The sequence below is a fragment of the Tachypleus tridentatus genome, chromosome 7 (genome assembly GCF_004210375.1).
Source record: "Tachypleus tridentatus isolate NWPU-2018 chromosome 7, ASM421037v1, whole genome shotgun sequence".
Classification (NCBI taxonomy): domain Eukaryota; kingdom Metazoa; phylum Arthropoda; class Merostomata; order Xiphosura; family Limulidae; genus Tachypleus; species Tachypleus tridentatus.
The window spans coordinates 57,447,805-57,583,569 of NC_134831.1; the positions used below are offsets into that span (position 1 = coordinate 57,447,805).

Here is a 135,765-nt window from a genome sequence, read left to right on the forward strand (position 1 = left end):
GGAAAAATTAATATCAGGTGTTAATAAAAAACAAAACTTTAAACTTTTGTCTGTGTGATGTTCGCAAAATTCCCGAAATACATCCTCGTTCTTTGATCTTTTCACACAGGAATAGTTTGTTAGTTATTACACCCGGTTTCTTGCCTTAAACGTCTGCAGACATACCGTTCTGCCACATGAATAGTTAATATCATGTCAATAAAAAAGACAATCCTTAGAATACGGTCTTGTCACGGTGACAAAGTTCCAGAAATATATCATTGTTCATTGGTCTTTACAAATTGAAATAGTTAATATCGTGCTAACAAAAACCAAAAGTTAGAATACTGTTTGTATGATGTTGGCGAAGTTAAAGAAATATATCATTATTCATTGGTCTTTACACACAGAAAGAGTTAATAAAAGATGAAATTTTATTCCTGTATATCATGGGACATCATGCAGATCTTATATGTAACAAATCAGTAATGTTACATTTTGTGCTCACATGGTAAATCTAGTCATTGACTTATTATATTGTGTTTTTTCAGCCAATCTGCCCCAACCTCCTGGGGCTCAGCGGTAAATCTGAAGGTTTGAATTCTATAAATGGGATTTCGATATCTTCGGTAGGCAGAGTACTGATAGCCCACTGCCCCACTCCGTCAATAGCAGCAACGAACCTACAACCAGTCTAAATAACATCGAAGAATACTGCCAGAAATACAGAATCAAAATTAATATTCCAAAACCCAAGTCATAGTATTCAGCAGACTGAATAAGCTGAAAAAAGATCCACCAAAACTCTATATGAATGGATCACTTTTACTGACTGCTACTTCTGCTAAATTTCTAGGTCTAACCTATGACTCAAAATTAACGTGGCTACCACATATTAAAAATGTACTGATACGAATCTGGAAAAGAGCAAACTATGTAACTGTATGTTTCATGTCAAACGGAACAGTAAAGGTAAACGTTAATATATTAATTCCACGCGTCGATTTATTTCATCTACATGTTTATACAGTGTATTCGTTGTCCACGTGATCTATATATCAAGATATCGTGAACTGTAACTGATTGGTCTGTTCTGCAATACTGTAATATTTTATATTAATATACGTATATATAACTATGATGATATAATAAATCTCCATGAATAGTTACTATACAAACAAACATTCATATAATGTGTCTAACGTATGTGTAAATTTACAGGGCGTTCGGGAAATCTGGAACCATAGAGAAAAATACACAGGTTATTCCTAATTCATTTATTATTCAAGCTGCATACCATTAACAGTCATACACGTGACAATTCTTGGCATACTGTGTCAACAGGGTAGTTTCTTTCCTGAAACATGTACAACGGATATTAGAAATGTTTTTCTTTAATTTTAAGGTCTGTTTTCCATATGGATCCAGACTTCTGGGACACCATGTACTCTAAACGTGTGGCATATTATTGGTTAACATTAGACACTAGTAAACATCTCGTTAAACTGTATGGTTACATTTGGCGCCCTGTTGCCAGCAACAGAAACGGTGCTATCGTTTGTGAATATTGAATACAATGACATCAATTATGATAGGGTACAAGTGTAAAACAATGCAATAATAAAACCTAAATGTGAGTCCAGCTTAATGTGCATGTTAAACAAGTATTACGGATGTAAGAGTGCTTAAAATGAAATATATTTTTGAATAAAAAAGTAAATACTGTGTTACAATTTAACAACAAATGTGTTTTATTTTCTTATATAATTTGAAACAAACTACAAATATAATAAGTAACGAGAACATTATAAGGAAATAAACTATATGAATTTCCCGTTTTACAATTAAAACAACCAAATTAACAAACCACCTTCTCCTTAACTTTCAGTAAACACAACTAAATATTAACATTGGAACAATAGGAGAACATTCACGAAATGCCCTGATACTAGTAATATACAGAAAAACAAGGCTTGTTGTTACCGGTACTACACAGTGCATGCAAGAAATGTACCTGACGCTGTTTAGGAAAACAAAAATCCTTTGCATTGGTACAACATGGTGTGTGCATGAAAGATATTTGACACTGGCACTATAAGAGGTGTGCAAAAATACATACAACACTGGCACTTTACAAGAAAACAAGCTCTTGGCATTGATACTGCAAGGAGTATGCAAGAAAGGTACTTAAAAATGGTATAATATAATAAAACAAAAGCTCTGGTACTATACATGGTGTGCCAGAAACATATCTGATACTATACAGGAATTCAAAACCTCTTGGCCATTGGAACTATACATGGTGTGCCAGAAACATATCTGACATATACTGGAAAATCAAAAGGTCTTAGCTGCTGATACTACACAATTGACACTGGTAATATACATGAAAACAAAAGGCTCTTGGCACTGGTACTACACAAGTTGTGCAAAAAACGTAACTGATATCTGTACTATACTGGAAAACAAAAGCTCTTGACATTGGTATTACATGGGGTGTGTAAGAAACATATCAGATAATGCCACTGTAGTGGAAAATAAAAGTTCTGAGCACTAACACTAAGCAGGGTATGCAAGACATATTCAGTATTAGTACTACTAAAGATTGGTATACAAAAACTCTGACACTGGCACAACACAAGATGTGCAGAAACTTTGATACTGCATAGAATATGTGAAATAAATTCTCTGACACTGGTATTACAATAGATATACAAAACAAAACACAAATTTACACATTTCTAAGAATGATTTTTTAAAAGTAAATGCATTATGTTTTCGGATGGACATTAGTGGAATTTGGTAATTGATTAATTGGCTTGCTCATTAATCAGTTACTCTTACAAATTGGCTAAAAACTGTGCTAAAAGTCAGGTTTTCACACCTATTGTATGTACAGCACAGACAACCCATAGTGTAGCTTTATAGTTAGAAACAAACAAATATAATGGCAATAGTTTGATTAAGTGGATAGTTGGAAAAATCACAAATAGTAATAATTGGAAAACCTAATTTGATAAGCTGGTTATTTTATGTAACACTAGTTGATGTAATAAGTGCCATAGGAAACTGATTATATTAGTTAATTTGGTAAATCACACAGCTCTACTCAGAATGACTACAAATAATCCTTATATTCGATGTTTAATACACAAAAAATATTCTGTGATCCTATACTATTACATTATGTATTCAAACATGTGAGAAATACATAAACTTATCTATTTGTCTAATCTAATCTCATACAACCTCTAATATAAAGTGATTGATGTAAAATTCCTATAAATAATGATTTAATTGAATATTCTTAAGAAAATACTGAAGTGTTTATATCATGATTACCTCGACCATAGGCAAATGTTGGTATTTTCTAGCACTTTCAATACAAAGTTTCAGTTTTTAAATACAAGTAATATTATATTGCAGCAATAATATTAAAGTGAAAATATGATATACCACTAACTACAGAGCAAGGTAACTATAGCCTCAGATAACCCAAACTATCATTTGCAGTAACAAACCTTGCAAAAGTCACCATTCACATACTTTGTAACTATGCATTCATCTGACTCTTTGATTTACATCTATCATTTCAAGAATGATTATCATTATAATTTATTTAAATTAAAGATGATAAATATAAGATTAAAGGTATACCAAGTTATTCCAAAGTATACTTTCCTTTTCTATAGCTTAAGTACATGGAGAAACATCAGTACAATACCAACTAATTTTTCTCCAAAATGATTAGATATAATGTAGTGACAAAAACAGGATATTGAATAGCAGATTCTTACAGTATAGAAAATATTTCATTTTTGCATAATTATAATACCCACTTCTAACAACTAGGAAATAAACACAGCATCACTTCTGTGATAAAACAGGCCTCGGCTTGGACATTTTTTCGCGATCTTGCCAAATTATTTTCACAATAGTTTTGGTTTTGAAGTCTTGTCTATATGTTCTTGAATAAAATAATGTGAGATCAAACACAAACTAAGATACACCAATATTAAATACCCTTTATATATCCCAAATTCATCATTTTAACAAACACAAGGAATTCTTTAGATTAGTTATTCATTGAGTTACATCATGATTTAGCAGATGTTTTTCATTCACAAATTACAGCTTAAGAAAACCATGATAAAAAAATAAGACATAAGTTATTATTTTATAGAAGTGTTTTATCTTCCTGAAACACGTGTGTGTGTGTGACCTACAAAAATAAATACAACAAAGATCACATAAACAATTATGAGATCAAAATTTGTACAAATATCTCAACCTCTGCAAGAACAGATAAATTGTTTCAAAATGTGTTATGTTTCTGGAATATAAACTATATTCTCTTTTAGTGTTGTTCAATTTACAAACACTGACACCAAGTGAGTAGAAATTATATTTCCTAACAAATAACTTTAGACTCTCATACTAAAATCAATTCATTAGATTCTCATTTCTCATGCTGCACTGAATTCATTTTTCTAATGCTACAACTTCATTCATTTGATTCATCATATATATTTAAATATAAATCTAGCTCTGTTTCAAACATGCTCTTCATATATTCTGCATTTTATAAGGAAATATTTTTTTGCACTTTCCTTAGTAAGTATAGTTATGCAGACACTGTTTTAAAATAGTTATACTATATTTACTATATATTTTCTTGTAGCCTCTCTTTAACTGCCATTTAGATTTTTGCCTGCATGGCTTTCCAAATATAAATACAAAATAATTTAATATATTTCTAGTCATTTTCAAATCCAATTTCAGTTTGTATGAATATCTAATTTAACAAGAACTTGTACTCTCTGTTCATGTTAAAATCTAATTAAATGCAAATTATGTAAATATATCCTTGCATATGTAAACTACACAAGCTTCATTTGTTAGTTAAAATTGTACAGTATACTTTCCATTTATAGAATTTCAAGTTATTCAGCAATCTGTGATAAAATGGTTCAGGCTAGCAAATTTTTTTTTCTTCCCCAATTTATCACAATTCTGCTAGAAAGCTGATGTCAGGACTCGTAGAGGAGACGCTGGTAGTGAGGAAAAATTTCCCATGTTGGCAAATGCAGTGAAAACTCCATAGCAACCAAAACTCCAAATTCTGTATTTAGAAGGTCTTTACGACAAAGTCGGAAGCCACATTCAATTTTCTGGGAAATAAAAAAACTAGTTTTGTAGTGAAAAACGACATAGAAATTACAGAAGTAATGTAACACAGCACAAAAATCAAAAAAATATTTTTTGATATGGTTAATGTTGATTGTAAATTAAAATGTTTACATGTAAGATGTAAAACTGCCAGAGAACTCAAACATTTTAAAATAAAATAAAATATATAAATGTTACATTAAAATAACTAATAATTTTTTTTCATATGTGGTTTACCTCTAGAAGTGTCTTGAGTTCAAGACCTTTGACATCATTAAGTTTAGCTGAAAGAAGCAAACATGCACCAGCACACAGTTTCCTGTTCTGTTTGTTTATCAACACCTGTGATACAGAAAAAATAGTATTATCTTAGCTCATGCTAATATATTATTTTGCCAGCCACCTGATTTTTGTTTTCTATTGCTTTACAGAGTCCAGGACATTGTAAATATTTTAGCAGGGCTAACTATGTTTCATATTATAGTCTTCACACATTGTTTATAGTAAGTTTTAAACAGATTATATATATATATTATGAATGTAAGGCAGCACTCACAAGAATGCACAACTTACCGTTCACCAATTAAAAATTAGCCTAAGCCACAGAAAACTTTCAATATTAAAAAAACAAAAATCTAACAAGTAAATATGAAGTTGGGAGTTTAAAACGTTTTTGTCCATATCCTGAACAGACTGTGAGTTTATTTGAAGTATCTCTTTCATTAAGTTTTATTACTAAGAATTTTATTCAACATATAAAATATATAAAGAATCTGAAGCTTTAAATAATACTAACAAAAACGACATTATTGCTTTGATATGAAAAAACAACAGCTTTATTAAAATAAAGCTTAAATTAAATGTTCTTTAATTTAAAATAATTGGGCATATTTTTAGTGTATCAAAATTTGGATATAAATTAAGTAACAAGAGTTTTACTTCGTTTTAAATGTCTAATAAAACCTTATAGGTAACTAAAATAAAAACAGTGAGCAAGTAAAAAATAAGTCACAAATTACATTGAAAGTTTTGTCAAAAAAGAGAATAATATTTGTTACTTCACAAGAAATGTAAGTTCATTTGTCAGTAAGACAACAACTCACATTTTCATAGTTTTATATTTTATGGCTGTGTTTCAAGTGTATCTAAATACTCATGTACACTCACTTCTATTTTATAATTACACAGCTTGTTATTTTATGAGCTTAACATTTAACTCAAAGAGTAATACAATAAAATCTTCATACTTTTCAGTTGTTTATTTTTAAGGTAAATCTATTCACAAAAAGGAAAGTGTTACTTTCATAAGTAAAACAAGGGCATAAGCAATACAGCCTGAGACAAAAAAGTACATCCTAGTAGAAGAGGCCTATGAAAGAACTAATAAAATATAATAATGATAGACTATTAGAATAGGCCTTACTGGCATGAATGACAGTGACATAAAGTTAATATTAAAGTTAACCCTTTTGCAAATGGGTCATGGGTCAGAGGTCATGTTATGTCATCATGTTTGTTGACTTGAATTCAATATTCAATGTCCAATTGTAGGTTATAATTCAAACTTTAATATTATATATGAGTTAATTTCTTAATTTATATGTAAATATTAAAAGAGCACACCTAAATATAGATTTTAGTGAGAAATGTGGTACATTGAATGCAGCATCGTTTTGAAATTAAATGTATGTGATGCCAAAATACTAAGTCTATAGTTTTGTACAAATTTGGAACTCAAATTACCTATCTAAACAAGCTAGAATTAAAAATAAGAACCTCATATCTTTTCATTTTGCTGATATACGGCTTATGAACTGAATCAAACACTATGGCCCCATTCACCTCTTTCCCTTTTCGGAAATGGTCCCTTATATACACTTACTTCAATATATGACATGTGAATAACCAATCAACAGCTTAGAATGTCCTCTAGTGGTTTTCTCAGCCATTTTAATCTGTGAAAATTTATCACATTCTTTCAAACCAAGATTTCAGGATGGTAGGTTGTGTCTTTAGCCTGCTTGAAGTTTCATATTGTTTTAAAGATAAATAAATCTTAGTTAGTAAACTTAATAAATTATAGTGTAATTCTATGTTAAGAGTATAGTTGTTTATGATTTTTTGGTCATTCAACTGTATATATAAAACCTAAAAAATTATTTTGTTTGATATTCCATACACAAGATTTTAAGAGGTTTAACAACCTATGTCCAGCAGCAACTGAGTTCAGAGAGATAATTGTTTACTTTACTTCTTGATTTATCATTGTATATTTTAAGAAAAGTAAATTTAATAATTTATTTCTAAACATTAGTAATCTATATACATTTACAATGTAAAATAATTGTAATGTGCTGCATATTACAAATTACTAGTCCACTAAAATCCAGCCATGATAGGAAAGACTAAAGGTCAGTTTTATATTATAGGATGTGTAACAACAAGTTTGATTTGTTTTGAATTTTGTGCAAAGCTACACAAGGGCTATCTGTACTAGCTGTCCTAATTTAGCAGTGTAAGACAAGAGGGAAGGCAGCTAGTCATCACCATCCACTGCAAACTCTTGGGCTACTCTTTTACTAACGAATAGTGGGATTTACTGTCACATTATAATGCCCCCACGGCTGAAAGGACGAGCATGTTTGGTGTGATGTAACAACAGATTCAATAGTGTTTGAAAACTGTAGTTTTTCCTTTATTCAAAGTGTGTAGCATGTGCACTAGGTCAATGCAAGTTTTGCAATGTTAGTCAATATAATAAAGAAGTAAATATATAGCATTAAGAGACTTAAGCTACTTAGACTAAACATATAATATGTAGTTATTTTAGCATGAAAAAATCTTTTTTATAATGGTTATGAAATTGTCTAAGTGAAAGACCCCACATAGTTAGGGTATAGAAAAGAATAAACTATAGTCTTACTGGAAACAACATGTATTTTAGAAAGTTTTGGAAAATACCCAACTAATATTTGAGATTTTTGAAACAAATAATCGTTTTTTTAATCATAACATGAAATCACTTTGAACTCATACTTGTAATGAAACATACTTGATATATTCACAAACCAATCTTTAGAAAATATTTCATTAAAAAATCTGTTGTTTTGTGTACAAAAGAATTGTAATTTTAATTAAATGTCTACTAAAATTTGTGCAGGTACACAGGCTGTATCAATAGTTATAATGCAAATGTGTAGATAACCTCTTGTATATTGTACTGAGTACATTGCAAAAGGGTTAATGGGTGTTCCACTCACAAAATGTTAAATATAAATTAGTATTCGGTGTCTATAGCCAGCCTGGAAAAAGAGCTGCTGTTAATGAAACATGATGATGATACAGGTGTAAAAGATCGCTTAAATATAAATCCTAAGTCAGAAAGATGTAATCTCCATAGGACATAAATGAGAAAAAGGTATGAGCCACATTTGGAGCAGTTTATTTTTTCTACTAAAATCTGCAAATAGTGGGATTTACTGTCACATTATAATGCCCCCATGGCTGAAAGGACGAGCATGGGTACTTTTTTTTGGGAAGGATGTGTTATTCTTGCATCTGTTCTTAAATTTCACAATATCTGGATTTCATCAGCAAAACTTGTGAATATAAGGTGAATCTGATTGATGGTGATCTGCATTTTCTGCATGTTTCACTTTGACAGACACTTCTCCACAAAGAACACAATGTCATGTTCCTATTGTGTTCCTTGTGACCCCCCCTTCCTTTTTATTTTCTGTTATATATGTTTAATTCTTTTTTTTGACCTAGCAGGCACATTTAAATGTTTTAATACATATTTACCAATAGTCACAATTAAGTTTTGTTAATTACAAGTTTAGTGAAATGATCTATGCTACACACTCTGATTAAAGGAAAACTACAGTTCTCAAACACTACTGAGTCTGTTGTGGTGTAAAAAAGAATAATACATTAAAATAATTAACAAGTAAAAATCAGGAAAATGTAACAGAGCAAACACTGGAAAAATTTGGATATAAAATTTCAAAGAACAAGATACCAAAAAAAAGGAAAATTTCAAACAAACCAAAATTATTTTTATAATGTATTTTCAGTAGTAGTTTGTTTTGCAGACTTGTATTATTATTATTAACTCTAACTTATGAAACACTAAAAACTAATTTGTTAGCTAGTGAATAAAGGATAACTGAAATACTGTTTGTAGTTTATTTTGATAAAGTAAAAACTATATCATACCTTTAAAATCAACTTTTCAAAGTATACATATGCCTGTGCCACAGTAAGTAGATCAATCCCACACTAATGAAATAAAAGTAGTTATAAACTTTAACAAAAGTAAATTAAACATTCTATGATAGTAAAAAAAAGTAGCTGCCACTGTTCATATATAAATATAGAAAATTAATTTATTATACTGTACTGTATTTAATTATCTTAATACTAAAATATTTTGTAAATATATAAACAAAATGCTACAATGCTGAAAAATGTAAAGTTGAACTGGCAAGTTAAAACATGTTCCAAAAATGATTCATTTTCTGCATAAGCATGAAAATAAACCTTTGAAATAATATGTATATCTTTATAAAACTCCAAAATATTGTGATAAGAAATGCAAATGAAATTCTTATAGAAACTCATACCAGATTTTTGTTTTTTTTAAACGAGTTCATAATGTGATTGTCACCTAAATTTCACCCATCCTGTTTTAAGGCTATTACAATAAGTGATATAAAATCCATTAAACAATAACAGGGTAGAAATGGCATGATATGAACACATGCAATATTTTTCATAATCACACAAATAGCTAAGAATTGACAGAATACAAAATAAATGAATGAAATGTAAGACTAATTACAAGTGATAAACAACAACAAAATTTAACACTGATAGTACTCATATTCATAAAAAAACAATACAGTGTCAAAATGTTTGACACTGCTGATAATTTTGTCCATACAAACACTTGTGGACAATATTACTAAAAATGACAAGCCAGATGACTCATATTTGTAAGAAGTAAATGTGAGGTTTTCTATGTCCAGTACAGTTATCCTTCTTAGTTGGTATAGTGACTTAGTTTGGTACATGGAAAGGCAATATATAAAGATGTGAATTACAGATTCAGTCAAGATGGGGGTATTATAATGGTGGACTGGAGGTTTGAAATTTTCTAAAGATGTAAAAGTATGGTAAACATATGACATACTATTATATCAAAATTCACTTATTCAATTAATGACAATATCTACACATTGTAAATCATCACAGGTATTAGATAATAGTATTTTTATGCTTTAAAACCCTTGGAGAACTAAAGAAAAGAGGACACTTATGGGTTTTACTTTGATTTATATAATAAAGGCATTTTAAAATTATGTAAAGTTTAGCACTGCAATTATGATTTTTTAACTGTACGGTATGAAAAAAGCATTTTTAATTTCACAAGCTACAGAGTAAGCATGATCTTAGTGGTTGCTCTACTCATGTAGAACATTTCCTTTTTAATATTACTAGATTGCAGTAAATTCATAGCAGCCACACTTTATATACAACTCAAGCTATTATCCTCCTCTCTATTTATGTATACAGTTCACAAACTGACAACCAATCATATCCGTAAGTATAAATATTATGTGATCTCTTAGAAGAGAAACAAACAAATTCACTTTTTGTTTTTATTACTTGTTACTAGCTGACTGCCAATCATATGATAATAAATGCTTATGCTAACATTTTCTTAAATTTAAAATGTATTTCCAGTAACCCTCACCTCCACTCACAGTTACAGCTATTGTTCAACTGCCAGCGTTTCTTCCTTTGCCCATCTAAGCATTGGTCTGATTTTTCTCTTTTGCTCCATCCAGTCTTTTGTACCTCACTTACCTGCCCTTCACAGTATTTGTCTTGTGACACTCACCACCTATGTGCCCTCTATCCTGGTATTGTATATATGCATCTCATTCAAATAATTTTATTTTTTTTAGGCTGATTTCATCTCAATCTCTAACATCAGTTCTTAGTGGTGAGGAAGGGCAGGAGAACATGAGCAGAGGCAAGTGTTATGGAAAGTACATTTTATATTTAAAAAAATGTTAACTTCCTAAATGCACAACTGCTCAAGTGTAAAGTTAGAATCCAACACTGAGAAGATGGAGGGTCTAATGAGGGCATTATCCATACAGATATCATCTGCATAGGTAACAGTTGTGCCAACAGAAAATTGGCACCCTAGCTGGAGAGCTGCACTACATCCAGAACAGGAATGCTTTCAACCCTGAACTTAATTCATGTTTCGTGGGTGGAATTTCACATGATTTGTCATCACTACTGACCAGGCCCCAACCAGACAGTCGAGATTTCACTACTTAGGGTTGGAATTATAGGGCCATAGTCCCTGTATCCCACATTGGTGGCTAAAGCAATTGGATGCCAATCTCTACATGTATATACATACAAGTGGATCCCAACCTATAGCCATAGAGTAATGTGTTCTGAGCCACAGAGATTACAAGAAGGTAAGCAATGCTGAAGTGCACAAACTTTCTCTTCAAACTGAAGAAATCTGAAAGGCAACAACCACAAACTCAGAATGATGACATTGGGTAAGCCTTGCTCAAACTGGGGAAATAGAACTCATACAGTTTGGAATTATGAACACTCATTCTCACTCCTCAACTGTCTGTACAAAGTAAATTCCAATTGTCTCCAGAATTATAAGAAGGATATGGAACAAACTATGCTCAACCAATGGCTAGGATGGGACCATTCTGCATTGAAATTAAAAGAAGACAATGGAACTTCTTCTTTGAACAATGTACTGAACCAATATTGATAAAAAAAAGGGCCATGCTCAATTCAACTGAATATCCATGCATCAAACCTGAACCAGTACTATAAGTAAACTCCTGCACAGGCTGATGCCTCTCCTACTGACATGTGTGAAAAACATCCAGGGATCCAGCAGTAAGACCCCCAACTTCACCCTCTTCTCCAGTCTAACACTATGAAGGAAAAACCTTTGCACACCACTCCAGTGACTAAAAATCAGGTATGGTAAGGACTCCCTAGCTCTACTAGTAGAATCTGGGTGATAATGCACACTAGGAAATCCTGAGGAACAGTTGTCTGAAAATAGTGCAATAGGTGAACCAAGTTTCTTAAATTTGTAGAAGGAAAACAGCCACAAATTACACAATGCAATAATTAGTAGGGACAGGAAGGATTCTCTTATGCTTTATTCATGACAGTCCATGATTGGTGGTCTAGCATAGTACAGTAATACCACCTTGTCAGCCTCCAGATAGTCTTATGGAACACCACATCTCTTCATAGTCTGTTGCAACCTATGAAATATATGGAATCAGTGGTTATGAGTGTGGAATTTGATAAAAGCACACCTGTCTGGGCAATACTCGTCTCAGAATTCAGAATAAGATCCTGTGAAAATGGGGTAAGGAACCCTAAAAGGTAGCAAATACAATACTCACTCCTTTGTGTAATCTAGCAGAAGTGGTCAAGATAATTACAGGGGATAGGTGAAAACTCTCAGATAAAAAGATTGCCACATCAGTAAAGAATTTGAGATAAGTATTAGGTGAGGACCACATACAAGTGTGCACAATTTCCTCCAGCAGGCACTTCAACTACTGAGGACAAAGAAATATGACAAATCTATTTAAATTTGACTGCAGAAGATTCCTTGCTTTTAAAGAGTCCAGAATAAAAATTCTTTGTCTACCATCTCTAAGGACATTATTGCAGTCAATAAAAACCTTTAAGACCCTTCCTAAACATGGTAATGCTTGAAATATGATTAGACGTAGAAATGAAAAATAGTGATCAGACAAATTGGTCAAAATGATTTATGCCTTTCCCTGTCTTGCTGACAGTGTCTTGGGTAAGAAGAACTGGTTTGAGGACTAGACAAAATGAGAAAGTGGCCTGTGGATTAACATTGCAAACAACTCTGACCAGCAATGCTTGAAGGTCAGGAAAAGGTGACACATGACATATGAGAATGATGTCGCAACTGGGCATTGAAAAAGAGCAAGTAATGTAACCTTTAATATACCATCTCGGTGACTGGAGTGGTCATTTGGGACCAAGGACCTAAAACGGTTCATGGAACCTGGAGAATAATGGGGGATCAAAGAATATTTTGTTGCAAGTATTGAATAGTATTTAATAAGGCTGCCTTATACAGGGTAACTGTGGAAGATGCAAAACCATAGCCAAAGAGTTTGGTCAAAAAATGAGTTATAGTTGTCACTTTTAAATGAAATGGGTTTAGCCTCCTCTCAATATGCTATTGCTAATATCCATGTCATTTCTGTTGATAAATGGGACTAAACAAAGACTGATATGGATACATGGCAACCTTAGAAATTATATCCTGACATTGTGCAAAAGACTGAATAACCCCTATGTCAAAATCTTAAGCTTCTGAATAGTCTTGTGTATTATTTCAGACCATGACTGCCACAATAGAGATAGCCTAAGAAGTGAAATAGATGGACACTGTGGAAAGTACTGCAGAAGCAGAAAGCAGGGTACAGCTGCCAATCTGGTGCACAATGTGAACTGACAGTGGGTTGGAATTGGAATACCAACTACTACCAATTTGATCTTCAGTACCTAACCTTTTGACTTTGGCAAAGGATATATTCTGTGAGGATGGGATTTTTGTGTTTTTCACTGAGGAGGTAATTGGCCAAACCTCCTTGTTTTCAAATCTTGGAACTCCTTTCTTGGACCACACCCATCATATCACCCTATTAGCTTTCCATATTCCATGGATGAGGTCCAAGAAAGGAGTTCCAAGATTTGAAAACAAGGAGGTTTGACCAATTACCTCCTCAATGAAAAACACAAAACACTGCCATGGAATTGTCAGAGTGAAACCTGATGACTGTCACCTTAATAAGCCTGGGCTATGAGGCACTGCTTTTGAAGAGCAAGATAGACTAAAACATCATGTGGGAAAGCTTTGTCATGCGTGCACAAATCCTTGACTTCCTGAATGTTGGTATATGCATCCCACACTTGATGCAAGACATTCACAAAGAAATAGAACTCTGGAAGAGGTGGCAGTAGTGAAACCCATATCTTAGCAGTGTCATGACTTAATAAACCTCTTGAGATTGAAGAATGATCCTGATTAAGGAAAGTGGGGAATCTAATGAATCAATGTTTATGGTCCCTTATTCACATAAAAATGATTAAAAGGATCTCTTGTGCTCTCATCCCAAAGGCATAAAGAATACATGTGATGCTATGCATGTGATACCTACATTCCCAGAAGAGAAAAAACCATTCATGTAGTGGGAGAAGGAGAGGTTTGTAAGAGGCTGGTATCCTGTTTTATAACATAGAGCTGGATGGGCATTAGCTAAGCTCAACTGACAGATAAGATGAAAAATAAATATTTCAGTCCTAAAAATGAAGTCTGCCATGGTTGTTTCTGAAAGTAGAATCAGAAAGTGATGCTCTGACAATTTATGAGGTGGTGCCAGCAGTAACCAACCATCTATGGAATAGTGTGTGCACAGAATAAAAATATGAAGGTGACAAAAAGAAACTGGTAAGATATGCCAGAAACCATATGAAGCCAATGCGAGTTTGAAAGTAAAAACATACACAATCCCAGTAAAAAAATATGGCAGCTCAAATTGAGGAGTGAGTTACTTGTGAACTTTGGAGAATCTAGGCATTGTTATAGATAAGAAGGATTGATGATTGGACACCAATTTTCTGTCTTCTTAGGCCCAACAATAGATGGGAATAAAACCTGAGAAAAACTTGTATGACTCCTTCACTACCATGGATCTGTGGGAGACAAACCTTACAAGTTGGGTAGAGAGTAGTGGTGAAGATGTGATTAGAGTGACTAATTTGGACTCAAGAACCTGTGGTTAATGTTACCACATATCCAGAAATTCTCAGAGCCTGGTTGTCACAGGTTCTGAAGGAATATAATAATCAACAACAATGCTGATGGTGTTATGATTGAACATATATGAATTCCTAGATATAAAAAGCATCTATTCTGAGTACTAATGTACCAAGAAGCTGATATTGGTGGTAAGGAGCCACAAAAATGTGCAGAACAATGACTCCTTGTAGAAGTTAATGAAATTTAAGATGCCAGTGACAACAGGAATGAATGCAGAAGCTGACAACTGAACCAATGGCTCCAGCTCATAATCAATTAAGTTGATGATCCTTAAGAATCTTTCAATAAAGTCAAGTGAAAAACAAATTGTTAGATTTTACAGTTGTAAGTCTGTAGACTTACCCTATCTTAATAGAGGAAATAGATTTATTCAAATTAACTGTAAACATCACCTTAAACCCACAAATTTGAGGAGGAGATATATTATTTGAGAGTCAGAAAATGCTTCCAGATGGTGGCAGTAGGCTAGATCAAGAAATTCCAACTGTCATGTCAGATAATACATAACTGTTGCTTCACTCAATGGAGAAGTAACCCTCCCTGCATAAGCCATAACTGCCATAAGAAGGAAAGAAATATGAAAATTCTCTCCCAGACTTTTCAGCCATCAAGTAAGGTGCAGGCTCAAAAGCAACCAGATAAAGACCCAAAACATCACACTCTCAATGAAGCAACAGAAGAAAACAAATCAAAGATAGCTTATCCCAAAGCAGTCTCCTTTTTGTTTTCATATGCCATTTAAAGACTATGTTGATTGAAACAACATTTGGCCAGGTAAGTTGGTTTTGTTAGAGCAAAGCATTGTTGGACTCTCTGCTTTTTCTATTATAGGGAATCAAACCCCAGATTCTAGTTTTACAGAACTCTAAATTCATCACTGTCCCACAGGGGGACTGAAAAGCCAACAGATTAAAAGATGATGCAGGTAAATGTGAATCTAAATTCTCTCCAGAATATCAAAAACTGCCCTAAGTTGTAGCCTAATAATGTAAGCTATGTATTACTTTTTTTACTCATATCTTACTCTGAATGTGATGAGTTGCTAATTAAAAAAAGATGTAAAAAATGCCCCATTTGGCTGGAATATGATAAAGTTGTAGAGTTCTGCTTGAGGTAAACCACTGAGCCAATTTGAATGTTACCAATAATGAGTCAAACATTATTAACAAAAGGAGCATTACGAACAGAGAATAGATTTTATACATATAGATTATCACTTTTGTCAGGCTATTACAGTCAGTGTCCTTCTGTTTCTAGAATCTAATAATACATTATTTCACTTAAATATGTAATTTTTCTGATATCTTTGTATAATAATTACAGTGATGTACATTTTATTTTGTAATCTTACTTTCCATAGTTGGTTAAAACAAGATGGTTTAAGGATCATATTCTTTTGGAATATATGTTTATCTGTGAAAGCAGATTTATCACTCCAAGTATAATGCTATACCTATGCTAAAATAAGTATGAACATGTTTTAATAGCTACTGGTTACATATTTATAAACAATAATCATACAGTAATAAAGTTCTTTTATATATATATATGATACACGAAAAACTTTTTTATTACACGATGTGCAACCCCCAACTTCACAAAATGTTTATCCTGTGTGCATGTAGATTTGCAATAGGGGTCATGATTTTCTTGTTTTGCCTCCATTTCCCAATTTTTTTTCCATTTGAATGTACAGAAAAAATTGGGCAGTTAAATTTGCTGCACGTAGTGGAGCAAAACAAAGGTGAAGAGGTCACACACGGATTGGACAAGAAAAAAAAAGAATTAAACAGAAATAACTATACAAGGTTGCAAATTGCTCATAACCACCATATACTATCATCCCTACCAAATGCTGGCATACCAAGTGAGCACTGGTGTCACACGTAATCAGCTAGTGCTTGAAATACTTCAATCTCATCTTTGAGATGATATTTGTTTTAAAAATAATTGATTGCACATTTTGTACCTTCCAAATTGTTTTTATCATTTCTTTCATGATATTACTCAACTTACATTACTCTTATACAATATTCTGGAGCATAATTTCATTACTATGTACGTCTTCTGTATGTATTTTTAAAAGCTGTTTGCTTCTGTTTTAAATTTTTTTTTATCCTGTAAAAACTTTGTTTTATGCACTTATACTATACTTTATTCTCATATTGCAAATAATTGTATCTGTATGATTATTAATTTTTGAGAAAATTTCCACTCTGCACAATGCTTATTTTTGTCTGCATGATTAGTGTTTTGACCATCTTTAATGAAAAACACAAAATTCAATTTCACACTGCAATTTTGACTTGTGCAATCATTAAATTTAAAGTCTGAATTTCTCCACTTTGTATGATATTAAATTATTAATATTTTTCACCTTGCAATATTATTTGGAACACAAGTTAATTACAAATTACAAAATGTCACAATTCAAATGTATCCCAAAAATAAACTGACATTCATTTCTATTTTCGTTAGTTCATAAGTTAAAAGAAAATTCAGATGTTAATTTCAGTTGTTAAAAATTCTTTTCTCAGGTAACATCATGAATAACAGGTATATTTTCAACTGCATAAAATCACATATTGAATGTTTATGCTATAGTATTACGTATTTAACATTCTCCCTCTTACAGATACTAAATATAAACACTAAATTTGATTTCCAAAACTAAAATTTTGGAGATCTATAACTTAATAGGCTCCTAAAAAATAATTACTACATCATTAGGTAAATAGTTACGGATCATTAATTATGTTACTGTTTCAAATATTTTAAGTGACAAACTTAGCACAAGATTAACCTTCCATGATGACGAGAAAACTCGCAGAGAAAATTATATATGTAAAAACGGCTGTTAGGGGTAGAGAAAGCACTATGTAGAGGAGCGAACAATGTTTCGACCTTCTTCAGTAATCGTGAACTTGATGATGACAGAAAAAGGTCGAAACGTTCACTTCTCTACATAGTACCTTCTCTACCCATACCAGCTGTTTTGACATATACAAGATTAGCTTTATTAGCATTAGCACAGTAACTGTAACAAACAACATATTTATAAGATAGACAACATTTTTTTTAAGTTTGTTTTTTTTCACTTACAGCTTTGTCTCAAACTGCTTCTCAAAGATTTCAGACAGAAAAATTACTTAAATGCAAAAAAAACAACTACATAAACTTATACAATTACTTTAATAGCAAATGTATTTAGGCAAGTTCAGCTATTAAAATTTACACACACCTGACTAAAATCCATATAATTAAGAAAAAATAAAGTTGGCTATCTGCCTAAAATGGTAGAGATATTAAGTACTTACAAGATAAAAAAAAACTTGTTAAAGAAAGAAACTTTTCAGTTCTTCTACAGATATAATACTAAAAAAATATATTTACATCTTTTGTAAACCTGGCAAAAAAATCTCTCTCTATATATACATATATGTAAATAAATACATACACTGCTTATAAAATAAAAATAAAATGTAAGTTATTATACCTCTTGTTGAGCTATCTTGCACATTTCTCGTTTCAGGCTACAGAAATACAAAAACAAGCTGATTAGTTCATTGTCAGCAAAACGAAATTAGGTGCAAAAAGGATGTAATTAACTCACGAACAAGTGAATATCCTCCTGCTACTCACCTTCTAAGTTTGCTTAATGTCAATTGAATATATGGAAAGCGTTCACGGAACTTTTCATTTAGCTCCTTCTTCAGGTCAGATGGTTTAACATAATCAATCACAGATGTCTGGAAAGGATTAAACTTGCTTGGATTAAGAAAAACTATCATTAAGCCAATTGTTAACATAGCTAGATATCTTCCTTATACACCATTTAGGTCCATTAAGTGAGAAATATGTAAAAATGCGTGTGGATACATGTTGTAAAAACAAAAAAATATTATGGCTAGCACCAAAGGCTAAGTTCATATAGTTGAATCATATATGAAAAAACCTGTGATATGGTGCAATAATCTATCTTTACTTAATCCTTAAACTTTTAGAATTAAACACCTAGAAGCATGGAACACCCTGCTAAAAGTAACTAATCTTCTACAGATAATGAAATTTTGACTGTTGTATTGAGATTTTCAATATTTATATGATGGAGATTCTCTGACCAAAAACTAAAGTATCAACCATCCATGAGGTCAAAAGGCAGGATTAGAATAACAACTAGATAAATGACATACCATAAAAAACAGTTTCAAGCTCCAAAGTACTTAATTATTACATTTAAATAAAGAATTTATTGATTAAATAATTTTTTTCATTATTAAAAAAAATTGTGAACATTTTGTCATACGTTGTCATGGAAGTGTGGACAATTTTATACTTTTTTATTGCAAATTTAGAAAGGAAAAAAAGTTTATTATCTTTCATAACTTGACCATTAACTAAGCTTATTTCTTGTTAGTAAACTATCCAGCAGCAAAACACAAATATATTATTAATACTGGTAAATACTTTTCATATACACTTTTTGAAATGTTGATCCTATTCCCTTTAAGTAACGTTAGTTACCAAGCCAAATTATAACTTTTAAACTTGTTTTCTGTTAAAAAACAAAGCAAAAATGAGTCCATGCATAACAGCCAATATACAAGCCTGTACATTTAATAATGAAGGCACATGACAAGTTTAGAAAGCCTTATCACATTCAGTTTTATCTTCCTTATTGTTTCAAACTTTATCAACTTTGAAGTACAAACTGAATTTTAACAAGTATAGGTGACAAAACTTACAATGTGTGAAGAAAATGTCAACACAGTACTGTGTTTTCCAGTATTCAGTTCTGGATCATCCAGAAGATTAGGGTTATAAGCCATCTCAGATAAAGTGGGTTGATAACCTAGGTTCAAGCTATCTTCCATGTTAGAACCTGTTTAAAAAATACAAATATACTTAGAATAAAACAACAAAAACATAAAATAAGGGTATAAAATTTTGAAAAAAAACTTTCTCGTCCAAGAGACAAAATGCACTAAAGATTCTGTTTCTCGATCTTACAAATCTACTTTCCCTAACCTAATCTATCTCACACAAGTAGAATACATTTACTATGATTTTGCTTTTGTTTAACAGTGAACAATGAAAAAATAAGTAGAATTCACACATTAAAAATGCAATAAAATGGACTGACAACTGAATTGTTTTCAAAATTTCTATCAATCTGTAATATCTATCTGAACTATATTAAACGTATTATTTTGCAGACACAGCCCTAACTTACTCTTAGCAAATAGATGTCTTAAATGTTAGTGAAATAAAAAAGTGTAAACATGTTTTTAAAAAAGTCATAAGTCATAAAATGCAAAATAGTGAAATATGGATATTGTTTCTGCCTGTTACTGAGTATTATGTTTATTTATGCATGCCACAAATCTTCTGCTCTTTGGGAGGAAGGAACAATCCAGATAAAGGAGAAGAAAGGTAAGATGGTAACATATGCATATGTTAAATGTCAATGGCAAACAAACCTGATAGTTGATGTCCACAGGCTAAGAAAAGAAGGAAATACATTTTAAGGAAAAAGTGAAACATAGACCATGAGGAAAATATTCATATAGAAATAAAGTGAGAGAATACTGGACCATGTATATGGCATCCATATTAGAAGGATGAATGCCAGTCCAGAAGAGTAGGACATCTAGGAGTGTTGATGAATCTGAAAAGTATGAATTAAGATGCTAAGGGCAGGGGAAAGAAAACTTAATGGTATCAGTAAAAATGACAGGTATGGGATAAGGCACCCCAATAATCTGAAAGTGAGGAAACTGAAGACCCCTAGTTGAAAAGCCATATAAAAAACCTCCACCACTTGAGTCACAGTAGGCTTCACAGTAGGGAATCTCCAAGTTACAGACCAACTCCAGAACACTCTCCATTTGTGCTAATACACATTCATTGAAGAAAGACACATGGAATGAATTAAAAGGAAAGATAATCGAGGGGAAAAACTTGATCTCCTCAACAAGAACTAGATAAAAGCCAGGCATGAAGACAAAGGATATGAATGATTATATGTGGAACCAGTAACTGAGGCTGATTAAAGAATGGAGAGAGACAAATAAAAAGATACTAGAGGGATAAGTTGCAACTGTTGTAATAGTAAAACCCATGGTTAAACTGGCCAATAAGGAGATATCAGAAGGGCACAACATTGAGTGATATGGATAGAAGGAGCTGATAAGTATCAACTTCAGTAGATGAACAAGGCACAGAACATATCATGGGATCCTGAGGCAAAGGAAAGGAAGTGAGAATAAAAGTTACAGGCTGTGAGAAAAACAGGATCATGAATTCTTTCATTAAAAGTTAAAACCCAATGAAGAAATAAAATCGGAATAGGTAAGATTTGGGAAGGGGAGGGATGGGAAATGGTAACAGGTGCCAATATTGGGCTCTGACTGAGACAAATGGGCAACAATGTGAGAAGGGTTAGACTGTTGTTGTACAGATGCAACTCATAATTCTACATACTCAAGGAATATTTCAAAGATGTATGGCTACAAAAGTGGGGTCATGTGTAAATCCCAAACATAAGAATATGGTAAACAGATGTGAGTTAAGGTCGCATCATGACTTAGAAGGTCCCAACAACATAGAAACCATGTATCTGAAGCAATATCTAAAGAAGAAAAATGAACCACTGTGGAGAAAGAAGGGAGAGAATGTTTCTAGAAAACCTCTCAGGATTTTGGTAGATAACCTCAGAGAAGAGATGTATGGTTGAGAGATACCAAAAAAGGTTTGCAAAGGTAAGATGAAGGTGGGAAAATTGGGTATAGGTCAGACTTACAGGAGATTCCAGGACTACCCTACAAAACAGGCAAGATGGAACCTAATAAATGCTTATCCAGAAAAGAACAGACTGCATGATGATATGCAAGAGGAAACTGCTCTGAACCCCATGGAAGGGTGAGGTATGCTAATCCTGTCATTTAATTGTAAGGCAAATTGATCAGCATGTACTTGAATATCCAGGGAAGAATGCAATTCATAGGAAATAGGGATAAAATGCCACATACCTGAGAAATGAAATTCTAAAAGACCATATTAGGCATAACAGACTCCTCAAGTGGAGCATGGGAAGACACAGCAAAAGCAGGAAATGGAAATAAGTAATCCAAGTTCTAGTCTACCTGAACAGGCACAGCTTTCAGGAGGAAGTGGGGTGTAGGCTGGAGACAGAGGGTGATCCACATAATGTTCAATCTACTGGTGAATAAACATGCCTGCACCTAAGCCACAGCATTAGTCACAGGTGTGACCCTTGAAGTTAAAACATGAACTTCAGAACTCATGATGAGGAAAGGACCAACCAATAATCAAATATATAAATAACAATGCAACTGTAATAAACCTGGATTAAATTAAAGTTAAGAAACAGTATTAATAAAACTAGAAGTGAAAATAAGTGATAACCAATTTGTGATTATACTAAAGAAAAGGTAAAACTTTAAACACACACACACACACACAAACATCCAAGCATAAGCTCTGCCAAATAAAAAGTGATAGTTTGGTAGAGGCGTGTAGAGAGTCACATGTCACGTATATCACACATAATGATTTATGTGAGATATATGTAGGAATTGATTCCAACAGAAGTGAGCAAAAGGCTTGTGGAATGCTTAAATAAAAAATTGCATATGGAGGGAAGCACTGTGAGAGAATAGCTGATATTGTGAGCAGAAGGAAGTACTGTATCAGAGCTATTATTGTATACATGTTAATAATTTTCAAGTTTAATTACTTGCATTTGAGAAACAATACAGTAAAACTCATCATTGTTCATACAGTTGTAAAGTTTCACTTCATTTTTTCTTTTTTACCATTATAATAAAGTTATGAATGCTATACAGTTACAAGTTACTGTAAAGGCTATTAATTTTAACAGTATTTGGAGAGCATGACTCTGCTTATTCTTTCATTAGAAACTGTAACCTTGTTAAGGCATTTAAATGTTTTAGTTTACATTTTTATAACATTCCACATCTACAATTTTTAAACTCTTCCATTTTGGGTTGGGTAGAATACACCCAGCTTGTAACCATGAAAGTTATTAAACTGTGATTTTTGATAAAATATACATATTATAACATTTTGCAGGTAACTGGTAAATATTACAAGGCAAAATATCAGGTTTTTAAATTAAGTATTAAGACTTCTCAATTAAAGATTTTCTTGTAATTTTTTTTTTTTTTTAATTTTAGGGTATTGACTATCCAACATGCAAAGTAATTTTGATTTTAAAGTAAAAATACTTATCATAATATTTTAATATTTCATTTATGAAATTTTTATAGCCTCCATATTATCATCAGATATATTTTTAATCCTTTTTCTTTGTATTTTAGCTGAAATTTTCTCTGCTGTATCTTTCTACCAGTTGGGTCAATATGACTGACATCACAATAACCATAAAAATTAAGAAATAAATATAAATTATGCTTTTTTCATTCTAGAATGACAACAAATTAAAACATGAAAACACAAATGTTTAGTATAAATAGCTTAAGTCTCATAACATCACACATCTACATATATTTATTATTTTTATTTATTGGCTTTTCAGTAGCACCCAGCTAACATTACAGAAGTTGTATTTTTATGGACTAGTATATTCTAAAATACAGTAAATTTTCATTTATAATACATTATTAATGTTTACAAATATGTTCTTAAACTTATTTTTCTTAGAACATAGAACAGTAAATAAAGAAGTAGAGCAAACAATCATCTCTTATAGTTATGACCTTTATACTAGTTTGCTGCTTGTTATAGGTTGCTAAGCCTTATAAAATTTTACATGTGGAGGATCTAAATTTCTGCATTGATATTACAGAATTCCACTATAATTAATCAAGCTTAGTAACTAAGCTATATTTGAGTCTAACAAAATCTAAAATTTCAAGAAGACTAAAAGCTCAGTTTATCAATTTATAGATAACAATTGAAAATGGCTAAGAAAGCCAGTAAGGACACATTTTGAGCTTTCCATTAATTATTCACCTGTCATAAACAGAAGTAAGTGTATGTAAGGGAGCATTACCAAATGTTGAAAAAGGGGAGTCAGGCCAGTGTGTTGGATTCAGTACCTGACCAACATTTCAGCAAATAGAAAAGATAAAAGGTTCTTACTTGATATTCTAGCTTGTCAATATCTGTAATTTGTGTTCTTAATTCATAAGAAACTACAGACTTTGTGTTTAGATATCACAAACATCTAATCTGAATCAATGCTGCATTTAACATACCACATGACACAAAGATTGATATTTAGGATTTGTTTTTAATATTTACTTTTAAACTAATAAATTAACTAATGTATGATACAAACTCATTGACATACATTCATAAAATAGTAGTTCTATAAAACTTTCAATAAGAGTCAACAAACAAGATATGACATAGGTTTTAACATGTTACTCATTAAGATAAGGTTACACAATGGAAATTGTGACACTTTATCCTGTGCCAGAATTTTCATTACTTTAGAAAAATTCTAACTATGTACTAAACTCTTTTATGATATGATTGGACACTTATCAATATTTACTTAACATTATCAATATCTTAAAGAAAATTGGGCACACTAAATCTAAATTTTAACCCAATTTGCTTAATAATTAAACATTCCACCACTGATGCAAATAGATCATCAGCATCTTTTTTTTGTTTGTTATTAAGCACAATGCTACACAATAGGCTAATTATACTTGCTGTGAGTGTCAAAATCTGATTTTTAACATTATAAACTTTCACATTTCCTGTTAAGCCACCAGAGAGCTCATCAGCATTTGCCCTTAAGATAATCTTTTCTCTACAATTATTTTAAACAAATAATGTCTAAACACAATCCTGCCAACAAACATAAAATGTACTGTTCCTGATTTAGTTTTTTTAAGTATGTTTTATATTTTACACTACAAGTTTTCAGTGAAAATCTACTGGTCCAAATAAGTAAAAAACATTCTAACATTTTCATTATTGAGATAATTATTTAGGAAATTCTAGCAGAGTACCTCAAAATGTTTTTAAAAGTCGACTATGTAAGACCAATATATTTTCTGTACATTGTTGCAAATATCACTTACTTGTTAGAAATTATAATTTTCTAGGTACTTATCTACTCTCAAATCTATAGATATTATCGTTCAGTGCTGCTCTATATGTACAAAACATTTTTGCATGCCACAAGACTTACACTCCAACTTACCCATGATTATTGTGGTTCCACTGCATATCACGTGCAACCAACTTCCATCAACAGGAGTACAACACAACCTCCTGGCATGTGGCTTCTTCTATTCAATTCTACCAAACTAAAACTTTCAGCTCAGGCAGAAAACGAAGCACCATTTTTCAGTGGAGAAGAAAGGGTTTAAAATATGACAAGAGGTAAGCATCTAATGGAAATGTTTCCAGTATGAGAAAATCATAACTTCTGATACCAGCAGAACACTACCATTGTACTCTCAACAGAATGTAGTTGTACATTTAGTTATTTGCATCAGATCACATTTAGGAGGATACCTCCAAGGTCCACTACCCTAGTGGCTTAAAACTGTCAAGGATTCCCATTCTCTACTTGTAGAACAAGGGGGAATAAAATACAGTGGAGGGTCCAGAGGAATGGCAACACCAGAGACAGTGCAATGAGTGATCACAATAACCATATTTTGAAAAGAAGACTGTTCCTCATTTATTCAAACTAAGGAACAACAGGGGTGGGCAGCCATCTTCTGTTTTACTCATATAAGTCTATGATCCTAAATGGTGATAGTTTTGAAGCAAGTAATTGCTAGTAGAAGTTTTACTATTTATTTTATAACATAGCATATGTGAAATATGTAGGATATATGTATGTAATATTATCAAAACTGGATAAAGCCAAATGAAAGAAATTTTAAATTTATCACATTTATTGCTTATTTCTTGGACAAATATGAACTAACCTATAGTTCTCAAATGGGACTGATTGAACTTGACATTTTTTATGTGCTATAATTGTTAAAATAAGTTAATACATTCAAGTCTAAAGTATAAGAGAAACAAAATTAACATTTTGACTTTCCCTTCCTTGACAAAATCTTAGAAGCTTGAACTGTTTAATTTGAATTGTGTAGTAACACTAAAATTACTCTTTGCATACAAAATTAATATCATACATTTAAATGTTAGATTATTTCAGAGTTAGTAAAATAAAACCATACTCTTCTTCAATGTCAACAAAAAATTGTAACTCAATATCTTTTTTTCTGAAGTAGCTCCTGGAATTATAGATCAAAGGTGAGAGTTACGCTGTTGATGTGAATTCAGGTATTAGGAAGGATTGTTAGAATAATATCTTTTTACATATAGTTGAAAGCTAGGATGTTTACCATAATCAGCCTCTTGTAATTTATATTGACGTTGTAAGTAGCAGTAGGATGGCATCAGCAGTTGACTAAATGAGATATCCTGCAAAGGTTCAGATGAATGCAAGTTATGCAATATCTGTTTTTGGTAATTTTCTGTTCAATTAAATACAATTATATATAATTCAAAGTACATACAATGAGTAAAAAAAGTTAAACATATTGTAATTGAACCTACATGGAAAATCACTGCAAAAACTGCAACATAACAGTGCATTAAACATGTATAACATACACTCAAACTACAGAATTGAAAAAAAAGAATCTACAAATTACTAACTTACTCTGTAGTATTTCTATTATCCAAATTGCAGTAATACTCCAATTCCTTATACTAACTGGAACTACTTGTAATTTAGAAGAGTTATACTTTGTACAGTATAAATCTTTATACTGAAACCAATAGCTAAATTCAAGAAAAAACACTTCACTAAATTCACTGAAACAAACAATGGAATAAAAATATTTGGTACACATATACAATTACATAGTAATAATTACATTAATTAACCTCTCTTATCTAAATTATTAAATATTATGTGAAACTGTAGATCTTCTTACCTAACACCATTTTAAAAACAATATTGCCTCTCAGTAGCTCAGCAGAAAGCTCATAACATTATAAACAAGTTTAAACACTTGTGGTGGGCACAGCACAAATACTCTGTTGTGTAGCTTTGTGCTTAACAATAAATAATCAAACAAACAATCCATATTTTTTTTTATAAATTGTTGATTTTATGTAAAATTTTGAGTCCAATCATAATACAAATTCATAAAATTACAAAACTTTTAATTTCCATAGGAATGTTTTGTCAATGAAAACAAATAAGAAATGAAAATACTTTCAGGAAATAGTAGGCATACATCTGTTAGAAACACAGAAATATTTTAAGCATTAATGCAAATGAAAATATTTTTTAAAAAATCTTAAATTTTGGCTTTTTCAAACTTTGAATTCATTAACATGCAGGCAAGTTTCTAATTCCTTTGATAAGTTCAAGTGGATTATATTCTTTTTGTATTCCATGCCATAGCTGATAATTATCTGGTGCTGTAAGTGATTCTGAATTAGTTTCATCGTCATCACTCCCATCAATAATACTTGAGTTGCTTGTACATGTTAATTATATTATCAACTGTCAATACGTTAAAACAAATATCAACAGCATCCCCTTCCAACATTCTTTTCACTTTATCTGCAGTTGGCTCACAACCAGAAATTGAATGCATATATTGACATCTTCGACAAAGGAAGATATTGTACTTCTGCTAAAATGTAGACTGCATTCTTGTTCTTGAAATGTTTAGCATTTTGAATAATAGCATCTCCATACATGGTAGCCTTGTCAGCAAGCGACTCTATCTCAAATAACATTTTGTATTACATATATTTCAAACATTTGAGCACACCTTAATTTGATGATTTATTACACAACTTGTGTTTGATGGTGAATTTAGGTAAAATAAATTGCCTTAAGAAGATACCAAGAGATTAACTTCAGAGAGAGCTAGCATATTATCCATGAAAAGCCCAATTCAAGAGTGACACCATATCACCTGTATGTTTACCTACAGCTGGTACAAAAACATTGAAGAGCTATTTCAGGAACATTGCCAGGAAGAGTTTTATAATAGATTGTCACAAATGCTCATGAATTTGTTTATTTTTTCTGAGTGTGTGTGTGGCAGTGTATATCACTAGCTTTACAGTGAGCTATTAGAACAGATCATACTTTATGCATTTCATAACAAGGAGCATACTATTCTCTTTCAACTTAAATGCTCAAATTTACAAAACTTTAGAGTAAAAATCTGTCTCAATCACAGTTGTATATTTACATTTTAGTAAGCCTTGTAGACACAATCATTTAACTTATATTAATACTCAAAGTTTCAGAGAACTTGGACTACTGGAGAGATACTCTCACCACCAGCTGCAAAATTCCAATTACTTTGAAAGTCTTGTTTCCTCCTAAGTTTCTGTGCACCTTAGAAAAATTTTATATTATAACTGAACCTGATAAAAAAAAAATCATTCTGTTTGTATAAAATATTGTTATGGAGGTAACATCAAACTCATTACACTGTGGTTAATATGTTATATTATACACAGTACAGCTTTATGGAAAATTGGAAAAGTTTCTGTTTTTGATTTTTAAACACCATCAAAATCTATTTCTTTACTCATTTACTAATTAAGCTACTATTTCACCTTTTTTCAGTCACTACAATGTTTGTCTTGTATAAATAGATAACACAACCTATTTAAGTAAAGCTAATTATCTTTCTGCATTTTCCATTACCTGGTAGCTAATTTCCCCTTTTATATAATCATGTTTTGAAACAAATTTAAACAATTTCAGTCTTTGATTTTCAACATGCACTTGCTCAAAATGCTATGAGATTTGTCTTAAATGAATAATGCAATACATTTTTATTTGGGAATCACCTATGATTTGCAGTGAAATAAACAGTTAAACATGCAGTATAGATAATAAAAAAGTTCCAAAGTATGGAGGTGGTAAAAATGAGGTTCTACTGTACAAAGGATGGCAAGATTATTTTTAGACTATACATTTTTAAGACCTGCTATAAGAATCTACTAAATGTAAATGTTGGTTTCAGTGATCGCATTTAACCAGAAGTTTAGTAGTGTGTAGTTAAGCAGTTACATGAGTGTGTTAAAGCAGAGAATAACATGACACAAATTTTATTATCCATTATTTATAGAAATATTTAAAACAACTTTAAAAGCAAAACTTTATGTTTCATCATAATGTTGCAAGAACATAATAACTGCATGTGTAGTGTAAATAACTCTTTTAACTTTGGTTATTTAATGCTACAATTGATATATCTCAAATGCTTTCTAAAGTTCTCTCTCTCACTGGAATGTTTCAAGATCAGACTGTTTACTCATAGTTTCTGCTTCTTTTTAAGGGTAAGATTGTTGTGAACTATTTTTGTTGGTTGGGCTATATGATACTTTTAAAAAATCACTTTCTGAGTGAATTTTTTCTTTATAGAACAAACAAATCTTTAAACTTTAATGATGGTAGTAGTATTTCAGTATGGCTAATGCAGATAGCCATCCTTAATTTAGCAGTGTAAGACTAGAGGGAAGGCAGCTAGTCATCACCATCCACTGCCAACTCTTGAGCTACTCTTTAACCAACAAATAGGGGGATTGACTGTAACATTATAATGCCCCTTTGGGTAAAAGGATGAACATGTTTAGTGTAAAGGGGATTCAAATTCGTGGCTCTCAGATTATGAGTCGAGTGCCTTAACCACCTAACTATGCCGGACCAGTATGTGGTAGGATACTGTTGATTTTACAGTATGTTATGAGTGTACTGATTTGCTCTTAATTCACAGTGTTATAAATACACTCACTGTTAAATTTGGTGTATCCTGAGATTTATGCTTTGTTATTTCATTATATGAATATACATCTTTAGAAAAAGTTGTCATATTTATTCTGCTAAATGTCTCTCTTTGGTGGCATTGTATTGTTGAATGATTGAAAAATGTTGAAAACCCACAACCAATGGCATAAAATATGGAATCCTACATATATTTCCACAATATCTGATCATTTATTTCAAAGTTTAAAATATTTCAATCAATGTTCAATCAAAGCTGGTAACAGTATGTGAAGTAGAATTTATGTAATGAGACAGAAAAATAAGACATAAGAAGTTGGCAAGTATAATATTACCATTTCTTCCCGTATAACCATAATCATATATTGTGATTTGTTATAATTTATTCAGAACTATAAAACAGATACATCCAGTACGTGATCCATTTCTGAAAAACATAACCTGTTTATTTATAATGTCAGGCACATTCTCTAGGGGCATATAATTTTGCAAATTAAGAAAAATCTTCCACATATAAAAATACTTTAAAGAATAACAAAGCATATTTCATTAAGTTTAAGCTATAAAGAGAACAAACAAACCTGGCCATCCTCTGGCTTTCCAAAACCCATCATAAAAAGTAAATCTATTTGTTCAGGATCGTCATTAATAACTGACAGTTGGCGATTTCCTGAAATTTGTCTTCTTCTACCACCATCCTGTTTGACTTCTCCTCTTCACAAATAAATAACAAAATAATTACTAAATTCACATCTATTTCCTTAAGTCACATCTAGTTAAAATTATTTCTCTTTTATAACCTTGGTGTATTCCAAGGCTGTAACATTACACAAGCTAACCTGTACTAATGTACAGAATAAAAGGGAAGTAAACTTAAACTCAATGCTCAATCATTTGTTTTATTTAATTATTCTAAGGTGATAAATAAACTGTATTAGAGGTCACATGCCTAACATTTGCTTAAAAAATAAATGTCTTTTATTTGTAGATGGATTTAAACTATTTTTTTTTTTTGTTTACAATAATAGGGTAATAAATAACATTTTATCAACTGTACCAGGGTTTCCAATCATTCTGGCCTGAAGTTTCCCTCCATATCATTTTATGTATGTATATGTAAAAACAACAACATACATTTATATACATACATATTTACAGTACATAATTTACACAGAGACTCAAGTCGGGCAGATTTTTTTTCATGTTTGATGCACCAAAGGATGTGCACTCCTCTCCTCTAAGTTGGGAACCACTGAACTATATCAAAGAGGCCACTTATCATAATAATTAAGAAAACATGTGAGTACCACTTGGTTATCCTGCCTTTATGTTCTTAATCAAAAAATTAAAAATTAAATTATAGGAAAAGGATGGTCTTTGGGATGTTTAATGGTTTATGTTATGAACATTTATAACTGCAACCACCTGTTCTTCTGTAAAATTAACTAGTAGTAACTGCTTTCAGTAGTTATTTTTCCATCCTAAAATTTTTACTTTGAGTTTCGATTTAGAGACATTTTAATCAACAGATATGGTCTTCAAATGGTACTGACTTTTAAAACACCTGAACAACCTTTTTTTTGCACACTCATAAGGAGCTTTATTTAGAATTTTTAGAAACTATAAATTTTTCAAGTTTAAGTTTAAGTTTAAGGTTTCATCATATAAAATCATAAGTCAGAATCATATAAGGAAATGCAATTCAAGTTCTTAAAAGAAGAAATTACTTATAAATACAAGTCACATACTTTTTTTTAATTTAGAACTAAAAGAAATCTTTTTAGTCTTTAAGAATTCTATGTTGGATTTTATTTGTTTGAAACATTTAACTGAGAAGAAATGTAATAAATAATTAATACAATGTAAGATTAATTGGTTATGTACTTTAAACCATTTTCATTCCAAATATAATACAAATTAATTTATAAATAAACATGATAATCCCATCTGCAATCTTTATTCTCATAAACTATCCTTTTTGCTATGTCAGTGAGACGTTAGAGTTTGATACCTATTTGTCATCTTTGAAATTTTCGTATAACATTCAAAGGATTGAAGAAAAATTTGATTTTGTAAGAGCTTATGTTAGTAGTTAAGTTTGTCTTCATTTTAAAACTAAAAGTCAATAAAAAAGAACATCTCAAGTAAAATACCAAAATCTTATTAAACTCAGAAGATATATTGATTCAGTTTTAACTATACCAAACAAAGGAAATATGACAGTAACTCTGAATAAAGTAGATTGCATTACAGTGGTCAATTATAAATGACAGCAAAAAGTTCTCAAAGTTGAATAAAGATCTAATGTGTACCAGGGATATAAAATTACAAACTATTTATTGTAGTTAATAAAATATTAAATTATAAATGAGAATTTTTATAAATAAATTAGAACAGTTGATACTCATTGAGAAATATTGTATGGTTTGTCTAAAATTCATAAATTTAAGGTTCCTGTAAAACCAATAGTTTCAAGTATTGGCACTTACAATCATTAAGTATTAGGGTTTTCTGGTGAATGTTTTATGTAAAACTATACAAGTAACAAGTTTACAATTACAGATAACTTTGAGTTTTTGCAGAATTTGAAATTTAATCAAAAGTGTATACAGTCAGTTTTTGTATGAATCTCACTAAATATTCCATTGTTCGGAACTGATTGTTTTCCCCCCGTATGTATAGTGAATGAATAAAAGCAATCCACATGAATAAAACAATGAAACTCAAAAGACTTAATATATCAAATAATTTCTTCCTAAACATACTTCTTAAAACACAGTTAACACTCCTACGAAAAGACGTTTCTAGTCCTGATTTCTTCAAGCCCGTTCCCCTGGCTGTGGTTTCGCTAGATAGTAGATAGGGACAGTGGGAATCTCGTTAATCCATTCATTAATGGATTTAAATGGCAATTTCATTTAAATACAAAATTATTAGCCTAATATTAATAACCTTTCAAGTTGCTCTGGGGCCTATTAGGCCCCACTTTTCGTAGGAGTGTTAAGAAATTCTATAATTGGGTGGTAAAGTGGATTTATAACAGAAAATTTACTGGAAGATTGTTTGTTGAAAAAGACATTTTGATATACAGAGTAAAGATATACCTGCTAACCACAACCTTCACAGAAATTTAAAGTCAGATTACACGACTTCTGAATATTTAGAATCTTTTAGTACAACTAATTATCACAGATATATTATATAAATGCATAATACTAAAAAAATCATGGAACAAAGCCCAAAGAGTGGATTTCTGGAGACAGCATTTTAATATTTGAGTTACTTGTACTTACCGAACTATTCCGTGAACAACTCGACGATAGTATGGCAAAGAAGAGAAGATGGCAATGGGCACTTTTTGGGAAGTAACAAGAACCACCCTAAATGTAAAAGCATTATATGCATAACAATGATTTGAAGATAAATCAAAGTACCCAGAGTATAAATTAAATAACTATATAATTACGAGACACCAAAAGTATGTTTGGGATTTCAAATGCAAAACCACCACACTTAACTTAATGTCCAATGTTTCAGCTTCTCTACTGATACAAGAGTTTTGCTAAAAATAACTTTCTCTGTTGGTGGTAACCAGTTGACTAGTCTCTAAGGGTTAACGTACTACATGTGCAATTCAACCTCGTCACGATAATGTTACAAAACATAGCTGTTATGTATTTTGCAAGCTGAGGAGTTCATTTACCTTGATTACTCAGTCAAATTATAAAAGCTTGGTTTAGTCATTGTTATCCACAAAGATACACAATGGGCTATCTATGCTCTGACAAACACCCAGACAAGCTTTAGTTTACTTTGACAATTCATCTCTTAATTTCATGAGTGGGTTCTACAGCATATGATTAATTTTGTGTTATTATTTGGTACTTCTAGCATTTAGATTATATGGTTACAAAGAATCAAATGTACCTTTCATCTTTAATATACTGTCCCAATGGTGTCTTTAGATACTGAGCCTCCACAGTGGAGGAAGATGAATCTGATAAACTACTAGAAGCCTTCCAACTTCTACTAGTTCCTCCACCTGAAAAGAACAGTATATGTTGGAAAATAAAAACAAAAGTATTCCTGCAACTAACAAATCTTCCTAAAGCAACATCAAAACAGACAATTCTAGAGGGCTAGATTGTAGAGAATGGAAATACTGAAGGTTTATAAATTGTAACTAATTGGACTTGCTATAATATATCTTTTCTATTAAATTTATGTCAGAATAAAATTTGTTCAAAGCATTGACTTTAAACTGTGATTTGTACTGAATTGGAAAACACAGTAAAGTGTCTAGAAATGGTTCTTGGGCTTCCACTTAGACTATGATGCATTGGTGGAGTTTATTTAGGTATGATTAATCCCTTAATGACAAACCTTATCCCTAGCAGTGATAATCACATCTTTCAGACAAAAGGTTTCTGTCTTTAGCTGTCACAAAAACGATTAAACACAAACATGTTGGAAAAAAAAAATCTAACTGTGGTTAACATAAGAAAAGTCAAAAACAAAATTCACACTGTCATGTTGGAAGTCTCCTAGCTATGGATAACATATGAATGACTAAACATAAATATCAAGAAAAGTACATATTCTATGCTACAGTTTTAACAAATTTTCATGAAATAAGAAGACAAAATAAAGGTAAACAAATTCTAATATTCATTTAAAATTGCACCAACAAATGACGGAAGTGATCAACACTGTAAATTTCATTCCTAATTGACTCAATAATGTTCTGAACTTTGTATTCAAATGACAAAAAAATGAATCCTGGTAAAAGTTACTTTTTATCTTTCAAAGGATGAAAGACGCTGAGAAGAAATACACACAGAGTACAGCTATTCACACATACAAAACAAATCTGTGAGTACCATGTATGAAACTTTTAACATCACTGTCAGCAGTTTTAAGTATCCATTCTTGCATTGCAGCCAGTTTCTGATAACAACTTGTATGCTAAAGAGAAATATATGTATATGTACACAAGAGTATAAGATCATTTATAATGTTAGATAAGGTTCTTAACAGAAACCCACAGATCTCTGTAATCACTGAAGGGGATGGGAATGAAGATGTTGTAATGTATTAAGATGTAAAAACATTGCTCTCTAATGTAAGATTTCTGGTTACTGTGATGATGCTTTGTGAAATATCCCAGTTATTATGTTTAGAATTGGGTGAGTTTTGATGTCTTTACCAGTGGGAAAATAAACAGAACTCATAATAACGTTAAATGCAGTAAGTGATCATTTAATTATTTAATGTCCAAAATGAAAGACACTTAATTTGCATTACTTACATTATGATTTGACTTGAAACTACACTCTCATCACAAACAACAGACTTACATAAAGAGCTTTCTGTGAAAGTTTCCACTACAACTAACTAAATATAAGACTAACTCAGTCTCTTAATAAAATCATATTTCATAGCATTTATCATTAGAAATTCTGCTACACACATAAACCTGCAGAAAGGTTTAGCTTAAGCTGTGAGGATTCTTTTCAGCTTCAAATCTTATGGTTTACCTCAAAATCTACTTGTACACAAAGTAACAGTATGCCACTACATTCAAAAAAAAATTACAAAAAAAAAATTCATCCACTAATCTTGAAGCAACATAACTTCATGTTACATCCATTAACTCAACAAGACATTCATTCAAGGTGAGATAAGCTAATTGTTAAGCAAATTCATAAATCCTTCTTTGAAGGTTATTGAAAGTAGAGAACATATTGAAATAATTATAGCTTAGTGGATGAAACAACCATACAATATTTAAGTTTAAAATACTAAATGTACATAGATGTAGACATGGATTAAATTTTAAGTGAACTGTCATACACTAAGTGTCTCAGCTGTACTAACTGATACCACACCATACAACCCTTCTATAAATCAATCTAAACAGTACCTACTGGAAGTAAGTAGTGTTTAGACTGTTTAAATTATCAAAGAAAATTAGAAGGTATGAGATCTGTTCTTTATTTGAGTAATATAAAATATATATTTCTGTGAAAAAAAACTTTACACTTGCCTATACTTTCACAGCTCTCACTTGATACAAGTTTGTGTTGGTCACTGATAGAATGCTGTTTTTGTCTTTGGCTAAATGAAGAAACTCTTGCACGTGCTTCATCAACTGATCCATGAATTCTGTCATGGAATAATAAAATGATTAATTAATTTTTGCTTTTTTGAATAACTAATAACACATACTTTAATGTTCTTGTTAATACCAATTAGTCATTAAGCTCAAAGTACTCTTCTAAAACATTGTAAGCTCATCAATCACTTGGTTACAGCTAAATGCATGAATATAAAAATAAACCAAATTTCAGTACATCATTCAGTATCTTTGTACTTTGACAATGTACCTTCTGAATGCATTTCTAAGTTTGCCATTAGAACACATCTGACCACATAAATATATAAATGTATTTTAACTGGGTGCAAATTGCAAATTTGGTTAAAAATACAGCCCTGTAAATTAAAACACTATCATCCATTTACACGTGTAGCAATACAATTCATTTTAAAAAATGCGTAAAAGTGAAAAAACATTAATCACTATTTAAGGTAATTACTGATGTTAATGAGGTAATGCAAAGTAATTACATTTTTCTTGAAACCTTTTCTATCTTTTATGTTTGATGTTGAAATAAACTTTTGAATCTTAAAGTTTGGTTATTATTTCAAAAAATGTTTCATTACTAAAAAACACTTCTAGATTAAATTTGTTTACTTAACTACTGTTCAGATGCTTTCTGTTGTGTTTTCTCTGGAAGTACATTTAAGAACTTACTTGTAAAACTAAAATATGGGGTTTAATTCCCTGGGGTAAAGGGAGCTAGAGGAGATAACTTTGGGCTAGAAATAAACATCCCCCATTGTAGCCACAAACATTTTGGATACAATGGCTAATAATATTTTTTCTCTAAGCCATGTAGTGTAATTTACTAAGTAAATGTCTGAAAGACAAGATTATAGGAAATGGTGAAAATCATTATTAGAGCAAAAAATGTCACATATTTTGCACAAAACATTTTTCAGTATAGTTTTACACCACAAGCAAAACACTTTATATATCATAGAATCAGCACTAAACAGTAAACAAAATTGAAATCGTGACATCAGAGAGCATTCTGCAAAGTCATTGTTTATAATAAAACTGAGTAGAACTTATAATAATTTGTTAAAATATCATACAGAATTGGAAAGCAAATTCAAAGCTCATCCTGCTTCAAAAACTACTAGTGGGTTATGTTTACCAAATCTGACTAAATATACATAGATTATTTTCAATTTATTTTATCCACAGTTTGAAAATTTCATCTTGAAGTAAAAACCATAGAAATATCCTGATACACATTGAAAGACTGTCAAAATACTAAAATTAAAAATTACAGTAAACACAACACATGGAAACATGGTACTTGCAGTGATGTAATTTTAATACATTTTGCAATTCAAATGAAAACTTTAATAACAAAAAATTAACAAGACTCACTCTTTAAAATCTTAGCAAAAGTATTTTCTTTGTCATAAATGTGTGCTTCTTTACACCGTCCCCTTACTATGTTTCCAATAAACAAGATCTAATATCTCAGTTTTTTTCTACAGATGTATGTAGATTTTCTTACATTCTTAACACTAATGCAGGTATTTTGTGTGTCCAAAAAACTTATAAAAATATCTGAAACATAAAATATCTAGATTTATAAAAACTCTTTTTGCCACCAGGAAATGCCAAAGGCCATTCTTGAATTTTGAAACTAACCTGTAAAGCTGCTGATCTATTTAAGGAGGTGACTCTATGATATAGTATTGGGCAAGATTTCCTGGAAAACATTTTAAATCATACAAACCAACTTTTCCAAACATTATGCATACATTAGTGGATGGGCATGGTAGCATATTTATACTCTCCCATTTTTTATTTGGTTACCTTTTTTTTTACACTTGAGTTCAAAGCTTGAAAAAGGAGACACACCAAAAAACTGGCTACCAACATAAACAATCTGTGCTCAGATCAGGAGGGTATCCTGGTTGATAAGTTTATGAAAGTACTTCCAACTGAGCTAACAAACAGTACTTGGGAATCTGAGACCTACTATTGATGGAAGCAGAATTTAATGTGGCACACTTTAAGGTGCTTATAGCCCATTGATGTATGCATCATAGTTTTGGACTGTAGGAAAAACTATGGACTTAAACTCTGATGAAATTGAAAGTAACACAAAGCTATTCACTTATAATTAATGATGCAATTTATTTGACTAGTATATGCATATTAATGAGCTTAGTTTCATATTATCTAAAAACAAAACACCCTGAAAACTAATAACATCACCCAACTAAATTACACACTCATTTAAAGCTTAAAAGGAGAAGAAAGGCATTAGCTTAACACCACAAATGTCATACTATTACAGAAGAAAAGAAAAACAAACAATGTAATTATTTTTAGCACTACAAATCAACTCTCCAGTCACAGATGTCTTAGAGTTAAGTTGTAACTTTTTACAACCCATATTTTGCAATGGGTTTGTGTCAAAACATTTAGAACGTTACCATCAAAGTGGTTGTCAATTGCCATAAATTCCACTTTTAGGGAAGTTGCTGTGGGAATATATTACTTTTCAGTTCAGTATTATGATTTTCAATACCATTTTTAAAAGATAAGTAGAGGTGTTTTGCAGAAACTGAAAGTAGACATTCTAAAGTATGAAATACATATTTTTCCAAAAAAGGGTGAAAAAAAAAGAGAAATACCTTGAGGTGTCACTTTGGATGGCCAAAGGTGAGGAATAATCTTGTAATTTCACTCATGAATGGTGCTACACAGGCACCTCCCCTGCACTGAGCTCAACAAACCAAAGGGTTAATAGACAGTTACAAACATTGATCTCCAGTGAGTAGGTCCACTCATGGGGTATATTTTGCAGCAAGTCCCACCCATAAAATACATACTGTTTCTAGGCCTACCCATAGAGCACATGTTGCAGCTCAAATCAAGGTTTCTGCTTCATACTAATCAGGATAAAAAAAGTGAAGTGGTGGCTTTGCTTGTGGACTAGCAAAGCACAACTAAAGCATATATCCATAATCTGTGAAGTAGCAAACATGACAGAGTTTTTGATTTCATTCAATGGCACAACAACCAAACCACGATGACAACACAGCAAGATTATTTATAGCAAATGTTGGATCAGCAGCTATAGTATGATAAGAAAGAAGTGGTGGATGTTATGACAAAAAACAGATAAAGCCACAGGCTTGGTTACTGGCTTGGGGAAGAACAGTGAAATGCTTGCATCAATGAGTAAAGTGGTCAGCCCAACTCTGTTAGTGCTGGATTAAGACTGTCATGTGCTGATGAAGATACAAGATCAAAAGGCTGAGTTCCTGATAGGCATAAAAGCTGGAATAACCCTAGTGAACTTTATGATATTTCAAGCACTACAAGTGGGACTGCTCACAGGACCAGTGAATGTGAGCTTCATTCTGGCAAATGGTAATAAACTAAACATTAGAAACAAAGTAGATCTCTGGTTCAGTCTTGAAGATGTTGCAAAGGTAGCTGTTCAAAATCAAGGACCTGAAAATGGAATTTTTAGGATGTATTAAAGTGTTTGTCCATCAATTTTGTTAGTAGGTAAGCTGATGTTTCATGGAAAAGTTATTCAATGATGACTAGATTGAACAAAGAACAGTGGACTCCATAAAGGTTTGTTGCAGGAAGAATAAGTAGTGTTCCATGGTTTAATCTAGATAAAGTTCATTGCATTGATGCTGTGTAATGCAGTTATAGCAGCCATACATAAAATAAACTGTTTCCTGTCCAGAAACAGGCAACGGTAACTTCAACATTAATTTAACTGATGAGGGATGAAGTCACATTATCACTTAGTAACTAAAAATCAGCTACTATGGTTATAGGCATGGCGAGCAAAGTGGAATTAACTGATGATAATGCTCAGGGTTATGGCTATTGCACTATATCTTAAAGTGAATATGAGGCTACCTACATAAATAAACTCACTGGTTAATGATTGTGCTGACAATCTAGGCTCAATACAGTGATTTATTAAGTGAATATAATGATGTATTTGGGCTAGGAATGAGGCTGGACTGGTGTATGTGTGTTTCCATTGTCTAGCAAACATAACAGAGAGCATCAAGACTGGTCAAGTAGAAACCCAAGTATTTCCAGGATAAGGAAATTCTTAGGATTTCTGGGAACATGTTTAATGGATAAGGTTAGACATGAGTTTAGGTTAAGCTGAAAGATGTATCACTTGACTAATATCTCATTGCACTGTTCATGCTAATAGTCCCATATTATGACTTCCTTTAACATAAAGACTTTATTGAAGCTTTAACTAATTAGAATTTGTCCAATGTGGAATTTGAGTTTGGGCTTTCAGTATTTAAGGCCAACTTCTAGCCATAGTAAGTTATCTTCATCTTTGACTAGCTGGTGGTTTTTCTCCTGCCTTTTCAGTATTGCTGAAGCTTTTTTCTTGCTTTGCTGAATGATAGACCTTTCAAGTTCTTCCAGCTAAGAATCTGCCAATTTCTTGCAGGACTCCTTTACTGAGGGGGCCAGAGCCACCAAAGCTGCAATTCCCAGACCCATCTTTATTTACGTATTGTCTGAGTTCATAGATAATAATGCATTGCTTACCAATTAATTGGACATGGGAGAGCTTGTTGCATTTATGGTTAACTCTACATTTCCAGCATGATACAAAGAGAAAGTGTGGCACTTGTGTGTAAGGCTCAGTAACACTGAGAGAGTCACCAGCAAAACCTAGGATTATTTAAAAGCATCAGTGATGGACAGCCTCAAGACAATAACAGTTCTAGCTAATATATCTGCTAATAGAATTGAAGTGAGAGGTAGTGAAGTTCTGGATGGACCATTGGGTAAGTGCACATTTTGCATACAAGTAATTGTAATTTAAAACATACCCTATGTTTTCTGCATAAATTAGTGTAATAAAAACAGTCTAAAAGTTTTTTTGTTGCATGGATTTGTGTATCTCCTTTCTTACTGTGTGTGTATATATATAACTTTTGTAATAAGAATGCTTTTACTCTTTCACATATGGGCGTGTATGTAGAAAAGTAGGAAATTAAACACATTCTGAGTATATTTATCCACTTACAATATCTCCATTTTCTATCACCACTTGAGCAAGCAAATAGTAGTTTCTTTTATTAGTAGTAGTACTTTGTGACTTACTTATATTAAGGGTGTTCATTTTTAAGTCTTTGAATTTTGTTCTTTTGTCATCATAAAATTTTAAATACAAATCAATGAATTTCAGTTGTGTACTGAATTCAGTATTAAAAGGTATTCTTTTCACTTATATATATTGTGTTCATCATTTAAAGGCCTTAGTTTATATGTCAATTCAGGATACAGTGTTAGACTGTCCCCTCTTTTAGAGGAAACAGGTGACGGTTCTTAATGTTCAGATTAAAATATTTTCATTATTAAAGGTTTCTCTAGTTTTCTTGATTTTATGAAAAATTTTTCTTAAGACTACCTGTTTCAAAAGGGAGAAAGCTATCTCTTCATTTTTATATCCTTTTAAAGTTTCACTTTGTGTGCTTGCACATTGCTTTATCTGTGGTGTGTCCACGTTATATTATGTGCTAAAAGTCCACTATTGCAATTATTTCACTTGTATATCTGTCTTTAACATAATGTTGTTTGTTTATATACAATTTTTAACCTCTTTCAAAACCCTTGAGGAAATATTATCTGGCCCAGGAGCCTGATAGTTTTTAAACTTCATAGTTGTTTCTTAATCACCTCAGAATTAATGCAGACATCTTGTTTGACTTCATTTCTATTGATCAAGTGTTCAAGATGTGAAATACTTGTTGAATCTTTGCTAATAAAAAAACAAAGAAAAATCAAAATTTAATAACCTAACCATCTCATAATCACCAGATACTAGCCTTCTTTTATTGTCCCTCAAGCATCCTGTACCATAGTAACATTTTGTTCATCCTTAATGTATTTGAAGAAATTTTTACCGTTAATTTTCACATTTCCATCCAATTCTTTCTTGTACATTCTTTTTGATATCCTAATTTCCTGTTTCACCAACTTTCTTGACCTTCTATAATTTTCTAAAGCTCCTGTCATACCAGTCAATTTAAATTTCTTAAATTTATGATACCTTTCTTCAATTTTATCTTAAACTCTTTGTGAGTCAACTTGATGTTTTACTTGCAGCTATCCCTTTTCTTTCTATAAAGAAATGTTTACTTTGAATATTTACAAATTTTTCTTTAAACATTTTCCAAATTTGATCAGTGTCTTTAAATAATTCAGCTGGTCAATTCACTACAGATAATTCTTGTTGTGTCCCTTTGAATTTTTTCAAAATATGTAACCAAAATATCACTATTCTTTATCTCCATATGAAGCAAAACATTAAACCAAATAGAGAAATGATCACTTGCACCCAGATTTTCTCCAATTTCCACCCTCTTGATCATTTTTGTATTTGAGGTTAACAATAAATCTACAATAGTATTATTTCTATCAGGTTCCTTGACTAATTAGTAAAAAGTCCTCCTCAACATTTTATAAAACCTTTTTCCCTCATGATTTGACTGCAGCATTTCCCAGTTTATATGCCTGAATTTAAATCACCCATAATTAAGATTTCATTAACAGGTGAAATCTCAACTTCAGTGTCAAGTTTCTCACTAATTTCATCAGTAGTATTTAGTGGTCTCTAACAAATTCCCACTAAAAGCTTTTTTCCTTTATATTCACTAATATAAACTCAAATGGGTTCAACCTCCTTGCTATTATCTTTGATATCCTCAACTCCGATAGGATGCAACTCACATCTTACATATAAAGAAACTCTTCTTCCTCTCTTTAATAATATATCCCTATTAAATACCCTGTAACCCCATATTTCAAAGAAATTTCTATCATCAAAATCATTTATGTTTCACCATTTTTCATTTATTCCCATTATATCAAAATATTCCATTTCTACCAGTGCTTTTAAGTTATCCATTTTATTTTTTTTATACTTCCACCATTACAATAGTAACAATTAAGCCTACCCTTAATTACTCTTTTAGTAATTTCCTATGCTAAAATTTTCTCTGCTTCTTTTCTTTTTTTGCATTTAGATTTTCCTGGCCCTCACCACTGTCTTAGTTCTAGTTTAAGATTTTTGTTACAGCTGAGTTAATAGCCTTAGCAAAGAAATCAGCCAACACTCTATTAAAAGTAAGCCATCCATTCCAAAAGGCTCTCTTCTTCTACTGAACTGATCCCATAAGTTGAACCAACCAATCTGCTTATCCTTACATACTAACCTAAGCCTGGTATTTAGCCCTAGTGACCTACTTATAACCACATATCCACAGTTAATTCTAGCCTGTATCTCTGTCAAAATTAAGTTATTGCCTTTTTCTTTAAATACCTTAGTCAATCTCTTGTACATATTAAGTAGCTCCTATGACCTACTTTTCCCTACATTGTTATACTTTTATACCCTACACGTACAATAAAATGTGTATCTCTGCTAGCTCCCTTTTAATATATCTCCTGCTCTATCAGTTACATCCTCCACCCATGTCCCTGGGTAGCATAATCTGATTCTTTTCTCCTTATTTACTCCACAAACTATTCTATCCATATGCCTCATCACATAATCACCTATGACTATAACCTCCTTATTATCCACATATTTCTCTGTCCCTTTTGTTTCCATTTCCCTCAAGTAGTTCATCACCTGCAGAAGCCAAGGGCAGAAATTTGTTTCAAATAATAAGCTCATTATAACTAAATTCACTACTTTTTACTCTAATAGTACTTTGTAATTTAATTTAATTCTTCTGAACAACCTTTCTTATTATGTCTAATCTTTGGTTGGTATGTATGTATGTACGCAATGTAATTCACTAACATTTTCCCTTTCGAAGAAGTATTTTTATTACAGTATGTATTAATTAAAGATATTTTACTTTTATGGTTTTGTGGTATATTATAATGGGTGGTTATAAGCCACAAGAAAGAGGTTTTTTTTTTCTTTTGTTATCATTAATTTAATAGTGTATCTATTAAAGTTAAATGACTTCAGCATAATGTACATCTCAGTCTAAATTATAAGGTTTTTTGTACTGTGTTTGAGTTTATATTTTGCATTAAAGGTTTCTGTTTTGAAACTTTGTGATTCATTATTGAAGGTCTGTTATCCATATGATCTTTGGAACAAAAGCACAAGTTAATTGATCTTATGTTGATTTTAATTGTTAGCTTGAGAACATGCCTGAAACAAAAAAAGGCAAAATGTTATATGCAGACATGTGTGTTCCAGTTGCTTTTTCTTTTACAGGAAATTTTAGATTTTGGTTCAGATACACTTATTTTTTATGTAGTTGGAAACAGTGATAAAAAAATCACTGAAGTTTGCCTTGTACCAGATAATTCCTTTTCTACCTGAAAAGTACTGCTGTAACAGAGCAAGTCCATGTGAAGGGAATACCAACAATAAATCCTTTGCTGGTCAAACTGATGGTGTCTGTATGTCACAATCAAACAATGCCACAAGAAAATACGGGTCACAAGGCAATGCCTGTCAACTGGACAAAGAAACAGTATGAAAAGGATGTATACTGTATGCAGTCAACTTCCCCTGGCTGTGAAACAGACCAAGACCATCCAAATGGCAATAAAATTCCCATAAAAAGAGAGAACAAAGAAAAGCCAAGGACAGAACCAAAGAAGCCCATGTACCACAACTGTGACCCACAACACAGATGAAAGAAATTGAGGGAGAAATACAGACAGTCCAAATCTTGTGTAAGGATTTATGTTGATTGGTTCACTCTAAATCCAAAACCTGCCCATGGGGTGCCAATGTCCATGTAAGAGTAGGTTGATGGCTCCCAATCAAAGAGATGAACTGCATACTTACATCTCACTCTGTTGTATTGGTTATCACAAATTGGAGGTTAATATGATGTCTATGCCCACCAAACACCACTTTCTTACTCTGCACTGGATGGTTATAGTCATCTTTGTGTAGAACCCATTTAGGAGGGTGCATCCACAGTTGACCACTCTAGTAGCATGGAACTGGTAAGTGGTAAGGAAACCAAAACTCCACTGAAAGAAAGGGTGGTGAGAATGTACTGAAGAGTACAGATTAACATCATCACCCAAGACAATCCAATGGATGGTCACAAAACTTTATTTTGAAAAGCAAACCATACCAATTTATTCAACCAAGGTATGAAAGAAATGGACAGCTATTCCCTCTTTTTCAATGAAGACCATGGGTGATGCAGTATGGAACAGGTTAATTTATGAAGCACACATCACAAAGTTAGTCACCTACAAGAAATCTTGTGAAACATCTGATCTTAATGCTGAGCAATGAAAAGCCATGGAAGATAAAGCATGAGTCAACATGGCTATACAGTGCAGATTTAAAGAATATCGGGTCAAGCAAAACTTGCCATAGAATGGGATACACGTGTTAAAAAGTATATAAAGGCCCCTGAAAAAAATAAAGTATGAATAAAGCCTACCAGTGAGAGTTGCACCAAAGTCTGAAGCATAGGTGATAGACAAAAACTTTGACAAAGAAGAAACTATGACATGACAGAGATTGTGGTAGATGAATGTAATGGGAATGGTCTACATGCTAGATTACAGAATCTCTCCTCCATGATAACAATGACAAGAAGCAAGGTATCAAATCTAATGGAAGAACATCTGGAACAAAGATCAGGAAAACAAAGGTATGGAAAAAACATGTCAACTGAACCACAAGGCAGACACAAGTGGTAAGGGTAGAAGGTGAAAGATCACGGTAGTAGGAGAATTGCCAGTGGATCAAGAGTCATGAATGTGTACACTGAAAGTGAGAAATATGGGCTATATAAGAGCAAAGAGCCCTGATCAAGCATAGAAGCTCATCTGGATCAGGGCAAGGGTAAAGAGGATAAAGGAGGAATAGCTCTCCAAAGGACTGTTTCAAGATAGAAAAAAAAAATTCTAGCTGATAGAATTAATCAGTCAGGGTGTGAAGTATTTTAATCTTCTTTAGATATCACGTTACTTTGTATCAGTAAGTTAATTTTTACTGTATCGTAGTGTAGTTAGTCACTTGTAAATGTAGCCAAAAGTTACCACATTGTTCAAGCATGTAAAAAGTTAAGTAAGTAAATAAATTAATCTGCTAGTGTTTACATGGACTGGAATTTGAAATGTTTTCTTAAGATAATTTAACAGGGCCATTTAATTAAAGAACAACATTATAACAGAAAGATATAAAAAACCCACCAATCTTCTCTCTTCATTAACTGTAGTTGACAAGCCCAAAAGTACATAAACAAGCTGTCTGCGAGATATCAACTGTTGGTATCAAAACTCAACATTTTGCATAATTATCCATCCATCTTTTTGCTGAAACTACTAGGAATACTTCTCTTGGCAGTAACTGCTAAAACAATACAGACCTTAGTGTTTGTTTGTTTTTGAATTTCAGGCAAAGCTACATGAGGGCTATCTGTCTCTTATTTAGCAGTGTAAGACTAGAGGGAAGGCTACTCTTTTACTAACGAATAGTGAGATTGACCAAACTATAAATGCCTCCCCGGCTAAAAGGGCGAGCATGTTTGGTGCGATGGGGGTTAGGGGTTACTTTAAAATATTTTCACGTGTGAAGTACCAACTGATGTTAACATTTCTCATATTTTATTTTACTTCCTAGTAGATAACAATGCTGCCAAGAACTGATTTGCAGCATTTAGAAGGCAAGTTTTATGTCAATCATTCAAAACTACGCATACAGCAAAAACAAGTTACACATTCGCACATAAATATATATACACATAAACTTGTATATTATCCTCGTAATTATGATGAAAGTGGGTACTTATACTAAGATAAATAAATGAAAAAACCTAGCAACTTTAAGCAGTGCAAAATAATTTAATAAAACGAAACCAAGTTCGTTGGATAACTGTATATTTGATGAAATGGTATAATACCGCTGAAACATGTATACAGTTGTCTTACGAGCTTAGTGTTATTACGAAAATTTTTGTGGTTTTTAGTTTATACACCATCCACGCATTGGCCTGGGTGATTCATTCGCCTACCTTACAAAATTCAGGTTTCAGTCTGTTACGTTAAGCAAAAAGTTTACTACGTGTCTTGTTGTATACGGTACCACAAAATTACGAGACTGGATTCCTTTTCTTTATCCTTCTTATTTTAAAATAAATTATGACGTGATGTTAATACCAGTTCCATTGCTATTTGAATCAGCAAAAACCCGTAGCGACCTCGTCTGAGTTTAAAATTTCAGTTCTGTGTAATTCTCAAGTTATATTTGAATTAGCAACCCAAGCTATTAATTATTTTCGTTGCACATTACTTTATGAATGTAAAATTTGAAGCATGTTCTGTAATACAATCTAACAAAAACCTACAGTTTTAAATACTGACCTTGGATATTTCTGATTCAGCGCGTTCAGTACATTATCCCATACAGCACTGCTATAATGTAAGTGAAGTTGGTAAAATCGAGTTACGTCAACCAAAAAATACTTCTGTTATTATACAATTTACGGGATTTTTTTTAGTTTAAAAGCCAACTCTTTATGATATAATAATAGTTTTCACATGCCTTGCCACCAAAACATTACTTAAAAATAACACTAATTTTGTTTTATTGGCGTTTTTTAATTTTCTTCATAAAATTTCAGAGTTGTTATGGTTATTTCTCTCAACATTTAAGAGAAGCTAATATACACACTAATCTCCTTCTCAGACGACAAATAATGAGACAATTATGGAATGTTAGGAAAACATCATAAGTGTTTGTGTCTTAATCATATGAAGGAAACGAGTAATAGCGAGTAATAAATAGCCCGTTCCGTGAAATTATACCACACGTTCCTGTAGGTTAATCTTGTTTTGTTCGTTTGTTCATTTTCGCGCAAAGCTACACGAGAGCTCTCTGCGTCAGCTGACCCAAATTTAACAGAGTAAGACAAGAGATAAAGCAGCTAGTCATCTCCAACCACCGCCTACTCTCGGGCTACTCTTTTACCAAAGCATTTTAGTGGGATTGAGTGTGCTATAATGACGCCCTCACAGCTGAAACGTCGAGCAGCATATTTGATAAGAGGGAATTTCCAATCCCTGACTCTTAAATTACGAGCCGCACGCTCTGACCACCTGGCCAAGACGGGCCAGTTAATCTTGTTAAAGTTGAGGGAGGGAAGAATATAAATGTGCTTTTTTTATCATTGTTATTTTAATAGCACAGCCTTTATTTACTATACAACTGTAAATTAAATGGTTTAGTTTTGGTTTGTTTATGAATTTCGCACAAAGCTACAGGAGGGCTATCTGCGCTAGCCATCCCTAATTTAGCAGTGTAAGACTACAGGGAAGGCAGCTAGTTATCACCACCCACCGCCAACTTTTAGGCTACTCTTTTACCAACGAATAGTGGTACTGACCAACCGTCACTTTATAACGAGGCCACGGCTGAAAGGACGAGCATGTTTGGTGCGACGGGGATTCGAACCCGCGACCCTAAGATTATGAGTCGAACGCCTTAACCCATCTGGTCATGCGGGCCATATGAATTAAACGTAACGAAGAGTCGAGGGCACCGTTATCCGACAGTCTGACACTTCTGTTTATATCCGATGTTAATTATATATTTAGTTGTTAATAACAATGTCTTCGGCACAATACGTAAAAAAAAAGAAAAAGAGAGAATACAATACTGGTATTAATTTTCAGCAAACGAAGAAGAAGAATGTCGTCGGTGTTTGGGTAAGAAAAGTTCATACCCTGGAGGGTCAGGTTCTCTTGTGACCTCTTCCTCCTCCCCGTACTTATGTTCTTGACGGATTGGTATTTATAACTGTGGAACTGAATATTACTTTGATCATTTTCAGGGCAATGTTCATGTATTGTGGCTCGTATACAGTGATTATTTTATTCTATCAGCAGAATGTCAAGTTTGTTGGTGGCATTTTTCTTATTGTTTAATACATATATGTATATATATATTATTTTTTTATTATTATTTAAAATTTATATATTTTTTTTTTTTTATTTATTTTTATATTTAAAATATAAGTTAACTGGGGAGAGATATTTAGGACTAGCTTCATCACATATGAGGTACCTGTTTAGTTCGCACAGTAATTCGTTTTTCATCCAATTCTTATTAAAGTACATTATTGTAATATATAAGAGTCTATCTGGTATGGTTGGTATGTTCGAGTATTTGTGAATGAACTGAGATGATATAGTTCTTGGAACTCTGTATGCAGTTGTGAGGAGTGTGTTTTGGATTGTTTGTAGTTTGGTTTTAATTATTTTATTGCTTACAGTTATCCATGCTGGAGCTGCATAATCTATTACAGGTCTAATATATGTTTTATAGATTTTTAGTATGTTATCTGTAGATGCTCCACTGTTTTCACCAGTTAGACTCCTAGCATAGTTAGTTCTTCGCCAGACTTTATTTTTAATTTCGTTCACATGATTGATCCAAGTTAGTTTTGAATCATAGGTCAGACCTAAAAATTTTGCCGATGGGGCAATCTGGAGTAGTGTGCCATTCATATATAATTCTGGCTGTTGTTTTTTGTGTTTTGTCAATTTCGTAAAGACTACGAGTTGTGTTTTTGCTGTGTTTATTTTTATTCTATATTTTTGACAGTATTCACTTATTCTATTTAGTTGCGGTTGTATGTTAGTGGCTGTTATCGTGGGTGTTGCGGCACTTTTCCAGACTGCCACATCATCTGCGAACTATGAAGAGAATCCATGATTCGGATCCCTCAGTGGCATATTGTTTACATACATGATGAAGAGTATACCACCCCTCCCTGAGGGACACCAGCTTCTGGAGTAAAGTATTCAGAAAATGTTCCTTCAACATTTACTCTACATTTTCTGTTTTACAAAAAGTTAGATAACCAGCGAATAATTCCTCGCGGTAGTTCCATTTCATTCATTCAGAACCTTAGACCATCGTGCTATACAGTGTCGAATGCTTCCTCGATATCAAAGAAGCAAGCGACAATACATTCTTTTTTATTGAGGCTATCTATTATGGTTTCGGTTAATCTGATCAGGTGGTCTGTCGTTTGTCTACATTTCCTTAATCCATTTTGTTCTTTTGGTAATTTTGATGTTATCTCCAAGAATGTGGAGAGTCTATTGCTGATTATTCTTTCAAGAATTTTGCCTACACAGCTGGTCAGGCTGATTGGTCGGTAGCTATTAGGTTTATTTGCTGGCTTTCCTTCCTTATGGAACATCAATATATTTGCAAGCTTCCAAGAAACTGGGATGTATTCTGAGGATAGAGATAAGTTAAAAAGTGAATTTAGGTGGTCAAACAATTTCGGAGTGCCCTTTTTTAGAAAGATAGCTTGTATTTCATCTTCACCTGGTGCTTTGTTGTTGTTTTTTATTGCTTCGAGTAGTTCTTGAAGGGATATTTCATTTGTTAGTAACGTACTTGTATAATCTGTGTCGGAACTTGTATTTGTATCAGTTATGCTTATTAGAAAAATTGGTTCAAGTTGATGTTTATTGTTTAATATGTGATTAGTGACTTTATTGTAGAAATATGTATCCATATCTGGATCAGTGTGAGTTTTAAAAGTATTTTGAAGTTGATCTTTGAAAGTTTCGGCTATTTCTTTATTTGTGTGTGCTATAGTATTATTATGTTCAAATGGAGGATATTTCTTTGTGTCTGTGTTTTCATTTGCGAGTCTTTTAAGCAAGAGAAGAAATAATTCTATCTGAAAATTCAAATACACGCGCTCAATCTTCACACCTAAAACTATTACTTAACCTACATCTGCTGTATTACGTTTGTTTCGTTCAGTTATCTTGTGAAGCATTACCGTAACAAAAGACAAGTATATCATAACAAATACTTTATGCAGACCATAGCTTTAGTACTCTACAATACGCTATATTTCTAATGTTGCAATTCGTTTGTTAGCAAGAGAACTTAAAACTTAATTCGACGTTAACATGTAAATTTTATCGCACATTCGAGGCTAATTTATATATACGAGGTATCCGTAAATATGGTAGTTTTTTAAGATAAAGGAGCTCATCAGCCAGCGTGTTTTCGCGAAATATTTGTATCTTTATTTGTTACCGAACTTATGTTGTACATGCCATTATTATGTCTCCGCCGAGACCGTTTTCCTATTATTTCTTCTTCTTCCAAACATTTTTCAGTCGACCGCCATTCCACCATTTTTTGGTGGATTTATTTGAAACTTAATAGGGTAATATCTTAGTCCAATACCTCTCGATATCTTTTTTCAATTTCTTATTTATTTAGGTCTTTTGAAGATTTTATGGAGTCAAAGGAAAAAATAACCCATAAATGTATATTTTGAACTCTTGTGTGGTCATATTTATAGCAAACACGTTCACATACAAAAAAGTTGATTTCTTTATTTCTAAATAACATCACATCTCGAACATTTTAAGGCAGCATTGATCCTTAACAAGCGCCCCCAATATTTCCAAAAATAAATTTTTCAGATCTGGCCTGAATACAAAATGTAACATCTTTTATCCCTAAATAACACATTTTTGTCTTAAAATCCTTACTATCTTTTAGTAAACAGTTAAAATTAAAATTCTAGTTTGTTTTCATTCCGTTTCCACTTCACCATAAAAGCTGATATCAACAAGAAATTTAGCATACTTGTCGAAATTACACTTCCATGCTTGCCTTTTTAAATTCAAATATATTTACTAATTGTCTTGATACGACTCAATTATCAGTATCAATGATATTAATTAAAATTATCTGCCCATAGCTCGTTAAAATTGCAGGAAATTTGCAAAATTTTATTCACGCTATAGAGATGTTAAAAAATCATGTGTATCAATTTTCACGTTTATCATTCCTGTGTAAAGATATGGCGTTAAAACAGTTATTTCTTTATCTATGCCTCATTAAGTATGTAATAGCATATACGAGTGAAAGCGTATTTTCACAGATTGTGACATCATATTTTTTGTTTTGTGCTCATCTCGAAGGTTATAGGAAGTGTTTAACAAAGTTTTCTTTGTATGTAAAATTGCCCAGTGTTACCTTAAGAGCCTATGCCGGACTAAAATATGTTTTGTTCTAGAGCTGTGATTGGAAAATAATTTATGAATAATAGCACAACAATACGAACACCTTAGAGAACTAAAATATACCTTGTCCTAGTAGATTCATAAGGACATTTTTAACTTTTAAATTCTCGTTAAGAGCTGTTGACTATAGGTGGTTTCTTCCTTTGTTACTCATTGTCTGGAGCCTAAGCTTGCAGTGCAGTAATGGACAGTATTGATGCCAGAACATAAGTGAACTAACTATACAATAGTCGGTCGTTGATCACTCGTTTACACGTGTCAGATGCTGAATTATCACAACTAGGCACCAATAAGCAGAACTTCCTTTATAGTAACCGTGTTACCAAGCGTTTATTTATTACAGAATAAATATACATTTGACACAGTGTTATCTTATGGTTAGGTTTTAAGCAACAGTTTGTATAAACATTATTTTGTGATACAGTTGATGTGTATGAACTATTTTTCTGTGATCTCTATGTGCGCTATCGCAGTTACCGCTATATATTCTGATTTGTTACACATTATTTAACGCCATTTGTAACGTAGGCCTACGACCTGTTACGACAGTGTATGCAAAAGTTTTCGTTTGTGCAAACGATTGAAGAGGAAATAAAGTATATTGTCCTTATTTCTTGAATGTTGAATTATTTTCACAAGATAATTTAAAAGAACTCAACAGAAGAAGAAAAACGTTACAATAACCCTTAAAACCCCTTTTGTTTTTTGAATTTATAAATTTTCTGACACAATCTCTGCAACAATCAAGCTTAGATGGTCCAAGTTACGGATCAATTAACTTACAGTAGAAGCTTATGTACTTGAAAACTGCTACGCGATTGAACAAACTTTGTTCCTATATGTCAGTATACGTATCTGCCTCCTAGGTTACGAGCCTAAATTATTTTAAACTTAGGCATAGTTTCAAGCAGTGAAAACAACTGCTCGGGCTTTTTTCTCCCTCTTCATTGTTGTACAGTTGAGTGGCATATTACAAAAAATGCTAAACATCAGTTGACTACTATTTGAATGAACAAATGACGTCGTTCACGGACGAGTTAGTAAAGAAAGTTTCGTGTTCATTGTAGTTTTGTTTCAATGCACAGTGTAAGGTCAGTGTCAACCATACAGTTTCCTGTTTGTTTTAAAGTTTTGCCAAAAACTACACACAGGGTTATCTGGGCATAGCCGTTCCTAATTCGAAGCGACAGTCTATAAGGTAGGCAGTTAGTAAACAGCATTCACTGTTATCACTTCGGCTACTCCCGTCTGGCTGAACCAGGAGATTTGATCGTAACTCTTATTGCCCACTGGGTGGATAATCAGATTCACACCAGAGAGCACATTAACTACATGGAACGTTCCGCCCATCAGTGATACAGACTTCGCTTCTCTAGTGCCAGTCAGAGTTTGAACAGGCCCATTCTTAATTGATTTACACGGAACAGGTAATGTATTCAGACAACCAAAAAGGAGTTAAACTTCCGAGAGTTCAGTTAAAGTCTAAAATGTTAATAAATAACAAACAAGTATGGACATAGTACTATGCAAGTCTGTGCTACTTAAACACACGTTAAACATATAAAGCTGTTAATTATTATACTCTTCCTTTTAACATTTGTTTTTCTCAGTTTCACATGTGTATTATCTTTTGAATTACTGGTATTTTTATGGAATGATTAATTCTCTTAGGGTTTTTATACCACATAATCAATACAATACAAAGAATAAAGGTTGAAATAAATCTTGTATAGTTGTTCTAATTTCAGACGCTATTTCAAGCACAGTAAAAACAGTTTTAAAGTACAAAGCTACCTATGGGCTATTATGCTTTGCTTATTCCCAGGGGCGTAGATCCTGAGGGGATGGAGGGTATACATCCCCTTCATTTTAGGTGGGGGTATGGTGCATACAATCATCCCCCCCCCTACAGTTTGGTCTGTTAAATTGTTTTATTGCATCACAGGCCTTCAAATTGTGTGTTTGTTCTTGTTATTCTCGTGTTCTTACCAATCGAATTACATAATTAGGCCTAGATGTAGGCTTTTTCAGCAGCCGAAATGTACATGTTTAATACAGGCGTGCTTCTAAGCTTTTCGATCTAAGCGATAGTTCGTAAGTATCAGTCAGTAGGCCTAAGTATACATGCAAGTATCGTAGCAACAAGATTATTCTGTGACTGCATGTTTACAGCTTTCAGGTTCACGTAATCAGAGATTTCCAATTTGCAAATTGAACAGTCCACATAAGTGGTTGCAAAAATCATCTCCCCCATCGGGTGTAAAAAATCTACGCCCCTGCTTATTCCAAAACTGGACCTCTAACGTAGCGTTATAAGGCCTCAAAAGTTAAATACTGATGCACGGAGGGAGGGATATGTAAAAAACGTTATTAAGCAATAATACCACAATATGCTGTACTACCCTAAAGGATTATCGTTTACAACAGCCTACACAGTGAAATAACCCTAATTAATATCTAAATTAATCCAACAGAATAATATTAAAATATATATAATCAATAGTTGCTTATTTAAGTTTTTGCTTCTTCATTTTACCCTATACATCAGTTCACCCCCATGACCACACATCCCACAATGTACAAAATGTATACGAGATTTCTTAAAAGCACAAAATAATTCTAATAACTAATATCTTTCAAACGTTCTTTAAAATACACCTTAAATATGGATACATAAAATGTTCATTTCATAAAATAAAGAAGATAGTGCAATTATAAAGAAAGGTTAAAATTATTGCTACTGTGAAGATAAATATGCATCTTCTACAATTTCTCAACATTTCAAAATCATAGATAAGAGAAGGTTGCATCGTCTGTCTTAATGTACAGAATAAGCACAATCAAAATTTAAATTCAATGTTTACATTTAAAATATTTAAAACAGAATCTATATGTTCAACAGATATCTGATGATCTTAGCACTATTTTTACCAAATTTTAATACCAGTTTTTCATTCGTGGAAGCTATGTTAATACACATTAAACATATTCGCAATGTTTTCTGAATGTCTATAGTAATTTTATTATTATTTCTTTATCTTAGTAGGACAAATTTTAAGCCCAGTAATTTATTCGAAAGATCTCATATTTTTGTTGCATTTATTGTGATTCATTAAAATAGGATACTAACAGTTTTATTTAGTTTATTGAATTGTAGCTTTTTCGTATTTCCTTTTCTATTCCTATTTTTCTTACTCGAATCTCGCATTTTAACGTCAACATAAAGATTTGTTTGTTGTTGAATTTCGCGCAGAATTACTCTAGCCATCCCTAATTTTAAAGTGATTGACTAGAGGGAAAGCCTCAACACCTTCCAACGTCAACTCTTGAACTACACTTTAGCAACGAATAACGAGATTGACCTTCACGTTGTAACACTCCTACGGCTGAAAGGGCGGACTTGTTGGACAACGGCTTAGCAGGAAGAAAGGCGAATAATAAGATGTGTCTTTAATAACTTTACAACAACAAAATCCATAGCTTGGGCGCAGGAAAAATAGTGTTTCTATGCACAGAAAAAATAACGTGTCATTCATCTGATTGCATGGAAATAATTCCTTATGTCACGATGACGACAGTTTTCGTAAATGAGTAACATCTGTACTACTGACTTTATGAACAGAAAAATTTCTATACGTTTATACCACGATCAATGCAATGACTTAGAATGAACTTGTAACTAACTGCAAATAAATACGTAGATTCCTTTTTACAATATTCCGTCTCGTCACTTAAGTAAATCCTACATACTCTGTTTTTTGTTTTTATTGTGATTCCTGGTGCAATCCAGATTTCAAGAAGAATTTTGTGTATTTTGAGTAGAATAACAAATTTACACCTAACACTCTAAGAAATGGTGGCAGTGTTATGTCAATTATTATAAGTGGTATGAATGAAAACCTAAATCATAATAACGGCGATATTCTGTTATAATGAGTGGTCGAATGAAAATCTAAATCTAAAGAAAACTTTTAGGCCCGGCATGGCCAAGTGGTCAAGGCACTCAACTCGTAATCCGAGGGACACGGATTCGAATCTCCGTCACACCAAAAATGCTCGCCCTTTCAGCCTTGGGGGTGTTATAATGTTACAGTCAATCCCACTATTCATTGGTTAAAAAGTAGCCCAAGAGTTGGCGGTGGGTGATGATGACTAGCTGCCCTCCCTGTAGTTTTACAAAATTAGGACGGCTAGCGTAGTTAACCCTCGTGTAACTTTGCGCGATATTCAAAATAAATTGATTGATTGATTTAGTGTTTTATGGCACAAAGCAGCGAGGCTATCTGCGCCAAACATCCGGTAAAAATGTAAAAATAAAGTAAAGTAGTAAGAGACATAAAAGGAAATGAAGGTAAAACGAAAAAGTATAAAACCAATGTTGACATCTAGTCAACAACGTTAAGAGAGAAAGCAGAGTATAAGAAGTTGTAAGGTATTTACTCTAGCAAATGGTAATGATCATAACCCGCCAGGAAGACTAACAGATAAGTTCAAGAACCACCGTCAGTCACCTGAAGTTGGCCTTTCCAGTCCTGGTTCCGGGTTATGTGTCATAGCAGCCATTATCAAAATGTAAAAAAATAGAAGTTTTAAAAGACACATAGCAAAATCGTAATAATGAGTAGTCAAATGTCCAGTAAAAAGACAAAAGTCAAGTAAATGGAGTAAAATTTGTAAAAGTAAACGAAGGTAAAAACAAAACAGCAATTAAAACAGAAAATGGCGTAAAAACCAATGGTGACATCCAGTCAACAAGGTTGTAAAGAACTACCTGTAGCAGAATGGTAATGATCATAACCCGCCAGGAAGACTAACAGGTAAATATAAAAACCACCGTCAGTCACCTGAAGTTGGTCTTTCCAGTCCTGGTTCCGGGTTATGAGTCAATATGGCCAGTACTAAAAGGTAAAGTAGTAAAAGTGTGAAATGATATGCAGCAAAAGTATAACAACAACTCGCCAGGACGACTAACGAGTAGTTCAAACAGTAGCGTTAGTCACCTGAAGTTTCCCTTTCCAGTCCTGGTGTCGAGTTATTTAATGTTCTGGCCATTGTCCAATATCAATTTGAATGAGAGAGATTAAAACTGTAAAAAAGGAACCACAATTAAAAAGGTGTAATGAATAAATATGCAACATTTAAATGAGATTAAAAAGATTAATGGCCATTAAAAAATTAAAAACGTTATCAAGGTGGACAGAGTCACCATCACCAATAACACTGTCCAATGTTACAGATTGACCCTGGGAAAAAATATGTTTAAAATATTGCCGTCGTTGAGAATTGTAACGATGGCAAGAAAGTAAAACGTGGTTGATAGTGATTTGAGTGTTACACAAACTACACATTGGTGCATCAGTTCCAGATAAAAGAAAACGATGAGTTAAAAAACTGTGACCAATGCGTAGCCTAGTAAGAACAACTTTCTCCTTCTGAACTTTACGGAAGCTAGATGGCCAAAGTCCAATATAGGGTTTGATTTGAAAAAGTTTGTTGTCGCGTTGCTCACTCCAAGTGGACTGCCAGCTGGCACGGAGCCGAGCCTTGAAGACAAGACCATAGTCCATGTACGGAATAGGCACAGGGGTGATGGTGCTGGAGCAGACAGATTTAGCTGCCATGTCTGCAAGCTCTTTCCCGCGAATACCAACGTGGCCTGGTATCCAGAAAAACTGGAATGAAGTAGCTGTTAATGAGAAATGGGCCAGTCGGTTTTGAATATCAGCGAGAATAGGATGTGAGCCAACGTGTAGCGATTCCAAGGCAAGTATAGAACTAAGCGAATCAGTATAAATAGTGCAGTTGGAGTACTACTCAGCTGCAATATGATCCAGGACAAGAGATATGGCATACAGTTCAGCAGTGAACACAGAAGCTGTAGAGGGGATTCTGCACACAACTACTGAACCACAGCAAACCATAGCAGAGCCCACTGAATTACCTGATTTGGATCCATCTGTATAAATGGGAACTGAATGAGTGTTTGAAAGATATTCATTGAATAAAAGACGGTACTTCCAATCTGGAGTATCTGCCTTTTTTAGGTGACTGAAAGAAAGGTCACATTTGGGGGCTGTAATAAGCCATGGTGGGATGGGCCAACCTGTGGAATCTGCAATGTTATCCAAGGACAGACCCAATTCATCCAATTGCGCCCGGATGCGAAGGCCAAACGGAGCAATGACAGATCGTCTGTTCTGAAAAAGTACTGCCCACCGAGGAAGAAAAACACATTCCCAGGTGGGATGTTTTGGTAAGGAACGAAGTTTCGAAGTATATTGTAAAGATAGTTGCAAACGGCGAAGGTGTAGAGAAGGTTCATGAGATTCAATGTATATGCTTTGAACTGGAGAGGTACGGAAAGCCCCTGTGCAGAGTCGAAGTCCTTGGTGATGAATGGGGTCCAGCATATTTAAGGCCGAGGGTCTGGCAGAGCCATAGACCATTGATCCATAGTCGAGTTTCGATCGAATAAGATCACTGGCAGCAAAACTTCACCGATATGAAGTTCAGGATCAGGGTGAATACCCCGTCGACGGCAAAAGTGCATGCATACAGTTTGAGAGAGAGAAAAATTAAAGCCGTTCGCCAGAGTCCACTTCTGTACACGATTGAGGGCAGTTTGTAGTTGCCGCTCAATATATCTCATGTTTGACGACTGACATGAGATGTGAAAGTCGTCGACATACAGCCCATTCGCAACAGTGAGAGGGAGTTGTTCAGTGATGGCATTTATCTTTATACTGAAGAGTGTAACACTCAATACACAGCTTTGAGGGACTCCAAGTTCCTGTACAAATAACGGGAAAGTGTCGAACCCACACGAACTTGGAATCTCCTGTCCATTAAAATAATTTTTAATAAACATAGGTAGATGGCCATGTAACCCATATGTATGGAGGTCTCGCAAAACACCATACCTCCATGTTGTGTCATAAGCTTTCTCTATGCCAAATAATATTGATACAAGATGTTGGCGGTTGAGAAAGGCTTCTCTGATAGATGTTTCAAGATGAATTAGGTGGTCTGTGGTGGAGTGCTGTCGATGGAACCCACACTGGGTGGGTGAGAGGAGGTGTTTGATTCAAGGAACCAAACAAGACGAGCATTAACCATCCTTTCTAAGGTCTTACAGAGACAGCTCGTCAAAGCAATTGGACGATGTTTGAAGAAATCTTGGGATCTTTCCCTGGCTTAGAGAAAGGTAAAATAATAGCCTGGTGCCAGGCATCAGAAAAAACATTCTCCTGCCAGATCCGGTTGAAGACAATCAGAAGGACATCAAGAGAAGCAGGAGATAGATGGTGCAGCATGTCATAATGAATATCATCAGGTCCAACAGACATACTGGCAGACCAATGAAGGGCCATTTTCAGTTCCACCAGGGTAAAGGGACAATTATAGTCAAAGAAACAGTCAGTTTGAAAGGAAAGAGGTGATTGCTCTGCCCGAGTCTTGATGGCCAGGAAGGTGGAGGAACAAGCAGAAGTGCTAGATACCCGGCAAAAGCTTTCACCTAGAGTGTCAGCGATGCTCCGGACATCAGTCACCTCCTGACCATCAGAGAATAAGATCGAGAGGGGGACAGAATTGTAGTGCCCATTAACCTTTCGAATCCTGTCCCATATGATCTTAGAACTGATGGTAGAAGATATGCTAGTTGTGAACTTAATCCAAGATTCCTTCTGGCTTTGACATCTTACCCACCTAGCATGTGCACGGGCCTGTTGGAAAGCAACACGGTTTGAAAGTGTGGGATATCTACGAAAAGTATCCCAGGCCCGTTTTTGAGCCTTCCGTGCTAAGTGGCAAGCAGGATTCCACCACGGACGAGGATATCGTGGAAAACGTGTCGAGGTTTTAGGAATACACTGAGCAGCTGCTTGTATAATACAGTCAGTTACCGCTGCTACACAGTCGTCTATTGATGGCTGATTTACGATGGCAGGATCAAGTTCTGCGAAAGCAGTGAAAGTGAACCAGTCTGCCTGATTTAGCTTCCACCGGGGCACGCAGGTAGGGTGGCATCGACCACGGCCAGTCTCTCTCAAAAGGATCGGAAAATGATCACTGCCTAGTGGATTACTGTCAACCCTCCATGAAAAATGGGAGAATAATGAAGGGGAGCAAACCGAGAGATCAATAGCAGTAAAGGACTGACTAGGTGCATGAAAGTAAGTGGAAGAACCAGTATTGAAAAGAGAAAGATTGTGATCAGAGAGCATCTGCTCTACAGATCGACCCCTCCCATCAGTAACAGCACTTCCCCAGAGGGGATGATGTCCATTAAAATCCCCCAGGATTAGAAATGGAGACGGCAACTGTTCAACGAGAGCATCAAGGTCTGATTGATCATGTCTCTCCAGGGGACAGGTACAGAGAACAAACAGTGATGGTATGACACAAGGAAACACGGATGGCTACGGCCTCCAAGGGTGTGTTGAGTGACAAAGTCTCCGAATGGAGACTGTATCAGCAGATTTGAGAAATGTTTCTTGTAAAGAAAGACAAACAGGATGGTAGGAAGCAATCAGCCATTTGATATCATCCAGATTAGAACGTAAACCTCGACAGTTCCATTGTATCAAGGTGGCCATTTTTAAGAACGGGTAGGTGAAGTGGCTGGAGAACCCTTCGGTTTACGACCACGTCTTTTTTCTTTACTGTCTTTAGTCGGAGGAGGTCTATCAACCTCCGTGGATCCTGTCCTGGGTCGAGTGGGCAGGTTTTTGTTTGGAAGGGGAATCCAGTGACTGAGGACGCGAACGAATAATTGTTTTGTCTCTTGTGGTGGGAGAAAAAGATGTATCAGAAGAAATGCCTGTATTTGAAACTGAAGGACGTGGATCTTGAGGTTTGTTGGAAGGTATGGGAAGAACAGAGATGGGTGTGGAAGTCGATTCATCAACCTTTTTAACCATGGAGGTTAAAATGTTTTTCATTTGTTTTGAAAACGATTCTCTTGGAGGCACAGATAAATCTGTCTGCACTCCCACTATAGTTGTGGAATGAAGTGCAGCAGCATATGTCCGAGATGGAGTGGTGGACAGCAATTTCCGAGCCTCAGGATAATTAATGTTATGTATCGTTTTCAAACGCTGCACCTCTTTTTCCTCCAACCATTTTGGGCAAAAATGAAAGTAAGAGGGGTGAGAACCATTGCAGTTGACGCAATGTGGGCTCATGTCACAGTCATAGGCATCGTGGTCCTTGCCTCCACAATGAGCACATGTCAGGGAACCACGACAAGATGTCTTTGAGTGGCCGAATCTCTGACATTGGAAACATCGAAGAGGGTTTGGAATGTATGGCCGAACCCTGCAAATGAGATAACCTGCCTTGATGGTGGCAGGTGCACGTGATGAAGTAAATATCAAAACGAGGGTATTTGTTGGCAGTGTAACTCCATCTTTGCGAGTGGAGATGCGCCTCACTGCAGAAACTCCTTGAGTGGAGAGACCAGCGAGAATCTCTGACTCGGGAACGTTCTTCAAATCCCTTTCAACAATAACTCCTCGTGAAGAATTCAAAGTAGCATGAGGTGTAAGCTCAATAGGTATATCCCCAATTGCCTTTGAATTCAAGAAGAGTTCACTGTGTTGGGATATGTTTCAACCAATATATCACCAGATCAAAGCTTGTTTACTGACTTTGGAGAGCCAGCAAGTCCCTCTAGTCCCTTCTGAATAAAAAAAAGGGACATTTGACCTAAAGGTTTTTCTGAAAGAGAATGTAATATAAGAAAATGAGGTATGTGTGTTACTGATGTTGAAGATTGCTGTTCAGAGTCTTCAAGACGTGGTCGCTTACCCATTGACTGTTTTTCACAATTTTATTTAAATTTTTTGGAGGATCCATAGGAAAAAGGAAAAAGTTCGGTACCCACTGACTCCATCCACCATGGAGCCCTACAAGGGGACGCACTACAAAGTCATGCAAGGACAATGCAGCAACGCCAGGGTTTCGTGAGCACTATACCCAAACACCAGCATCAGGCACAATGTCCACAACACCCGTTGAGAACTTCCAACACTGGTACTTGGTTGACTCTAGCCCAAGTGGAGCAGCCGATTGACCCAAGGGGGGCCACCCAAAGACCGCCCGTCTACAGGAATTGGAGGCCAAAGTGGTGTGTTAGGGTTGGACCCCTCAACCACCAGGATCCTCTCCTCCCCTTCACGGGTCGCCACGCACGGCAAACACGTGGGTGGATGTTTAGATCCCAGTGAAGATAACCAGACAGAACAGAACCTTCCCTGGGAGGTCCCTTCACCACGTACAGGAATCCACACAGAGGAGTTCAAAATAAACCAAACTTATGATACATGGCTGTCATAAGGGTTATTCTGCATCATTCTTGAATCAAAGAAAAAAATCGATTTAATATTCATAACTTTTACCAGAGAAATTTTCATCTAAATATCAGATCATTAGGTATTCGTTTTCAGTGGAAATCTTATTTTGTATTAAGCTTTGTTATAATTTAGTTTGGTTACCTTTATCATCTTGTGTTTTCCTTTTTCCTACTGTTTCCATTCTTCAACAATACAAGGCTTCATTACAATACATCAACATATATACATATATTTGTCCACAGAAATGCACTATGTTGAATTCACACTCGTGGAGTTTTTAAATCCGCCAAATATGAATATTACGAAGGCAGAATGGGCTTACATGCAAATTAAAAATATACTATTCAAAACAAAAAGCGCAAAAGGGATATTTTTGTTATTTTAAAGAGCAATATATGTAATAACGTTACAAGCTCAGAGTATGTGATGTTACACGTGTTAAGGCACTGATTGTCAGACCAAAATGACAATAAAAGTTGTGCACTTTGAAAACGGAGGAAAACATCGAATTTTTCGCCAAAACGCATGCGTATCCAATAAATTTGTTTGAGAGATCTGCATGTTCTGCAAGTGCAACATGTGCAAAATCTCTATATAAGTGACGGGTTCTCGGAAAGACTGACTGAAGCACAATGCAACAACGCCATTGGTCGCTTGGAAGCAGGTGAATCTCGATCAGATGTTGCCAGAGCTGTGAATGTCCACCCAAGCACTATCACAAGGCTATGGAATGGTCACCAACAACATCGATCAACTCGTGACCATCCATGATCTGGCAGACCTCGTGTGACCATGCCCAAACAAGATTGCAACATCCGGTTATGTCACCTTCGGGATAGGACTACCACTGCGACGTCTACTGCCTCAACCATACCAGGGCTGCGTAGGATTTCCGATTAGACCGCACGAAACCGTCTACGAGATTCTTAGGCCCAATGTGCAACCCATCATGGTAAACGTCAACGACGTTTTCAACATGACAACGCCCGTCCTCACACAGCCCGACTCACCACTGTCTTCTTGAGACACCACAACATCAATGTTCTTCCTTGGCCCTCCAGATCACCAGATTTAAACCCCATCGAACATCTTTGGGACGAGTTGGACCGACGTCTGCGACGGTGACAACCTCAACCGCAGACTCTACCTCAGCTTGCAGCAGCTTTGCAGGCTGAATGGACAGCCATTCCACAGGATGTGATTCGTCATCTCATCGCTTCCATGGGCAGGAGATGCCAAGCAGTTATTGATGCTCACGGGGGGCATACTCGTTGTTGACGTTGAGTGATGTTAAACTTCGCCTAGTGAGCATGGACTTCGCCTTTGCAGACTTTGGATGTTCAGCAGTGAATGTGCAAAGTTTCACACATGTCATACAGAACTACCCGGAATAAACTTGTTAACAATTTGTCTCATATTTTGCCTTTTGCATTTCTTTTTTTGAAGAGTATATTAAATGGCAACCGAAACAGTTGGCACGATTGCTGGAAGTAATGTATATAGGACATTTGCAATAATACTGTACACTAATACATGGATAGACTCACAGAAGCCTTAAAACAAGGTGTCCATATATAAAATATAGCACAACATTATTCATTTAACTTTCTTGTGTTATAATGCATTATCGTGCTTTATGTGTAGGGTTGGTAGGTTTGGCTATCAGCATCAAACATCCAGTAAAAAGTTAAAATTAAAGTATATTTAGTAAAATTCATAAGAAGGAATCAAGGTAAAACAAAGTTTAATTTTTGAATTAAAAACATAAATAACATTAAATCCAATTTTATATCTAGTTTACAGTAGTAAGAGAAACTAAAGTAATACAAGTTTTAAACAACTTTCTGTAGCATAATTATCATAACTCGCCAGGTTGACTGACGCATAAGTTCAAACATCAGTGTTAGTCACCCGAAGTTGTCCTTTCAAGTCCTGGTTTCGAGTTACTTGACGTCACGGCCATTTTCAGAAAGTAAAGTAATACAAGTTTTAAACAACTTTCTGTAGCATAATTATAATAACTCACCAGGATGACTAACGGATAAGTTCAAACATTAGTGTTAGTCACCTGATGTTGACCTTTCCAGTCCTGGTTTCGAGTTATTTGACGTTACGGCCATTTTCTAATTTAATATCAAACTAGTTGTACTTTAATTCTTAAAAATGAATCATATTAAGAAAAGGTATAATTTACAAATTAAAAAAAATAAATAGCATTGAAAAAGTTAATGACCTTTGAAAACTAAACACATTTGTAAGGTTGATAGTGTCACAATCGTCAATGACACTGTCCAACGTTATGGATAAAACTTGGGACAAAACATATTTAAAATGGTGCCGTTGCTGAGAGTTATAACGACAGCAAGACAGTAAAATGTGGTTTATTGTGAACCGAGTATCACACAGACAAAACATCGGTGCATCAGTCCTAGATAAAAGAAAACGATGGGTTAAAAAACTGTAATCAATGCGTAGTCTAGTTAAGTCAACTTCCTCTTTCTGATCCTTACGAAAACAAGACGGCCAAAGTTCAACATAGAATTTTACTTGGAAAAGCTTGTTTTCACGTTGCTCGTTCCAAGTCGACTGCCAACTGGCACAAAACAGAGCCTTGAATACAGGACCATAGTCCATGTATGGAACAGGCACAGCAGTGATAGCGCCAGAGCAGACAGATTTAGCTGCCATGTTGGCGAGCTCGTTCCTGTGAATACCAACGTGGCCTGGTATCCAAGAAAACTGGATAGAAGTAGATGTTAAAGGAAAATGGGCCAGTCAGTTTTGAATACCAGTGAGAATAGGGTGAGATAAAACGTGAAGCGACTCCAGAGCCAGTAGAGAACCAAGCGAGTCTGTATAAATAGTGCAATTTGAGTACTGCTTGGCTTCTATGTAATCCAGGGCAAGAGAAACGGCAAACAGTTCAGCAGTGAACACAGAAACTGTAAAGGGGATTCTGTGCACAACCACCAAACCACAACAAACCATGACAGAGCCCACAGAGTCACCTGATTTCGAACCATCTGTATAAATGGGAATGGAAAGAAGGTTAAAGATGTTCAGCAAATAATAGACAGTACTTCCAATCAGGAGTATCTGCTTTTTTCAAATGACTTAAAGAAAGGTTACATTTGGGGATTGTAATAAGCCGTGGTGGGATGGGCTGATCAGTGAATAGAGCAATGTTATTCAAGGACAAACCCAATTCATCCAACTGCGGCTGGATATAAAGGCCAAAAGGAATAATGGCAGATCACCTGTTCTTAAAAAGCATGGCCCACTGAGGAAGGAAAACACAACCTCAGGTGGAATGCTGTAGTAAGGAACAAAGTTTTGAAGCATACAGTAAAGATAGTTGCAAACGGCAGAGATGTAGAGAAGGTTCACGAGGCTGTGTATAAGCTCTGGAATAGGGAAGTGCAGAAAGCCCCAGTGCAGAGCCGAAGTCCCTGGTGATGAATGTGGTCCAGCATCTTCATGGTCGAGACCCTGGCATAGCCACAGACCAGTGGCCCATAGTCTAATTTTGATCGAATAAGATCACGATATATCTTTAACAAAGAACATTGATCCATTCCCCAAGTGGTGGAAGGGAGGACCCGGAGAATTTCAGTGCTTTTGTACATCTGACTCGTAGCTGCTTGATGTGGAGTATAAAAGTCAGCTTAACTCCAAAGATAAACCCCAAAAACTTTGTGTCAGGGACCAGGGTAGCACAATTTCACCAATACAGAGTTCAGGATCAGGGTGAACACCACATTGGTAGCAAAAATGCAAGCAAACGGTTTTAGAGAGAGAGAGAAGTTAAAACCGTTATCTGTGATCCACTTCAGTAAATAATTGAGGTCAGTCTGTCGCTGTCACTGAATATACCTCATGTGAACTGAATCCAAGATTCCTTCTGGCTTTGACGTCTTACCCACCGAGCACGTGCATGGGCCTGCTGGAAAGCGATGCTGTTTGAGAGTGTAAAATACCTACGAAAAGAATCCCAGGCGCGTCTCTAACCTTTCAGTATGATGTGGCAGGCATGTTTCCACCACGGATTAGGATATCGTGGAAAACGTGTCGAGTGTTTAGGAATACATTGAGCGGCTGCCTGCATAATACAGTCAGTTATTGCTGCAACACATTCGTCTATTAATGGCTTACAGACGATGGCAGGATCAAATTCTATGAGAACAGTGAAAGAGAACCAGTTGACTTGATCCAGCTTCCACCGGGGCACGCGGGTCAGGTGGCATCGACCACGACCAGTCTCTCTCAAAATTATAGGGAAATGATCACTGCCTCGTGGGTTATTGTCAACCCTCCACGAAAAGAGAGAGAATAGTTAAGAGTAGCAAATTGAGAGATCAATAGCAGTAAAGGACTGACTAGGTGCATGAAAATAGGTAGAAGAACGAGTATTGAAAAAATAAAGGTTGTGATCTGAGAGCACACACTATTAGTACCTCCCTAGAGGGGATTATGTTTATTCAAGTCCCTAGGATTAAAAAGGGAGATGACAACTGTTCAGTGAGACCTGAATGCACGATTGACATACTCCATTACCCCCAGTTACTTTTACAGCTACTCCATGGGGTTTAGATTCCAAAACAAAATCCGCGAGGGCACCTGATTACCTGTGTATATGTGATAAGTCTGTTTCTGTTACCTCGGGATCGTCTCATGAACAAGTTTTAAATGATGTCTTCAGAATATCGAGGGGGACCGGACTCCCGATGACAGATTTTGTTTCAGTGATCCAAAAAATCTACTCTTAAATTCCGATCATGTCTGATAGTCATTTAGGGAGCGTTTTAGCCTCCCTCCCTAATAGGGGGTTATGCGATATAGCTTAGGACGCCATCCCGATTTCATATGTGAAATTTGGTTCTGCCAGTTCCAAACTCGTGGAACGAGTTTGTGGATAAGCAAATGAACAAATTCATACAGAATGTGAATTAATACATGAACAATAACGTCTCGATTACAACTACGTCGTTTTCCAGTTGGCCTAATGAAATATAATTGTATTAAATTTAAGTTCAATGAGCCTCCATATTTATAATTTATAGATGCAATATTTACAATGCTAAATAAGTTGTTAAATGTACCAATGATTAGGTATTAAATAACCCCATATATATATATATATACATATATCGTCATCAACAGCGGTTACGCTGTGCACATGTACAGCACAATTAGGATCTTTAATGTGTTTATAGTCTTGTACGTTTCCCCGCGGTATCCTCGTCGTGAGACATTGACTTTGTTACATTACTGCGTAATTTAAGCACGTGCTCCAGAATACACAATACACCGGCAAATCGAGGTCAAGTAGGTTGCACGTGATAAAAATAAAGCTTTCGCATATCGGTTACTTGCTCGTTTGATATCTTGTAAAACTCGTTATTCGCTTGAATACAGTTTAGTTTGAAGGTGAAATAACGTCATACATTGCATCACTTTGTAGGTGATGTACTTCTTTGTTGGGTTACGAATTACGTATGACAAATCTAATTAGCACAACACCCACCAGTGTTATATACCTAGTCAAGCAAAGAAAATTGGGTTATGTTTATAATCGAACAAAATGTCTATCATATTACAAACGTTCGAAAAATTTAAAAAAACAAAATCTACACTTTGAGGTTTACAGGCCCATATCTTGTAAAGGCATAATTTATATAATTATAAACTTATTGTCAAATGATTAAAACAGACATTTGTACTACCACGTGTATACGAAACTTATTGTAATTAATATTATACACATAAGTTACAATGTATTTATAATCTTGCATTAAAGTATGAAAAAGTTGTTTCTTATTCTATAATAAAAGGTTTGGGCTCATACAGAACACTTTTAGTTAAGTTTAAAATAGTTTCTTATGAGAAAACAATAATTACAGAACAACTTTAAAATGTTTAGTATAATAACCTTAAAAATAACGTCCTGCAGAAAATTCTTAGTAAGTACACCTGTTTAAATTTGGCTTAATTTAAAACACATTTTTCTTATATTTTGCACTAATCTCATTTTCCGAAACGTCACTTTTGAAGTTGCAGCAAGTAAACTAAAGGTTTAAAAAATATGCTTGACAAAAATAGAAACGTTCGGTTTAACAAATTTTAAACGGATTTTGATTGCATCATAAGTAAACAAAGCCACGTGGTCCTTGGCATGCTGATAAAACACAAGATTATAGTCTGAGTCTGTCGAATTTTCATAGTTGTTTTAAATATTACACTTACATGCTGTAGCTTATCAGCTTGGTTATTGTGTCAAAAACTCAGTAAGTTTCCTAACCAGGAGAAGGAAGCTAAAACAAAAATGCAATTTAACACTAATGTAAAAGTGAAACTTAATACATAACAAATTAATAAGAGTACTGGTAGTAATTTTCATATTTAAAATATTTTTTTTATAAAATTCCAGTGAAACTCCAATTAAACCCGTAATTATCAAGCCCGTAATTAAAGTTTGCCTAACTATTTGTTTTCACTCATCAGCAATTGAGATTAAAATTCGCTTCAGCGACTTAGTGATAGAAACCGGGGGAGGATGGATCTACTGGGAGTTCCTTCTGGGTAGATACAGAAAGTGTATACTTAGTGGGATTCAAGTATTAAATGACAGATTTTCGGTGGCATGTTTAACGCAACAGGTGGGTTGATTAGACTTGTATGATAATTTTCAAGGTAAGAGTGAGTTACACGCCAGAGATGAGCTCAACTTCATGCAGGTAGTAGGATGTTTGGGAAAACTAGAGGTTTTTTTTTTGTTTTGAATTTCGCATAAAGCTACACGAGGGTTATCTGCACTAGCCGTCCCTAATTTAGCAGTGTAAAACTGGAGGGAAGGCAGCTAGTCATCACCACCCACCGCTAACTCTTGAGCTACTCTTTAACCAACGAATAGTGATATTGACCGTCACATTATAACACTGCCATAGCTGAAAGGTCAAGCATGTTTGGTGTGATGGGTATTCGAACCAGGGATCCTAGGATTACAAGTCGAGCGCTCTAACCACCTAGCCATGCCGGGCGGAAACTAGAATTATGGTCAAGAAAACTGATAATAAACAAGCAAATATTACATCCAGAGAACTAGGAACGTTAGAAATAGGAAACTTACAGACTATCACAAATAAACAATAATTTTAAAAACATGTTTGTCAGATTTAAGGATAAACATAGTTGGTTGAGCGTCCACAGACATTTCTCGAGAGGGAAAGGAAAAGTGTGTATATATATATATATATATAATGGATGAATAATGAAAGAAATATATTTCTCATTTCACACTGGCTACATGAGTTCTAGTTGAAATGGAAGACTAGGTGTTAGCAATGAAACTTGGATAGGTTAGGAAAACACATTACACATTATTTAAATTTGACACTTTTTAAGAGGGAATGAACTGAAACCTTTTAGGTCTCAAGACAAAAACTGTAGTAAAGAGGTTGATTTTATATGAGTTACAATCAGGAGTTTGAACCATTTCAAGGACATAATATTTTAATTAGCAATTGTTACAGGCCATCAATTTTGCATTGAATTCATTTGTATAGTGAAACCAGTGTTGGTACTAATACGAATATGGATGCAATAAATATAGGTAAATTTAAGTTGCAACATGCTGCTTGAGGCTTTATGGAATCAAAAGGTGAGGGGGAGATTTATTGAGTGTTTGTTTGTTTTTCGCGCAAAGCTACTCGAGGGCTATATGCGTTAGCCGTTCCTAATTTAGCAGTGTAAGACTAGAGGGAAGGCAGCTAGTTATCATCACCCACCGCCAACTCTTGACTACTATTTTACCAACGAATAGTTGGATTGACTGTCACGTTATAACGTCCCCACAACTGAAATGGCGAGAATGTTTGGTGCGATGGGGCTTCGAACCCGCGACCCTCAGATTACGAGGCGAACGCCTAAACACACCTGGCCACGCCGGGCCTTTATTGAGTGATTAATAATAGTTTTCTATGCCAAATGATCAAACATTCAACTGGAGTGGGGAATTAGGGTTTATTTTTAACATCATGAGGATTTGAAGAAGAGTGACCACTGCGTGAGAGCTTTAATGTGGGACTGAATGTCGAGATGAAAAACAATGTAAATTTAGTTCATACTTTAAAAAAAAAAACGATTTTGAGTTTATAAGATACATCATTAGTGGACTGAGATAACGAGTTAAAAGGTGACGTAGCACAGATATGGAAAATGCTGAAAAACACATTGCTTTTATTTCAACATAGGCGCGCTCTTAAAAGAAGGAAAATGATAGAATGAAGATCACAGTAAATGGATTATTAAGAAAAAATAAAACAAGGACGCATGCAATAAGTTGAAGACGTTTAAAATGACAGATAGGCTTAAATGTTTCCAGCAATATTATTTATGTTAAAAGTAAGCACACTGTTAAAATGGGGATAATACAATTGTTGGATATTACGACATGGCTGATATTATACATGTTTTATTACCTTCAACTTGCAGAAGAGAAGATACTGACAATATTTCTGACCTTGATAATTCTGTTGGAAATAATAGAATTGACGTAGATACATTTCCTTTATAGCATGTAGAAAGACCGAGATTAAAAATGATAAAGCAGTAACGACAAAAGTTAACATTTTCTTTACTTAATAATATTCTTCAGATAGATGCTTCTTTGCACAACGAAAAGCTATTACCTCGCACACATCACCACTGTGAAGATTTTGGAGCCCTCCATAAACTCTGAACGAAGCGATCTCTTCTCGAGTACTACTCCAGCTTAAGCTGTAATTATCATTAGCCAATAGGAAGGCGACGCAATTTCCATGGGCAGTAACATTGAACAAAGGCTCATTATTTAACAGGTGAAAGAAATACCAGAAGTTAGGAGAAAGAGTGAGCATTTGTGCAGATATGTGAATTCTGTCTGATGCATATTTTCACGCAAGGCAAACTTTAACTTCTCTATACAATGAAAAGCTAGAATTCCAAATTGACAACATGGTGCAGAGGTTGGTTGAGAATGGAATTATAAAGCTGAACTCCTTTCCGAAATCAAAGTGTTAAAAATGAAGAACTCATGGAACATCTCACCTATTATGGAGAAGAGTTAGCCCAGTGAGATATCATTAATTGCATGCACCTCATGAAGAGAATACACTGCTTTTTCCAATAAAGATGATAGCACAAAAGATATTTTCAAAATAACCTTCTGCATGGTGTTAGTATTATAGAGGTAAGCAAAATGTGAGATACTCAACTGGCTACCAACTCTCAAACAGTCAGCTAATCATGAACTACTCGAGTAGTGTGGCTAGGCCATACTGTATTGGAGAAATACTTATGTAAGATATTACTTACTAAAATAATCAGGTACAAGACAAAAATATCCCAGACCATCAAGCCTTAGGAGAATGCAAGACCCATTTAACAGCTTTAAACATTGAGAATAAGTTAGTTCATAGTGTGGTGACCTGTACTACAAATCCAACACTAATTGCCATTGATAGGTGTAATCATTCGGTTACACCAATTAAAGTACACAGAGTCAGTAGGAAACTCTCATGATGGGAGCTACAAATAAATTGTTCTCTCCAAGACAAAAGTTCAATTCAGATAAGTTGTTCAGTTTTCAGTTCTCCAGTACAGAAAACAACAAGTTTAAGATGCTGAAGATATCCACTTATTCAAAAAATCCAGTTCCCTACTCTACATCTGATGTAAGTTACAAATGCTGTTTATCTCAGTTGATCAATGTAACCAAGAAGCTGAATGTATAACACAGCTAGTAACTTGACTATGTCTGAGTATACCTTTAGTAATAAAGTGATTGAAGAGATGTTACAAATAATAAAAGAACTACTGGAACTGCTGAGAAATTAAGTCAACAACTCATGCAAGTGTTGTTATTGCCTCTTAAAAAAGTGTTATTAAAGACAGATGTTTTGTGTAATCTACAGTTCTGAGTCATTCTTTATTCTAACCATAAACTCAAGATTGTATTCTCATGTAAATAAATAAGTGTGACTAGTGGTAAAAGTCAAAGCTTCAATGACTAGCCCAAATGCCTGCCCATTACACAAGGAAAGGAAAAAGTCCAAAAGAATGCTCAGTCTCTGGCAAACAATGTGTGAAATCTGAGTTACATAAGTCACGTAGTGTCTCCAAAAACAAGCTGCCTCCAAGTCCTATAATTACCAGCCTTCAAATCTGTGGGTCTATTGGATTGTATCAAGAGGACTAAGACCAAGAGATGGGCAACTCCACAAAGCCACAGATGAATAGAAACCAAAATGAGTATGGATGACTGCTAACAAGTGACATCAGCTCCAGACTTCAGAGTACAAGACCCCCCTACCCAACAAAAAAGCCTCATCACACAGAAACAGTTTAATACAGATGTTCATGAAGGAGATGAATATATGAAAGTAAGGCAATACAATGAGGTATGTCCCAGAGACAAATAAACAAACTGGGACATAATGGCAAAATAAAACTGAAAGCAAAATGGAAAGCATGTGTTTGAAATTTTTGCACTAGATCTCACATGGAAATAAGAAGACAAGCCTCTTAAAGTAGGTGGAGCATAAGCTGATACTAAAGTTCAGTAAGTGTGAGACAAATATAAGTAGATGGAGAATGAGAGAGTGAGAACAAGGAAGAAGGCAGATTCTAAAGCCAAAAGAAGACTCAAGTGATAAAGGCTCATGCAACAAGGTATTTCAAGATTCTATAAAAAACAAGTGATGAAAGAAAAGACAAAAGCTGTGTACCTGACCTGTGTAAACCAAACAGTGAAGGAGAAAGGTATGAGAACCTGATCTTTTCTGGGAAAGGGAGATAGAAGTAAAACCACACAGGGAAACAACATTGATGAAACACATCTAAAGATGGAGCAGACTCAGCTGAAGAGCAGAAGTGGGAATTCTGGATCTGAGATCAAAATAGAATTAAACACCTGTTGCACAATGGTGATAACATCACTAACCACCAGAATGCCTCCAGTAATCATTATAGTTCAGGGAGGCTTTCACTGAGAAGTGTCAACACCTTGGAAGATATGAAAACTTTGGAAACATCAATTTGTAACCCAGCTGATCCATAAAACCTATATTTTGGGGAAATAAAAATTGGCTTTGTATATCATTAGTGCAAAGGCCTAGTTCAATGGCCTAATGACAATACTGAAGATTATTTAATGAAACCTCTATGCTAGGTTAAAACAAATAAACAGTACTTTACAAAATATGAGAGGTGAGTTACTACTGGACATGAGTCTCCAATAACAAAATGCTTCCAAAACCTATGATGGCCAACCTTCAGAGAGAGGGATGTTGAACAGTAACAAGAGGATTAGAAACAGAAGGCCAACCCTAGAAAGCTGTAGAAGATTAAAAACATGTTAGGATCCCTAGAGGTGGAAGATGACAGCAAGCTTCCAGAGCAGCCAATATTTTGGGGATACTTCCAAAAAATTTAGAAATTTGATTAAAATTAAAAATTAGCTTTGAACACTTGAATCAGAGTTTTAATTGAATTGTTTAAAATTAGTTTTCTTTTGCCTAATCAGGAAAATTAAGGAAAGAGAGACTCACTGAGAATTATAACGAGTATTTGAAATAATAAGCACAAAAATACCATTAATTCCTAATAAAAAACATGTCTGAAGAAAGCAGTGCTGAAGAAAGAAAATGAGCCTTTATTTCAATGATACTTCTCATGGCTACTATACATGAGGTATGTGCTGCCCTCCTCCTGGTGGAAGACTGTAGTCTACAGATGGTTTATTCATAGGCTGGAATAGTAGGTATTAATAAATACATGTAAGTGTGGGAGCCTTTTTCAATGCTTATAGCAGGTGCAAGAAATCTTCACAGTAGTTGCATAAGGTAATAGCTTTTAGTTATGTAGTGATAAGTATATGGCTTTAAGATGTTAAAATCATATATGTAAGCTTCTCTTTTTTTTATTTTTGGTAAGTAAACAGGACAATGACCTGAAGATTTGTGAGTGACTAATGTTACCCCTGTTTTTAAAGAAAATATTAGTTGCACTAAATATTATTGGCCAATGATGCCTACTCCTTTAATGGGGAAAGAAAAACTCTCATAAATGAACTTTACAAAATATTCCACTGAAATATGATAACAAAAAAAAAGCCAGTATGGTTTCACCAAAGGAAAATCTTGCTTTACTAATCTGTTATCTTTTTTGAGGATGATACTTTATACCTGTACAATGGTAAAGGTGTTGACTTAGTGTGCCTAAAATTTCAAACAAGCTTTTCATAAGATGTCACACAAAAAATTAGTTTAAAAAATTATACTGGTTGCAGAAAAGACTACTTAAATAAACTGTAGTGGGTTAGATACATATGCACCTTTGCATTATTTACAATAAAACTATTGATATTTACTAAATTAGTAAAGTCTGCTGATTACATTAAAATATTTGGATTGAAGATGTTTAGGTGTTACAGAATGACTTGAATCAGTTGGATAAATAGATAATGACCTTTATTATAAGTAAGTGAAAGGTAACAAATGCACTTACGTCATCATAATTTGAATAACACATTTGATACAGATGAGAACCCATTCAACAGCATGGTTATATGATAATAACTTAGTATGATTAGATGATAATAACTACCAATCAGAGTAAGCTATGCACTTAGAGATAATTTTATCCATAATTCAGGTGTTCACTAGTATTTGTGGATTTCCTGTAAACTCTTGTAGTACACAAGTTACCATCACATCTAGGATTGTCAGATCACATTTTTCTATTGATATTTATAGAAAGTAAAAATGGATTTGACATAAAGGTGAGTAAGTCATGAGAGCAACTGAAGCAGTGCCCTGTTGCTAGTGGTAAAGCTAGCAGAAACTTAAGCTGTATTTATAGACATGTTGATGAAGTAATTCCACAAAACACTATAGTTAGGCCTCACTTGGAATATTCTGCACACTTTTGATGTCCTTATCAAAGAAATTATAATAACTTACCGAAAAAGATTCATAGGAGGGCTACTGGGATTATCATGGTGATAAAATAGTTATTTTATAGGGCTAGGATAAGATATTTCCTCTTGAGAGGTGATATTACTGAAGTTTTTAAAAAATTATCTGGATGATAAATAGGATAAAAGCCTCTAATCCTTTATCCTTTCCTTTTGAAAATAACAAAGAGACAAAAGTTAAAGATATGGAAAATACAGGTTAGGTTTAAGTTAAAAATTTATTTTTCTTGCTTACTAAATGAATTATCACTAAAAGTAGTGAGAGCCAACACCTTACAGGAGTTTAAGACAAACTGATGATTCAATTAAAATACATTTAATTATTTACTTTTCTAATGTATGGGTGTACAAGGACAGTATAGAAATATGAAATTGTTCTCCTCCCAAATATTTTTTGGGGATCATAAATGCTAAACTCTCACTGCAGTAATTTTGGAGGGGTTAAAAAATTATGTGATAATAAAAATTTTGATCAAGTGTGCAAGCCCTACATTGCCTCAGTTTTTACTCATGAAACATATTCAGGTAAAAGAACTTGATTTTAGGGTAAATGAAATGATCAATGCCAAACTATTCTTCTTGTGATTACTTATTAAAAAAATTTTTCTCAACAACTATGTGAATGTTTCAAATATTTTACATAAAACATATTCTTTGTTAGATAATTTTACAGTAACAGCAGTAAATAAAGTATTTAATTCAGTTTGAATCAACTTTTGGGTTGCTAATTGAAATCCTAAGATTTTTCTTGTATAATAGCTGGATAATTTTATTCATCTAAATAAAACTATTAACAGAAGAGATAATAATACATACTGAATAAACCCTAAAAAAAGTTATTGTAACTTTGGCTTCCATTAACATACTTACTTGAAAATGTGTGTGTATGTGCAGTACTCAATATTCTATTTTCTGCAAGAATGATTGCAGGAACCCTCTCAAACAAGAAGAATGATACACCAAGTTAAAAGTTTAACTCACTATCTTTAGCTAATCATTTACTTTTTAACAACTTATACAATCACAGTCTTTCACAAACAAGGACTATCCTTGCATCTTATTTCATACTTGAAGGCTAAATGGACACGTTTTTCTGTGATAATTTAATTACTGTTTTTTCAATAAATAGAAACAAACTTGGTACATCTCCATATGAGTAAGTGCTCTTTAAAATGAACTAGAGTTAACACCTTAGAATTTAGCAGTGAGGCCATTTTCTAACAACTCAAAAAATTATAAAATAATGAAGTGGAAAACTTTGTTGAAGCTTATTTATGCAAGGATGAATATAAAGTGTGAAATGATAATTAATAATACTTAACTGATTTGTTTGATTATTATGATACCAGTACTATGTATTTTATTAATTAGTAACTATAGATTGCCTTTAAAATTCTACAATGTCTTTAATGTTAAAATTTTTATTTGTCATTTATTTCACTGTTTTTTTATATTTGGCATGTCATGTGTTATACAGACAACTGGCCAAATTAGTCTAATCAAAATTATGAATAAATTACAAAAGTCTATCTTAAAAAAATAAGTAATTTATTATCAACATGAGGTCACCTTTAAGACAAACTGATATGAATGCCTTCTACATGTTACAACTAAAAAAAATAAATTTCAAGTTGTTGTCTTTTTGCCTACGTTAACTACATAAAGAATCTCAAGGACAAAACTGTTCTATAAAATGTTTGAAAATATGTTTTCTATGAAATGTTAAAAGAATTTTAAAGTTGGTTTTACTCACAAATGAAAAGATTTAATAAGCTGACCAATTTCTTTAGACTGAGTAGAACTTTTCCTTAAATTTTATTTCTGGTGGGAGAGGAATTAAAGGTGATTGTGAAAACCTGAGACTTTTATAGAGCATAAATCTCTATGTACTAATAAGATTTACCTTAAACTTTCAGCAATTTGTTAAGACTGCTGAATTTGTTATTTTTCATATGATGATTCTTACGTGCATGCAGCACTACAACCTTGACATTAGCCTGGACCAGCTCATCACAATAGATTCTGTGGGCTCCCAAGAACCATTTGTCTAAACATGCATGACAAAGTTCATGTAGCCTGTATACAAATAACATCTAAGTGTTAATCAGTGCTTTATAATTCTACTTTATAAATTAATGTACAAAACTTATTAGTATCAATATGGTATAACTGGTATCTGGAAATTACATGGTATAGTCTGTAACATAAATGCAATGCAGACAATTGCCCTACACACAATTACTCCGTTCTTTTTATCTACCCAATGAAGTATTTGTATGTTGCAAACCAAAAATATATATTTTACATATCTCTCTTAAGAGAACAAATCAATAATAAATACACTTCGATGTTAGTTATCATCATATGACTGCCAGTTAAAACATCATAATTTGACCTGCATTAGTGTATTAGGCCTTTGAAGAAAAGACTGCTCATAAGGCAAATGGCTGTTAATGTACAGACAATATATCATGTGATTAATGTATGACAGTAATAATGATTATTTGTCAACAGGCACTAGCAACTGAAATAAAAAATAATATCAATTCCATTTTTTACAATGTTTCTTGGCACTTTTGAAATTCTTCACTTCCAATGTGATCCTTAGCTTTTGAAACAAAGAGACAAGAAAGGGCTTAGTAGTTTGTTTTCTGCTAGCAAACTCTTAGAAGTTTTTATCAGAAGTAATTTATAAAAGCATTTGGAAACTTGCTATTTCATATTATTCTATATATGATTTTACAAAAGAATTCTTTCTTACCATCTTAGTTTTACGAAGTTTTTGTAGTTTAGCCAAAACAAGTCCTACAAGAAAAATGTTTATCTTAAAGCTTTTTTAAGGTGGCTTATAAAACATTGATTAGTAAGTTGCAAACTTACCGAGGTATAAAAAAAACTAAAATAGCAAATAAAAAAAATTGACTTGGTGATATAAAGCAAAATCTAGTGATAAATGGACAGTTTTTAGAGAAAATTACTAGTGGAGTTACTCATGGATCTGTTTTGTAAGCTTTATTATTTACAATTTATGACAAAGATTTAGATATTTTATTTGTCAGTAGTATTTCTAGAGTTTAAAAAGTACTGTAGAAAATATGAAGTATCAAATTGTAATGAAGGTGAAAAACAATCACTTCTTAAATCTATTTACACAAGTTTTACATTTAAAAGGAAGGTTACTGCAACTTTGTATATATCTATATAAAATTAGTAAGGTCTTACTTATAGTACTAAGTGAAGATTTAGTTATTTTACAATGGTAAAGATATCAATGCATTTAAAAAGTAAAGAATGAGACCTGTATTTAAATAATATTTGTGTCAAGATTTCAACAATAACACTTTAGTTTACTTCACCACATCTTTTCACCAATCCTTTCGGGCATGGTTATGAATACATACTCATGTATCATTTTATACAAGCATTGAATTTCATTCAACCAGTTGTTTATTCTAAACATGTCCTTTTCTTATTTACTTATACCACACAACAATAACACATAATGTATAATCATAGTAAAAGCATAATGTTTTAGCACTGCAAAAGCAAATATATATATAGGTCATTTTCCTTTTAATTAGCAATAAATGGCCTAGTTAGTGTATTGTGCATGTGATTCAGGTAGTGTTTCTGATTTGGAAGTGTTTCACTTTGTGTTGGCAGCTGAAGATACTAGTTTATGCTCTATATACTGGCCCAAGGATGAAATCTGCTTGAGTGGAGAGAATTATATAAAGTTCAAGATATATATGTGTGAAATTGGGCTCTCTTATCTCAGTTAGAAACCCAATCATGGCAGATTTCTTAACAACTTGATAAGTTATAATTCAGTAATAATCCAGAAAAATAAATAAATTATTATAACATATTTACAAAATTTTAGTTACAAGAAGAGTTCTAACATATTAAACTGCTTCTGCAGGAGCTTCTAAGTCTTAGAGGTTACTTTATTCAGGTGTTCAAAAGTGTGTAGTTTGGAAATTCTGTGTGTGGAATTGGTCTTAAAATACACGTTTAATATAACATATAGGCAACAAGAGGCAATTTAACTTAACTCTTTAATGCTGGCCTTGTACAACACTCTAGGGAAAAAGGAACTGAACCTAACCTTCATTTTTAAGGGAATCAATGATTTACAATTTCCCTCTTAAACTCTTTTAAAATCTTAGCCTCGACTACTGTTGACAGCACGTACTTCCATAAATAAAATTAAAAATTGTTTTATCTGAAAACAAGCCCATCTTTTACAAATGTTAGACTTGTGTACTCTCACCTTATTATCTTCAGAATATACTACAAGAAAAAAATAAATTTTCATCCTATCTCTACTAATCAAATTACACTTCATCTTCTTCCATTATTCTTTTCCTCTTTCAAGAAATATGTTGATTTTCATTTAGAACAAACTTATTCATAAAAACTTTCCAAACCAAATCACCTTTTAAATAATTATACCAATTTAATAATGATGAATCTTGTGTATGTACTTAAAATTTTATTACTGAAAATTAGGAATTAAAATGTTATTTATTTTTATCTCAACATGTAAGAAAACATTAAACTTAAATATGTAATCATCTCTGTTCCTTACATGTTCCATCACTTTAACTCTTGAAATCATTAATGGTTTACAATATGTCCAAAACAGCATCCTTTCTAGTTGGTAAGTGACCATCTGGTATAAACAATAACTGAACAAGAGGACACAAGTTTAAGACTTGGAAACTGAAAGTAGGTTCAGGTTTAAACAGTTTTATCTTTATAAAAAGTGAATGACTTATGGAATGAGTTGCTTTCAGCAGTAGAGAGGTCAGTATTTTATAAAGAAGCTTTTAACAAATAACTCTGACTCAATAATAGAAAGGCTGACTATTTTGATAGGTGGTAAGATGCACCATCAGATACAGAAGTTACAAAACCTAAGAATCATGTAATGGTTGCATAGTGCATGAGCCACAGGTCATTTTATCAAGCTATTTTCTTTGATCTGAGTAGTCTTTAAGGTGTTTCTATCCCACCAGATTGGAGCACCTGAATACTACAGTAATACTATTTCTCCATTATTTTAGTACTTCTCTTATCAAGGTTCTTTGATTGGTCTGAATCATTCTCTTCTTGCTCTCATCTCCATTTAAGAACAAGTTATTGGCTACATCTCAAAGATTGCTGCTCTTGTAAACATATCTACTTCTCTTTGGGTGCTTGACAGCATTTCTTCCTCTGCTGAAGCTTCTCTGATCTCCTATATGGCTAACTTCTTGAAAAATTGTTATGCCATCATGGTCACATTCACATCTGATACACTTGTAACACTTTGGAGATTCCACTACTTTGCATTTTAAGGTTAGCTTTGAAAATCCAACCTCATTTCCATATTTAAAAGAATAAACACTCAAGAGATTCTAGATTGTTGCCACAGTAGTCCATTACAGGTTTCAACATAAGTTGTGTAATGATGAGTGTTCTACAGATAATGTACTATAACAGTGTCACAACTACTGTTTTAATAATGATCAAAACTTCATAACTTCTTTGGATGTTATTCAATTACAAACTGGAGTTCACTTCTGTTTAGCACAGTATTTACCCTTCTCGTTAAATCTGTTTCATAGAGGTCCAACCAACTTATCTGTTGTTGTAAGTATATCATTGATAATATTTCATTTAAGTCAAGATTCCTGCCAAATAATTAATTATTACATACACTATAGCCTGACAGAATACTTTAAAAAAGAGCCACATGTCTATTTGTATCCATACACCTCTAAAGGAATTCTTTATACTTTTTAGAAAGCTTTTCACTTGCAAACCTAACTTTAAAGACAAAATACTTAACATACTGGAAGTGCAAATGTAAATTTTTTCTTTGACAAATTTAATTCTTGGGGCAGATTTGTCAAATAGCTTGCTAATTAACATGCCACAGTGTATATGCAACAGTGAATTTTAATTTTCAAAACTCTTTTGGACTAAGTATATTGCTGATTAGTTACATTGAATTTGATTTTGATATTTTGGCTTATTGAATTTATTGAACTTATTGTTTAAGTAGATGACAGGTGATTGACAAGCTAAATTTCTGTCAGGTCAACTACTTTTAATTCTTATGCTAGGATTATACAGTTGTTGCATTTAATGACAATACACTGAATACTACAATTATTCAGATGATATAAACTTACAATAATATTATCTATAAACAAAAGAAAGTCCCATTTTAATTCTCATAGTGATAGTATTCATAAAAAATTAATAAAATTGTCAACAATTTATGTTAATATTTTCTTACCGCTGATTTTCCTTTGGGCTGTGACGTTTAGAACAAGCAGCTGAAAAAGACCTACTAGCAGGCTCGAACTTTTCTTCCAACTCAAGTCTATTAGATTCGTATTTTAGCTTATCAACTGCAGCATCCCAGCTTCCCAGGCAACTTAGTTTACCTTCCGTAACAGCCCGACAACTTTTAAATCGAGTGCTGTCTCTACTACTGGTAACAGTATTAGTAGAAAATATCACTTCGTTCGAATTCCGTTTTACTTCTTGTTTTAGAGTTTTTAATTCTGTTTCGTTGGTTATATCATTTGATTGAAAACTACGGTTGAAAATGCCTAGCTTTGTATCTCTATGCGATCCGTCCAACGAAATGTTAGACAAAAAAGTTAATGCAGCTAATCTGCGACGAGACCGCTGTCGCTTCACCACGTTCGCCATGATGTTCAGAATAAATTTCAACAACTAACCTCACGAGCGTTCAATATGTCAAAAATAAATTTACAGCTGAGCCAAAAAATATATAAATGGCTGAATTGCTTATATTCGTTATATAAATCACTTTTTAAGGCATGATTTTAAAACAATTAAAACTGTCAAAACTACAAGTAAATTATGTTTGAAATATCTAGAAATATAAGTAGACTTACGCTGTTAAAATTAAAATAACCAATGTAACTTCCTGATTTAAACTAGAATTTGAAAAATAAAGAAATCTAACGCAATGGAAATCTTGCAAACCAATTATACAACGTATGAGAATGCTGACCTACATTAATGCACCGTTAGGTGAAGAATTATGCAGAAAAATTACCTGCGCTTACTGTGCGCTCTTACACCATAAATCCGAGAAGTTAGCGTACATTTAATAGTTGAAATAAAAGTGATAACGAAGTTAATTACAGTTTTGTATACACACTTCTATTGTGGATTTCATTTTATTTAACTTTATTAAATAAAATATGCTTGTATTTTTTAGCAATAATGTTTAATTTTAAAAATAAACAGAATGGTCAATACACATTTCAGTATAAACAACAGAGATAATTCATTGTTCAAACTAAGTGAAACTAAATCTTTATTGAATCGAAAACAATGAAAGCAAACAAGTCCACCAAGTGATGGATGGCGTTTCTTGCACACAGAAAAAGAGGCTTAAATTAATCTTTTTCACACTTATTATATTCTGATGCATGCATATAACAACTTGTTGCTATCCATTTATACACTGGCTTTGGCCATTGCCTTTGGTGTTGCTAAGCTCTTCCAGGGAAGATAGTATTAGAAAACTGAGCAACTTAATAAGATGTATTACTGATTATTAGTGATATTAATTGAGACATTCTTATTTGTTTTGTCAAGGTTTTTGGATATTCAGGTGAAACTGAGTCGGCCTTGGAACAATTGGACAGAACTTCTTAGTAACAGAAAGTTCAATAAGATACTTACGAAATAATACTGAACATATTAATAGATGAATTTATGAGAGTGAAATAAAGGGACTGGTGACAATACAAAACTGCAGTAAATAGTCTTTATCAATTTGCAACCATAAACACGGTGCATGTACTTGATCGACGAACAAGGAATGGTAACTTATACTGGATAAAATAATTGCGTGATGAAGCTGAGATAATCCATCAAACTGTTAAATTCAACGTTTCTTACATCACACGTAATGTAGGATTTATTCAGTGCAATGAGCTCCACCTAAGTAACTTACCATTCTGATACTGAAGTAGAGGAAATTGTAATCTTGTGATAACACCTGAACTAAGATTGAAGGACACTATTGGCAACATTCATGCACAGTTCACAGTAGTACAGCAGAACAGGTATGACCTCAATAGAATGAAAAAGTGTTATGTAAAAACTTCAGATATTCGGAAATAACTGATAAGTTCATTCTGAACTTATTCTATTTCATATCCACACTTTCCTCCCATCCATAATTTAAAATTGTCCTCAAGTTAATGATTAATTTTAACTTTAAAATAAATGTGTGTTTTCTTATAACAGAGTCACATTGGGCTATCTGCTGTGTCTGCCGAGGGAAAGTGAACTCCTGACATTAGCGTTGTAAATCTGTAAACTTACTGCTGTACCAGCGAGGGACTTAATTAAAATTTAAACTCATATCTGGTCAAACAATTTATAAACATTATCTTGCCTCCATAAACATTACCTTATAACACAGATAGCACAACCCTTTAATGCTAAAATCCAAACGACAACAATATACTCTAACAAACATTATCTCAATAAATACAGCTTTACTATTGATAATCAACCAATCACAATGTCACTCAGAATATATAATTAGACAAAAACATCCTTTTTACGATAAAGCACTTGCTTATTTGAGTACATAACAAAAATTTGACCAAAATAACTTTGGAGGGCAAAACGAATTTCTTGAAGAAACCCCTTCACTAAAATTGAAACATATTAAATCAGGGAAATTAAAAACAAAGTCCAAATACACAGCATTACCATATACCTCATAACAATGAAATCACTTAATCATAAAGGAAAGAAACTGTAACATGAACATCCCTTTAACCATAGTAATTACGTAAGACAAAATAAAACAAAAGAAAGATAGAAAATTTACACATGCCAAATGGTAAGCATGAGGTTCTTCCTTTTACTTTCCTTCAACTCCACTATCACATCCTTCACTATAAAAATTGTTCATCAACTGGCTATTATTTTTGCTATGATGGAATCTTAGGTCTTGGCTAGGGTACTTTGTGTGTCCACCAATTTGGCTCACAAGTGGTGTATTTCCTTCTTGAACCATAACAGAAGTATTGCCTTCCATTGCAGTAAGTCTTTCTTCCTATTTAAAATGGTCTAGGTTTTGGTCCAACTTGTCTTTTCTTGGCAATGTCGAGTGTTGGAATCTGCTGGAGTGTGAGCTGATTCATAGCAACTCAGGCTCGTTTTGTGGGAAGTTCTACCCTCATTTGCCACTGTAATATCTTCTTAGACTTCCCATGTAGTGATGGCTGAACCACAGCGAGGAAGAGGCTCTATGCTTCTTATTTTAACAGTGCTTCAAAGATCATGAAAGCTGAGGAACCCTCATTAAATCTTGAAAACTACTGCAGTTGGTGGTGATGCAACTGTTGGGGCGGTCTTTAATGCTGTTTCATCCAAGGGTTGCCAGCCCGTTCTTTATTAACCAGTGTCATTGAGATTTTCAGTGTTGGTGATTGGAGCTGCCCAACATTTAGTAGTTACATGATTATTGATGGTTGCTGGACAGCTTATTAACTTCCCTAATCACCATAGAAGTGAAGTTCTTGGGAGGCTTTTCCATAGCTGTCACTGGTACTTCATCCCATGAGAGTTTGGGTTTGTAGCGTCAACCAACCCACCCGTGACTGCTGCTGTCCAGACCCAGAACTCTTCAGAGTCAGTCTAACAATTCAACTTGTAAGTTGTTGAATGTTTGAATATGACATCCAGCAACAGATCTTCATTCATGTGGTTTTCTGAGATCAAAATCCTACCAGTCAAAGGAGTCTTCAAGTTCAGTGAGAAATTTCTTGTTCCAGGATATTTTTTTATCCACCATCTTGGCCTGCAAGTACCAATCTTCTTCTTTATGTATTACCAGTTTCCATAGCAACTTGTATAATTGAAGCTTTAGTATTTGGCTGGTTGATGGTGAAGATAGCCAAAAATAGTATGATTTTTTCTTAAATAGGGAAACTATGGATTAAAATTATAAAAACAGATGAATTCCAATTGGTTAGAAGTTCAACCAGATATGTAGGTTGAAAAGGGTACTGTTACAATTATCACTCTTTTCAAGAATTGTCTTAGATAGAGAAAGTAATTTATGTATTATATTGATCAAATGATATTCATATAATTTTTACACGTGCTCATACCATATTTATCATCAGAACATGTAGCTCTAGTGTCTGTGAACGTCTTGGTTCTCAGATTTTAATGGGTCTCAAGTTGGCCAGTGCCTTTGTCATTCCCATGACAATGCCAACATTGCTTACATTTCGAACCAGGACCAGTCCCTTTCTTTACTAATGCTTAGCCTAGTTATTTAAACAGTGACAGTTTTCAGTAAGAATGGAATGGGGTTAATGTTGCAAAACTGTTTCCCACACATAAAAGTTGACTTGGCTAGGCAATGCTGACCCTCACATTTAAGCAAACCCATTAAAATTTAAATTGTTTTTGTTTAGAGATCTTCTTCCAGTCACAAGTTTAATGTTAGCGTGCTTGATAGTTTAAAAATGTGATTGTTACTCTTAACTCCCCCCCCCGGTACACTAACATCCCACATTTTTATGTAATGCAACAGCATCTTGTACTGAAACAATGTTAAGAAAATGGTAAGAAAATGTGTGTGTTTGTAAAACATTTCAATCAGAATGACTAAAAATATTTTGTCACAACCAAATATAAAACGAGTATTATCTGATGAGCGTTTCAATGTCCAAATTAAAACATTCTCTAATGAGTATTAATTAAATTAACAAATGCACTTTATCTTCATACAATACTATACATGTTTGTAATCACAGTTAACCTCATGTTGGAAATGTCTTAACATTCAGTTCAAATTTTCCTTTAACATATTGTGTAATAGTAGTATTCCTTGTGTAACTGATCTTATTGTGTTATACAACACCAATGAATGATTTCATATAATGTTTGTAAACTTGTGTAAAACCACACACACATATATATGTATTTACAAATGTATATTATATCTTTATTACTTATTGTCATGTACACTCATAGCTTAAAACATGCTGACCCTGGCTACTATACAATTTGATTATTTTTATATTTACAGCAGAGTGGTATGTTACCCTATAAGAACAATAAAACTTGACATTTTTATTTTCAAACATCACAGAATAAATAATCACTAACAAAATTCAGCTAATCTAAGACCTTTAAGTTAAAACGTTCATAAGCCAGGATTAATATTTATGCTGTAATTACAGCAAATATCAAAATGTACTCAGAAGAAACACAACTCTCTTTCTTCAGGTGTACCAGGAAAGTTTCAGCAAGGATTATGCAGTATACTGCATAGAGGTTCTCATCACTAAGCTAGATTTGATGAGTATTTCTTGCATGATGTATGAGGTATTGCCTTGGAAAATCGTGATGAAACTCAGTAAACAAGGGTTGCAAAGTCTTCTGAACTGAGTTTTCGAACTACTAGTCATGATTCTGTTTTGCAAACTGATGATGATCTAAGTAATACAAATAATAACACAAACCAGCCTAGCAACATAAATTGGGCAACTGTCATTCAGTGTCCTATGATTATCTCTCAAGGTGAAACAAAGATCAACAGTTTAGAAGATAAGGGTCACAAAGCCCTTTCAGTTCAGCTAATCTTATGATCAACAAACTATACCAACTCTGAGTGGCAATCAAACAACATAGTGCATACATTATATCATGGAATACTACCTGATATCTTAGAATAAATAATCCTATTTATTTTGAATCAATAATCATTCAACCTTATGATCATGCTAGTTGCATCATGATAAAATTTAATCCCAGCCATATTAAATGAGAAGCCATTATCAGTAGTTTAACCAACTGCTTGAACTATCTCTTGCCTCTAAATCTAATGCCTTCTCATTTGGTTTATCCTGAATAACCATTTAAATACTTTTAACATTTTCCTCTTTATCTTTTAAAACAAATTGGGATAAGACAATGCTCTCTTATTCCTCTGATTCGTCGGTCTCTTCCTGTAATTCTTGGCCAAATCAATTTATGACTGTTTATCAGTAAGATGCAAATGCATATAGTCAAAGCGTATGACACATGATCTCCAATGGGTGTAATCGACACATCAAAGGACCAACTAATTGGAGCAAAAGAAGAAGTCTTGTCTAGCTGGAGTCGAACACCGTCTGTACTAATGATATGCAATAAGCTCACATCCAGTTGTCACGCTGATGCATTCATTATTTTACTGCATTGTTATAGCGCCTATTCTGTCATATATAGGCTTTTCCTTGCTTATGACATGTAAATTCATACAAGTGATTAATGCGGACCTTAACCACTCCACATATTCTTGTGGACATTGTGGGATATTTGCTGAAGGGGCGATCATACATCCTATATGTAGAGAGTAAAACTTCTAACCAAAACAACCTTGTGATCTTTCCCAAACTGTATAATATGCTGTCGTGATATATGAAAAACACCTGACACAATTCATCAGTCAGAATTAGCAAGCAAGCATACACTTCAAAATTTGAATTATCTGTCTCTTAAATAATAAACTTAGAGTATGTGTGTTTGTGTGTTTTTCTTATAGCAAAGCCACATCAAGCTATCTGCTGAGCCCACCGAGGGAAATCGAATCCCTGATTTAAGCGTTGTAAATCCGGAGACTTACAGCTGTACTAGCGGGGGCCAAATTAGAGTAACAAGGTAAAGTGTACCACTTAATAAAACATAATTCTTTACGTAACATAGAAAAAAGTTGGCTGTTAAAGACAGCTTTTTGATCTATGTGAATCAAATTAGTTGCTATGAGTCACGCTATTCAGTTGCTAGTCAATGCATTAGCTGCTTATTGGTTTACTTTATGAAGCAGTATCATTAGTATACACAGATGACCTCGTTCTATATCTGACGGGGCGATCACACATCATATGTATAGAGAGTAAAACTTCTCACAGGGTTATTCTCTATATACTTTTTTGCTAAAATTTACACTATTTAGACTGATATTTTCTCTGGGTGGTACACCATACAGTGTTGAAACCAGTAGTGGATGTGTTGGCTCAAGTGAAGCCAACCGAATACCCATAAAATATTAGCACAAGTAGGTATGACAACTTGCTACACTCCAGTCTCGTGCAAAACAAAGAAACTGTCACGCCTCAAATTACTGAGGACTACTAACTGTAAAACAGGTTGAGAACCATAAAACACTTGTGAGAATAGTAGTACAACACACCTTTCTACACTTATAACCAGCCTTACCGTGCCATAGGTTACATGCATTACGTTTACGTTCTTCAGTTTGAGCTAGTTGTACTTCATCTAGCTGAACAGCAAGGTCTTCCAGTTGCAATTCCCAGAATTCAAAAACGGTTAATCATGGCATCCATTTACTAGCGGAGTATCTTACTGTAAGGCTTTTCATCACTATGGCAAAACTAGTCTCAACCTTCACAAGGTTTTCAAGTTCTGGACATTTAATGAACGCACATGGCCTCATTGTATGACAAGACAATCCATCTGTATTTCTATATTGTGAACCTTGGTAATAATGTATATTCTCCTTCTGGAACACTGTTACAGTCATGTCGAAAAGTTAGGACACCCTATGAAAGCCTGTGTATTTTTGTAACATTTTTGGATATACAGATATTTAATCTCAATTTTAACAATACTGAGAGATTATAAAAATATAACTAAACAATTAAACCTGAAGAAAAGACTTTTCAAGATCTTCTGTAAATGTAATTCTACTAAAATGCTCACGATCGTGAGCTACACCATGACCAAATTTGAACTCATGGATGGAACTATGCAGTGATGCCTAAGAATTATCTTATCATACAGTATCCAACCCCTCAGTGTTTTATAGCAAAAAGAAAATGTACAGTGAAGATGCTATGGACGTATGTTCTGTAATTAATTCATTTATAATTCACCGAAGTTACATATATATATATACACACACATTTTTAAAGCTATCTGTCGAGATGTAATCTTTATTAATAATATCACAAAGAGTTAGGTTTTATGCTTCAGTTACAGTCTACGTACACAATCCGAACCGTACCAAACCAGGTTATAAAAGTTTCTTCTATCAACAATTTGAATAAGCGAACTTCCTTGAAGTCCATTCAGAAAACTGTATCATTAGCTCAAGACTTAAGTTGTAACACGTAACATATACCTATACAAGAAAGTAATCAAGTCTTTAGTATGAATGTTACAAGCATAAGAAGAAGTATTTCAAATTTTAAAAAAGCATCCGAATATGCAATCATGTGAAAAAGTTAAGACACCCTAAAAAAGCCTGTATATTTTTGTAACATGTTTGGATATATAGATATTTAATTTCAATTTTAACAATCTGAGAGATTATAGGAATATAACTAAACAATTAAAACTGAAAAAGAGACTTTTCAAGATCTTCTGTAAATGTAATTCTACAAAAATGCATATTCTAACTGAGGAAAACGTTAGGACACACTCACATTTATTCCCACTTAAAATGGCTCAACTCACTCACAGGTGTATCACACCAGGTGCACGTGATTAGAAGATCGTAACTCAGCATTTTTTAATGAGGCTTGCTCTATTTAAACCTCAGACATTTAGTTTGGTGTGCTCCTGACTGTCGAAGTGAGAGTGAGCACCATGGTGAGAGCAAAAGAGCTGTCTGAGGCCTTCAGAAAGAAAATTGTAGCAGCTTATGTGTCTGGTAAGGGATTTAAAAAAGATCCCAAAAGATTTTGAAATCAGCCATTTCATTGTCCGGAAAATAGTCAACAAGTGGAGGGCTTTCAAAACAACTGCCAACATGCCCAGGTCTGGTCGTCCAAGCAAGTTTACCCCGAGAGCAGACCGCAAGATGCTAAAAGAGGTCTCCAAACACCCTAACATGTCATCACGGGACTTACAGCAGGCTCTGGCTACTGTTGATGTGAAAGTGCATGCCTCTACAATCAGAAAGAGACTGCACAAGTTTAACTTGCATGGGAGGTGTGCAAGGAGGAAACCTTTGCTCTCTAAGAGAAACATCAAGGCCAGACTGAAGCTTGCCAGAGAGAATGTAGACAAAGACCAGGATTTCTGGAATAATGTTCTTTGGATAAATGAGTCCAAAATTGAATTATTTGGACACCAGAACAGAGGACATGTTTGGCGTAAACCAAATACTGCATTGCAAGAACAGAACCCCATAACAACTGTGAAACATGGAGGTGGAAGTGTCATGGTTTGGGGTTGCTTTGCTGCAGCAGGACCTGGACAGCTGACAATCACAGAATCTACCATGAATTCTACTGTGTATCAGAGGGTGCTTGAGGATCATGTGACATCATCTGTACGAAAATTAAAGCTGAAGCGGAACTGGACACTGCAACACGATAATGACCCAAAACATACCAGTAAATCCACCAAGGACTGGCTGAAAACTAAGAAATGGAGAATCACGGAATGGCCGAGTCAAAGCCCAGATCTTAATCCCTTTGAGATGCTGTGGGATGCCTTGAAACGGGCTGTATCTGCAAGAAACCCCTCAAACATCTCACAGCTGAAAGAATTCTGCATTGAGGAGTGTGGCAAACTTTCTTCAGACCGATGTCAGAGACTGGTAGATGGCTACAAGAAACGTCTCACTGCAGTTATTTCAGCCAAAGGGGGTAACACTAGCTATTAGGGGTAGGGTGTCCTAACTTTTCCTCAGTTAGAATATGCATTTATGTTGAATTACATTTACAGAAGATCTTGAAAAGTCTTTTCTTCAGTTTTAATTGCTTAGTTATATTCCTATAATCTCTCAGTATTGTTGAAATTGAGATTAAATATCTATATATTCAAAAATGTTACACAAATACACAGGCTATCATAGGGTGTCCTAACTTTTTTACATGACTGTATATGAAGAAATATGCTTTGTAAACTAATTATGGAAGTCTGAAAGTAGTTATACCATTTAGATGTCTAAACTTATCAATTTACCATATTTCTCACGTATTTAAAATTCCTATGTCAAGTTTTCAAAATATTTTTGATCAAATAACGATATTATTTTGATGTGCACTTTTACCACTATACCATTTCAAAGGCGTTCTATCGTCTATTTCATAATAAAATACAATTTAAATTTATTTTAATTAATATATATGGACAGTATGAGACATTTTGTTATTTATACTATTAGAATATGTTATACATATTCATATATACATTCTTCTGCTAATAATATACACAATATGTTAAAAGTTATCAATCGCGTTTAAAACACTTTTCAAGCATATAAAGTATAAAACATTAAAATTTTCTGTTTGACAAAAGCTGGTAACAAGATGGATTCCTATGATTACGGTATTTCATTCACATGAGCTGATTCAACGCACAGAGGAATTAAAAACGAAATCCTAACACATATTTATTCATAAAAACTAGTTACAAATATCAACAGATTGATCTGACTTAATAAGAAATGAACTAATGTAAATTATCATTTAAGAACAAAAAGAGATTTTCATTAACGTAACACGTACAATGTTTTGCGCTTGTCTGATGAGAAAATAAATAATTCTTATAAGTAAGTAAAAAGAATTGAGTTCAGTTGCTTTACAAAAGCGAATCAAAGCGATCTCTAGTAAACAAAAACATATTAAAACAATTATCTCTACTATAATAAAAACATTTACTTGCATTCTCCAAATGAATAAAAAGATATTAGTTTACTACTATTTTAAGATAACATTTTCTAATTTAAAATAGCTGTTTTGAATGATTTTACGCGTTCCTAAAACGTAGTGCTGAACATAAAATTATTTGAAACGTAAAATTAGTGAGATATTTATATCATAGTCTTTCTATTCATGGAATTGACATACTTGACAGTATAATAATGTTTAAACATGATTTAAAAAAATTCCTTTTTGTTAAATGTATATCCTAGAACTTTACAATAATGTACGTTTATAAAACTAAAGTATATATTTCCCTTATCTTCCTCATTTTAAAATACTTGAAATGTGAGAAAGGATTATTTAGTTCATTTTTTTATATTATATTTTAACTTTTCGTTGTTTTTTGTACAGCCTTATTTTCTGTGAGATGTAGATCACAAGAGATTACAACAGTATAAACCTGAATGTAAGACCAGTAAGGCTATCCTACCCAAAACCAGCTCTCATCCTTCGACTATTTATCAAGCTTTCCTTAAAATAACTGTATGTACGATATCAGAATGCAATCCATTCCAAACACCATCTGCTCTGTTAGAAAAATGAAACTGTCTTTTCTGCCAAAATATATATTTGCGACCCCAAGTTCTACCATTCTTACCCTTAAGTGCAAAAAATGACGCATCAAAACTATCACTTGTCTTGGAAATCATATATATTGAAACAGATCACCTCAAACATTTCCTTTCCCATGAGAAATCAATTTCAGGAGTCTTAATCTGTTCTCATATGGGAAACTTTCTATCTCAGGTATCGTCTTAGAAACATTCCTCTGAACATTTTCCAACAATCCAATATAATTATTAAAGTGAGAAGCTCCAAACTGAATATAATGCTCTAAAAGTGGCCTAAGTAATGATCTATTCAATAAAATTAGTCGTTTTAGACTTACATTCACCACTTATGATGATACGGTTTCATATTTCGTTTTCTCTATTACTACCAACAGCACAACTCTTGGATGAGTTAAGACTGATCAACCATAATACCAAAATAGTTTTCTTTAATAATAACGCTATAGTTCAAATTATGATAATCCACATGCAATACATTGTATTTATCATAATTAAATGCCATTTAACTTTTAATCACTCAACATATAAAATGAAATCAAATTCTTTTGTGAAGCAGCACAATTATACTCTCATTTCAAACCTTAATATCATCAAAAAATTATTGAAATTTATTGTCTATTCCTTCATCTATCAATGTTGATAGATACCACGGGTATTGAGGCCCAGTTTCTAGTGTTGTAAGTCCGCAGATATACCACTGTGCCATTAGGGAGCAAAACAAAATGAGCAGAACTCATAACACTGAGCCTTGTAGGACTTCACTCGTAACATAAATCCTGTTTAACTGAACTTCATTTACGACAACCTTCATCTTTCTTCCATCTAGTCATATTTCTAACCAGTGAGTTAAACTATCCTCCACACGTAAAGAGAGAATTTTTAGCTATAATTTTATAAGGAACTTTGTCATATAGTTTTTGAAAATCCATAAACACCAAACCTAAACCATTACTTTTATCTACATCAGTGGAACCCTTTTCAAAGAGTGCCAAAATAATTGAAAGAGCAATATTTTTTCATAGCGAAACCTTGTTAACTATTCAAAAAAATTTTAAATTTTGTTTTTCACTACTAATGTAACATTAATAGACAATTTGTTTTAATTCCGCGCAAAGATACTGCAGGTCTATTTCTGCTAGCCGTTCTTAATTTAGCAGTTTAAGACTAGAGTGAAGGTAGCTAATCATCACTGTCCATTGCCAGCTTTTTGGCTACTCTTTTACCAACGAATAGTGAAATTGACGGTAATGTTATAACGACCCCACCGATGAAAGAGCGAACATGTTTGGCGTAACAGAGATTCGAACCCGCCACCTTAAATTATGAGTCGAGTGTCTTAACCACCTGGCCATGCTGAGTAGTAGACAATTTGTATCACCTCTCTCTTATAAAGCGAAGTAACATTAACCAGTCGACAATCCTTTATCACCTTCTCACTGTTACTAATATTAATTTATCTCGGATGAGACTCCAAAATATTATTTTAGGTATGTTACATGCTACGATTTCATATGGCAGGAAATTTTAATTTAGAAGTTAATTGAATATAGATATGTATCAAATTATGATATTTGCCAACAAGATTGATAAACACAATTTTCTTTCTTAACACAAATATATTTTAATATACGAACAACAATACAATTTATGATAACGGTTTTTACAAATAATGAGAGATATATAAAAATTTTACAAAGTAACAAATAATATTCAGTCTTCTATCTGACCTGGAACTGAATATTTTACCAACGATCCAGGTCTACAATGAGCGAATAAATTCTGAGTTGAAAATGCTCCATTTGCTTAAGTTAGCTGGCTTCACGTCGTTTACAAGCTGAGTTTTTACCGAGGATAATATTTATTAATGTCTTCGTAGAAATATCAACGTCTGAAGTTAATTCATTAAAGTTAACTGGTTTGTAATGTTCAAAATCTATAAACGTTCCTGGTCAAATAACTGTAGTTTTTCTGATTAATAAACGTTAACCACAATTATAACTCTCGAAGTTCATAGTGTACTGATTGTAACAGCCAAATAACATTGAACTGTCTTTCTGCGTGTTGCGATGGCTACCTTTCTACTCTTTTGGCGAAAGTCTTGAAACTTCAGATGGCAGTAAGTCTGCCAATCACTAGTATTCTATATACTCATGTAGTATGTTGTTGATTCTTAAACTTGAGAATCTTCTGCAAATTTAGAGAACAGGCGAGACTTTTGCAATACAAATTTTAAAATATTCGTCACATGCGTTTCTAAATGTATATTAAACTAAAAACAAACAAAGATATTAAAATAAATATTTAACAGTAAATCTGCTATACCTCCCTCCTTAGAGAATCAAAAACTGGTGTTAGACAATTTTCAACTAATATATTATGTAAATGTACATTGATAAAAATACATTACATAAAATACATTGTCAAATAATTGTGCAATTTAAAAATCATGACAGTATATAACATAATCAAAAGAAATAACCTAATGATCATAGAATTACATAGCATATGAAAGCGTATCAGCACAGATACTATCAACCCTTTTGAAATGGATTAACTTCAAATCATTCGTTTGTAATGTCAAACTTCAAATTAACAGTTTTATTTTTGCCCTGTTCAAAAACGTCAATGATTTACCATCAGAATAAATGACAATAGGTTGTTGAGGTGCAGATGTAAACACATTAAAATGTTTTAAAGCTAACATTAACCCAATGTTTCTTTTTCCATAGTTGAGTAGTTCTTTTGGTGACAATTAAAAAATAACAAATAACGTTTACAATACCTCTGTGATCTGATTGTAATAGAATGGTACCAGCACCACAATCGCTGGCATCAACACCTAATGCGAAAATGTTATCAGAGCCAGGTGCCACCAATACATGATCAGTACACAATAAAGATTTGACTTTTCTCAAAGCAGATTGAAATGTTTCAGACCACACGAACTTTTCATTTTTCTTTAGCAGAATTTTTAAGGTACAGGAATGTAAAAAAATGTTTTACAAAACTTCTTGTAATAACTAACCATTCCCAAACACCTTATCAAATTTTCTTGTTTGTAGTGGTAGGATAACACTATGTAATACAAATTTTGTACCTGGGTAGTATGTGTTATTTCTTAATTGCTTATGTTGTAAAAGTACAGAAAATGACCATTATTCCCTTCAAGCTTTGATTTTGTGACTTGGATAATGAAATTTGGAAATTAATCTATTTTCCATGGAAAACGGGTAAATTTGCACATTTTTACGTACATAAGGTCTGAATAAAACAACATATGAATCAAGATGTACATGTATTTATACAAAAAAGAACAAAAATGTTTAGAGGGTAGTAGTTCTTCGAGATTTGCGACTGTAATGTAAATCACTTTCACATATAGTCTCCCATCATGTTTTTGTTACGTGCTCCAGTATATCTTGGTGGAAATGCTCGCCTTGCTCCTCTGAGTATACTCCGTATTCTCCTTGAATTTATCAAGATGAGCGTCAAGGATATGGACTTTCAGGGACATCTTGCAGCCCATTTTGCCGTAGTTCTTCACCACAGCCTCAACCAGTTCCACATAATTTTCGGCCATGTGATTGCCCAAGTAGCCCCAAACCACCGCGACAGAGCAGCCTCAACGTTTTTTTCCTTCGTACTGAGCTTCTTTGGGAATTCTGTGCACTCCAGGATCTTTTTTACTTGTAGTCCAACGAATACACCAGCTCTCACCTTTACCTCAGACAGCTTAGGGAAGAAGTCTTGAAGGTACGTGAATGCTGCAGACTCCTTATTAAGAGTTGTGACAAATTGTTTCATAAGATCCAATTTTACATGCAGTGGTGGGAACAACACCTTCTGGAGGTCCCCTAGTGGCTCACACTTGACATTGTGTTGTATGCTGAAGCGTCCTTGTTGTCCCAAAAGGAAAAGATAACAGGGAAACTTGGTAAAGCCTCTTTGGAGACCCATCAGGAATGCTATCATTTTGAAGTCTCCGATAACTATACTTATTATACTTCAAGGTTTCTAGCAAGGTCTTGACGTTGTTATATTCCTCTTTGAGGTGTACCGAATGAGCCAGGGGAAAAGACGGATACGTATTCCCGTTATGGAGCAGCACAGCTTTGAGGCTTCTGGTTGAGCTATCAATGAAGAGGACCCTCTCTTTCGGGTTGCAGGAAATTCTAATTACCTCGCACAGACCGGATACATTATGGCAGAAGCAGAGCCCATCTTGACGAGTGAAGAAGCTTGAAAAATGTCGATGATGCTTTCTCTGATTTACGACTTGCATACTTTCATCTAACAAATCCCACTCCTTGAGGCTAAAGCTCGCCATTCGACTTTGTTAGACCAATGTCTCTAACCAAGTAATTGAGGTCTCTTTGGTTGTGGTAGTATGAGTTTCTCTCAACAGCTGCATCTGAAATTGTAATCTGTACCTTCAACGTCTACCTTCTCTTCTGATTTGCTGCTCTCTTCTGAGAATGGCTGCTTTCTCTGTGGTGGAGTGGGTGCAGGGATCTCAGGGCAGTGTGGCACTGGGGCGATGCATGATGGAAGGTTCGGATACATAATAGCAGATGCATTCTTGTCAGCCCGACGTTTGGAATGGTTCACCATGCAAAAGTAGCAATTGCTTGAGTGGTCAGTGGGCTCATGCCGAATTCTTAGAATAGCAAACTTCATGGCCCTCTTTTCCCTTCTGTACCATTCCTGAAAAAGAGCAAAATAAAATTGTTATTATGAAGAATAAATTTATTCCATCCACAACTAATATATAACAGAGTCATGCAAAATATTTTATATGTGATATTTTTTCTACAATATTGGAAATTTAAAAAGTTAATTAAAATATATTTAAATTTTAAAAGGTCTAAAATTTGCATAATATAAACATTTTACTATTCAATCAAGCAAACATTGTCCGTCTTACCTTTTAGAGTTTTTTCTTACAGATAAAATGAGGTGCCCAGGGTTTGTCTTGATTCCTGACAAGCATGCCAAAATATGTCTTGCAGGCTTCATACATTTTAGCAGCTGGTGTCACTAAGTACGTTTTTGCTTTTTCTTGATAAATTGGCCACATACATAGCAGAATGTATCTAGGGAATACTTGTAGCTTTTTGGTGCCATCTCTGAAAAAATCAGATAGATCTATGTGTTCACTTAGGCAGCTAGAACTAAGCTGAAGCGGTGAGTGGCGAGCCCCTGTATATATATTACTAAGGAAAGTCCTAGAAAATTCTAAAAGGTTTTGAAAATTTGTGTAAGTTCGAAAAAAATACTCTATCAGCTACTCAGCACTAAATTTACCTGGAATATTCTAGAAAAATGGGTAAATTTGAAAATTTCATTACCCAGGTCACAAAAGCAAATTTTGAAAGTAAAATAGGTCTTTTCCATTTACTTTAGGCATAAGCAATTGGGAAGTAATACTTTTTGCCCAGGAAGAAGAAAAAGTAAAAAAAATTATTACATAGTGTTATTCATAATGCAACCAACTTTGGTTTGAATTGTAAAAACGTGGCCGTGGCCTACAACGGACCTAATTAAACAACTTTGTCATTGCAAAAGTCACTTTTTGCCAAATTTACACAAGTGACTGACTTTCTTACGTCGCTCAAAAATCGCACATAATACACATAAGTGTTCTTCCCAGGTATTATCGTCAATTATAATATTATAAACATAAATTTCAACACATGACAGATTGTTGAAACGTTGATTCACCATTCACTGAAACGTTGCCTGAGAATTTTTAATCTCAAATGACCTTACATTGTACTGGTATAATCTATGATGAATAACAAGAGCAGAGATTTCTTTTGCCTTGACAGTTAGAGGAACATTCCAGTATAGCTTCAGCAGGTTATATTTTGTTATATATCTGGCTTTTCCAATTTTACCAATACAATAATCTATTCTTGGAATAGAGTAGGAATCAAATTGTCTTTGCCAAAGCATTTACTTTGCAAAAGTCTGTACAAAATCTAACCAAACCATCAGATTGACGAACTAGTACACAAGGTGTAGACCAATCACTTTTGCTGGGTTTTATAACGCCATTTTTTAGCATATAAGATATTTTCTTATGCATTTTATCAACCTTAATTGGATTCACATAATATGACATTGTTTCACAGAAGCATTACCTATATTTATATTATGAACAGCAATGTTGGTTTGATTAGGAACATCCGAAAATATGAATTCATATTCAATCAACAAATTAGCAGATTGCTTTCCTCTTCAGGAAGCGAATGATCGAATTTTTCATAATTACTCAGTTTGATGTAGCATTCGTTTCTAATACTTTCAAATTTATGAATGCCTAAGTCAAAGAGAATGTTATCTATATCAGTAGAACATTCAATGGTCAAAATGTATTCAGAAGCACCTCGGATGAGATAGGACTTCAACATATTGATATGACACAGCTGGATAGCTTTTCGACGATCAGGTGTTTTCATAACATACTCTGTTTCATTGTTTTTCCGAACAACCTCGTAGGGACTATGGTACCTAGTTTTAAGTGGATGTCTTATAGAATACTAAGACCAGCATAATCAGGATGGAACTTACACTCTTTAGCGTTGTAGTCATAAACATTTTTTTCCATCCTAGTTTGGGTCTACTTCAGATTTTCTTGAGCCAATTCAAAAGTACCTAACGATTTTGAGTAAAACTTGGAAACATAATCCACTAACTGCATTTCTTTTGAGTCATTTTTTAACTAGTGTTCTTCAAGAACTTCAAAAGACCGCATACTGAGTGGCCAAAGACCAATTTGAAGGGCTAAACCCTAACAACTCCTAAGCTAACTTAAAAACAGCAAATAATAATTATAAATTAAAATCTTCAATCCAATACTTTTCAGTATCTGAACAGAAAGTCCACATCATGTTTTTCAAGGTAAAATGGAATCTTTCAAGAGCAGCTTGCTATTTGTTACATGTCTTACGGACACCTAAGTGAACTTCCATCGGAAATTCGTGGACAACTTTCAACATTTCAGAAAGGCATGTTTTTAGAACAAAAATTTGATAAACTGCAGCCCAGTCCTAGGAAGCGTGTATATTTGTTGGCCTCCGTTTTTCTCATGAGAATACCATTTTTGAAAAAAATTAAAACATAGTCATTTGGAACTTTCTCCAGTTCATTTTTTGGGTGTGCATACTTACATAATGAAGAAATCACTCGATCATTTTGTTGCTTAGTGATCCGATTACATCTATCAAGCAAAATTTCGCCAGGTGAATCAGATCCCTCATGTCCATCATTGTCGTCCTCCGAATACGTGTATATCATTTGTTTTGGGCTTAATTTCTTAGTCTAAGCTAGAGTCATAGAACATGATGGAAACAATTCTGGATTAAACAACGACATCATCCTTAGATAAAACAATAATTGGCTCGCTGATCACTTTTGGATCGGCAGCAACATTTCCTCCAGCTACATCGTTTCCAAACAATAATGATACGTCCTTAATTGGCAGAGTAAGTCTTACTCAAGCCACAACTGGTTCTAAAACTAGATGTGATGTTAAATCAATGTAATGAAGAACATTAACAAAGTCACCTTCAATACTCAGAGCAATAACAGATTCGTCAGTGGCAGAGCTAGAACCTGAAGGCCCATATACCTTCTAACAGCAATGGCTGAGTCGCCTCACTATCACATAGAATACACATGAGTATGAGATTAGCAGTGTCATTTGTCAAAGACACACAACCAACATACACAAAAGGTCTAAATTCTTTTTTAACTATATCAGCCTTTCTATTAATCGCCAAATCAACAACGTTGGACGATTTGGTGAAACTATTGTTCATATGTGGAAACGAACACACTGGTTGTTGCCTCCTTTTCATTCTTTTCTTTTTCAAACGTCAACAGTTGTACATAACATGACCAGTTTTTTGTTTTTACAAAAATAACAGAGACAGGTCTTGATGATTTTTGTGAAGTTTTATCTTGACTGTTAGAAAATTTCGAACTAGAGGAGCTTGATTTTTATAAGAATCCTCAACTTTAGCGGATTAAACAGGTAAAGGTTTTGCTAAGATGGCAGGGATTATTTTTATGAAAAGTGGTTTTATGCATTAAAGTGTTTGTTTGTTTGTTTTGGAATTTCGCACAAAGCTACTCGAGGGCTATCTGTGCTAGCCGTCCCTAATTTAGCAGTGTAAGACTAGAGGGAAGGCAGCTAGTCATCACCACCCACCGCCAACTCTTGGGCTACTCTTTTTACCAACGAATAGTGGGATTGACCGTCACATTATACGCCCCCACGGCTGGGAGGGCGAGCATGTTTCGCGTGACGCGGGTGCGAACCCGCGACCCTCGGATTACGAGTCGCACGCCTTACGCGCTTGGTCATGCCAGGCCTAACATTAAAGTGTAATCGATGAAGAGAGTAGCTGCTTCTTGTAGTATTTCAACTTTCTTTTCATTCAAAAAAGTTTTAATATCGTCACCTCTACAGCATTTATATTCCTCAATTACACATAATTCCCTCAATTTGTCGAAACTGGGCGAATCCTCTACAAGTTTGATTATCTTGATTGCAATAATCTCGAAACGTTTGTCGAGAAATCTTTGATATTTACTCGAATGCTCTTAAAATAGCTGTTTTAACCTTATCTTAACACCATGTAACAACATTTTTACTTTTTCTTCCTCCTAGGCAGAAAGGATTATTTCCCAATTGCTTATGCCTAAAGTAAATGGAAAAGACCTATTTTTCTCTTCAAACTTTGCTTTTGTGACCTAGGTAATGAAATTTTCAAATTTACCAGTTTTCCAGAATATTCCAGGTAGATTCAGTGCTGAGTAGCTGAAAGAGAATTTTCTTGAACTTACAAGAATGTTCAAGAACTGTCTAGAATGTTGTAGAACTTACGAGTATTTTCAAGAACCTTTTAGAATTTTCTAGAACTTTCCACGGAAATATATATGTACAGTGACTCACAACTTACCACTTCAGTTTAGTTCTAGCTGCCTAAGGGAACACATAGACCTATCTGATTTTATCAGAGATGGCATAAAGAAACTGCAAGCATTCTCCAGACGCATTCTGCTATGTATGTGGATAATTTATCAAGACAAGAGTGAAAAAGTACTCTGTGACAGCATTTGCTAAAATGTGTGAAGCCTACAAGACATATTTCCGCACGCCTGTCGGGGATCCTGATAAACCCTGGGCACCTCAAGCTACGTGCAAGCACTGCAAAATACTCTAGAAGGTAAGACGGACAGTTTTTGCTTGCTTGAATACTAAGAGTTTATATACTGCTGGCCAAAATCCTAAGGCAATGAACATAAAGAACAAATATGCATTTTGCGTTGTTAGACTCAACCACTTATTAGAGTAAAGCTTCGAAAGATGAAAATAAGAAAAGAGAAAATAAAAATAAAAACTTTTTTAGCATTTAATAGGGAAAATGTGAACACTGTGAAATTAGCCTAAATACTAGCTGGTCAAAAGTTTAAGACCATACCAAAATGAAGTCCTAAACAGGGTAGGAAATGCCCAACAAGAGGTCTTAGTAGTGAGTTGCACGGCCGTTATTGCGAATAACTTCAAACATTCACTTTGGCATGGTCGATATAAGTCAATAAAGATGTTCTCCCCAACTTGCTAATGTAGCCAGCTGCTGTTTGACGTCCCTGTACAACCTGAAGCTCCATTGTACCATGGAAGGAGAAAGCACCTCAGATTATGATGGAATCTCCTCCACTGTGTCGTGTAGATGGGATATCCTTATCGTACCAATAACGTTGGAAGCCATCTGGGACATTCAGGTTAATTTTTTTTCTCATCAGAGAACAAAACATTCTTCCACTTTTCTACGTCCCATGTTTGGTGTTTCTCAGCAAAGTTTAACCAAGCTGTTTCGTGGTGTGGAAGGAAGCGTGGCCTTTAAGGCCTTTCTCTCGTAGATGCCGTCTTACTGTTTTTGAGCTGCATTCTGCATCCGTAAGGACCTTAATCTGGTTCGACGATCAGCTGGTGCCTTGTTGAACAAACCGTCGAATCCTTCTGCTCAACGCCGGTGAAATTTTCTTGGGCCGACCACTTGAAATTCTCGTTCCGTATCCCTCAGGCTCTTTTAAGGAATTTGCAACAGCAGTTTTACAACGCTCAATCTCACCAGCGATGGCACATTGAGAGAGACCTTGCTTTTGCAGCTCGACAATTCTGCCACGTTCAAATTCTGTGACCTTTATAACCTTTTCCATGTTCTTACTCATGTAACACAGGAGATGTCAGTAGGAGTGTTGACAACGCTAACACAAATGACTAAATTTCGTTACGTGTTTACCGATTATCTTTTGACCAGCTAGTATTTAGACTAATTTCATAGTGTTCACATTTTCCCTATTAAATGCTAAAAATGTTTTTTCATTATTATTTTCCCTTTTTTTATTTTCATCTTTCGAAACTCAACTCAAATAAGTGGTTGAGTCTTACAACGCAAAATGCATATTTTTTCTTTATGTTCATTGGCCCTAAGATTTTGGCCAGCAGTGTATTATACAAATTTTAGACCTTTTAAAATTTAAATATCTTTTAATTTATTTCTTAATTTCCAACAATATATAAAAAATATAGCGTATAAAATGTTTTGCATGAACCTCTTACAAATTAGTTGTGGATGAAATAAATGTATTATTCGTAATAACCGAAGCGCACTACAACAGGAAGCACTAACCACAACGGACCGAGTTCTCTGTGGAGAGGCACAATGTCAAGTGTGAGCCACTAATGGACCTCCAGAAGGTGTTATTCCCACCACTACATATAAAATTGGATCTTATGAAACAATTAGTCACAACTCTTGATAAGGAGTCTGCAGCATTCACGTTCCTTCAAGACTTCTTCTCTGAGCTGTCTGAGGTAAAGGTCAAAGGTGGTGTCTTCGTTGGACCACAAATAAAGAAGATCCTGGAGTGCACAGAATTCCCCAAGAAGCTCAGTACGAAGGAAAAAACCTTGGAGCAGCTTTGTCGCAGTGGTTTGGCACTTCTTGGGCAATCACAAAGCCGAAAATTATGTGGAACTGGTTGAGGCTTTGGTGAAGAACTACGGCAAAATGGATTGCAGGATGTCCCTGAAAGTCCATATCCTTAACGTTTATCTTTATAAATTCAAGGAAAATATGGGAGCATACTCAGAGGAGCAAGGCGAGCGTTTCCACCAAGATATACTGGAGCATGTAACAAAAACATGATGGGAGACTATATTTGGGGTTGATATGTGAAAGTGGTTTACATTACAATTGCAAATCTCGAAGAACTACTACCCTCTAAATATTTTTGTATAAATGCATGTACATTTTGATTCATATGTTGTTTTATTCAAACCTCATGTAAATGAAAATGGGCAAAGTTGCCCAATTTGACATAGAAAATAGGTTAATTTCTAAATTTCATTATCCAGGTCACAAAAGCAAAGCTTAAAATTGGGAATAATGGCCATTTTCTGTACTTTTACAACATAAGCAATTAAGAAATAACACATACTACCCAGGAACAAAATTTGTGTTACATAGGGTAATCCATACAGTCTTCTGGAGAGTGAAAGAAAGTAGCATAAACTTCTTGTGCTTTACCATTTAATATAATAATAATGACCATTTATCGGTGGAACATTCCATCGTTTTGGCAACTTTATCAAAATGTTAAAAATAATTATGAACTTCATTTTCATTAAATCGTGGTACTGTAATATATTGATTGTGTTCAAAGTTGTCATTTTGACCTGACCGATCAAAGTTGAGTCTAATTTTCATTTCTTTCAGGCTAATTTCCTTTTCGATTTCAAAGGAGTTTGTTTTTCTCTTTCTCGGCTTCAATACGGGCTCGTTCAAGCTCAATTTGTTTGAGTTTTAGTTGGATTTCGAACTTATCTTTATCACCCAACTCTGATTGACTGCTGGAGAGTATTACCCTATTGCTTCCTCAAACAACAACTCTGATTGACTGCTGGAGAGTATTACCCTATTGCTTCCTCAGACAACAACTCTGATTGACTGCTGGAAAGTATTACCTTATTGCTTCCTCAGACAACAACTCTGATTGACTGCTGGAGAGTATTACCCTATTGCTTCCTCAGACAACAACTCTGATTGACTGCTGGAGAGTATTACCCTATTGCTTCCTCAGACAACAACTCTGATTGACTGCTGGAGAGTATTACCCTATTGCTTCCTCAGACAACAACTCTGATTGACTGCTGGAGAGTATTACCCTATTGCTTCCTCAGACAACAACTCTGATTGACTGCTGGAAAGTATTACCTTATTGCTTCCTCAGACAACAACTCTGATTGACTGCTGGAGAGTATTACCCTATTGCTTCCTCAGACAACAACTCTGATTGACTGCTGGAGAGTATTACCCTATTGCTTCCTCAGACAACAACTCTGATTGACTGCTGGAGAGTATTACCCTATTGCTTCCTCAGACAACAACTCTGATTGACTGCTGGAGAGTATTACCTTATTGCTTCCTCAGACAACAACTCTGATTGACTGCTGGAGAGTATTACCCTATTGCTTCCTCAGACAACAACTCTGATTGACTGCTGGAGAGTATTACCCTATTGCTTCCTCAGACAACAACTCTGATTGACTGCTGGAGAGTATTACCCTATTGCTTCCTCAGACAACAACTCTGATTGACTGCTGGAGTATTACCCTATTGCTTCCTCAGACAACAACTCTGATTGACTGCTGGAGAGTATTACCCTATTGCTTCCTCAGACAACAACTCTGATTGACTGCTGGGGAGTATTACCCTATTGCTTCCTCAGACAACAACTCTGATTGACTGCTGGAGAGTATTACCCTATTGCTTCCTCAGACAACAACTCTGATTGACTGCTGGAGAGTATTACCCTATTGCTTCCTCAGACAACAACTCTGATTGACTGCTGGAGAGTATTACCCTATTGCTTCCTCAGACAACAACTCTGATTGACTGCTGGAGAGTATTACCTTATTGCTTCCTCAGACAACAACTCTGATTGACTGCTGGAAAGTATTACCTTATTGCTTCCTCAGACAACAACTCTGATTGACTGCTGGAGAGTATTACCCTATTGCTTCCTCAGACAACAACTCTGATTGACTGCTGGAGAGTATTACCCTATTGCTTCCTCAGACAACAACTCTGATTGACTGCTGGAGTATTACCCTATTGCTTCCTCAGACAACAACTCTGATTGACTGCTGGAAAGTATTACCTTATGCTTCCTCAGACAACAACTCTGATTGACTGCTGGAGAGTATTACCCAATTGCTTCCTCAGACAACAACTCTGATTGACTGCTGGAGAGTATTACCCTATTGCTTCCTCAGACAACAACTCTGATTGACTGCTGGAGAGTATTACCCTATTGCTTCCTCAGACAACAACTCTGATTGACTGCTGGAGAGTATTACCCTATTGCTTCCTCAGACAACAACTCTGATTGACTGCTGGAGAGTATTACCTTATTGCTTCCTCAGACAATAACTCATCATCGACTGGCATTTCCATAATACATTTTTGTTCATTTTTCTCATCGCTTTCTTAACTTCTAATTCTAATATTTTGGCAGTTTCGAGCATTTTATTTTTGTTTGAACTTTCTAGTTATTCAACGGAGAGTGATTTAAGATGATCTTGATAATCAGACATGATCAAATCTTGTTTGCTGTGATAAATATAAATTAAGGTATACTTTGAATTATAATTTAGACTGAAATTTGACTCTAAATGAGATATCTTATGTTATATATTATAATTTATCTTGGACGAGTCTACGATTTATTATGTTATATTCCAATTTAAAATAGCAGGAAATTTAGAAGTTAATCAAATATCAAAATGTATCAAATTTATGACATTTTCCAACAAGATAAGTATACGCAATTCTCTTTCTTAACACAGATATATTTTAATAAACATACAACAATAGAATTTATAATAATGGTTTGTTTCTTTTTGAATTTTGCGCAAAGCTACTCGACAAAATTTGTACAAATTCATAAGCAATATTCTGACTTCTATCTGGTGTGGAATTCGACGAGCAGATTAACTCTAAGTTGATATTGTTACACTTTGCTTAAGCTTAGCTTCACACCGCTTACAAATATTTTTAGCGAGGAAAATATTTAACGTGTGCGAAGAAATACTAACTACTAAGTTAATTCATTAAAGGTAAATGGTTTGTAATGTTCGAAATCTATAAACGTTTCTGGTCAAACATCTGTAGTTTTCCGATGAATAAGCGTTAACCACAATTATAGCTCCCAAAGTTTATAGAATACTGACTGTAACAGCCCAACAATATTAAACTATGTTCCCGCGTGTTACCTTTTATACTCATTAGGCGATATTATCGAAATTTAAGCTAGCAATAATATTGGCAATTACTGGTATTTTAAATACACGCATAGTGTATTGTTGATTCTTACACTCGAGAATCTTCTACAAATTTAAAAAAACAGGTGGGATTTTCGCAATACACATTTTAAAATATTCGTTACATGCGTTTCTAAGTATTTGTTAAAGTGAACCAAACATACATTTTAAAATAATTATTTAACAGTAAATAGTGTATTGTTGATTCTTACACTCGAGAATCTTCTACAAATTTAAAAAAAAAACAGGTGGGATTTTCGCAATACACATTTTAAAATATTCGTTACATGCGTTTCTAAGTATTTGTTAAAGTGAACCAAACATACATTTTAAAATAATTATTTAACAGTAAATAGTGTATTGTTGATTCTTACACTCGAGAATCTTCTACAAATTTAAAAAATCAGGTGGGATTTTCGCAATACACATTTTAAAATATTCGTTACATGCGTTTCTAAGTATTTGTTAAAGTGAACCAAACATACATTTTAAAATAATTATTTAACAGTAAATAGTGTATTGTTGATTCTTACACTCGAGAATCTTCTACAAATTTAAAAAAACAGGTGGGATTTTCGCAATACACATTTTAAAATATTCGTCACATGCGTTTCTAAGTATTTGTTAAAGTGAACCAAACATACATTTTAAAATAATTATTTAACAGTGAATAGTGTATTGTTGATTCTTACACTCGAGAATCTTCTACAAATTTAAAAAACAGGTGGGATTTTCGCAATACACATTTTAAAATATTCGTTACATGCGTTTCTAAGTATTTGTTAAAGTGAACCAAAGATACATTTTAAAATAATTATTTAACAGTAAATAGTGTATTGTTGATTCTTACACTCGAGAATCTTCTACAAATTTAAAAAAACAGGTGGGATTTTCGCAATACACATTTTAAAATATTCGTTACATGCGTTTCTAAGTATTTGTTAAAGTGAACCAAACATACATTTTAAAATAATTATTTAACAGTAAATAGTGTATTGTTGATTCTTACACTCGAGAATCTTCTACAAATTTAAAAAAAACAGGTGGGATTTTCGCAATACACATTTTAAAATATTCGTTACATGCGTTTCTAAGTATTTGTTAAAGTGAACCAAACATACATTTTAAAATAATCATTTAACAGTAAATAGTGTATTGTTGATTCTTACACTCGAGAATCTTCTACAAATTTAAAAAAAAAAACAGGTGGGATTTTCGCAATACACATTTTAAAATATTCGTGCGTTTCTACAAACATGCTTACACTCGTTTCTACAGTATTTGTACACATTTTAAAATATTCGTTACATGAAGTATTTGTTAAAGTGAACCAAACATACATTTTAAAATAATCATTTAACAGTAAATAGTGTATTGTTGATTCTTATCGAGAATCTTCTACAAATTTAAAAAAAAACAGATTTTCGCAATACATTTTAAAATATTAATGCGTTTCTAGTATTTGTTAAAGTGAACCAAAGTACATTTTAAAATAATTATTTAACAGTAAATAGTGTATTGTTGATTCTTACACTCGAGAATCTTCTACAAATTTAAAAAAAAAAACAGGTGGGATTTTCGCAATACACATTTTAAAATATTCGTTACATGCGTTTCTAAGTATTTGTTAAAGTGAACCAAACATACATTTTAAAATAATTATTTAACAGTAAATCCGTCACACCACCATTCAAGGACTTACAAAAGATCGTAACCTATGGATCACATACCTAAAGCTTGACCTCCTTCCAAATTAGTGTTATCTTTCTAACCCATAATATAGCGACCGTTAAGCGATGTTTCTTATTTACGTGTATTACGAGTTAAATAGTCTATATTTTATCACGTATTTTTAATTATTATTTTGCGTTTAGCGGAACGGCTCTCACTTTGTCAATAAACTGAGCGTACATCTAATATTAAGAGTGCCAAAAATCTTGAAAAACAACTACTGTTCACATTACTTCTAATTGTGCAGTTAAGGACAGAAATATTTCTCGAGGACTGAGCATTCTACTGCCATTCAAATATCGTTAAGTCGGCACGAGAAGTGTATGGAAAGGAACCACGTACGTCTGTATTCACATGTTTAATGCATGAGACACACATTATTCACTTTGTTCCCCGAGAGCTTGAAAAAGTTTATCTTGTGGAACAGTTCATCCGTGAGTAGAATTCCTACAGAGCATGACAAAGGCTTCAGAAGTTCTGTCATTGTACTGTGATCAAGAAAGTAAATGTATATTCATCAGCATCAGCTATTTAAAACAAACATGCTAATAATGTTCGTTACGTGTACCGATTTAAACAGGAACAACATCAACCATCTCAAAAAGCACACATCTCTTGAGTTAACTCATGCAGTTTCTAACTTGTAGTCAAACCAAGGAGAGCAACAACAAGAGTTTTTCACCGGAAGCTGTTTTCTATACATAAATAAAAAAGCACCACGTTTAAATTATGCATTAATATAAAGTAAATGGAAAAATATTCTATATATGTATATGTTATAATTCTCTATTTACTCACTTTTACAGACGTTTTTGTATAAACACACAGATCTCTTCTGTCAACTACATGAGTGATAATTATATTTATAAAGAAATATGTTCTGTTTGAAATATATGCAAGCTTATCCTCTAAATTAAGTGTATGTATGTTTAACTGAATACATCAATAATAATATATATGTATGCATGTATCTAGGGTGTATAAGATTATTTCACTTATGGGTGAGTTGATATAATTTTATTGAACTTTTCCTGTTCTGTTTCTTCTGTGTGATCGCATTTCTTCTCTCTCAAGAAACAGCAGCCATCACGTTTCACCTCCGCGATTGTTATGGTCTCTATTACCATTAACACTCCTACGAAAAGTGGGGCCTAGTAGGCCCCAGAGCAACTTGAAAGGTTATTAATATTAGGCTAATAATCTTGTATTTAAATGAATTTGCCATTTAAATCCATTAATGAATGGATTAACGAGATTCCCACTGTCCCTATCTACTATCTAGCGAAACCACAGCCATTTTTACAGCCTTCATAAAAATAGTCCTAACTAAAATATTTTTGCTAATTTTTTTATTGCTGGAAACTGATAACTCTAAAAATGCCGAAAGTCAGTACAACGCTAGAATGCAATATTTTAATGAATATGTGAATTTTAAATGTATTTTTAAAGCTCTTTGTTGCGTGCGTTGAAACAAAATTAAAATCAAGTTTAAAACATACACAGAATAAAATATCTCGAGTTTTTAAAAGGAAATAAACCGAGAAACTTTAATATTTAATATTACATAATATTTTTTAAAGAAACATAAGTGGTCTGAACACTTACTACAAAAAGCAAGAGACACTCAACGCTGTAGGTTGTATTTAAAGAGTATCTTTGTTGTGAGAAAGGAGTCACAGAATGCTGTTATAACCACATGGATAACAACAAAAAGTAATGTTTAAGCATAAACATCCATCTCTTTTCATTAAAATTACATAGTCCATCTTAAGCGACATTCTTGCATAAATAAAAGACGTTTTGCAGGCAAAGGTAATCATGGTTGATACACAGATGATGAAAATGTTGGTAATTTTGCGTTTACTATGGAACTTTACGCGAGCTATCTTTGACAGTTTGTATCACTTGGATGTAACATATTTTAGTTTTTTTCAATCTTGATAGCTACTCGCAAGTTTCGGCTGAGACGAATTCTCTTATCAAAAATTATCTCTGTGACGCTAGACATCGTTGGACTTCATGGCTTAAGGCAACGTTTATAAATGTCCACAGCGAGACAGCCGCACGAGATTAATGGGGACGTGAGATTTCTTATGTTGTTTTGCAAATAAAGGGGAAAAGATCCTTATTTCAGAAGCATTGGTTTTCACAAGGTGACATCACAAAACAACAATACCAATAAGTACAGATACGAACCATGGAGAAGCGGAAGAACAGGGAAGAAACATCAGTATCGAAAATCGATGGTATAGAGAAGAGAGATTAACAGGAATAGCAAGAATCCATTTTCTGGCGCAAATTTAAAGTTACATAATTTGTTGATGTAGAGAACATGTGTTTGTGCTTTACAAAGTAAATAAAAAATAAGTACGACTTTTGTTTTGCTTTTCAGTTCTCGTGGCTCTTCATATCACTTCCAAAAAGAATGGGCAAAAAAAAGGCAAAGAAACATTTTTAGGCGTTTCTCAAAATCCATGAAATAAACAGTATTTACATTCGTATCGTTTTAATCTAAAGCTGGGGACAAAAATAGTAACGTACTTATGAATTACAAGAATGTTCTATGAAATGTCGTTTGTTTTTTTAGAAGTATTATTGATAAACAATATGTTGAAGCAAATTTCTTCTATATCAAAAACAAACAATAAACCTAATTAAAATAATACGACAATTCCTTTCTTCTGAAGACATTTTAAAGTAAGAAGATTGTCGATTGGTTAGATTCCAACCAATCGGATCGATTTTATTGCAGAGACACTGACATACATACATGCAGCAGATATTTTATATGCGCTGTCGCTTTCGTTGGGCGTCGGGCGTCAGTTTAGAGCTACTTTATCGTTTAAAAGAGCTTTATAAATACAAGGTTGTTTTATAGTATGCAACAATAATTTGTTTTGTCTCAAGAGTGGCAATAAGGTTATAGTCGATGAAACTGAGTCCGATTGTTGCGAAGCTTTATTAGTATTGCTTAGTAGTGAACGTAATGTTTACTGCTAAAACATTAAGACGTCAAACAAATTATTCTTAGTTGCACGATTCTAAATATTGGTTACTTTAGTCGAGTTTTTGAATAGTTTCATGCATGTCCTAAGTACGTTGAAACGAATACAATAAAAATACAATTGTCACGCAAAAAAGTGAATAATATGGATTGGTTTTTGAATTTCGCGCAAAGCTATGCAAGGGCTATATACGCTAACCTTGCTACTTTAGCAGTGAAAGATTAGAGGGAAGGCAACTAGTCACCACCACCCACCGCCAACTCTTGGACTACTCTTTTACCAACGAACAGTGAGATTGACCGTTACATAATAATGCCCACATCGCTGAAAGGGAGAGTATATTTGATGAGACGGGGGACTCGAATCCGCGACCTTCAGATTGCGAGCCATGTGTTCTAAATGTTTGGGTAGACTGAGCTCCAAATAATGCGGTTTATTATGCAACCAACAATATTCGACCATACGACCGTGAGCACCAATTTTAAGAGTTTTTTACCTTAGTCTATTATTTGAAATAAGCTTTGCGGTATTCTAATGTTCTTCACAGAATATTGCATATACTAAGTAATACTTAAAATTAAACTCATGTGAAGCATTTACCACTACAATCTCAATATTCCCATTGTTTTAGCTCAAAGCCACACTATAGGCTATCTGAGTCCTGTCTACACAGGTAAATGAACCCCAAATTTTAATGTTGGAAATCCATGCAGTTATCGATGACACACCGGGGCCCTGCATGGCAAGGTGGGTTAAGGCGTTCGACTCGTAATTTGAGGGTCGTTTGAATCCCTGTCCCACCAAACATGCTCGCCCTTTCAGCCGTATGGACGTTATAAAGTGACGGTCAATTCCACTATACGTTGGTAAAAGAGTAGCCCAAGAGTTGGCGGTGGGTGTTGATGACTAGCTGCCTTCCTTCTAGTCTTACACTGCTAAATTAGGGACGGCTAGCGCAGATAGCCCTCGAGTAGCTTTGCGCGAAATTCAAAACAAACTGACACACCTACGGGCTATGTTCCATAAATAAATGTTTATAACTCATTAAAATATTCCTATTATCTACAAAATACTTTTCAAAAAATGAAACTTTTCAGTTTGTCCTTTTTGGTCATATTACCTCACACTGTAAATACTGTCAGTATCTAAACAATTATAGTTAAAACATAAGTTTCTACACTGTTCTTTCTTCCTAATGTACAAAACATAGACTTAAAATCTATCATCTAACGCCTAAATCAAATTTATTTCGGTTATTGTGGATTGAATTTTTGTTTGTTTGCTAAGTGCAAAGCTAAAACAAGTAGTTGTGTTCTCTCCTCCGCAGGGATCGAAACCAGGCTTTAAGCGTTATAAACCCTCAGACTTACTGTTGAACCACTGGAGGTGTGGGGCCAGTTTTAAAAAGTTTGCTAGTGATAAGCTATAATGAATTTAAACATTTTATTAGCATCACATGAATTATACTGAAATGGATTGTTATCCGTCGTCTAGCTCACATTTAAAACAATTTATTATTCATCAACTTTCTACGACTTAAAGCATTTTATTATCCATTACTTATCTAAATAAGGTTTGGACTTAAAGCTCTGTATCATCGTTCATTTAACTCAAATTAGAAATATTTTATAATCTATTACCTAACAAGTACTTAAAAACTTTATTATTCACCAAGCAACTCAATGGCAAACTATATAAATCAATAAATCTATATATATGTTTTGTCTCTTCTCTTCCAAACTTTTATAAAGGTCTTGATTTATTTCGTATAAACGGAATTAATATAGAAATGTACATTTAAAATAATTCTGAATTTATTTTCGTTAAATATATTGTTCAGCTCAACATACTTTACTTCAAATGTGATATTTCTTACTGTTATATCGTCTCTGTGCTGCTTGCTGGTCTCCTTGTTTAAAAGATCTATAGTAATTTTTTTTATTATGATAATTTTCATTCGAATTTATATTGATTTGGTTCTTCAGATGTCAGTTACTCGATTTTTTAATGCTGTCACTTAGCAAAAATATCCGTTCCAGATTTAGACGTGACTCTGAGCCAGAGAGTTTATGCTAAGCTGATTGCACATAAATAACGTTGTATTAGGAACCGAAGGGTGTTTTTTTATATTAAGAATTATGATTCGTTTTTTCGTATCGCAGAGCAGAAATACGTCAGTCTCATTCACAAGGCATGCGCCAATGTCTGATATCGCAAAAAAATGTAAGTTGTTACTTTTATATACAACGAATGAAAATTCCCAGACAAAATTTTAGGCTCCTTTCTCAATCAAACTATGTTTCGTAACAGCGTTTTGTTACACTCTACTTACATAAACAATGTCATTAATGTCATAATTTTTTTTATTGTAACATATGTGTTTTTCATTAGTTATTAGAGATTAAACGAGTGACATATTAGGGAAAATTTTTAATAACTTGCTTCAGTAAAATGTTTTCAAATACAGATAAAGGATAGATTCACATATTTTCTTTAATGTTGAACTTGGCGTTATTTATCACGATTGATTAATCAGTGGCCCGGCATGGCCAAGCGCGTAAGGTGTGCGACTCGTAATCCGAGGGTCGCGGGTTCGCGCCCGCTTCGCGCGAAACATGCTCGCCCTCCCAGCCGTGGGGGCGTATAATGTGACGGTCAATCCCACTATTCGTTGGTAAAAGAGTAGCCCAAGAGTTGACGGTGGGTGGTGATGACTAGCTGCCTTCCCTCTAGTCTTACACTGCTAAATTAGGGACAGATAACCCTCGAGTAGCTTTGTGCGAAATTCCAAAACAAACAATTCTTTTTTTCTCATTTAAGAGTCTTATCTCATGAACATCACTAGCCTCCAAGTGCGCTTAATATATCTTTGTTTTGCGTACAATCTTTTACATTCATTACTAATATGAAACTTTGACTTTTACTTTGTACTGACTTAATGCCACTTCTGATTTACCACAAAAACTCTTTTTTATATCCACTCTCTATTGATTTATATTTTTTATTGCTATCTCATATTTCCCCCGACTTATCCAAAGTTCTTCATCAGCTTTAGGTAATCGACAACTTTACCATCCTCTGCTTCTTACGCCAATAATATCGACATTTCTCAAGAGTAAAGTATTGACGAAGACAGATGTGTTAGAAGTACAACAATGAAAATCTGGTGCTCTTAGCTTTTGACTCAGTCAATATTTGAGTTGGTTTGATTCGTTTCCATAGGAATATCATTGTAAGGTAGATATTTGACCCCAAATTGTAATTTTTATGCAAGTTCATTTAGGTGCCCTAGTATTTCTTGTGGTTTTACTCAAATTATAGAGTTTATGGTTCGCATCCCTTTATTTCGAAGTAGCACTCCTTACTTTCAGACCTTAGGTTTGTTACAAGAGTAATGATCGAATCCTACGATTCGACAGCAGTAATTCAGGAGTTGAGAGTAGAAGCTATTTACTAGCTGTTTTCTCTTTAATCTATTATTTCAAAATAAAAGACGACTAGCTCAGGTACTCTTGTATATCTTTTCGAGAGTATTTGAAACAAACAAATAATACAAATACAGTGTATAATTATAAGCATCAAACTACATTTATTTTTATCTATACATTAGTAATCAAATAATGGATTCTTGCATTTATAACAAAAACATTATATTTCGTATATGCCATATCAAAGGTGTTTCTCAGTCAATAAATTTATGAGAACTTTCGAAGTATGCTTCAGACAACTGACTGTCTAATCTGGAAAACTTGTAACATCTGTAACAGTTTCATCGAGTAAGGATGAACGCAAACGAACTTGGCAGGGGTTTGTTTAGTTTATAGAGAGAGAAGTTACAAGGATTCCCTATCCAACTGGAGTGATCAGGAACGTTGTGGTTCCTCTTCGTTCCCTCACGCGAGATATTATTTAACTGTACTTGAAAGTTGAGTAATAGTCACAATACGCATTCATTCCACATAGTGAGCACTGTGTTTTAAAAGTAAAGATGAAAAACAAATAACGGTTTTTATACAAAACGTTGTCCATGTCAAATAACAGTTTACTTAGAACGTGCTGTATAATGTTGTAACACCTGATGACAGTTTACTTATAATGTTGTGACACCTGGTGGTAATTTTTAGAAAGTCTTGTAACACCTGGTGACAGTTTCCTTAGAAAGACTGTGATGGGGACAATTTTAGAATGTATTGTAACACTCAATGAAACTTCTATACATGTTTGATTAAAAAAAGAAAGGAAAATTTGAAAACATTTTGTGATTTTTATACAAGTTCTACATAAAAATTTGTAAAGGTTCAATCTATTTTAAGAAGTGTTAAGAAAGAAAATGTATTTCAATAAAGAAGTAAAATATTAATTGTTCTAATATATAAGATTTCATGTTGTGCACTGAGCTTTTAGTTAAAACTTAACATCCCAAGTTAATATATCCATTATACTATGTATAAGTAAATTTTCTCAAACTTTCATAATTCAAACCTTTCATTCAAAGAACAAAAGGAAAAACAAATGTGCTGAGAATCATGCATCATAAATCGTACCTGAACAACAAAGTAAAAAGGACTAGCAAAAAAACAACAACTTTATTTATAGAAAAAACAAAGATAACAATATACGGTAATAGAGCTTTGCCATAAGTCCCCCACTGGTACAAGGGTAAGTCTACGGATCTAAAACGCTATGATCAGGGGTTTGATTCTCCTCGGTGAACTCAGCAGATAGCCTAATGTGGCTTTGCTATAAGAAAATACACTCTTCGATATAATAATACAAATAATTACCTTACTGTAAAAATTGAAGTTTTACTTGAAGGTAAACACGCCACAATTTTATATGTCAAATAACGTAAATGGAATAAAGCTCAAATTCAGATGTACTAAAATAAATTCAAAATAAACAAACAAATTCAAAACTAATACGTTTAACCACAAAAAACAAGCAATCTAATAACGGAACATAAACTGAAAACATGGATTTTTTTATTTATTTATGGCCATCGAAAGAAATGAAATTCTTGGAATAAAATAGGTCTTAATCTTAAGATGTTTGCACACAAAGTTTTTATCTTATCTCTGACGCCAGTTCTTCTTGCCAGCATGAACATCCTTGGTCCACTAGAAACAAAGATAATGTTTTTCTGTGGTTTGGAGGCTTCATAGCAATCGAAAGGGGATCGACAATACGTTGACAAATGAACAATAGGATGGTGGTTATAATATAAACTTTTCCTTAGATAAAGTATTTGGATCAAAATTTCATTTTTTCTGTACCTTTAGATAATAAACAATTAACTGTTGTAATGAATGATGCATAAAATCAAACAAATAAAAAATAACTGAAATAAGTTATTCTTATTTTAATCTTTTAAATGAAAAGCAATTTTTAATCCGATATTAAATCTTATAAATTAGTCAGAACACCACTATAGTGAGATTATTAATCGAAGTTACCAATCAAAGATTTCAATACTGTATATTCATATTCAGGAAAGGACAAAAATGCAACGTTCCATTAACAATAAAAGTAAGCCTATTTTAATGTCAGCTTGTACGGCGTTGTTACAGTGACGTATTTATGTAAAAGTATGTCGAAAAAGCAAATCACATCTAAAATTATGATTATGTAAAGAATACAGTTTTATAGCAGTCCTGAGGATTTTTACAAAAGAAAACAAAACTACTGTTGGCTACATGTTAAATCAAGTGCCCAAGTTTATCTAAGTGAGATTGCGTTCTTGTTTAGAGCAGGTTTTTAGCGGACATAAATAAATGCGATAACTCATCGCATTAAACAGTAATATGTAAACCACAATTACACTAAAAAGTCTTACATCAAAATCCGAAAGATAAGCTGGAAAGCATCACATACTTTAACTCTTTTGTTTTTCGCCTACGAATAAGAGAAAATAAAGTTTAACGTATGTGTTCCAAACAGATCGAGTTATTATTTAGTCAAAGTTTAGCAGCGACGGTTAAAAGTTATTAAACTAACAAAGGAGAACAACAAATGATTCTTTTTTGTGATGTAAATAAACGTTTATGAAAAATATACAGTTTACCCCCATACACACTTATGTCGAGAAGAAAAACAAAGCAAAAGAATTTTCAAAGCAAACTACTTTAAGCAAGGAATGTGGCAGAAACGCTTTTTTTATTAGTTACATTCTTAGAACTGTATTTAAGATTCGCAAGTCACGTCTCTTCCAGCGACATCTCCAGAAACCCTTATCACCAGACTGACTACAGATTAAGCTGGGAAAGATGCATCACGAGTGATCAGTAAACACACGTGTAAGATCTGTGAATCCTTAGGAGATGCAATCTTATAAGCTGTGTGTTTTATCTTCGTTTTATTCTTTTCAACTTCCAACATACCATTTTGCTTATTCATTCTATGTTTACGACATATGTGTTGATCAATTCTATTCTTAAAGTATTTGATTTCTAAATGTATGATACCCATCCATACGGCTATACACTTTTTTTTAAAAGAAAATCACATTTTCTTTTGTCATGAAACAACCAGTAAAAAATTAAATTCTTTCTTATTTTTGTAAAAAAATATTTGATTACGAAATAGAATTGGAATAATAAAATAAAAAGGAGATTGTGTGCGCTTTCAAGACCAGAAATCTATAGATTAGGAAAGTATAGATTTCCTAGTCAGGTTACTTGCATTCAACTTAGCCCTGGTAGTGCGCTGCCCATAGGGTTGATCTGCCCAACTTAAGTGCAATGAATGCCCCCCCAAATAAACATAGTTCTTCAAGGATAAGACGTAGTTTGATATGTAAATATATAAAATTGCTTAATTCTTTACGTACATTTATTGGTTAGAGTCAATTGTGTATTACTGAATGCGAATGAATAACATATTTCAATTTTTTTGATATGGAATCTATATAATTCTCATATCATTGCAATGATTAGAATCTTTGATCTAATTAACATATACAAACCTTTGATTTTCTATGATATATAGTTTAAATTCTTATTGTAGTAGATAAAGAATAAATATAAGGTTAAATAGATGTTTAGAATGATGTATAACCAATGATAAATTTCTAGAAATAACAGCACTTCCTCATAGCCTTTAATCATGGAATACTTGTTGCAACGTTCCATTAGCAATAAAAGTAAGCCTATTTTAATGTCAACTTGTACAGCGTTGTGACATTGACGTATTTATGTGAAAATTTTCATGGCGAAATTTAAATGGTTCTTGCCATTAGATAAAGGTATAAATCCTATAAGTAGGGAAGTCAATGGTATTGTTTGAGGATATCCAGCAAAATTCAATAACAGGAGGAATAAGGACGTGTATGGTAGATTTATGTCATAACATTGAATAAATTATTTTTCATAATAACACACAAGACTGGAAGAAACAGAATAAAAAAACTGAAAATATATATAACTAAACAATATGAAAATGGGCACTAATTAAGAATAAAACAGAGATACTCAGAAGCAAAGCCAAACTTACAATAGTTTGAAATATGTTAGAGCTTTTAACAGACTCTCCCACCATTTCAAGCTATCCAATATAAATCAATTCGATTTATTTGTTTAATTCGAAACAATAGCTAACCTATAAAACAAACCACCTTTTCTAGTTGAACTAATCGCAATAAAAATAGCTTCCCATGTTATTATAGGGCCAGGAAACGTTCAAGGTCACTGTGCTGACCACCAAGGCCCAATTGACCAAGAAAAAGATGAAGATGGTTCATATTGAAAACAAAGATAATTGACATACTCAAGGTCAGATTTGCAAGCTGAATTAAACCAGCTAGAGGAGTTTATAATGTTTGTAAGAAAGCCAAGAACAAATACAAATTATAATACAACTCTTCTTTCATTTCGCAGCTTGTCTTAGAAGTAAAGTAAAATTAAATGCTAAAAACAATTAAAACTTTACCACATGTTTGCCGTGACCATGTTGAACTATAACCTAAGTCAAGCATACAAGAACAATATCAGTACGAAATCAAACAAGTAAATATTTCATATGTAAATGAAAAGCAAATCAAAATTTGAAAAATTAAATCTCAAAGACTTTTTAACCAACGCGAAATTTAGCATGGAATTAAAGCAATCTATTCAGCAAAGTAAAATAAAAATTATACAGTTGATATAACAAAGCCAAAATTCAAGAAAGTTAAATATTCATAGAATGAATATCATAAAATGTCTAACATTAGTAGAGTCAATCAAGTGAAGTTTAGTTGAGTAAAAGAAGGAAAAATACGCAATTAAAGATACAAGAATGAGCGTTTCAGTAGAAACGACACCACGAATACAACATTAAATTTGAAAATCAAATATGTATATTTATATACAATTGAATAAAAAGGGTATATCAATTACATTTGTTACAACAAAGGTTGCCAGAATAAACATTACGTAAACCAAAAACAAAATAAAATAAAAGAGAAAGGAAAATAAATGCTGGTTACATGTATATATATATATATATATATATGAAGGGAGAGAAAAATATTACCTATTTCTGGTCTATGTTAGAGTGGAGAGCCTTCATAATATCAGTGAACTATTATCTTTCCAGCGAGAGTCGTCTTACAATTGATCAGACAATCTTCTAAGTGGATCTGGGTTAAGTTCCCCATACTCTAGAAACGTTCTCGGTATAAAGAAAGATGTCAGGAGCTCTAACTTTTTGGATTGTTATTGTTGAAATTATTTTAGTAGGAGTATGTGGTGATATTGTGGCTGGTTAATTATCTGAATCACAGATGTCTTTATTCAGATTCTATGAAAGTTTCTCTAAAGTCCAACATTTCTGCATCTGTCCAGAGTGTTTTTTCCAATATTTCACTGACTAGACATGCAAAAACATATTCAACTGTCAACCTATTTAACACTCCTCATAAATAGGTATTTCGTAAAGTATTTTGCCTTCTTCTTTAATATTCTTGTTGATACATTAGTGTTGGTTAAAGATTAAGTCTCTGGTTTAGGTGATGATGTGACTGTCATATGGCCAATAGAGGTGCTGGCTGAGTAAGTCACTATTTTACCCCCAGTAGTTTCTTTAGTTTATACAGAAACTGATTTGTGAAGTTTTCCCTATATGGGTCACAGTCAGATCTTCCACCATGTATTCGGATTGTATATTCAATAGGAGATAGATAAAATCTTTCAACTCCATATTAGTAGCAATGTTGGTAACATCCTACAAGTTAATGATTAGGCTTAACTTTAGTACTAGCAATGACAATAACCAAAAGAAAGCTGAAAATAAATTGTGTTTTAATACATAATCGTACTTACAATACGAAGAAGGAGCCTGCCCTGTTCTGGCTCCTACTCCTTTTAGTTGATGAGGGACTCAGAATACAACATTAGTTAATTCTATCGTCATCACCACAACATCAGGATCTTCTGTTTCAAAATATAAAATCTTACACTGCTGTGAATTTCCATTCAACGTACATCGTACACTTCTTCCTTATCTACAAATTCCAAAGAGTCAGACTGGAATCTCTAGAGAAGAGCACTTCTTCAGGACAGTTATATTGTATCATATTGTCTGTAAAGCAAGTTATGTAAGTCATAGACGTAGAGCTTCTTCTGTGGGAAATCAAATAGACCACGAGTCTTATAGTGCATCCTGGAAGGATTAGTGACATTACTCGTTTCTGATCAAGTGTATAAACGGCCAATATTGACGTTATTGAATCTTTGTTGATAAAATGTAAAATTTAATCAATTGTTTATTTAATGTTAACCAGGCCTTAAGTTGAAGAAGAAGAATGCTCAAAATGGCTCTTTCTTGAAAAAATACTTAAAGAGTAGATGAATTTAATTTAACGTTTATGTTAGGTGATAATAAACAGTTACTTGAATAATTTAATATTTAATATTAAGGTGAAGAAAAATAAAATATGTCCCAAAAGGGAAATTTTAAATATCGACAATGAGAGAAAAATGAAATAAAATAGTAAAGGGTTTACTTGTTGTTGTTGTTGTTTTAATTCCGCACAAAGATACACGAGGTCTATCTGCGCTAGTCGTTCCTCACTTACCAGTGTAAGATTAGAAGGAAAACAGCTAATCATCACCACCTAACGTCAACTCTTGGGCTACTCTTTTACCAATGAAAAGTGGGGTTGACCATAGTATTTAACGTCCCCACGGCTGAAAGGGCGAGCATGTTTGGCGCGATGGGGATGCGAACCCGCGACCCTCAGATTACGAGTCGCACGCCTTAACGCGCTTTGCCATGCCAAGCCTAACTCCATGTGGAGACTTCCTTTCACGAAGTTAAAAAAAATAAGTGACGGGGATTCAAACCCGTGACCTTCGGATAACGAGTCGAACGCCATAACAACCTGGCCATGATGGGCCAATAGTAAAGGGGCACAGATTTATTCGTGCCTTGGTAACTATATTTTAATAAATATTCTCCTGTCAAAATAATTTTAAAAAATGACTAAATTGAAGAGGAAAAACCAAACTTTCTGAGGATGAAGAAAAACACACCATGATGTTTGACTCAAGCATTAAGTGTTTTAGACTTCGTTCAAATTACAAGCTTTGCAATCAAATAAATCCTGATGCAGCTAATGATTGAATGTCTATAGCCCTAGCTTGTCAGTATTTTAAACCTGAATATTGTACTACAGAAACGATGAAGTTTACAATTCAACATACTGAGCTCATGGGTAATGAAGTAGGTACCAGTCTATCTGAACTGTTGGGCTTCTATGTTGCTGGCGCATACCCAGTCTCCACATTGGAAACGAAGCCCTTTTACTAATGCAACACTGCTACCTTACCTAGTTGTTTATAACATCATCACATGAGTTTATCATTATTACTCACAACCATTTCATACGTTACTTTTGAAAATGTGGGGAGACTGTGTTAGGTGGTGGATATGATATTGGCAGAAAGTTTCGCTTGGCATATTGATAGAACAGCGTACATAAGTCATCCTAATAACCTTTGTCAGCTGAGCCAATCATAAGAAACAAAGATTGGGCAACGGTGAATTTGTCTTTCCTCATGATTCTATGATCAGCCATCTCACAAACGCCTGACTGCCCAATAAAAAGGCACAAAAGTCTAGAACGGCAACAACTACAATCAGAAGTTACAATAGCAAATTTTCTGAATTAAACCAAAACCACAGAAATACAAGAATTTTATAATATCTCTAAAAAAGGCTACAAATAAATACAATTTACGATATAAAAGTTATATACGTATTATCAGGAAAAGGTATAATTATTTTAGCTGCATGACTTTTGTGGTTATTATTAGACAAAACTGTAATAAGATAAAGTATATATTGCTGGTTAAATAAAGATCTCGTTAAAGGACCTGAGAGGAAATGAAAAACCCTAGGCACTACAGGGCTCACCCCTGATAGGAATTAGCGGCTGAATGGACCGAGATATGAAGACGCTTTCCAGTTATAGATAAAGTTATTTATTTCACACACTTTGTGTTTTTTTTATTATCTAAGGCCCGGCATGGCCAAGCGTGTTAAGGCGTGCGACTCGTAATCTGAGGGTCGTGGGTTCGCATCCTCGTCGCGCCAAACATGCTCGCCCTTTCAGCCGTGTGGACGTTATAATGTGACGGTCAATCCCACTATTCGTTGGTAAAAGAGTAGCCCAAGAGTTGGCGGTGGGTGGTGATGACTAGCTGCCTTCCCTTTAGTCTTACCGTGCTAAATTAGGGACGGCTAGCACAGATAGCCATCGAGTGCGAAATTCAAAAACAAAACAAACAATTCTTTTATTATCATCATAATTTCGTTTTTTTTTCCTTTGACAAAAACTGCTGTCATGAACATTCGTAATGTTCATGAAGAAGGTTTCCCTAGTGGCTCAGAGGTAAATTTATGGGCTTATAATGATAAAGATCTGGTTTCGATAATTGTATTGGGTAGAGTGCATGTAGCCTAATGTGTAGGTTTGCGCTTATTCAGAAGAAAGCTCATAATTGCATAAAGCTTGCCGTTGTTCATACTATTATCCTTTACCGTCATTAGCCTATATTAGCAAAATTAGTTACGTAATAATGAATTTTTCTGTCTATTCACGACTTTTAAAAGTACCATCTGAACGACTAAATGAATATTATCCAAACCACGACTTAAAGGTGTAACTTCTAGGAGCAGAAACATTTGAAGAAAGACCACTGCTCCTTTACTAATATACAATAAGTTCATTTTTGCATTCAAATAAGAAAGTTCGAAACCTTTAGTTGTTTGGTAATAGTTAAGTAAACGACTGTTGTTGTGACCGATAGTTGCGAGTCCCGCTGTTGAATAAATGTTATTGTGTTCTAATATCGATCGCTGTAACTGAAAGAGCATCATCGTCGTGTCTGTCAGGTTAGAGCAAAAAGATGTAATAAGGAAATGCCTTCATGACAGTATGTTAGTAAAGCAAGTCCTGAAACAGAGCGAATGTCGTCGTGAATATTAAATATGAGAGTTGTGCCACTGAACGAATGTTGTTTTGATTATTAGTTATAAGTAGAAGTCATTTGACAGAAAGACTGGAAAATAACTATCAGTTAAGGGTACAAGTCATAAAACTGAAATTCATGGGTTCGTAAATAGTAGTAAAAAATAAAAGCCCTAAAACTTAAATCATAGGGTCATAACTATTAGTTGAACATCTGAAATCATAGTGTCGTGACAGTTATTTAAAAATATTATCCCTAAAAGTAAAACATTGGGATTGTGACTATTAGATAAACGAGCGAGCCCTAAAACTAAAACGATATGGTCGTGTAAGTTATTTAAGTATGTGATCCCTAAAGCTGAAGAGTTGTGGTTGTGACCTCTAGAGAAACGAGCGATCCCTAAACCTGAAATCATAGGGTCGTGACATTTGTTTAAATATATGATTTCTAAAACTAAAATTACGGATTTGTAACTGTTAGATAAAGAAAAGATTTGTGTAAGTGAGTGAATACCTTCATACCGTTAGCTAAAATGCTTTATTTCAGAGAATATTGGTTTAGTTAACTTAAGCCTATTAACATTGTAATAACTCTCCATCAAAGGTAAAGCAGTAATAAAAAATTAAATGTGATAACAATTAACATTTAAAAAACAAAAAATAAAACGATATGCTCGTCTATTTTTCAGGAAAGCTTTCCAATGTTTCCAAGCCATTTTACCATATCCGTATCTTATTAAGAGCCTTAAAGCATAAGTAATGTTATCACTATTACTCTATTAGGTTTCCATATAGAGCTACAATACACAACCAAATCACAATTTCGTAGTGTGTTAAGTCTGAGTGAGACAGCTTGTGTATTACTGCAGCACATCAGCTTGTCGGCCACTGCTGCCAATAGCCACACACCCTTTACACACAGACGGTTAAAATTACGTGCTGCAACGGTAGTACCGCGATGCGGAGTTAAAATCGCCGCAGGCGGTGCACTCGAGTAGAAAGAAACTCATCCACTTCGAGCTGTAGCAGCTCTGATCGTTCAGACGAAGATGGTGAGAGGATGCTAAGAGTCCGAGGGTTTCTCTAGTAACAAGATCGCAGTAATGCCGCTATATTTAGACCATTTCTACAAGTAGGAACTGAGAAACTAGACAATCGCAGAGGAAGGTGCTCTCCTTGACTGATTAGGGTAAACAGAATAAGTACAAAGTATTCGCATCCCCGTTTTAGGAGGAAAGAGAAAGTTATGTGTATGGATTTTGCCGGAAGAGGGAGCAGCAGTCTTTACTGGGCTCCGAGCTGGGGTGTTATGCGGGACCTTGCCATCGGGATTTTCTTACGATATGCCGATGAACAAGAAAACCCAAAGAAATCCGACAAGAGAATGACTCAGTTTGTTAAGTGTGGTTTGCGTTTTCTCTGAGTTTTGATAGCTTAATATATATATACGATAAATGCATTAAATCTTTATGCAGAAAGGTTTAAGCGCGTGAACGAATACACAGAGAATTATTTTCTTTGGAAGAGTGTTCGTGGTGAAAAGGATTCTCATAAAGAGGTTAGTTAATTCCAGTTCCATATTCATAAAATCTATACATTTATGTAATTCTAAAGGTTAAGTCAACGAATTTCAAAGAGTTGGGAATCAAAATGGACATAAATTTAATTATGAACAATATTTCGAAACTCATAAAAAACAAGCAACAACAACAACTTGATTCTTTTGGTTCCAATATATAAAGATATAAATATTTTAAAATCAAAACAAATTGGGTGAATAATGATAATAATGTGAGTATACTTTAAAATGGGTCATCAATAAATTTTAGCACTTAAGAATTATTTTAAGAATGATTTTTCAAGTTACGAACAAACTCATTTGGTCTTAGGGATCATCTCACAATAAACATGACAAACATATAACTAATTACATTGGAATATCATAATATAGATTTACAATCATTTATAAAACAAATAGACTTGAAATTAGGTCGAAATGGTTATTGTATACTTTAATTTTAAAATTATTTTAAAATAAACAACACCATATTGTATATTATGTGCTCTTCCATAATAAACTTTATTCAAGGTAGAAGGAGGTGACGATCCACGTTACAAAATATTCAGCTGTGTTATTTTTTCATAGTACAATCAAACTACGTGCTACCGGTTATGTTAGTAGATGAAAGAAAAAGAAAGTAGTGCTCGGGTATAAAATTTTTGGTGATAAAAATAGACGCTTGTGAAAAATAAAGAAAGCTTCGTGACGTTGGACATAAATGTTGAGAGACAGCAAGAAGTTGTTATTTTATAGTATAAGAGCATGCCAGCAATCGGTGCGTCATGGTAACAGTAATACGTACTGAATAAACCTATTACTACACCGCTAGAAACCAGAGGGTGACAGGGAAAAACGCGTATTAATATTTTCCATCCATAACATTAGTTAAACATCTAAGTGCAATTTAAGAAAGATAGAATTTGATTACCAAATATTGAAATCCACTTTTTCTGAGGTGAAAACGTATTAGCTTTTACAAATAACTAAATATATTGTCGTCAATATAAAAACTAAGCAGGTGTATAGAGACGAACGTGTATTCAAAACCTTATCATTCTTAAACATCCGTTACAGCATACATACGTTATTCCCTCTTCGTGATTTCACAGTATCACTTACGATACCATTAACACTAATCATACGTCGTTTTGAACTAAGCAAGTTTATTTCTATGGAAACAATTATAAACAAAAATAAATTAGTTAGTTAGTTATTTTGAATTTCGCGCAAAGCTACACGAGGGCTATCTGCGCTAGTCGTCCCTAATTTAGCAGTGTAAGACTAGAGGGAAGAAAGAAGCTAGTCATCACCACCCACCGCCAACTTTTGGGCTACTCTTTTACTAACGAATAGTGGAATTGACCGTCACATTATAACTCCCCCACGGCTGAAAGGGCGAGCATGTTTGGTGCGACTGGGATTCGAACTCGCGACCCTCGAATTACGAGTCGAATGTCTTAACAAAAATAAAAGAAAATATTGAAAAATTATTTTGTCTCTTTACAACTGAATAGTTAAGAGTATGATTTAAGAATATTAACAGTACTTTAATAGAGATAACTGTATTAAACTTTCTGTGATTATAGTTAGTGTCAAGGAGTGTTATTGAGTATTTACGTATGACATAGTAAACTTAGATTATAGTAACACAGTGGTATTGAGTTTCACAGAAACGTTCAACATGTCGCAATTTCATATTTGTTTGTTGTTTAATTGAGTTTAATGTTCAGCAGCCAGCAATAAACATCGTTTACAATTCCGTGTTTGTTTGTTTGCTATTTGTCGTGTTCCACGTTCAACAATATACAACAATTTTCAATTCTGATGAAGTTTGATTGAGTGAACAGCAACTGCTTGTTGTCGAAACCCGAGTATAGAAGACGAGGTTTCCAAGCTCTTCCTTTGTACTTGTGTTTCTACAACAAACAATTGTCGTCCTTTCAAACATATTTCATCACGAAACTTTGCTTAAACGATCTGTGAAAGAATGTTTCAGTTCCACTTTTTTCCGTTTGTTAAATTAAAACAAAATATGACTATTCACCATGTTTTTGTTTTTTATTCACTTACAAATTCAGTAACATATTACGGTTCTTGCTTTTTTCTTGTTGTTAAATTTAATATTCACCAATACAACACCTTACAGTCACAATACAACACCTTACATCACTATTGTTGTTGGTGATTTTTGACAACTTTTCAGCTATATCGCGATTTTGAAATATAAAAATATATGTTTAACATAGGATATTTTCTCCAAAAGAACTGATTATATGACTTTATACTTATAAATGTTTCTATAAACACGAATATCTAAAACAAACACTGTGTCTCAAAAGTAACACAATTCTATATACTGTATAAAACTATTTTTTGGATGGAAAGAAAGTTCTATCCAAATAACTCGCTGTAAACATCATCTTCAATTCAATGAGACTGAAACAGGTCTGCTTATAAAGATCTATTTCGTCATGTAAATTACTGCTCCTGTTGTTTCTGTAATGGTTAACAACACAAAATTATCGTAATACATCAGAGTCCTATTACATATATATCATATATAGGCACAAAAGCATGTGTCATGTGGAAGATAAACGTACAAAATGCTACCGACTAACCATAAATGTTATTTTCACAGGTATTTATGCAACTATAGATATACATGATGGTCAAGTGTCACAGGTTAGTTCATTATTATCAGAGATGCTCTGATTTGTTTAATACAAAATATCACCTGTTAAATACAACTAGATTCACGAAGCCAAATTCCTGGCGTGGACTGGTAGTTATGACACTTCACTCGCAAGATATGAGTTTGAATCTCCTCACGAAACACGTGGGAGCATTATAATGTGACCTTTAATCCTACCATCGTTAGTAAAAGAGTAGCCCAAGAGTTAGTACTAGGTAATGTTGACTAGCTGCCTTCTCTCTAGTCTATTACTTAAGGATAGCTATTAAGGATAGCTAACACAAATATACCTCGAATACCTTTGCACGAAATACAACAGACGAACAACCACAACACCAATACTCAAAATTAAACACGAGTCGAAATGAGGAAAACGGACAAAATAGGTGAATGGAGAGGTTTTCCAAATTTAGTATCCTTCTTTTAAAGAGAAAGAGTCACAGAAACCATCTCTTAAATAATATAATTTGAAATCATCTCTTGCTAATTCTTACAAATTTATTCCATAATACTTCCTTAATCACATAATCGTAAGTCTTCAACTATCGTTAAACACTTGCATCACACATCTAAGTTTGTAAATACTTTATTGCAATGTTAGTCACATTAGTTTAACTGTTTCTATTTATTGTCTTACTGAGTTCTTTTGCGTTAGATTCATCTGCTATTAGTGCTTTACAAAGTATTTTTCCGTGGACCCAGTAATGAACTAGTCTTAACACTTTTAATAAAATAAAGTGGAAATAGTACTGTCGCTGTTTCTAAAAAAAATCTAAGGTTACTTGTCTGGGTTTGAGAGAGAAAATAAAATCAGGCACATACTAAAGCTAGCGTTTCCATGACACATACATTCTAAGTCAGTCACGTGCTCGTGCCCGATGTATGATGGGAGTGAATGTAAAAGAAACGCGCACAAGTTGTGATTACATTAGTAACTCAATAATTAATAATGTGAAATTACAAAAGAGAGTGAGTCTATCAATTAGCATATCACTGCGTGTTTTTAACAAACATGGATTAGAAAAACAAAACAGATCAAAGTATTGAATAGATTATTGATATTCAGGAATTTTATGCTATTCAGTTACAAAAGAGAAAGTTGACTAAAAACGACGTAAATATTAATTAACGTTTATTAAAACCGGTAACGAATCATTTTGCGCCCTTTTAACATTCTATTAAGTGGCCAGGTGGTTAGAGCGCTCGACTTGTAATCCTAGGGTCCCGCGTTCAAATCTCCGTCACACCAAACATGCTCGCCTTTTCAGCCGTTAGAGTGTTATAATGTGACGGTCAATCCCACCCTTCATTCGTAAAAGAGTAGCCTAAGAGTTAGCGGTGGGTGGTGATGACTAGCTGCTTTCCCTTTAGTCTTACACTACTAAATTAAGGACGGCTAGCGCAGATAGCCCTCGAGTAGCTTTGCGCGAAATTCAAAACAAACCAAACCAAATCTTTGTAAAATAACATTTCTAGTGGCTAGAAAGAAAACTCTTGTTAGAGAAGTGGCTTTTTTCTTGAAGTTAAAGTTTAATCATCTCATCAAAACGTTCATCGATGGCCATTGAAGTTAACGCTTAAATGTCTGCTATTAAGAAATACTCAAAATATGCACAAAAAATGTCAAATTGCTTATTAGTTTCTATGAGTAACACCTTAAGAGATACAATCAGTTAAAAAACCTAAAATAATAATTCTCTAAAATAAATACAAAAGAAGTCAAGTTGTGTTTTAACGATGAGGTAAATGCTACAAGAATTTCTGTCTATGGCAAGGAAAGTTGGCCTCACGCTGACAGGTCAGGTTTTCTTGATGACGAGAAACCCACAAACTCTCTCTTTGTTGACCAGAAGATGACCTAGGAAGGTCGAAACGTTGTTCTCTGCTTATCAATAAAAATATTAATACCCATACCAACCGTTCTGAGATACATTTTTAGGTCAGGTTTTGTTTACAACAAATGTATCAAACCATTTCTTTTAAAAATCAAAAGTGTGATTAATAGCAATTACGCACTTAACTTTTAACGAAAGGAAGACTTTTTTTCACAAGAAATACCCTTTGAAGCACCAAAAAGACGCAGCAGTATCAAAATAATTCTACCTACTGTTTTCAATATTTTAATAAAACAAAGTAAACGATTACCAGATTTTTCTTTCATCTCTTCATGAACGAATTCACTATAAAAGAAGGGGATATTCCTTCTTCTCAAAAGCGCCTAGGTTATCAATTTTATCTGTCTTTTTTTTGTTTGACTTGCCATTTTTAATATGCATCATTCATATATATATATATATATATATAACAACAGTGACTCAACATTCAGCGCAAATATTATCCATACCACAATATGTGTTCATTTAAAAAAAGCATAAAACTACACAATGAATTAATCGAAACCTGGTATCTAGCGTTGTAAGGACGCTAACATACCGCTGTGTACTTGGGGTTAAGCACTTAACGACATATATCGTAACTACTAGAGGCGGAAAGATATATAATAAATTTCATACTAGTGTAACAAAGAATAAAATCTCACTTTTTTACAAATACATAGAGTCTAGCTTTACTTGGTAAAGTAAACGAGAACTCCGACATTTCTCCCTTTCAGTAAAAATATTTTCGTCATCACAGTGTTCGAGAGAACAAGTTTCACTACTTCAGTGTGATTGTATTTTTAACAGATTTCGGTATGACAATGTTGCGAACGTTAATACATACCGATACGTTTAACATGGACTGAGAGAGGTGTATTCGCTACAAAATTATATCCTTTTTGTTTTCGCATTTAAATTTGTATTTATGCTAATATCGGAATTTTCACCATGAGTATTTCAAGAAAAAGTTAAACTTGAGAGAACCAAATAATAAACAAAGCTATATATTTTAACAAAATAAGTATTAAGGAAATCTTTAATAGCCCAAGATGACACCAAGAAAACCACAAGGCCACAAACAAAGTTTGGGTAAAATACCCATCTGGCCAATCGTCAGACACTGTTCAACAACCGTGCCTTACTCTTAAATTATGCAGTGAAGCACGTTTTACAGGGATGTAAACATTTCTGGATACTGTTATATTCATCTAAAATGGCTGAACATCAGAGAAATAACCTAAAAACGACGATGCGGACTATTAGATAAAGGAATTGCAGTTACGACGATATTCCTTGACGGAATTAGATCCAGCAGGTCTTGTAAAAAGTAAGTGATTGATGTTTAGTTCGTAACTCGTTCAGAGAGCAGAAAATTCGATCAATTAAATTCTCTTCTTGATTACATTTTCTTTCTCTTTTTTTCACGACATACAGGATTGACTGTGAACATATTTATATCTAAACATGTATTATCTTAAGAATACCATTTTATTTTACTTAATTAAAGTTTGTAACAAGCTTACTTTCCAGAAGATAAGAAGAATGGATATGAATTTCATATTTGGAAAGAAAACTGACTGTGCTAAGCTTTAGCTGGCTGAACCCGGGCCAAATTATTTCGTTGTTCTGACATTTGGTCCCCTTCAACCAGCTGTAGTTAGCATAATTCTCAACCTAATGACTACATCGTCTAAAAGCCGATATCCAACCGGATCAAAACACAGCCCTAAATTTTGAAAAACTGCGTATAATATTATTCACTGGCAAAGGATTCCAGTAGTTTTGCAATGTAAGATTATACCAGTTTAAGTTTTAATTATTTTATAGATACGAGTTGTCTACAGTAGAGTAAACCAAAGCTCTCTGATAGGATACAAATACTGTTATCACATGTTCAATTGACTCATATATATAACTGTATTAATTCTACTTCCTCTTAATTACGTTGGAAATAAAGTGAATTAGGAGACATCAAGCAAATTTAATACACAATGATTATTCGTATTTTATGTAATGACTATTAGTATTTCATGTAATGATTATTAGTATTTTATGTAAATTAAGTCCTTTTTACTCCTCGAACAAAAGTTGACGTAATTTCTTCGTAGTTTAATATATACCAAAACTTAATAGCAGAATCAATATTATATATTTATAATCTGCTTAATTTAAATGTTATATTAAGGACGCATTATGTTAAAATCAAATAAGTGCTACAAATATTTAGAACAGGTCTGGATTATAAATCCGTGAAGCATAAAAGACTAGTTAAAAAAGAAAGAGTTGAAAAATAGTGCAAGAGTCAGATGGAGCTTATTTCAAAATAAAGCGTTGAATCAATCAATATATTATCGTGAAACATTGAGATCTATATTTGTTATCACCTTTGTTGAGTTACTTTATACAAGTCTTAGTTAACATTATTTGTAACGTAACCTTACAACAAGCTACGATAGTGCACAACTAATTAAACTTGAAGAAACGTTAAAAATGGAAATAGACTAATTTCTTACAGTTTACATGGAATGGGTTATAAATTAAGATAACTTAAAACAAGCTGCCAACAAAAGAACAACTCACTAGTCATGATGTCAGAAGTGGGTTTTTATTTTTGGTGAAAATATGACAGAACATTAACAAATTAAGACAACGATCTCGAGATCAAACAGTGAGAGCAAAGAATTACTTGAAATAAGTAAAATGTTAAGAGAAAGGCAAGAGGAAGCAGACAGAAACTTTAAAAAAACAAAAGAAAGACACAGAAAAAACAACAACTAGAAAAAATGAACAGAAGAGTAGAAGAAAAAGATAGAAAAATAACAGAAGAACGGGAAGAAAGAGGTAATGAATAAAAGAAAGAAAACAACAGGTCGAGAAGAGAGAGAGAAAATCAGAAGAATGTGACAGTAATTTTTGGGAGGAGACAGAGATCTACTACCTAAAGATGAAATGAAGTAAAAGACAAATCTGATTGAAGACAATATTAATGAAGCTATAAGAAACGTACAGAAGGATTACAAAAACAAGTTTGAGGAATTGTGATGATGAAAGTTTAGGCATACAAAAAACGAAGACTGAAGTAAAAAGAACATCAATAGATAGAAAAGAACATATTCAAAGAATAAACTTAATAAATAGTAACTCAAAAGCCGAAAGTTGAAACAAAAATGTTATCGTGTTTACGCTTTTGGAAGTGACGAGTGTTTTACACTAAACAATGGAATTTATTATACAAATTTTAACAAAACAGCTAAACTTTCCATTGGCTAAGCAAATGGATTTTTAGGATTAACAAACATTGGTTATTATATTGCTGTAAATGTAGTATTTAAATTATTAAATTGCTGTAATTTCTTTTAGCCATCCAGTGACACAGTGATAAATTTTCAGACTTATAACTCTATAAACTGAGTTTCGATACCTGTGGTGGGCACAAAATTCGTAGCCCATTGTGTAGCTTAGCGCTTAAGACAAACCAATAAAGAAACATTAATCTTAATTACAATTTAAACCAGCGTTATGTAAAAGTAACTTCACATTTATTTTTTTATTTATTGTAGATCAGTTGCCTGATAGTTCTTTGTTCAGTGCCAAAACCAATCAAGTGGTCGAGTGTGGCCGAGTTTTTAGCGTTTCAGATTATAAATCCGAAGATCCATGGTTTGCGTTTCGTTATCGTCGAGAAAAATCGGACTTCACGTTGTTTGTTTATTTTTCATTGTAAATGCTATGTAGGAGTGACAGTCAAATCCTACTAGTCGATTAGAGTATTTCACGAGTTGGCAGTGAGTAGTGTTGAATAGCTGTTTCCTCTGTTTTGTATAGTTTTCAAAATCAGAGACGGATCGAGCAAATAGACCTTGACTATATTTTTTGGAATTTCAAGAGATAAAGAACTGATTCTGTTACAGCTAAATGTGTATTTGAAATGCTATTATAGTGCAGTACAAGTAACATATTGCTGTAGAGTAAATACTTACGATATGAACTTCTATGCCTAATAAAAGTAATTAAAATCAACTTTATTGCAGGAATAATTATGAGATACGTGAAGAAAATCTTCAGTATTTAAGAGTTCCCCATCGCGCCAAACACGCTCGTCCTTTCAGCCGTGGGGGCGTTATAATGTAACGATCAATCCCACTATTCGTTGGTAAAAGAGTAGTCCAAGAGTTGACGGTGGGTGGTGATGACTAGCTGCCTTCCCTCTAGTCTTACACTGCTAAATTAGGGACGGCTAGCACAGATAGCCCTCGAGTAGCTTTGTGCAAAATTCAAAAACAAACAAAAAACAAACAATTTAATAGTTATTTTAATGTAGTACATTGACCTACACACAAACTTCAACTGTAATATTTCTTCAGGTTAAGGAATAAGCAAATGTATATTGTTCGAACGAAGCGAACTACAACAATGTTTATTTTAGAAAAATTCTGAATAAACTGTGGACTGGGATAATAAGTACCACAGAACTCTAAACATGATTACAGTGAGCACAATAATAAATCATAAACTATAATGATAAATATTTCTAATATGATATTAAAGATAATTTGATCCCATATACCTTGGATGAGATTGAATGCAACAGTTTCCAGCTGAAATAGAATCTATTGTATTAAAACAACAAACTTTTCAATACTTTACCGTAACTGGTTATAACCATTAAATATTTCGTTATATTCTTGTAAAATTACATTTAGCAACAATTAAAAGCTAAACGTATATTCGTGAATTTTATGCAAATTCGTGCTTAATGAAAGGTTATCGTAAGACATGAAAAACTGCTTCCCTTTATATGAAGTTGTAACAAAAAAACACAAAAATGTCCATGAAGATTTTGAAACCACATGTACATTCGTATGAATCCAACAAATCTTCATTGAAAATGTGGTGAAGATCCATTAACAGGGAGTGACATGGTAATAAAAAAAACGCAATAAGCACCCATAAAAAATGCAAAAAAGCAAAATTTGTATTTATTTTCCCATAGACCCAATGAACCTCCGTACAAAATTTAATGGAGATCAATCCATGCCTTGCGAAGTAGTTATATGGATCTACAACAGACTGTACTGTTATATGTATATAGATTATAGTAATACTGAACGTTTTAAATGTGCTAGTTGACTTATGGTTTGCAGGGAAGACATGGGCGAAAAGGGGTGGGAGAGAAGGGCAGATCCGATCATTGACCCCTACGTCAATCCTCAGTGTGCGCTAACGGTACCTACGGATTTAGTA

At 33.7% G+C, this 135,765-nt stretch overlaps 1 protein-coding gene across 3 annotated transcripts; it reads right to left on the reverse strand.

Moving 5' to 3' along the window:
• Nucleotides 1-1,712: 1,712 nt before the first annotated feature.
• Nucleotides 1,713-82,506, reverse strand: LOC143255735 (CDK5 and ABL1 enzyme substrate 1-like). 3 transcript variants are annotated; one of them, XM_076511877.1, is made up of 12 exons: nt 81,788-82,502; nt 35,950-36,068; nt 33,831-33,945; nt 33,197-33,283; nt 30,485-30,617; nt 26,479-26,557; nt 19,834-19,970; nt 18,731-18,837; nt 18,585-18,621; nt 9,367-9,429; nt 5,386-5,490; nt 1,713-5,150 (listed from the first exon to the last, which is right to left on the reverse strand). In XM_076511877.1, the coding sequence occupies exons 1-12, from the start codon at nt 82,207-82,209 to the stop codon at nt 5,010-5,012; spliced, it is 1,545 nt and encodes a 514-aa protein (XP_076367992.1). In that variant the 5' UTR covers nt 82,210-82,502; the 3' UTR covers nt 1,713-5,009. The 3 variants fall into 3 exon arrangements, 1 of the variants encoding a protein (XP_076367992.1); XR_013030806.1 differs by lacking the exon at nt 1,713-5,150 and adding an exon at nt 7,031-7,165 and having other exon boundaries at nt 5,404-5,490; nt 81,788-82,506; XR_013030805.1 differs by lacking the exon at nt 1,713-5,150 and adding an exon at nt 7,031-7,168 and having other exon boundaries at nt 5,404-5,490; nt 81,788-82,506.
• Nucleotides 82,507-135,765: the final 53,259 nt, after the last annotated feature.

Bases quoted from the DNA above. Each gene is read 5' to 3' on its own strand.
- LOC143255735 (XM_076511877.1), bottom strand. From the start codon at position 82,209: ATGGCGAACGTGGTGAAGCGACAGCGGTCTCGTCGCAGATTAGCTGCA. The intron at 30,618-33,196 runs GTAAGTACAAGT...TTATTTGTGAAG, and splicing joins GTTGTTCACGGAATAGTTCG to AGGAGAAGTCAAACAGGATG. The intron at 9,430-18,584 runs GTATAATAACTT...TTATTTCATTAG, and splicing joins GCAAGATAGCTCAACAAGAG to TGTGGGATTGATCTACTTAC.